General features: G+C 40.2%; 1 protein-coding gene across 2 annotated transcripts; it reads right to left on the minus strand.

Annotated features, from left to right (window-relative positions):
* Positions 1 to 17,604: 17,604 nt before the first annotated feature.
* LOC131253300 (uncharacterized) lies at positions 17,605 to 119,114 on the minus strand. 2 transcript variants are annotated; one of them, XM_058254254.1, is made up of 13 exons: positions 118,872 to 119,114; positions 108,530 to 108,688; positions 102,987 to 103,238; positions 102,802 to 102,921; positions 98,918 to 98,998; positions 85,642 to 85,737; positions 69,013 to 69,108; positions 47,127 to 47,180; positions 46,813 to 47,016; positions 34,819 to 34,944; positions 32,868 to 32,933; positions 19,008 to 19,307; positions 17,605 to 18,609 (listed from the first exon to the last, which is right to left on the minus strand). In XM_058254254.1, exons 1-13 carry the CDS (start codon positions 118,932 to 118,934, stop codon positions 18,136 to 18,138), a joined length of 2,091 nt encoding a protein of 696 aa, XP_058110237.1. In that variant the 5' UTR covers positions 118,935 to 119,114; the 3' UTR covers positions 17,605 to 18,135. The 2 variants fall into 2 exon arrangements, with proteins under 2 accessions (XP_058110237.1, XP_058110246.1); XM_058254263.1 differs by lacking the exon at positions 118,872 to 119,114 and adding an exon at positions 112,610 to 112,660.
* Between the last annotated feature and the right edge of the window lie 2,265 nt (positions 119,115 to 121,379).

Below are 121,379 nucleotides of genomic sequence, written 5' to 3' on the forward strand. Positions count from 1 at the left end.
GGGCCTAGGATCACAGTCTATATGAGTTTTGGATGATGATATACATCGTACAATATAGGCGGTTTACATATGCATATGTTCAATTTTAGGAATGACTGCGTCTCAATCATTCACTCTGCCAGCGTATCAAATAACTCTTCCAATAAGCTACACTATTGGTTCCCATACTACCGGGCAGAAAAATGGTGGGTCCACTTAAAGAGTGGGCCTGGGCCAACACACATGTGTATACGTTATAGGTGTGGTCCAACAGATGAATGGATTGATAAGCATCTCTCATCCATGGTTTATTTGTGTGGTGATAAAAGCTCAAAAATAAGGCTAATTCAAACTCAAGTGAGCAAATCATAGTGAAAGGTAGAGATAAGGACACCCACCATTAAAGCCCTTTCGGGGCCACTGAATTTTTGATTGACTTGATATTTAGTTTTTTTCCTTTCATCTCGGTGGGAGTTACCTTATTAACTAGTTGGATGGCATATAAGTATCATGGTGGTCCTCACCAAGGTGTTAACCATAGTTTAAAAGCATAAATTCAACTACTCGAAACCTAGTTATGTTTAATCCGCCCACTCAGGAAAGTTTTTAAAATATTTAGTACGAGAACTTTTTTTTTTTTTAGAATTTTCAATATTATTAAATATTTAAAAGTACAAATAATATGTAAATAATGTCTCATTGTGATAAGTCAAGCGAGTTTTGCCAAGTCTTTATTCAAGTCAAGTAGAAGTTTTCTTAAGTTTTGTCCGAGTCATGATCAAATTAGGTTTTTCTCGGGTGAAAGCTAATTAAGCTGACTTGGAAGTCAAACCAATTTTTTTCAAGTTTTTAAACTATACTTTCAACCATAGGTGTTCCCATCCCTACTAATCATTGTGTGGCCACTTGAATTTTGGATCCGCTTGTTATGTAGGATGCCTTGGATTCTGTCAATTTATTATGCATAAAAGTTTTGCTTCAATTCAACTAAGGTTATTTCCAATTCTACCGAAAATTGAAGGATTCTCAAGTCGCATGCTATGATAATTTAGTTGGGTTGGTTTGGTCCGACCGAAGGTTATATTTACACAAATTTGTACAAATCTGGGTGTTTAAGTCTTATTCAGGATTAGGGCTTGTTGATATGGGTTTTTTCTAAGGGTAAGGGTTTGCAAGGTGAGAGGATCGTTAAACACTTGCAAAAGCTTAGGAAGGGTTTTTCCCAGAGGTCGCATATCGCAATAAGATATCGGAAGCTCCTATAATTGAAAAAGATGGGTGTGTTAAGATTTTTAATATAGTTGATCTCTATCATTTTGTGCCACGATTTTTTTTGTGTAAGGATTTTTCATATAAAAATATCTTATGTTTTATAGTTGCTTTTGTTATTATTTAGTTATTATGTTTTATTCGATTATTCTATTTTCGTTTAACTTACTTCCATAAAGCATACAAATTAATAGTGATATTAAATCCAAATTTCTAATAACGCGGATTAATCTAACTTTATTGACAAATCTAAATCTCAACACCACCTAATCTTTGAATTCATGTCTTAACATGTTTCGGTGAAAATGATGGATAGAGGGGATGCGCCACACACACCACGGTGGACCTAATAGAACTTTTGGTTGCCCGGGCTCCATACAACAACTTTAGTCAGAAATTCACGTCTACCCAAATGTCCCGAATCTCTCTCTCTCAAAAGATATCACGGGCATTTTTTCTGTTCTCGGAAGTGTCACAACATCTTGATGATGTACCCATGCTCTTTCATGTGACTAAATATTGCATGCCACTATCTCAATTGTCACATTCCATGTATGTTGCAGTCCATGACTTAGTCATATTAATATGCTGTCAAGAAAATACAAGACACAGAGCATGCAGATATTCTGCTCCTTGTCTCCTTGTCTATATTTCCTAGAATCTCCCATGACCCACATGGCTAATGCCCCACCTCCACTAATGCAATATTTTGGGTCAATGTTGTATCAGTAGTATGGTCCATGACCCACATGGCTGATGGTCCACTTCCACTAACAGTACAATATTTCGCACCTACATTGTACAAATACATGGTCCATGGTCCATATGGCTGATGGTCCACTTCCACTAACACAATACTTCTGATCTATGTTGTATCAAACATATGGTCGGTGACCCACACTGGTTGATGGCCCACTTCCACTAACATAATGTATGGTCCTTGACCTACATGGCTGATGGCCCACTTCCACTGACACAGTATTTCGGCTCTACATGGTATCAGATACATTGGCCTATGGACCACTCAATGGCCTTTTTAAATGTGGCTCAACATGGGTATCATTTGGTGCTCTGTTCGAGTGTGACACTCGTTGACTCCAAAACCTAACACTCAAATCTTTTTCATTCATATTGCACTGTGCAGATTGTGTGGGGGCCATTTCAGATAGATTGTAATCTTGGTATCAGATTCATTGAATGATGCTAACCTCTGACTAATGCATGTTTTTGCTTGTTGAATTTGGAACATTGATTATTTTTCATTTGAGTTGTCCAATATATTTCAAGCAATCTTACAATTGGGATATCATTTCAGGGCAATTGTTAGTTTATGATTCATTTAAAGTTGGGGTCACTATTTGCACGGTTTAGCTTGAGTTACATGTATGCAGTAGGGGGGAGCAGATTAGTTGTTATTTGGGTAACAGCTTTTTTCTTTAAAAAAATAAAATAAAATAAAATAAAATAAAAATAAAAATAAAAAAATAAAAATAAAAATCTTTTCTGTTAGCTTGTTAGTACACCCCCATTGTCAGTTCACACTTCACAGTTAGCCGCCCCCAATCGATGCCAAGACCTCAGTGTTGAAAGGAGGCATCTTGGACTCAGTCTACCACTTGAGCTGTTACTCGGGTAACAGCTTAGTGGGTGTTACCCATACCATGTGGGGCCCATCTTGATTAATGTGTTTGATATCCATGCTGCCACATCTATTTTTCAACTCATTTAATGATGTTCTCCCAAAACTTCAGAAAATCCAAATCTCTAGTGGACCATGCCACTTGAAAAGGAGGTGAATGATTATTAAAAGCTTTTTATAGGCCACAAGAGTTTTGGAACAAGCTAATCTTTGTATTTTCCATTCATCCAGTTCTGATTGACCTCCAACCATTTATCAGCAAGTTGGATGGAAAATGGACATTAAGAAACTACTTACAGTGGGCCTTAGGAAGTTTTTAATGGTTGGCATTTAATCATCGTTCTTTCTTGTGGTGTGGTCCACCTGAGATTTGGATATGCTTATTTTTTGGGACTTGTCCTCAAAATGAGCTGTAAGAACAAAGGAATGGAGTGGATATACAACATATGATCAAGGTGGGCCCTACGGTAAGGGTAACACCCACTAAGATGTTACTCTAGTGAACAAAAGTTTTGGAACAAGCTAATCTTTGTATTTTCCATTCATCCAGTTCTGATTGACCTCCAACCATTTATCAACAAGTTGGATGGAAAATGAACATTAAGAAACTACTTACAGTGGGCCTTAGGAAGTTTTCAATGGTTGGCATTTAATCATCGTTCTTTCTTGTGGTGTGGTCCACTTGAGATTTGGATATGCTTATTTTTTGGGACTTGTCCTCAAAATGAGTTGTAAGAACAAAGGAATGGAGTGGATATACAACATATGATCAAGGTGGGCCCTACGGTAAGGGTAAAACCCACTAAGATGTTACTCTAGTGAAGCTAATCTGCGCCCATAGTGGGGGACATTTTTTTCCTCATAATTAGTTTTACAGGGTGGAAAGTTAGATTATTCAAATGCAGGAATACATTTTAAACAAAAGTAGGGATATTGTGAAAATAAAATTTTTAGCTAAATGTTACATGTTTATTTTTCTAAGTCAATAAATATGTGTATTAAATATTGCATGCAATAAAAACTCTTTAAGACCATCATGATAATTTTGTGCAATCCATACCTTAAATCTATTGTTTTTTTTTTTTTTTTGGGGGGAGGGGGGGGGGGGGCCACCCCCACTAGGGATCGTTACCAAGACCTCAAGTGTTGAAACGAGGTATCTCCACTCAGTCAGCCATTTGAGCTATGGATCTGGGTGTTACATCTATTGGGTTAGCCTATGTTAATGTAAGTCCTGAAACAAGACAGACTTATATCTCAAGTAAGCTATAATACTTTTTTTTTTTTTTAAAAAAAAAAAAACAAAAACAAAAAGTACGCATGGTGTGGCCTGCCATGCTCTCTCTCTCTCTTTCTCTCTCTCTCTCTCCACACATACACAACTATCCATGTGCATTTCACATGCCATACTCCCAAGTATTACATACAATAGGGATATGCGGCTGTTTGGCTAGGATGATTGCTTTTTGCATTTCACAAGGTATGTTGTTCCTATTAGATTTACATTGAGAGAGAGAGGATGGGTAATGAAATCGGCATTGATTGCTCGTGTCTGTTAAGAATCACTCCGACTAGCAATATAACTATCTGATCAATCGCAAAGAAAACAAACGGTCCAAATTGATTGCAAGGAAAATAAAGTGTACAATTTGATTACGCCGAAAAAAAGGTCAACTTTATAATCTTAATAGTCCATGTCAGATCCACTTCGATTGACTACAAATATTGAAAATCACTTCAATTGTAGTATCCTAACCATCATCCCATTAATTTCCTGTAACATGGGTGGTCCAGGTTGATATTAACAAGTAGGTCTGAATAACCAATCTGGACTGACCATCGTGTGTCCCATCTCTGACTACAGATACCCCTTAAGATTCACTTTGATTGAATAATCATATCCATCTGATCAGTACCAAGTAAAACTGTGGGTCCCATAAATTATAACAAAGAAAAGTTCCAACAATCAATCTAGACCATCCTTCAAGCAGGCCCCACCTTGCTCATGTCCAGCTATCACTATGACCACAAAATCGTAACCATCCATTCGGGAGCAGTAAATTGATTGCAGATTAATTATAACACACTGAATTTCCATGATCAATCTTGAGTGTTCATGAGATTAAAACAGATGGGCTGTTTTACTATAGAAATTATTGGACAAATGCTACACAATTTTCTTTTGATTTATATTATAAGAAAGGATTTAAGACTCATGATTTGGGTCAACTCATCCAGTCACCAGTTGAGTCACAACTCACCTAACCCAGGTGTAAATCAGCCCATCTCGACCGAGCCTAGGGTGACCGGATCAGCTCTACGGCCGAGTCAGCTCAGACATCTTGGTTACAGGGATTTTTAGTTCAATGGACAAACCATTATACCCGGACGGTTTCGACAGAAATACCAGTTTGGACCGGAGTGCCAGCGAAAATGGGACGGCCACAGATGGTGTTTTTTCCTTCAGAATCAGGGCATTTTATAGGTTGATATCATAAATGATAATCATTGTCTTTATACAAACATAACTAATATTATTTTGAAATTAACGTGAATTGTTTGTTTGAGAAGTGAATCTTTGCCAACTTGAATATGGTTGAAAGCTTTAAAAGTTCAAAAACTCCGTTCAATGGTACGTGGAGTCGAGTCAAGTGACTTGAATGAGCCTTTTTCTTTTTGATTTTTTTTCTGGGTTTTCATACTACTTGATATTATTGCCAAGTCGAGTCAAGATTTGATTACTTTAATTAATTGAATTCTCCAAGCTCCGTTGAATCGAGTCAAGTTCTTTTCTTTCTTTTCAAACTCAACCAAGTTGTGAGGATGCTGATCTCTTCTTATTAACAAAATCAGTGAGTCGACTCGGCCTAGTTGGGTCGAGTTTTTAAATTATATTTGGAACCAGACCTTACTCCACTGACAAGAGATGATCCAACTGTAGAAAATAGATATGTTAAATCTGTCCTGCACTGCTCGACCAGTCGAGTGGCTGGCTTGACCGGTCGAGGGTCCACTTGACTAGTCGAGGCTCGCTCGACTCGAAGTCCATCGTGCATTGTATTTAGGTGTCCAGGACACTCGACCGGTCAAAGGGGTCCTTTGACCAATCGAGGCCCTGTCTCTACTAGTCGAGGGTTACACAGCTCACACGTGGACTGCGTAAATTTGATGCGGTTTCCAGAAATTTTCAAACTAGGTGTATAAGTGGAGTTTCCTAAACTATAAATAGGGGTCCCTAGGTCTATTATAAAGGATTTTAAGGCTTCCTAAAGATTTTCTAAAGGTTTCTAAAAGGATTCTAGGGTTATCAAAGGGTGTAGCAAGGGTGAGATTCGAGATTGTTTGAATCGGGTAAGTCCTCTCTCTTCTAATTTCTATTTCATAGTGGATTTTTGTCACTTGTGCCATTGTTTTTTCCCGAAAGGGTTTTCCACATTAAATCTTTATGTTCTCTTGTGATTGCTTGTTGCTCTTGGATTGCTATCCTAGATCTAGATCTGTGTGATTCCGCAACACAAATCCGCAATAAGTGGTATCAGAGCAATCGTAGGATTAGTAATAATGGAAAATAGCAAGTTTGATATTAAGAAGTACTCAGGCAAAAATAATTTTGAGTTATGGAAAATTAAAATGATTAGTCAATTAACCAAGTAAGGCGAGATTAAGACTCTTGAGAAGCAGAAATCTACCATGAAAGATGATGAATGGAAAAACCTTTAAAGTAATGCTTTACCCTCTATCCGTTTATGTCTCACAGATGAGGTTCTCTATAATGTTTTGAGTGAGAAAATTATGGCCAGTTTGTGGGCGAAGTTAAAGAACATCTATGCCAAGAAGTCCTCTGAAAATCGCCTACATTTGAAGCTACCGTATTATACCTTTAAGATGGCAGATGGTGGAGATATAGAAGCCCATATCAGCAACTTTAATAAATTGATATGCAAATTGCTAGATATGGAGGAAGTGGTCATAGATGATGAACAGGCATATATATTGTTGAATTCTCTTCCTGCATCGTATGAGTCTTTTAAGGACATAATGTGCACTGCAAATAAAACCCTAAGTGTCAATATCATTGTCTCAGCCCTTCAAGGAAAGACTATGAGAAAGTTAAACGGCAACATGGGGGTATCTTCCAATGCACTAATTACAAGGGGCAAAGATTCTAAGTGAGGTACAGGATCTTCAAGGCCTAGATCCAAATCCAAGGGTAAGGGCAAAGAAAAATTAAAATGTTGGAACTGTGGATTATCTGGACATATGAAGGAGGATTGCAAAAATCCTAAAGTGAAGAAAAAAAATTTAGCGACTTCTTCCAAAGAGGCCAATGTTGTCACATCTGATAAAGAAACAAGTGGTGGTGATGTTTTATCTGTTTTCATGATTGGTCACATACATGATAATCATAAAGACGAGTGAATACTTGACACAGGGGCATCATATCACATGACTCTTCATTGGAGTTAGTTCGCTAGTTACAAGGAATGCGATTATGGACAGGTTTTTATAGGCAATGATAATGCCTGTAATTTTGTAGCTATTGCTATGGTGAGCATCAAGAAGTTTGATGGGATGGAGTGTACCCTGACTGATGTTAGGCACATTCCTAATATGAAGAAAAGTTTAATTTCTCTCAGTGCACTCGAGGCTATAGGGTGCGAGTTCACTGGTATTGATGGTGTCTTTAATTTTCAAAAGGGGCGCTCGTGGTTATGAGAGCGCAAAGGTACGAAAACCTTTATAGGTTGATCAAGAACACTTCAACAGGTGGAGAGGCATCAGCTACTGTAGACTCCACGTCTCTACGTATGTGGCATGCTTGTCTGGGCCACATGATCAAGCGAGGCATGAAGGTACTCTCTGATCAATGTTTGATTCTAACTTTTAAAAATTCTGATTTACATATATATGAGCATTGTATATATGGTAAACAATTTAGATTGTCTTTTAAATCTAGAAAATATGTTTGTAAAGGAGTGTTTGATTATGTGCACTTTAACGTATGGGGGCTATCACCAGAAATTTTCATTGGAAGGTCGTTATGGTTTGTTTCATTCATTGACGACTACTCAGGAAAGTTTGGGTTTACTTCATAAAACGTAAATTCGAAGTTTTTGTCATATTCAAACAATGGATAGCAACAGTGGAAAAACAGTCGGGGCAAAAAATAAAGATTTTAAGGACTAACAATCATGGAGAATTTACTTCCACTGAGTTTAATGATTATTACAAGGATGAAGGGATCATCAGGCACAACACAATGTACCACACGCACGAGAAAAATGGTGTGGCTGAGCGAATGAATCGGACTTTCCTAGAGAGGGCCAGATGCATTTAAGTAATACTGCATTGGGCAAGGACCTATAGACAGAGGCTGTTAACACGACTTATTATTTGGTGCGAACCAGTATCCTTCAATGGCAATTGAATGTAAAATCCTAGAGGAAGTATATATGAAGTGATCAGAAAATCGACTACTCAGATCTACACATATTTGGTTGTGAAACTTACTCTCATGTACCGTCAGTTGATAGAGATAAGATAGACCATAGAGTCAAAAAGTACATCTTTGTTGGATATGGCATTAATATGAAAGGTTACAAGTTATTCAATAAGATCACACGTAAGGTCATCACTAGCCGTGACGTCAGATTCGATAAAAGCTTTCTATTCCGCAAGAATGATCAAAAGAAGCAAGAGGAACCAGAAAGGTTGATCGTAAACGTCCAGATTGACACAGATGATACGCAGGCAGTGACAGATGCGCAGACAGAGGTATAGGATCAAGTGGAGCAGCTACCTGTGAGAAGGAATTTACCACGTGATCACAAGTTACCGGCAAGATATATGAACGACTCTAATATTGCATATGCCCTCATTACAGATGAGGGGGACCCGTTTACTATTTAGGAGGCTCTTGATGAGCCTGATGTAAAAAAGTGGAAGGCGGGTATGAACGATGAGATGGACTCATTACACAAAAATCAAACACAGAAGCTAATGGAGCTTCCAGTGGATCGAAAAGTGATCGGATGCAAGTGGTTATTTAAAAGAAAATAGAATATATACAAAGCAAAGTTAGTAGCGAAGGGTTATACTCAGAGAGAGGGAATCGACTTCACAGATATATTCGCGCCGATGGTTAAGTATGTATCTATTAAATTCGTATTGGCGCTGGTTACCCAATACGATCTCGAGATGGAACAGATTGTTGTAAAGACTACATTCCTACATGGGGAATTGGAATAGCAGATTTACATAAAGTAACCAGAGGGCTACGAAGTTAAAGGGGAAGAGAAAAAGGTTTGTAGGTTAATAAGGTCGTTGTACGGCTTGAAACAGTCGTTTAGGCAGTGGTATAAAAAAATTTAATTCTTTCATGGTGAGTCAGAAATTTACTCGGAATTAATACGATCACTGTGTCTATTACAAGACACTGAATTATGAAAAATCCATCATCCTAGTATTGTATGTTGATGATATATTGATCGCCTATCATGATATGTCTAAAATCAACATACTGAAGATTCAATTATCAAGGACATTCGAGATGAAAGATCTGTGGGCTGCAAAGAGGGTTCTTGGCATAGATATTCATAGAGATAGGAAGAAGAGCAGACTTTGTTTATCATAGGCAGAATACCTTGAAAAGATATTGATCAAGTATGGGATGGACCAAGCAAAGCCAGTGAATGTTCCTCACGCAGCTCACTTCAAGCTTTCCTTAAAACAATGTCCTAAATCAAATGAAGAAAAGCAGGTTATGTCTCATGTGCCTTATTCGAATGTGGTTGGCAGTTTAATATATGTCATAGTTTGTACGAGACTAGATATTTCACAAGTAGTCGGTGTTGCGAGCAGATACATGTCAAACCCCAACAAATAACATTGAGAAGCGGTGAAATGGCTACTTCGATACATTCGAGATACGAAAGAATACTCTTAACTTTTGAGCAGACAGGAACAAAGTTGGTTGGATATATATAGATTCTGACTACGCAGGCAGTGTGGATTCTAAGAAGTCTACTTCAGGATACTCGTTTGTACTAGTAGGTAGAGCAATCGTTAGATGGCGAAGCTCCAGTCAGTGGTGACTCTTTCCACAACAGAAGCAGAATATATGATAATGACGGAAGCATTTAAAGAAGGTGTTTGGCTCAGATGCATAATAAATCAGTTGGAACTTCAACAGGAGGCCGTGCCGGTTAACTGTGATAGAGAGAGCGCCAACAATTTGGCTAAAAATTCTATTTATCACTCTCGTACTAAACACATTGATGTTCATCATCACTTTATCCAACAGGTGCTTGAGGAAGGAGGCGTAACACTGGAGAAGATTCACACCAGCATGAATTCAGCAGACATGCTCACCAAGGCTGTTCCTACAGAGAAGTTCAAGTTTTGTGTAACTTCTCTGGGCTTAGCGATGGCGTCAAAGAATGACGGAGTATGCACGAGAAGCGTTGATTGAAACTATGATGCGATGCAGAGATAAGAGAAGAGTCAATGAGCTACATGGTTGAAGATTAAAGACATGGTAGAAAATGTAGAAAACAGATATCTTAAATATGTCTCGCGCTGCTCGACCAGTCGAGTGGCTGGCTCAACCGGTCGAGTGGTTGGCTCAACCGGTCGAGGGTCCACTCGACCGGTCGAGGCTCACTCGACTCGAAGTCCAGCGTGCATTGTATTTGAGTGTCCGGGACGCTCAACCAGTCGAGGGTTAGGCTCAACCGGTCGAAAGGGTCCTTCGACCAGTCGAGGCCCTGGCTCGACTAGTCGAGGGTTACACAGCTCACGGGCAGACTACGTAAATTTGATGCGGTTTTTAAAATTTTTCAAACTTTGTGTGTAAGTGGAGTTTCCTAAACTATAAATAGGGGTCCCTAGGGCTATTCTAAAAGATTTTAAGGCTTCCTAGAGGTTTTCTAAGGGTTTCTAAAATGGTTCTAGGGTTATCAAAGGGTGTAACAAGGGTGAGATTTGATATTGTTCGAATCGGGTAAGTCCTCTCTTTTGTAATTTCTATTTCATAGTGGATTTCTATCACTTTGTGCCATGATTTTTTTCCGAAAGAGTTTTCCACATTAAATCTTTGTGTTCTCTTGTAATTGCTTATTGCTCTTGGATTGCTATCCTAAAGCTAGATCTGTGTGATTCTGCAGCACAAATCTCAAACACCAGTAACCAAAACCTAGAAACCAAAATACACAAAAGAAAAGTAACAATGACACCATTGAAGAATCCCATGAATCATGGTTCTAAGACTCAGATGAGTCCAATATGACCTATCCGAGTTGACTCAAATTTGATACACTGAGTCACTCTGGCCAATTCAGCCCCAACTTGGGTGAGTCACGACTCATATCAGGGCCAGATGAATCGATCTGAGTCTCATCGTCTTTTAACCATGCCATGAATTCTGAGAGAGAAAACCCAAGAAATGGATTAGATGATAAAAATTTTGAGTGGGCCACCAAAGTCAACGGATGGATGTATAATAACTTCTATTTATTTGCTTATGTACAAAGGGTGAAAAGTATAATAACTTCTATTTGTACATTTGTTTGCTTGTGTACAAAGGGTGAAAAGAAATGCTGGCTTGTGAGGACGCGGATTTCCTGCAAAAGCGTTTAGCAGTCCCTGCGCTGGAAACCTAGGTAGGCCCACCGTGATGTTTGTGAGAAATCCACTCGTCCATCCGTTTTGTGAGCTCATTTTAGGACTTGTGATCGAAAGTGAGAAGGATCAAGATTCAAGTGGGCCGCAGTACAGTACAGGAAAAGGTGGGTAGGGAAATTTCTACCGTTGAAACCTCACTGGGGTCGACAGTGATGTTTAAATGCCATCTATACCGTTCATAACTTAATTCCTACTGGGATGAACTTGAAAAACAAATATTAGCCTGATTCAAAACTTCTTTGGCCCACGAATATTTCAACTTTGGACGTTCAATTCTCACGTTTTCTTTCCACTTGAGTATTGGATCCGGCGTAGTTTTGGTATCACTTACTAAAATGGGCTCAAAAAACGGACGGACGGGGTTGATTTATCACAAACATCACGGTAGGCTCCAACTAAGTTCCAGCGCATGAACTTCCTGTGAAAGGCTTTCGCAGGAAATCCGCGTCCGGCTTGTAAGGAGTGGAAAAGGACCCCCTCAAGGACCTAGAGCTGAGGTCCAATGCCCTTTATAGGGGGGTTATTTCATACTCCAGCAGAGTACGACACTTAATACGCAGGCAGTCACAAACTGGGTTATTTCATACTCCAGCAGCGTATGACGCTTAATACGCAGGCAGTCACAAACTGCAGAGCATTGCTTACATTAACTGAAATTAAACTGACTAAATTGCAGAACCCACCGTCACTAAGTCACACTCCCAAAATCAGATTAGCCTAGCATCCTAACCTTTCATTCATAGTGATCACTTGTTCGTTGAAATAGGACCATTGGATATTTTTCATTTTTAACCGTCCAATAAATATCCACCAATCTGATAGGCAGATAACCAAATAAGAGTAATTATTTGGTGCAAGATATAAGACTAATAAAACTTTAAAATAATTATTATCAGTGTTATAAAATTTCTTAACTGCATGTTTGGATGCCACCGAAAATCGATCAAAGTCATTTTTAGCAGACTGACACTACTATAGCTGTAAGCGGGTTGAGCTCATGGGAACTTCCCATGAGGTCGAGTTGTGTGGGCGCCCCCATAATTCATGTTGAACAGGGTTACCCTTCAATAAAACATTCATAATCATTTGTTGGGCCCTCTGAGATATGGTTCACAAATCTAGCCCATCCATTATGTATATCCCACTTGGATGAGGGGTTAGACCAAGTTTAAGATGCATCCAAATTTTAGGTGGTCTCCACCAAGTGCTTTTATATGTTTTAGGCATATCTTCACATGATTTTAGATGGTATGGCCCACATGAGTTCTATATATGGCTGATTTTTGGGATATCCCATAATTTAAAGGGGACCCATCAAATGCTTGGTGTTGATGGTTGACCCGCATCACAGTGGGGCCCCAGAGCTCGACCTCATGGGAAGTTCCCATGAGCTCGAACGCATAGAACCTTTTCCCACACACACACACACACATATATATAGGTATGCTCACCTACACACATACACACATTTGCACACGTGTCATGGGCATCTAATCCGAATGGACATGGACTGTTTAGATTTTGGACTCACATAATTCGTGATGAGTTCCCAAAAAGTTCACACGAGTTCCGTGAGAACTGGTGCGCGGCTGAGCATTTGGCTATATATACAATGTAAAATTATAATGATTATATATATTTTTTTTTTACTTATCTTCTATTATATTAGTATTAAATTGTCAAGTCACATGTTTAAACAAATATTATAAAATCATAATAAAGTACTTATACATTGAATTATTGGTGTTATTCACAATCCAAACAAAACAAGCCCGGGTTTGTTTCATGCAGTTGTAAAAGTGGCATGCCCTTCAACCCTTCAGGATAGTTACCACCAAAGGAAAGAGAAAATGGCTTACAAACAGTGGGAGAAGTACATCTCCTTTGGTGGAACCAGGACACGAATTAGTACGACACAGCTCATATACTATATTAGCATGTATGCTCTTTTCATTGGGTAAAAACCTTCCTTTCACTTCCTTTCATATTAAAAGGTTTAGTTCCCTTAAACGACCAATTTTAGTGTGTGTACTTTCTTACCCTTTGCGATTCCAATTATATATAGTAGCTATTTGTAGGCAAGTTTATAGAAAGTGAAGGATTACCCTCGTTTTTCCTTTACTTTCGATGAGTCTTATTTGAAGAGTCCGATGAAATGGGAATGCAAAAGAAAAGGAGAAAAGTTTGTATTGTATCCTTAGTCTCTTTTGTGAATTCTTTATGTCACTTTACAAAAGAAACCCTAAAACTAACCCTAAACCACAGACCGCCTGTAGATTGTGGGTCTAAATGGCCCGATTTTAAACCGCGAGGACCAGTTAATGCTCTCCCTTAATCTACGATGAGATGGAATCATAGACTACTTGTTTGATAGAAGCTAATGCCGGTCTCTGTATAATCCTTTGGTGATGATAAAAACAACTAGAATATTGGATTGAATATACATACTTGTATTTAACCTTCTCTAGTATAAAATAATATTCAAACTCGATATGTTTAGTCCTTGCATGAAACCCTAGATTAAGTGATGGGTTGATCTCTGATTATCTACTTAGAGAAGAGCTTGAATAGCCTTAGTGACAGGTCCCCAAAAAAAAAAAAAAAAGATTTCAAATCCAAAATAATTCACCGGCAGTGGCTGACATAGCTTGATATTCAGGTTCAAATGCCACAAAAGATACTAATTTTAAGGTCAGATAGGAAAGGAAGAGAGAAGAGATTGAGAGGAGTTTATATCTTATTTATTATCTCTTTCTTGAGTTCCAATATTATTTATATCACTTTATACGAGAAACCCTAAACTAAACCCTATACCATGAGCTGCCGTGGTCTGTGGACTTAATTGGCTTGGTTCCAAACCATGAGGCGCCATTGGGCATCAAAAGCATAATTCAAGAACTTGAGAACTCGACTTGACTCAGAGGCTTACTGAACCAAGTAAACTCTAAGACTCAGCTAAAATAGACATATCTATAATATTTCACGTTGAAATATTTATGAGAAATACAAAATGCAAAAAAAAATAATAATAATTCAAGGGCTTATGGTCCACTTATTAAGAGCCTTGCTTTCCTAGCAAGAGCTCAAAGGTTGAAATTCTCTCCACAATTTTTATTTTTATTTTATTATTATTATTTTTTTTTTTAAGCGTGATTGGATGATTGACTCGACGTGAGTCGCTGTGATTCACTTCAAGCTAACCAAGTCAAAGGCAAACCAGGTGAGTTGAATGGCGAGTCTTGTAAAAACTGACTTTACAGGACAACTCAGTTCACAACATGGCCAAGTCCAGTCAGGCTGAGTTTCGAGTCAAGTCATCGAGTTTTAGAACTAGTGATAAAAAGCATCTTAATCTAATATTCTCCTTTTTCTGTTTTGCATTCTCATATTTTACTGAGTTTCTTAACATTCTGTCGATGCATATACTTTGTTTTATTGCAGAATTTGATTCCGTGGGCCACGATCATTGTCGATCTATCGATATCGAATGACTATGGCCCACATCAAAAGCAAATGACCATGGGCAATGGATCTCCATAACAAAAGGCAGGGACCTCTCAGTTGATTGATTCCTCTTTTCTATTCTTTACTCTTTTTCCTTTTTCTTGATCTATTGAAGCAGATGCAGCGACATGACAGTTTTCGGCCTCTTCTTTTGATTAGGTCATCCCTCTTATCATCTCCATTCAAGTTTTTTCCTGTGAATGTGGTTATAAGAGGTGGCAAGTTGATGACTGAGATGATGTGATAGCAGTTTTCTGGGGCCATAAGCCAGGTTAATCACTTGATCAACGGTTTATCTTTCAATAAAAATTAAAAGAAGCCAGTGAGTCTTGAACTCTAACTTTCACCAATGAGCCAAAAGTCCATAATCAGCTCATCAAGGGTTGTGATTTTGTATATTTCAGTTATTTTCATATACTTACTCTAAACATAACTATTTAAAATTTATTACCAATCTAAACAGTTTCTAAATATCACCGAATCAAGTAAAAGACACAGCCCACTCATTGAGTCAACCAGATCCAGCTGGACGTCTTCGTGCCGCAGATCATCGATGACCCTTGAAATCTTCACACATGTATGAAATTTCATCTTTGATAATAGGTGGACCATACCCCATCTTGTCATCTTCATCCACATTCTCCAAACACCAGAGATATGAACTCACAGCATCAAGCCATTAACCTAATGGAACTAAAAATAAATCCTACATGTTGAATCCTGCTCTTCTGCCCCACCACATGATGATCAGAGATCCTAAGCTGCCGAAAGAAAAAAAAAAAAAATCATCTCTGATTAGGGAGTTGTTTTTTCTTTTTCTTTTTCTTTTTTTTTTTTTTTGGTGGCCCATCAGTGATGGAACCTAATATCTAAACCATCCATGCAATCACAAAGTGGACCAGAGGCAACAAACAACTTCAGTGGACCTAAATCAGGCGTGCATCCTAAAGCATTGATCATCAAGTCTTCTCATGTGTGAAGACAGTAGATCACAAGGAGAAAGATACACCAACTAAATCTTATCTTCAAGTCTCATCGTACGGTTTTGAAAAGTCATCTTTGGAAAATGATTAAAGTATCCTGATTCTATCTTTGGCTCGAGCATGCGCCTGCAATTTGCAAGTGGTGTTTGTGGAGCTGATTTGTATTTCTGTTTTGGAAGCTTTCGACCAAGTGCGTGCCCACGCAATTCAACGGCGTAATATCAGCATTTTGAGTGCCTCAAGATGCTCATCACCAAGAGATTGGACAGTTATTTCAGTCTTTCAGTTCATCCCAGATCACATAATTCAAACCACTGGTACGACGGCCCTCAGATTGGATGGCCAGTGAACACTAGAGAACATTTGGCATTTCTGGTTAGACAAGACCAATTGTTGTATTTTCTTTCTTGATCAGTTCTTTGTCGGCACCCGTTTAAGGACTCGACATTTCTTTTCTTCCGTATAGGACGCCAATGACACAGCAGGCACATAAGTACCCACAGATCAGATCACAAAAGATTGGGCCCACCTGTATAAACTGAAACTCTAAGCACCACTGTATGATCTCACAGCCCGAGCATTGTATAGAGCTTCTAAGGCTTGAGCTGTGGATTAAACAATTCTCTTCTTTTTTCTAAATTCTGATTTCAAAATAAGATAAATTTTCATTTTTTAATAGATATAACGCAATTCATATGCACTGTCCTATATCCGTTGCAGTCCCCTCACTTCACGAATTAAAAAACCATATTAGAGGGAGATGTATTTTGAAATTGTTTCGTTGCATTGTGGGGTTTTTGGGCTATTTACAACTGATGAGATGTTTGCTTGAATATTTCTTGATGAATTGTAACATGGTGCACCAGAACTTTCGACTTCAAATCTGAGTCATCTAACAATGATTCAAACAGTTTATGTCACATCTCACTTTTTATGGTGGAAAGACAACAACCAAAAGCTTTCAATTGGATTATTTCAACCCTCTGATAATTTTGGCTCTGATAATTTCCAAGTTTTTCTTCTTCTTCTTCTTCTTCATCTTTTGCGGTTTTGGGCTTCCTTCACCCATGGGGAGCCCCTTTGTTGAAACAAAAGGCTCATCATTGAAAAAGGCCCAAAGCCAATAGCTAGAGTCCATGGGGAGAGGTATTCAAGCAAATCCATTCAACTTTAAAATGGAAGAAAAATCCCCTTCGTTAGGAAAAACCCTGCTACGAGAAGAGAAAAGGGAACCTAGGCGTCCAATATATGAGCATCAGTCATGGACAATACGACACCTGATGCAACCATTTTAAACCTTGGATGCTATAGACTCTTTTAAAGAATCATGTTGTCTCAGGAGAGTTCCCTTGCTTTCTAAAAAAAAAGAGTTGAACACTTCTATATAAGGACACAGATACCCACTTGAACAATGACCTCGACCAAGAATTTGATAGGGTTTGCTTGAATAAGACAATCCTAGCCATCCAAATTCTGCTCTGCAAAAACACATTTCAAAAACAAAAACGAAAGAAAAAATAATAATGGTCAACTTCCAGCAATCAAGTGCTCCACAAAGATGGCAGGGATCATCCATTTCTCAACGTTAGCAAATATTTCTTGTGAGATGTAAAGACAAAACAAATGATCTTTCAAGCGATGAAGGCCGGATATTCTTTCCTCTAATAATTATAACATAATGAGTATTCCTCTCCAATGTTACTCAAACATGGACCATGTTTTCAACTCATGTTCAAGAAGCAACCATCCATGCTTTTTGAACATAGTGTCTATAGCTAAATCTATCTCATGAAGGATCATAATACATAGCAACGTCAGTGTTGTAACATCCTTCTACTAAAACCAGACCTGTCATTGAAATAAAACAGTAGTTACAACTGAAACAACAAGGGTCAGAAAGGAAAGCCAATCCAAAACTCGCAGCATTGAGTCCAACTCGGTTCCTCCACGTTTTGTGATGCCAACCCATCTCTGGCATCCACATCTGCAGCAGCCTTTCTTACGGAATCAACTTTCAAGCTTCCATGAAGTACCTGACCATTGCGAGGGACTGATATGCTGTTAACAGAAGGCAAATTTTCACCTATAATCGGTGGAAGCTCGAGGTTTCCCCTTCAGGGAACTGAGGTGCTGGGAGACAAATATGACTCCCATCATAACTATCAGGCAACCAACTAGAGTGCTAAAGAATAGGGCACCTGGCTGCCTTGTCTGTACAAACCCATACACCCCACTTGAGGTCACAACGATAAGATCTGTAAGCCCATCATTGGAGAAGTCAACGGGGATCACGGCATGTGTGGGAGGCGCAGGCAAGTCGATTGAAGTTAACTGGCTACCACCGGGAGATATCACCACAGCCTCTTGATCTCCTGCAGCAAGGATCAGCTCATGGTTGTCCATGACACGCAGGGAGAAAGCCCTCAACGTGGGAACCACCGCAGCTTCCATTATCCTGGACGAAGATGGAAGATTCGACCATGTCGCACCCGTTATGAATTGCCATCTCCAAACAGCATCGTGACCGTTCAAGCCTGGCGAGTACGAAGTGACCTGGACATATATCAAAGTCCAAACTCAAATGTACAGTTGTGATAAGAGTTTTGCTAAGCCGAGACATGCCTCTACACATGGCACCCGGAACATACGGATGTGGACCTTCGATCATTTGTTAAACACCTTTTCTTTTTTGAGCGGGCCACCACCTGATGAGTTGATCAGCATAATCTATGGGCCAACTCATCTAGAATGTGGACACCACCTGATCAGAAGAGGATGCCCCATACATGAGCTTGGTTGGCATGTGCAGTCACATCCGGCTTAGCACTAACTGCAGCCACTAGGGAAGATTAGGCTTGGCTATGATAACAAGCACCACAATTGAACACTAATGTATGAAATTTTCAAGCTAAAGAGTGACAGATGCAAGAGTCGTCAGGTTAGTCACATACCTCTCCTCGGTTCGTGAGGAACACAACATCACCATGGCTTCCTTTCCGATGCCTATGACCGTCATTTCTTCGGATAAGGATAGGTGTTGCTACCTCCAGAGAACTTACATCAACAGTTCGACCAAAGCCTCTGGCAAAATCTCCATGTTGGAACACATTGAAAGGGCCGTGATGACAAATAGAAGCATTGAATAGCTGTTCTCGCACTGGTACGCCCGATGTTGCAACTGCCCAACATGGCTTTAGAACTTCCATAGATCCACTCACTACAGTCTGCTCTGCTCCATTTCCACCAACCACCTGTAAAGAAAACTCTTTTAACACGTTCCCCACAACAGTTCCCGCAAAATGCACTCTCTAACGTTGAACAGGGCAACACGTCTCCGAAACAAAAGCACTAGTGTTCGCATTCTGCTCTCATAGTAAATTTTTCTAAAGATAAAGAAAAAGCCTTTATGAAATAAGTATGCTTCGAATCCATCGAGGGCGCGAAAGGGCTTTTTGACACAATGGTTGAAAACGAGTCTTCTATGGGCACGTTCATGTTGAATGCTACAGTGCTCTCAGAACACTGTAAGTTATAGTGCTTTTAGTTGCATCGCCCACTTGGTCAGTCCAATCGATTGATCTGAACTCTCTATTATATCTAGAACACATTTCATGGACCACCATGCAAAAATCATACTGATCGGATGATCTAATCCATCACTGATTCGGTCTAATTTTCTTTAGCCAGCTACAATTCTCTAACAAAAGTGATTCTTTAGAATCATAAGCAAACCATGATGGACACTAAAAAATAGATGGATCAAATTGTTGATTGGACCTATTTTGTGTAAACAATCTTGGCCATCCATGTTAAAGGCCATCGTTCAATGATTAAGATTTGATGGATTGGTATGGTGTTAGCATGATGGCCCACAAAATGTGTGTCGGACATAATGAACAGCCTGGATCAATGAATTGGACAAAGTGTCCCACTGCAACTACGAGCACCATAACTTAGTACTCTAAGAGCATTAGAGCATTTCTCTTTCTACAGGCATGTTCATGTTAGTATATTGTTTTTTCTTTTAATTAGTTTGCAAGATAAGCCAATGAGTACGAATTAATGATTCGCAAAGTACTATGAAGAGAGCACCCTGTAAGAAATCAAGTATGAAGGTATTTTGTTGCAAGATTCACCTAGCAAGATGTAGTTCCTAGTTAACCATTGGCCACCATCTATGAGAAGTTCGGAATATACTCTGGAAACCCTAGTTCCTAAAATAAAAAAAGACAACCTCATCCAGTTGAAATATACCTAAATGAAAAATCGATCCACACTGAAACCCAACCTCATCCAGTTGAAATATACCTATATGAAAAATAGATCCACACTGAAACCCAACCTCATCATAAGCCGATGTACAGAAATGTATGACAGGTTCTACCTGCTAAGTGGTCTCCTAGAAAGCTTCCATTTAGAAAACTAGTAACCCAGCAGAAGCACGTGGAGAACAGGCTGGTAAGGAGTAAGAAGACCAGTTATGTCATCTTGCCTGACCACCTCTAACTGTGATCCACACTGGCCATCATACATGAAGATTAGCCAGGGTGATCCGAACAGTTCGTTTGGTGGACCCCGATATCGATGGGTGGCACAAAAACTGCACCTACCAGTTGATCCTTCATGCAAGTTGCAAATACATTGTGAGAAAAGGTTTCAAGTCCACAATCTGAAAATGCTCAATGTTCTCTTCTTCATACAGATTGTGAAAATACATGTTGGAAAAACCAGCTCTTTTAGGGCCTGTTTGGATTGACGGTCCAGATTGAATTATATTGTATTAAATGTGGAAATATACAATATGCAATGCTTGAATTGGAGTTGAAGTCCGTGGAGTACGATGCACGCGAATACCTCACGGAATCAAAATTTTCAAAAGGCGGTAATGTAATGTCAGACGGCAGTGCATCGTGCAGCGCAGTCTATTCATGAGACAGTATTCGCGTGCGAAAGCTTCTTCCTTTTGCAGGGTTTTGTATCTATGGACGACGAAAATTTTCTGCTCCAACATCGCTCCCGATGGAGCAGTGGGGAGGACACCTTATCGTGACAGTGTTTGTGAATCACCTCGTACGGCGACAATGGAGATTGGCTGGAGTACAAGTGCTCCGGCAGAAGGAACCGGATCTCAGTTTTTCAGTGATATGGGCACGGAAGATGGCAGACCTGAAAGAGTGGCAGTTGCTAGTGATAGAGGCCAACAACTCATCAATCATCCCCTTGTTGGTTTGCTGCTTGGTCTATTCATTTTATATGCGGCTGTTAGGGAGTTTATTTTATCCTTTTTTATGTGAGGGTCAGGAGATTATGATTCCTGACAGAATCATTGTCTTTTGGAGATGTATGGGTCTGTTTGAACATAGATATAATGCATCTATGTGAATAGTGCTGTTTTTTGGAACATACATTTGAACTCGTTCAAGTGACTTTCAGATTGGATCGACACTCTGATCACATGTTCACAGTTTTAACAACTTTTAATTTTTTTCCTTTTTTTTTCCTATTTTTTCATGATTTATCGACCTATATTCTACATGTTGTTTTTCATAGAGATTGTACGAATCAAAACAGTGGGCCAAATCATGGTGGGTCCCACAATTATTAGATGCATGGTTGGAATCGGATCACCTCCCAAAAATGAAAGCGTTTCTGCTGTTGGATCCAATGTGTCCCAATATTCTGATCGGATGGCATCGATTGGCTACATGGCGCTAATCCAAACACGATCTAACAACTGAAATAGATGGACAGCGTGGATGGCTCACGGACCTCATTGTGGGACCCACATAGCACTTGCAATCAACTCTACTCCAGCATCGCAATGGGAATAGGCAGCTCTAGTCGACCTCAATATTATACATATATACACTACGCAGCCCTAATACGTCGTATCCAAACATTGATCACTGGACAAATTTGTATACCTGCCCAAACAAGCACTCTGATCCAAACATTGATTTATCATCTGTTGATGTGGAAGTATAATGAAAATTCTCGAATGTATACATGAACAGTACATGGATACAATACAGTACACTGTTATACATCAATCCAAACAGACCCTTATAAGATAACAATAATACAGAACAATGTACTCTGGAAACAGGGTTGATGAATTGTGGTGTATATTTATCCATTGAATGGTCTACTTTTTAGAGAAGATAAAAGCTCGAAAATAATAATAATAATAATAATAAATGAACTAATAGATGGATGGGCTGGGAGGCTCACCCAGTTTTCTCTTTATGAGTATGCATGAAGTCCCTTGTACAAAGTGAAAATATATAGATATGTTGAATCAGGGGTCATTTGACAACCTGGAAAAGTACGAGTCTCAGAATGGAATCCTTTTCCAGAGTCATTTCCTGCACTTGGGACCATAGGAAAGGTAAGAATAGAGGTTTTCAGTTGGAAAACAATTCCAACAGTACTGGTTTTGGACTCTAGCCAGATGCAGAATTGCAAATTCAATAAAATTAATTCGAATACCCAAAAACAGTTTCTGGTTTCCATAGAAATACATTCGCAGTACCCAAACATGACTGATAGAATCTCTTTCTCAGGGAATTTGTTTCCTGGAAACAATTCTTACATAACTAAATACGAGGTTGCAAAATGACCCCTTGCTGTAAACAAGATACTAAGGCTCAATTTCAAAATCTTTAATAGAGGCTTGCTAGCCCCACAAAGTTCTTCACATGCAGCACATGTGCCCAGCTGGGAAGTCTGTAGGACATCTGAGAGGTGGACAAGGAAGTGGCATTGTGAAGATGACCATGCAGAAATCAGGCCAGTGCACTCATCAGGTAGGCACATGAGGCCAGCTTGATGAGTTAACCAGGCTGACTTTTCCCTGAGCTGGTGACCACAATATGAGCCATTCAGATGCCCCGCTCATTTCCTAGGTGGCACATTTACTGTATGAAAAGGCTGCATGTGGAAGGCAGTGCTGGATTCAAACTCTTTCAGAAAATGCGTCTTCTGAAGAGGAAGATTAACAATTGGAGGAAAGAAATGGTGGCGAAAAGGAAGGAGGAAAGGAATGCCATTCTATGTGAGATTCAGTAGCTCAACATCAAAGAAGAGGGAGGAGAGCTGGTGGAAGAAGACAGATCAACAAGGGAGAATTTGAGGCTCAAATACAAGAAGCGCTTGAGGCAAGATAAGATATAATGGAAGCAACACTCAAAGAGTGATGTGGCTGAAGGAGGGGGATAGAAACACCAAGTATTGTCACAGGATTGCTAGTGCTGGAGCAAGGACGAATCAGATCACAAGCATGAAGGTGGGTGATGCCCAGGTGAATGACATGGAGCAAGTGTGTGAGACTGGTGAAGTTCTACAAGGATCTTTCTAACCAGCGAAGATTGGGTAAGGCTGCAGCTAGATAATCTCCTTTTCAATCAGCTGTCTACAAGGAAGCAGAATCTCTAGAGAATCCGACCACGGAGATTAAAGTCAAAGCAGCAGTGGACGAGTTAGGGCAGGACAAAGCGCCAGGGACAAACAGGTTCTTGTTGGACTTCTTTTAGGAATTTTGGGGAGTTGTGAAGGGCAACGTGTTACAGTTCATCAAGGAGTTCTATGAGGGCAGCTGATTAGCGTCTAAGTAGGGGAACTCCATTGCTATTATCCCGAAGAAGAGAGGAGCGAAGAGTTTCAAGTACTTTAGGAGAACACGCTTGATCGGCAACCCATACAAGATATTAGCAAAGATCCTCGCCTCCAGGTTGCACACGGCTCTAGCAAGTGCCATATCCTCATCTCATAATGATTTTATTAACAGGAGAGATCTTGGATTGTGCTTTGGTGGCCCACGAATGTATTGATGCTCACCATAGGGCCGGGGAGAAGGGGATAGTCTGCAAGTTAGACATAGAAAAGGGCATATGATCACGTGGCCTGGGACTTCTTAGACTATATGCTTAGGAGGTTGGTATGCAGTGCGTTGTGGAGAAATGGATGTGAGCCTGTCTTGTCGGCAGGATTCTTGATTCTAATTAAATGATCTCCGAAAGGATTCTTTAAAGCTTCAAGTGGTCTCAAGCAGGGTAATCCTCTGATCTCCATTTCTGTTTGTTGTAGTAGCAGAAGCTTTTAGTAAGATGGTGAAGAAGGGTCCAAGAGGTGGGCTTGTTCAAGGGATTTGAGGTGGGGAGGGGAGAGCCTCAGATTTCTCACTTGCAGTTCACAAATGATACACCATTTTTTATGACACCAAGGAATGGTGGACAACTCAACAAAGACAATTACGTACTTTGAAGTTGTTTTGGGCCTCAGGATGAACAACTTAAAGAGTGAAATGTTGGGAATTCGCACATTAAAGGAGGAAAATGAGGGTTTGGCTATGGTGTTTGGATGTGATGATGGCTACTCCCCATCCATGTATAGGTGAGCCACCAAAGCATCTTTGCGACAAGGTCAAAGAGAAAGTGGATAGAAGATTGGCAAGATAGAAAAGTAAACACTTATCTTTAAGGGGAAGATTAACTATAATAAAAGCGGTGATGACAAGCATGCCATTATATTTTATGACCCTTTTCAAATGCTTGAAGGCAATGTTGAAACATTTGAAGAAGTTGAGGCACGACTGTGTAACAGGGTCAGGGCGCAACAGAGACTCGTAAATTTCACTTGTTGACATGGGACGAAGTGTGCAAATCAAATGAGGGTGAGACGGGTGTGAAGCGGCTGGAAGCAATTAATGAAGCGTTGCTAGGGAAGTGGTTGTGAAGATTCGAGTTGGAGGATGGCTCTGTGGTGCCAAGTGTTGATTACAAAGTATGGAGACTCAACAAATGGGTGGTGGGTAAAAGTGTTCTTATTCTATAAAGTCTCCGAGATTTGGAGGACAATTCAAAGTGTGGCTTCTAAATTCAAGGTGACGTCCCATTCAAAGTCAAGGACGGTAAAAGGGTGCAGTTTTGGAAAGACGTTTGGATAGGGGAAAGACCCCTCTAATCGAATTTCTTAGGCTAGCTAGGATTACAATAGATAGCAACAATACAATTGCCAAATATTTCCCTTATTCAGGAAAAGAATTGGTGTGGTCTCAATCATGTTGAAGAAATCTATCGGACAAGGAGATGGAAGAGTTTCTTAGGGCTCCAGCTATGCTCCAGGTCCTTGGCCTTTCAGTCGGGGCAAGAGACACAATGAGTTGGGGAGTGTCAAAGTTAGGCAAGTTTTTAATAATATACTATTACTTGATCACTCTTTAGGGGTCAAGTCAAGGTTTAGTTCCGGCAGCTTGGGTATGGCAGTGCGGCGCCACCCCTAAGGTGGCAACCTTCGTTTGGCTAGCAAGTAGAAGTAGAGTGCTTACCATCAACAACCTTTAAAAAGGGCAATGATTATTCCCAACATGTGTCCTGAAGCAAAATCAGTAAACAAGTTGTTTATTCACTGTCTGCTCCTGAGGTCGGTTTGGGAGGGTTTGTTGGGGGTTTTCGAAATCCCATGGATAAATGCCCGCATCGATTAAAGGGTTGTTACTATTAGACCATCTACTAAAGAAGGCCCATCGATGGAAACATGTAAAGCTATAGATTATGTACAATTATGTACACCCCATAATTGCCACAATCTAGCAAAAATATATCCTCTTTATTGGGTAATCGTTATTGTATCACTCTATAAATTATAATGCAATTCTCTCAATGAAAAGTAATTCAAATACCATCTTCAATATTGCTACTTCTCATGGTATTAGAGCCACCAATCCGAGGCATTTGAATCATCTATCATAGTTGCCGATCGGCGCCAATAGCACTATGACCATCGGCGTTACCCTACGACCTATTTCTATCAAAATTCCTTCACCCTGCAACCTTCTACATACCATCTCATCCACACTCATCACCTAACCATAAACACCCATCTACAATTCATGGCCATCATCAACAACCGCCATCATCGCCGCAACCCCTGTCACCACCCACAACTGAGAAGCCGCTACAAAACCAACCACATCACCATGACCGACACAACCCTCCACGATTCGCATTAACCCCACCATCACCACTGCAAACCCATCTTCCACACACCACCATCACCATCTCACTATGCCAACACCCCCAAACCTGCCACTCCACACCCATCCTCTTCTTGAAACGCTCCACCACCGCCACATCTCCAACAACCTCACAAGCTGCGATTTGCCCGATTCTCCCTCGAAAACTTCCCCCTGGTTGCGATTGCACTCGATTTCCAACCACATCCTCTCGTCTACCCCTGAGCTTCCATTCACACCACCTCCTTTTCTGCCATGAACGTCATCGTTGCACTTCCATTCTGTCAAGAGAAAATCCCAACCCATGGCAAATCCATACCCCTGATCTCCTATACCAAACCCTACCGCACCCCAAACCCATCCGACGTTGAGTGGCAACCTGTCCAAGGACCCAGCTTCCCCCCCCCCCCCCCTAAAAGGCAAATCCAAACCCCCGATCTCCTATACCAAACCCTACTGCACCTCAAACCCATCCGACGTTGAGTGGCAACTTGTCCAAGGACCCAAAAAAAAAAAACGAGTTATCAATGTAGACCGCCATCTAATTATGGTCTGGCCATCTTACTTCATGTATATTTTTCAAGCATCGATACAATATGTTGGTTGTTGGAACAGCGCTCTCCTCTCGATCGACAAACCATTGAGGTTTGTCATCTCTCTTTCCATATAACAGTGAACAGATCTTCTTTGTTTTGATGGCGTCTTCCTCCACCACTTCACCATCTTTCGTCATTACCAATATTACTAGTCTAGTTTTCAGCAAACACAATAGCACCAATTATCTCCTTAGGAAATCGCAATTCCCACCGATGTTGAAAATCCATGGACGCCTTGGCTTTGTTGATGGCACACATGCCCTGAATAGTATCTTTTAGAAGTTGATGGAAAAATCCCCACATTTATTAATCCGAAGTATGATGAATGGCAGCACCAAGATCAAAAGTTTCTTCTGAGTTGGGTAAAAGCTACATTATCATAAAGAATTTTACCTTATGTCGTTGGCCTTCACACATCTCAATCTATTTAGGAGACTCTAAAACGTTGCTTCTCGGCCCTCTCCAAATCTCACATTATGCAATCGAAATCACAACTTCAATTCATTAAGAAATGTACCTCATCCATTGTTAAGTAACTCCTCAATATCAAATCACTTGCAGACAGACTCGCATAAGTCAGCAAGCCTGTGGATGACGCTGATCTTGTGTTAATAACACTCAATGAGCTACCTTCTGAGGATACCCCATTTCACACATCAATTAAGGTTTGATCTTATCCTTATACTTTTGATGAATTAACAACCTTTAAAGCGTGAATATGAATGACCAACTTGTCATAACCCCTACCATGGAATTCACGGCCTTTGTGGATGACATTGATCTTGTGTTAATAACACTCAATGAGCTAACTTCCAAGGATACCCCATTTGGCACGTCAATTAAGGTTTGATCTTATCCTTATACTTTTGATGAATTAGCAACCTTAATGCGTGACTATGAATGACCAACTTGTCATAACCCCTACCATGGAATTCACGGCCATTGTGGCTACCCGTAGATCCTCATACCGACATGAAGCCCGTGGTCATTCATGGCCCAATAGGGCTCGTGGTCGTGGAGGAAGAGGAAGTAACTCCAATTAGCCCACATCTTCCACACAACCGACGTGTCAAATCTGCAATAGAATGGGTCATTCAACCATTGAATGTCACAATCACATGAACTACGCCTACCAAGGACGCATTCCGCCTCGGAAACTAGCTATCATGGTCGCTACTCAAACCCACCTACGGATCAAGTTTGGTACATTGACACCGGAGCAATCAATCATGTCACTGTTGATCTGCCAACTTATCCCTTTAGTCAAAATATCAAGGAAGTGACAAGCTGTCTGTCAGAAACAGTCAAGGTTTAGTAATACACAACACTAGTGATGCCTTCATTCAAACTCTATACAAAACTTTTCGACTATCTCATCTCTTACATGTTCCTCCATTTCTTCCAATCTATTATCTATTAATCAATTTTCCAAATATAATAACTGCTTAATCAGTTTTTATGCTAATGGTTTCTATATTCGAGACAAAATGACGGGGAAGACGCATTTCTACGGCTGGAGTGAGAATGGACTCTTATCCACTCATGGTATCCTGCAACTAGAGGAATAACACCACTCTATTAGCTCTACTTGGGGAAAGTGTCTCCATATCCTCTTGGCATTGTCGTTTACGGCATCCTTCACCAACTATGCTTGGCCAGTTACTTTCTACAATATCAATCAAAGGAAATCGGTCGCCATTACCCTTTTGTGACTCGTGTCAATTGGGTAAGAGCCATCATTTGCCTTTCTTACCTTTTAAAAGGGTTTCTTCTCATCCTCTTGAACTTATTCATTCAAAAATTTGGGGACCCTCAACCATCTATTCAATAAGTGGCTTGTGTTAGCATGTTGTGTTTGTGGATGATTTCTCTAAATACTGTTAGTTATTTCTGTTACATTCACATGCTCAACTTTTGGATCTTTGCTAGTTTTAAATCTAAAATTGAAAATTTGCTTAATTGCAAAATTAAAACATTTTAGTCAAATGGGGGTAGTGAATTCATTAACCATCAATTCCGTAACCTTTTAAACAAAAATAGAATTCCGCATCAGCTGTCTTGTCCCCATACTCCAAATCAAAATGGGACAGCTAAACGAAAGCATCGCCACGTTATTGAAACGGATCTCACTTTACTCGCCCATGCACATATGCTTGCCAATTATTGGGTATAGGCTTTTCATACCACGATTTTTCTCATTAACCATATGCCCAATCGTGTGACGAAACTGAAATCACCTTGGGAACTTTTATTTCATCGGCCACCCAATTATACATTCTTGTGAACCTTTGGTTATGCCCGCTATCCCTGGTTGTGACCCTAAAACAAGCACAAACTAGAAAGGCATTCTATCCAACGGATCTTTTTGGGTTATAGCCTCGATCACAAAGGTTATCAATGCCTGAACATTTCTACCGAGTGTATCTATCTATCGCGCCACGTGGTGATTGCTGGGGAACATTTTCCTTTTGCGATGGATGCATCCATTCATCCAATGCAAAATAGTAATCATCCCCCCTCTCTTGAAGTAGTTACCATTTAGTTTTGCCATCAAAGCCTCATACCCCACCTCCAATCTCAACCCTACCTACAACCACATCACACCCACTCTGCCCCTAACCACCACTCCGCCTAACTCCACGCATTCAAATCAATCTGCACCTCCATCCTCTCTTCCATTACCAACCTTCACAGGTCCAACAAATTCCCCCTCTAATTCTACATTCTCTCCTTCAAGTGAGCCTCGTCTTTCCACCCATCTATCAACTAGTCCTCCTATTGCACCTACATGGCAACCCAATGTCCATCCCATGATCACCCATGCGAAAGATGGCACCTCCAAGAATGTATATTGCCAAATACCCGAAATCCATTACCAACAACGCTCGTCCACTTCAAGCCACATTGAACCTACATGTTTTACACAAGCCTCCAAACATCCTGAATGGCAAGCTAACTACGGCAGAAGAATTCATGGCTCTCCAGAAATATAGGATTTAGTCATTGGTTTCATCGTCTGAAGCAAAGAATATAGTGGGATGCAAATGGGTTTATAGTATCAAAACCCATTCAGATGGCTCACTTGAATGCTATAAGGCTCAACTAGTTGCCAAGGGGTATCATCAACAACTTGGAATTGACTTCACAGAACCTCATTGCCAAACCCACAACAATCAGGGTTGTTCTTGCTCTTGCAATTAAGTTCAAATGGCCCACTCAACAATTGGATGTATAGAACGTGTTACACAGCACACTCCAATAAGAAGTTTATATGCAGCAACCTCATGGCTTCATGGATCCTCAACTCCCAAACCATGTGTGTCGCCTACACAAATCCATCTACGGACTCAAACAAGCCCCAAGAGCCTGGTTTGAAAACTTCACAAACTACCTACTCAGAGTTGGGATTCATTAGGTCCCAAGTTGATTTGCCTCTCTTTATTCGTCAGGCCAATTCACGCATCATTGTTATACTAATATATGTTGATGATATCATCATAATAAGCAGTGACTCACCCTCTCAAATATCCCTTATCTCCGCATTGGGCAACTTATTTACAATGAAGGACTTGGGCCATGTTCATTACTTTATTGGAATGGTATTTTCCTTGCACAATGGCATTTTCCTTTCACAAAGCAAGTATGCTCTGGAACTCTTCACCTGCACATCTATGTTCAGATCAAAACCATACTCCTCTTCAGCTATCACTAAACAAAAACTTGTGCAAGGAAATGCGCTCCCTCTTCATAATGTTACTGAATATTGTAGTATAGTCGGTGCACTTCAATATCTCACCTAGACCCAGTTAGATCTCTCTTATGCAATCAACCAAGTTTATCAATTTATGCACCAACCGAAAACCATATGACAACAGTGAAGCACATTTTTCAATAAATCAAAGGCACTCTCACTCAACCTATAGATTTCATCTGGTAACCTTACATTACAAGCTTGCTCATATGTAGACTGGACTAGAAGCTCTAATGACTACAAATCCATATATGGTTTTTGTGTTTATTTAGGACCCAAAATCATTTCCTAGAGTTCCAAGAAACAATCAACTGTTGAACAATTAAGCACAAAATCAGAGTACCGGTCTCTTGCTCATAAAACCACAACCACTGGCCTCTTTTAGATTCGAACACTACTTAAAGATCTCCAAGTCTATCTTCCCTCTCCACCAACTATCTGGTGTGACAATATCAGGGCCATCTCATTAGCATCCAACACGGTCTTTTATGGCCACACAAAACACATTGAGGTTGATTATCGTTTCATTTGAGAGAGTCATACGAAAGGATCTGGCAATTCATTATATATCCTCTCAAGATCAAATTGCCGATATCTTCTCCAAATGGCTCTCTTCATCACAATTCCAAATATTGTGCACCAAACCGTTGGTCTCTGATCGCCCCATCAATTTATAGGAGGGTATTAGACCATCTCCTAAAGAAGGAAAATCCAGCTCATAACACAAGAAAATATAGAAAACATGCACAGCCCATAATTTCCAGAAATCTGGCAAAAACATCTCTGTAATTAATATTGTATAACTTTATAAACTGTAATGCAATTGTCTCAATGAAAAGCAATCCAGATACCACCTTCAATATTGTTGCTTCTCAGTTGCAAGCTTAGCATGGAGGCGACCACGATAAGGAAAGGAAGCTTTTGTGGAGTGCGTCTTTGGTCCATATGGGGTGAAGAGAAGAATCACCGCTTCAGAGACAAGTGCGGGTCATTGTTCAGGATGGTCAACCAGCCTAATGTGAATGTTAAACCCTGGGCATTTACTTTAAATATTGATATAGGGGCTCTCTTTTAGCCTCCTTTGGGGCTTTTGTAGCTTTTCATGCCTTCGGGGCTTTTTTAATAAAAATTTCATCACTATTTGAAAATAATAATAATCATCTTCAAATGAATAGGAGATTCTTTTTTCTTAGTGTTAAACTAGAAAAGCAATTATCAGTTATTAGAGTTTCAAAAAGTTCATAGATAAAAAGTAAACGTTTCAAATAATTACTAAGTGTTATAGCAGCAAGGTCCATAATGTCCTTGCATGTTCTGATGCGCTGAAGTATATTTTTGAAACTGTGGAGGTGTGCCTTTGGCCAAACATGCAAGGACTTTATAGATGGCATAAACACAAAACTAGATTTGTGAAGGGGGTGCTTTAGAATTTAAATATCGAAAGATTTAAAATTAATCGAGCTAAAGCATAGTGTATGGGATGCAATTTTAGTAACAAAGAAAATGATGAATTACTTGAGATTGTTGACCAAGAAATTCCCCACATGACCACTTTCGATACCTTGAATCAATAATTCATGAGTGGAGAGATTGAGAAGGAACATGCCCATAGAATCCGAGCTAGGTGGAAGAAATGGATATGTGCCTTGGAGTTTTATGTGATCATCATGTACCACTCAAATTGAAAGGGAAATTTTATAGGAAGCCATGCTTTATGGGACAGAATGTTGGGCAGTTAGGAGACAACATGTTTATTGGATGTGTAGCTGAAATGAGAATGTTTACATGGGTAAGTGGCAAGACGAGGAAGGATCGAATTAGAAAGAAATGCATTTGAAGGAACTTAGGAGTAACACCAATAGGCAATAAGATGAGGGAAAGTAGATTTAGATAGTTTGATAATGTGCAACTGAAACCAAGAAGCATGCCGGTTGGGAGTGGGTACAAGTTGAAGGCTCTAAAAGGGGAAGGGAAAGGCCCAAAAGGATGTAAGTGGAGGTAGTAATGAAAGACTTGATGACAAATGGTGTAACTGAAGGTATGGCCATTGCCAAAGTGGAATGGCGGAACAGGACGTCTAGCCAACCCCAATAATTGGGATAAGGTTTGGACGATGATGACGGCGATGACATCTTTCATGAAAATCGAATTAAAAGAAAACTGAGAGGATGCTATAGAATACGATAAGATGCTGAATCAAGAATTGCAAGGAGAACCAAACAGTCCTCATCTGAAAGCAAAATATAAAACTCGCAAGTCAAGATGGCCTGGAGTCTAAGTTGGACAACTTGAGGATGTTGTACAGTATAGCAGTTTTTGTTGTGATTGGTCTTTGTGAAGTCCAATTAGACGTGTAAGGCTCTTAGAGTTGGCTATTGTGCAATTCTAGCTTCCATTATATAGGAAATATCAAGTAAAGATACTGCAGAAAATGGTTAAGAGATTTGTGCACCTGAACATGATCTAGAACCCCATCTCCATTAATATCAGCATGGAGGCCGCCTTCTTGAAGATGAAGCTGGCAACAAAAGCAATAAGAAAATTTTCCATCACATACCACAAATACACAGGTACAAATATAGCACAAAAAGATTATGGCAAACTGATTTACTGTTAGCGAAAAATACAAGGAATGAAACCAATATAGTTTCAAATGCATCAACATCAGAAATGAGCAAATTAAATAAATATTTTTATATTGAGTAAATAACTGTCTAAAAAATCATACTACACCATTTTTGCTTATTTTCTTTTTCTTTTCTTTTTTTAAGTCACATTCATCACCATGCCAACCATGAGGAACTTTGACAGTAGGTCTAGAAATTGTATTCTAAGACACAAAATTGAGACCCTGCAACCTTAAACTCCACAAATGTACAGAATCAACAATGGTAGAATCCAACAAGTTGTTGACCAAACCTATGAAAGGAATAGTTTAAATAACATCAATGTTTTTCCATCAAGTACAACTAAATAAATAACTCAACAGAATGCTTGCCAATCAATATTTTTCATCTAGTACAACTAAATAAATAAATAACTCAATTGTGGGTGATTGCATGTATCCGCAGGGATTAGTCTCACTTCAAAAAAGAGGTGGGGACACCCTATGTCTTCAAAAAATAAATAAATAACTCAACAGAATGCTTGCACATTATAAGATAATTTTTCCCAAACTTCAAGAAAGAATTTTATGTTTATTTTTTTTTATGGCGAAAAAGAGGTTTCGACAACACAGGAAAGAAAAAAGATGATCCCAAGGCATCTCTTTCCCTTCCACATTCACAATATGATTTTGCTCATAATTTATTATGTATTATCTTTTATTCATATCCTTCCCCAGTTTGTACTGTATATCTTTTATTCATATCCTTCCCCCAAAGAGAGGGAAAGCATGCCCATGCATATTTGAAAGGGATCCACATGATAGTTCTCACGGAAAACTAACTACGTGAATACCATCACAGTTTGACATCATTTTATCAAAGGACATTTTCTAAAACATGTTTTTACCCAACTGAAATCATTTTCGTTTTTGAAAAGATGTTGATGGCTGCTTGCTCTGGATGAGCATATAGTGCGCCCAAATGTGATGCTTGGGCCTGCTTGATAGAAGGTAGTGGATGGGTAGAGGGATAGGTGTAATGTGTGCAGCAATATGGGTCCAGAAATGCCTAAAAGACCCCTCTTACAACATAAAGGAAGTGATGGATCCCTTAGTTATTGAGAGGCACTTTGGACATCAACCAACATTGGAATCCACATGAACCCCACAAGGATCCCATGCCCAACGGATAGCCCTAATTCACCATTATCTTCACTTCAGTGCTAGGGTTTATGGGGAGCATAAGAAGGCTCTGTTGTCCTTCTCCAGAGATTTGAATGTTTGGGTTTGGGAGTGAGAGACTAGGGAGGCCAAAGCTTCTAGAAGGATGAATGTGGCTATCATCTTCTTCCTCCGTTGGCAAAAGAGAGGTAGGGGGCTGATCATTTTCTCTTTATTGTCCATTTGTTCTCTTCTTCTCTTTTGCCTAAAATCAGAATTTACTTTGCTTTTGATTCCAATATGCTTCACATGTCAAAGTCTAAATCCTAAGTGGAGTGTGAAATCGCTTTTATTCTATCAGAATGCTTATCAAGGAGCAAGGCATAAAACCACCTTCAGCAATTAACAAACAGAAAAACATTTCCTCAAGCTACATAAAGGATAACGGTCTGAAATCTCCAATGGTGTGAACACAACAGCCTCATAAGCAAGAAGATCCACTCTTGTTTAAATAACAGCAAGAACGAAGGTTTCAACAGTCCCCTCTAATGGCGTGATATTTTTCCAGACAAACTCAACTCATTTAGAAAATAGATAAGCTAGTAAAATAACTAATTGAAAATGTTGTCTTTTTTACCTTACAAATAGTGCGACCAGAGGCCAAATGAACAGCCTCTATGCCTTCTTTTTCATGCGCCACAATCACATTAGGAACCCACCAAAGTTGAGTATGATTTGTAATTGTCGGAACATAAGGTAACCTCTGCATTAATAAAATAAGCAAGTTGTGAGAACTGAAAAGTATTGGCAAATCCAAATTAATCTACAGGCATATGAAAATTGCACATATAAATCATGAGCAATGGCTTGCACTATATTTTTTGGGATAGGAAAGGGCAAAGTGTGAACCTCTGACCTCAACATTATAAACTTGAGGCCATCACCACAGATGCAAAGGTTCACCTTCATCAACATGCAATATAGTAGGCTTACAAAGTTCGTAGAAAAGAGCAATACTAATCTGAATTAACAATGATGTAATTTCAACTTGGTATTGTGCAAGGCAACAGAAAGTATAATTACAATTAGAAAATCAAAATCCAACTTCCACAAGCACCTTCAGTTCTCAAGCATGACCAACAGTTCAGAGAGGAGCTGAACAAAAGCAACAGGTAGAAACACTAATTTCTCCCCTGGGACAAAACGAAGTCTATCTTGATGGAATGGATTTAGCGAACCAAATGCAACTCGAGAGTGCAGATCGACAACACAACCTCGAAAATCTCCAGAAGCAATAGCTCTCTACTGATAAAGACGAGAACCTCCAAACTCTCCAAAATAATAGAAATAGCAGCAGAAACAGGAATTCACAGCAATTAAATAGGTCCCTACTGTAAACAATGGATGGAACAATAGAAGTGATCTACCCGCAAATTCATCTCAGCACAGACTTCATAGTGTCTCACATGTCCCTTTACAGATCTCACAAGAACTGATGCTTGAATAATCCAGCCTGGATTATTGTGCAGTCTCCCATTTGTCCTTCCCACCTTCCTTTCACAAGTTTTCAATTCTTTCAACTTCAATCAGGCGTTTTCTGATGTAGAACAGGTTGAGGATGACTTCATGGATAGGCAGGATCGATAGAAATCAGGCAGAAAAGCTTGATCTAGGGTGAAAACAACCTACATACGCATGGCTTCCAACTGTCATAACTTTGCAACCAGTTATCAGATTCGTGTGTATAATATGTCATTGGAAAGCTACCGACGAGCCCCCGAATGACTTCGCAAAATTCAATCGTTTTAGGGGTCAAATTTGATTCCAAAGTTAGAACTTGTCATTTTTAATGAGTTACAGTTTTTCTATTTTTAGTGTTTTAAGACTCTCAGTTGTAATCCCAAGTCTTTGTTTTAGTCATCTAAGGGTTGTTTATGAGTATGGGTAGGATTAGACATCCTCTACTATTTGCAATAATTTTTACTATTTCATAAAAGTTTCCTAGTTTGAGTTAGAGTAAGAGTATAGGGCCTCTTTTGCTTATATAAGGCCATCAAGTACGTTGTAGTCAACAGTGTTCAAAATATCGATATCACGTTAAGTATTGCACCCTTGGGCTACAGATACGCATCAATTATCACACGGGATACATTGTTTGTATCGAGTGATTTATCAACTTTTTGGGAAACATGGGGAAACATTGGGAAAATGGTTGAATTTTTCAATGAAAAAAAAAAACCCTATGATGGGGACATCACGCACCCCCCCCCCCCCCCCAAGGCGAGGAGGGCCCCACCATCGATCTGGATCGATGACGACGTCCAAGGAGGGCCTCCTAGTTAGAGGACTATGTTTTGGTTCGTTGGAGTGGACCCGATAGTTATGTGGATCCCACCATGGGTTCTCATGATCGTGGCCCACTATTCTAATTAATCTAGTACTTTGGATTTTGCTTATTATTGTTATTAGGAATATCATGGACAGTTTAGATTGCTTTGATTAGTTGTTATTTTTTATTACTTCGTCTAGGTTGCGCACATGGCACGGGTTTTTGGGGTATAGGGTTTTATTATAAATAGGCACCCCTTGTAGTCTTTTTTCTTATTGAAGGTTAATAAAATTTCTACGTTTTTCTGCTCCTCTAAATTTCTGAGTTGTAGAGATTCAATTGGGTATGAAATCTCCTTTCCTCGAAGGGCTGACTACCGTGGTGCGAAGCCACACCTATCCCGATTCGCCCGCACCTTCTACCATTCATATTTCTCTTCTCCTACAATCATCTACGCTTCAAATCCATCCTCTATTACAGCCGTTTTTCTCTCTACAGCAAATTTTCAGAACTTCACCCTGCATGAGGGCTGAAACTTCGGCGGAGCACCACGCACAGACCGTGCATAGGATCAGGCTGAAATTTGGAGGTTTTGTGGCCACCCCTAGCCGACCAGGGCCAAGGTAGTCGTTCTCCGATTTGTGGGCCCCACACACGTGCGGGACACCTCCAGCGCACGTGCATCTAGGCCTTCTCCGCTGTCCACGCGTGTGATGCTTTTCTGGCTCGTCTCTCCTCTCTTTCACCCCTAATCCCTAACCCTAACCCTAAATTACTTAAATCCCCAATTTTATGCCCTTTCTTCAACCTTAGGGCTCTCCGAATTGAAATCTGTGAATCCCTTGGATTGGATAATTATTTATGTGCATGTGTGGATGAATTTACCCACCTCTGATTATTGTTTGGTCTATAATTTTGATTCATCCAGCCCTAGCTTGTGTAGGCTTGGGCCTGCATAGATTCCGCTTGATTGAATGCTTGAACTTCTGTGTGGGATATGGAATTTTGTGTAATTGCTTTTAAACTAACATGATCTAAAGCCTGAAAATCTTGCACATCATATTCGAATTTCATGTCCTGCCTCACCCTAATACACACTTTTAAATCATAACATCTTAAAAAAGAAGTGTACATAATAGGTTTCCTTTGTATAGGGTCCTAAGCTATACGATGTCTAACTGAACTAATGCAACTATATTCAAATTGAATGCACAACATTTAGAGTGTATGCGATGATCATTTCATCAAACACTCCTAAATACTTCAAAATTGGTCTCAATTGACAGTTGGTTGAAGCGAAATTTTGGAAAAAAAAATATATATTTTTTAATATTTTTTATTAATTTTTAATTAAAAAGTGATTTTTATTTTCTGAAAATTGACAAGGACATAACAAATTAGTAGGTCAGCCCTTATACATGCTTCATTTCATGTTTGGAATACAACAATGCAAGCAATTTAGGAGAAATTGGGAAATTTTTGAATATTTCCCAAATCAGACCATCTATACTCAAATTTCGAAATTTGAGTGTATATGATGATCGTTTCATGGAATGCTCCTAAATACTTCGAAATTAGTCTCAATTGACAGTTGTTTGAAGGAAATTTTCAAAAAAACAAAAAAAATGGAAAATACGAAGAACCAATGGATATCAAAATCAAAGCTCCAACTCCATGATTTTTAATGCAAAACATGATAAACTAATGGATTTCCAAACATTTGACACTGTTTTAACATAATTTCAACAGAAAAGGGGGGGGGGGGGGGATCGGAGATTGAAAATGCTCACTGGATCGGAAAAGTGGGATATATCAGCACTACTGTGCATTTTGTATCGCATAAGTGGGATGCAAGATATATCATGGGATATATAGGCCGATAACATCGATATTTAAAACATTCAGCACATTTCCATTTAATCATATCAATTCTGTTTCTTTTATTTCCCTTTTTCCTTTTGAAAGGTAACACCAAGGATTGAACCCTAGATCATTCACAGATGCCCACTCCACAATAAGACCTTTGACTCTGTGGACCATCCTTACCACTATTCTGACTTACTGGAAATTCTGTTATTTCTTTCATTCATTGTTATCCAAATCAATGCCAAGTAACCCAATCTCCAAAGCGTCATCCTCTTTTCTTTTTTTTTCTTTTTTTTCTTTTTTTTTTCTTTTTTTGGTAAAAAGATTGACCCTTACATACAAGAAGAAGCACTTGAAATAGCCCCGGCATCACGCATGTCACCCCAAACATCCCCAACACACTCCAAATTGCAGCTGCCATTAAGAGGTGATTACATCTCCTTTGCCCCCAAACACAATGCATGCATTTGTGATTATCATATTTCTTTTATAGATTTATGGAGCTAATCATGGTGAGCAACTTTCCTTTTACTATATCCATCAAAATGATACCACCTTTGGGGCACCGAGGAAACACCAGATTTGAGCTTCTGGTCTTCCTATGGAATCTCCTTCCTTTGAAGCTTCTTGTAGGATCTAACCAACAAGGCACATTTTGATTCATAATTCCAAATAATAGCATCTTTCTTGTCTGGATAAAGAGCACACAGTTGCATCCTTTCCTGGAGCCGGGCGAATTCTTCTATTTCCACATCCAAAATTTCTAATGGAAAGCTAGAACACAAAACCGAACCCTTTCGTCCTAACTGAAACAAGTTGAAACACTAGCATTCTTGTTTAATAAGATGCAATCGATGCAATAATAAGCTTGCACAATAGGGATCCCTCCACGCCACGGATCTTCCCAAAATTTTATTCTAGATCCATCTCCCACGTCAAAAGGAACTCCTTTTTTAAAATCCTCCTACAACCACATTACTCGCTTTCACACCCCTGATGTCCTATAGAGAGATGATTCTTTAAACCATCATCCCTCTTTAACACCATATTTCCCAATAATTACACTTTTCCATGGCAGATTCTCTTCACACCCAAACCTCTACAATCACTTCCCGAACAACGCACAATTCATTACCTTCAAATTCCTAATACCCAAGCCTATATCCTCCTGCTTTTACACACCTCTTTCCAATCCACCAAATGGAACTTTTTCCGGACTTCCATCCCTCTCCAAAGGAACTTCCTCGACAACTTCTCTATCCGATGACAGAAACTGCTCGAGCATTTAAACAATGATATAAAATGAACCGAAAGGTTTTAGAGGATTGCCTTTGAGTGATATGACCCCTATTTGACAAATGATTCCACTAACATGCCGATAGTTTCAACTACAAAATTTAGTGATGTAGAATGATGCAAATCCAGCTATGTGACTGAGATCTAATATAAAATCAAAGTTATATAAAAGAAAATCACCAAGCTAAATGTGATGCACATGCAAACAACGTGAAGCCCAAGAGATGACGGGTATGATCTAAGGCCAAATCACAGTCATCAACCCTTTGACCAAACAAAACGCTTGGAAAATAGGGCCCAAGGAAGATAAAGATCTTCCTACTAGCATAGGAATAATCCGGGCTCAATAGGTGAAATTTTGAAATCCACGCATGAGTCGGGTTCAATAATAATGAGAAAGGACTGAGGTGGCCCTTAGGATCAGGTTTTAAAAATTTTAAATAAAAAAAAAAAATCAATCTAGAGAGGACAATGAAAGATAAAATCTTACCTTTTTGGATTTGAAGATTCAAAGGAATCTACCACCTACAAACCATCAAGCATAAAATGAAAGAGAAAGGATCTTAGGGACGAAGGATAGAGTGGCTTCACACCCTCTACGCTTCCATCCAAAGATCTAGCCTTCACAACGATGAAGGAAGATGAAAGGAAGAAAGGATCTCTACGAGGCCTCCTCAGAAATTTCTCCAAATTCACAATTAAGGCTGGACGTCCCCTCTTGCTTTATTTTATAGCAAAAATTGGTTCAAATGACAATTCTAGTCTTTTAGTAACAAAAGCAAAAATACCCATTATGTCCTAAAAAATAAAAAGTCTAATCTACCCTCCCAAAAGTCCAATCACAAACTAAAATGTCCATATCATCAAGTAACATAAAAGAACTAACAGACAAAGTGGTCCAACATAATCCAACCATCGGATGGCCCCATGATGGGACACAAGACAATCCGAAGGATGGACAATCATGTATACCGCAATCAATGGTGAGATGATCTCCAAATATGATCCATGCCATCCATGTTGTTCTAATGCTCGCTGATGACCACTGGTGATCACCATTAGTCGCCTAGCCAAAGTGAAAGTGCCAATGTAGCCTGTCGACACCTATGTCTCTGATATGTACGGAGTGGTGGTGTGATGCCGCATCACTTCTCCCCGGGTCGGAAGAATTCGCCTCTAGCGAAATAAAGCTCCAGTACTATTCGAAAATATCTAGATCTATCTGCTATAGCTCAATCTCTGTAACCCAAGTGTTGTCAGATGTAGGTCGATTCTTCCATTTGACTGGAAACTTCTGATATCCACCATGGTGAGTGGAAACCACCTGCTCATCCAAAATCATCTATACCTTCTCCTTCCGTTCAGGTGCTGATGGAATAGGCGGTAGAGGCTAGGAACATGGGTTAGAGTGGGGCCAAGAATCATAGGGGGGATATGGGACAAGGTAACAGTCAATAGGGGAACTGAAGTGAGGATTTGGGCAAGACACCAAATCCTCCACATTAAATGTCGAACTGATACCCATGTCTAAAGGAAGATCTATCATTTACGCATTGGGACCCATTCTCTTAAGGATTTTGTAAGGTCCTGCGCTGCATGCTTGTAATTTCTTAACAATACCCGAAGGAAACCGTTCAAGCCTAAGTCGGATCATCACATAGTCACCTACATTTAACTCATGTTGTCTATGATGTGAATCAACATGAAGTTTGTAATTTTCATTACTCGCATTGATCCTGCGTCTAATTTCAGCATGCAATTCATGGATGAAATACGCAAATGATGATACTGACTCAGAAAGACGACGAGATACTGACAAGGGAATAAGATCTACATGTTGATCTTACAGGCTTCCTAGGGGTGTAGCCATAGATGGCCTCGAATGGACTCATGCCTATAGACCTATTGACTAATGAATTATATGCAAACTCTGCCAGGATAAGACTGCATCCCATGTCCTAATATGCTCACCTACCAGACACCGCAACAAATTCCTCAAACTACGACGATTCATGACCTTTGTTTGCCCATCAGTCTGTGGATGATAGGCCGACGAAAACAAGAGTCATGTGCCCATAATGTGCTATAGTGTCTTTCAAAAGTAACTCATAAACTTTACATCACGGTTGGACACTATGGTCGTAGGCAACCCACGTAAACAAACAACCTCATCAAAAAAATCCTGGCAACATGAGAGGCATCAGATGTCTTTGAGCAAGGAATGAAATGGGCCATCTTTGAAAATCAATCCACAACCACAAAGATGGAGTCATGCTTCCTGATAGTCCGTGGTAATCCGAGCACAAAATCCATACTAAGGTCCTGCCACAGAGCATGTGGTACTGGCAAAGGTGTATATAATCATGTGTTCTACTTCTTTTGCTTTGCCAGGTGACAAGTACGACACTGCCCAATGATCCTAGCCACGTCTCACTTGAGACTTGGCCAATAGAAACGATCCTCCACAAGTGCGATGGTTTTGTCACGACCAAAATGACCTGCGATCCCTCCCGCATGTAACTCCCAAACTAAAAAATCTCGGAGGGAAGTGCGAGGTATACAGAGCCTATCGCCTCTAAACAAATACCCATCACTCAAGGCAAACCTTCGATCGTTCCCAATCTATCCCTCCACAAGATACGCGTACAAGGCTCCAAAGTCTGGACACGACAGGTACTCCTCTCTCATACGCTCAAACCCTATAACCACGTGCAGGGACTGGAGTGTCGCCACCTTCCAACTGAGGGCATCCACGGGTTTGTTCTCGACTCCAGCCTTGTGCTTGAGCACAAATGTATACTCTTGAAGAAATTCAACCCATTTAGCATGCATGGGGTTCAACTTCTTCTGAGAGCCAAGATAACGCAAGGCCTCGTGGTCAGAAAAACAAGACAAATTCTTGCGGTAATAGATAGTGTCGCCAATGCCGCAAGGATTGCACTATCGCATGGAACTCTTTGTCATGGGTGGAATAACATTACCTTCCATCATTTAACTTCTCATTAAAGAATGTAACGGGATGTCCCTCCTGACTGAGCACACCACTTATACCCACTCCAGAGGCGTCACACGCAACTTCAAAGACTTTAGAAAAGTCGGGAAGTCACATGACAGGAGCCTCTGTCATCTTGCCCTTGATCTCCTTGAATGCCCTAGAGGCAGCTTTGGTCCATTTAAACTCTCCTTTTTTTATGCGGTCAGTAATGGGAGCCATAATGGAGTTGAATCCTCTAATGAACCGTCTATAAAAAGTCGCTAAGCCATGAAAGCTACGGACTTCGTGAATATTCTGTGGTTCAGGCCATTCCACTATCGCCCTGATTTTCTCAGGATCGGCAGACATACCATCTCTAGACACAACAAACCCTAAGAAGACAACCATATCAAACATGAACGTGCACTTCTTAAGGTTTGCATGCAACTTCTCTGCCCTTAAAATCCTATAGACTTGCCTCAAGTGGTTGAGATGTATTTCCTTAGTAAAACTATAGATGAGAATATCATCGAAATATGCTAGTAGGAACTTTCCGATGAAAGGTCTCAACACTTGGGTCATCACTCGTATAAATGTACTCAGGGCATTAGTCAAGCCAAAATGCATGACTAGCCACTCATATAGCCCGTCCTTCATCTTGAAGGTTGTCTTCCACTCATCACCCGGGCGAATGCAGATTTGGTGATACCCGCTCTTGAAGTCAATCTTAGAGAATATTTTAGCGGCAGCCATCATATCAAGCACATCGTCAAGTCGCGGTATGGGAAACCGGCACTTAACGGTAATCCTGTTGATGGCGCGACTATCCATACACATGCGCCAAGTGCCATCTTTCTTTGGTGTGAGAAGCGTGGGCACTGCGCACGGACTCTCTCCTGGATAAAACCCTTTCGTAGAAGTTCATCCACCTGCATCTTTAATTCTGTGTGTTCTGCTGGGTTCATCCGATAGTTGGGAAGGTTCAGTAGAGTGGCCCCCGGTACGAGATCAATGGCATGTTGAATGTCTCACATTGGTGGGAGTGTGTCCGGTAAATCCTCAAGGAAAACATCCCCGAACTCATCTAACAATGGACTAGCCTCCTGTGGCCTCTCTACGTTGACCTCTGGGGTGGCCTCTCTGGCCACTAGGGCATACACCTCAGAACTAGTCGTAGTCTCCCACTCAAATTCTCTAGCGGTAATAATGTGAAGAGACTTAGACTATGACCTTGTGCCCTCCTTTGGCCCATTTGATTGTCCTTCATTCTTCTTCTGACTTGGACCCTTAAGGGGCGAGGGGACCAATACAACCTTCTTGCCTTGGTGGACAAAGTTACATACATTTGAGCGACCCTAGATCGTAACATCACGGTCAAAAAGCCAAGGTCAGCCCAAAATGATGTGTCCAATATCCATAAGCATGACATTACACCACAACGAGTCAGTGTATAGGTCAAACTAAATAGGCACAAGACACCGCTGGGTGACTGCCACCAAGGTCACATCAACCCAAGACACCTTAAAAGGCTAAAGGTGGGGCTCAGGCTTCAACCCCAGTCACTCTACGGCTCTAGTGGAAACAACATTCGAACAACTACCACTATCTACTATTACCTTATAAGCCTTATTCCCACATTTTGCATAGGTGAAAAAAATCGTAGCTTGACGCCAATCATCGTTAACTTTAGGGCATGCTATGGCGCAACGAACAACAGCCAATGGCGTGTCCTCTCCCTCATCATAATCCTCATCACAAGGGACAGTCTCGGGCTGGTACACCACTTCTTCCTGATCACCTTGATCGTCGTACTCTTCACACTCGTCAAGGAGAAGGGTCTTACCCTTTGGCATTGACTTGCAAAATGCTCGAATCCTTAACAGTTATAACACTATACGGAGTTATTACCCCTAGAGCTAGGACCAGCTATACCCTTTCCTTTCACATCTCTAGGGTTAGGCTGAGACCCCTGAGTTTTGGTTTGGTTCCCAAAATTGGATTTGTTGGCCTGGCTATTAGTCTTGGCAGAAGAAGTACGGGAATCAAGCCCCCCTCCATACTGTGGTCAAGAATACAACTCAATCTCCTGGGCCGCCTGATACCCTTCCTCTAGGGTAGTAATATGGCGGAGATGGAAACCTTGTCTTATTTCCGATCAGAGGCCCATTCGAAAACGAGACAGTATGCTCAACGGGTTCTCCTCACTTTCACACCGCATCATAAACTCCTCAAATTTAGCGATGTAATCAGCCAGAGACATGGTCTCTTGATGTAGGGAAACTCATTGGTCCATCAGCCTCTAACAGTATGTATATGGCACATACTTCTCCTTCAAGATCGCCTTCATCTCTCCCCAATGAGTCATGGGAGCCTATCCTACCCTTTCCATCCACCTCTCCGTGATTGTCCAAAACATTTTGGCTTGCCCCTCAAGCTTCATCTTTGCAAACCTCACCCGCTGGTCGTTGCACATATCATACCACTCAAAATAGTGGTCCATGCCCACCATCCAGTCGATGAAGGCTTTTGGGTCAAGGCAACCATCGAAGCTAGGGGCCTCAATTTTCATGCTTTTCATGATCCGCTCATCCGGTTCATGATGGTCACGTCAATCCACGGGTGGGAATGGAACTTGACGAACCACATTCCTCTCACGTGCGCCGCCGATACCTTACCCAACCACATTATGACCAATGTGTGCATCGGCTTGATCACCTGCCTATGAACGGAAATATTTCGATAACGAAAATATAGCAATATGATCAATATTATCGTCGACAATTTGAACATTGCATACAACCATGTGCCCATCAAAAAAATTTGAATAGAAATTTTTTTAATAAACAATTTTTTGGCGATATCAATACATTAGCGATATTGCTGAAGTATCGTCAATACACTGGCGATACAAGTGACGCCTGGAATGCACATAGTTGAAATACAAGCAACACCTGGAATTTACACAGTTGAAAAAATTGGCGATATATTGGCAATATTGATACATTGGCGGTACTTGGCGATACATCACCAATACCTAGAATTTCTAAGACTACCAGTGTTATCGGTATCGTTACTAGTGCTATCGATATCGCTGAGCTAGAGATACGAATATTATCGGGGATATTTCGATAGTATCAGGGATACTCCGAACAATGATCAAAATAGAACTACCCCACACTAACGTCCATGCACAAGTTTCCAAGACATGGGTTCAATAAATAGTGAACCCCTTACCAAGAGAAACCACTAATACAGGGACAATCCAATGAGATGCCTGTCAACCGTGCATCATTATGAGTATACACATTAATCACGATGTTTTAATCCACAAGATGTAGTATGATTGAATTTGTTTCCCTAATACACGTGATATTTGACACCAACCGTCACAAACAGATCATCATAAACAGAATAGCGAGTGAGGGCACCCTACATAGGAATCTTGAAGTGGGGGCAGCTTTTGCCCCTTTTCGAATGTTTTTCTCATTTTTTTAATAATTTTGATCATTGTTATCTATCAGGGAAAAAAGATAGTAATAAAATATTATAATCCCAGCTGATTCAAAGAAATATTTAGATATGGAAGAGAGGCTGGTAATAAAGCTTTTGTGCATTGTTACTTAGAACTACAATTGCACGAAGCATGAACCAAGGCAACCACAGATCCAGGTGCAGGAACAGGGAAATATCTATTTCATAAAATTTATAAAAAAAAAAATTTATAAAAAAAAAAAAAAAAATTTTAAAAAGAAAAAAAAAAAAAAAAAAGAGTATAAACAGGAGCGGGAGAGTGAGTCCAAAGCAGAATTCTAACTGGGAGCAGCACTTTTTTAGAAGGATCGGACAATTAAGCTTATAAATGATAAGCATCGAGAGATTGGTTCTGAGTTGATACGTAGAAACATCTGAAGGTAATTATGTCAAGAAATATATGTGAAAGAATGGTGGATAATAATAACACAGTGCACCATCACATTGGACATCATAAGGCATCCTTCAAGTTAATTTGAAGCCCAGCTTAAAGCGAATATCATATAATGTCCTTGCTTATCATTCCAATCCTAAAAATACCAACAGTTGATATTATGCAAGAATATATTATCTACGTGAAATAACCAAAGAACATCGAATTTGTACATAATAGAATCTTGGAATCTTAATTTTACCCTCTTGGATTTTGCTGAACCCGCATAATTTGCAGCTTTTCCAATCAGATCTGGAATCTTATTAGTTGAATCCTTCCCTGGAGCATGGTTTTCCTCAGGCATATGATAAGTGTATGCTGGATTCTTCCCAGTTGTTTTCTTCAATACTTTCCTTTTGTGCCTTCTGAAATGTGCCAGCTTAAAAGAGGTATCTTCCCTCCTCTCCTGATTATAAAGAGTTTGCATAATCAATTAACACCACCCACACACAAACTCGAAGAGAGAGAGAGAGAGAGAGAGAGAGAGAGAGAGAGAGAGATTAAGTTCATGATTACCCAATGATGTGGCATGACGCCAAGAATTGACTCTCTAAATTCTCTGCATTCAAACTGCAATGAACTGTTTCAGTGAGCTTTCCTTAGCCAAGATGAGTACAAAATAGAAACAAAGTTACTCTCTGAAAGGGAATAAGTATAATCTGAATAGAGAATATTCTTGAATTTTGTAAGGTTTTCTCCATTTGTTTTCGAGCACAACAAAGCTCAAATCCTTAAATTAATATGGTAGAAGGAAAAAAAATCATTCATATTTACAATTAAAAAAAAAAAAATGCATGAAGTTCTGTCGCAGATGTAAAAAGTCCACACCATCAAACTTGAAGCTATACAAGGCGTGATTGGTAGCTCAGGGCTGCAAAATTGTACAGGATAGACCACGAGGAGACATGCGCCTGTATACAAGATGATCCCCATCTCAACTTGTGACTAGTGCTTTCTCAAAACAGCAGGAACTAATTGAGATGGATGTGAAGAATGCGTCCCCTACGCAGAATCAGATATCTACAGACAGGTGTGACTGAAGCCACATAAACTCCTCCAGGGTATCATTTTCTCGAAGTCAGACAATGTTGATCTGTTAAAGAAATGTTGTGTGGGTTAAACAAGCACCCAGGGCATGGTTTCAAAAGTTCAAACTAGCAGGTTGGTAGATGCTCGCATTGGACAAAAGTTCATCTGATGACTCTCTATTCACAGAGACATCCTTATCTGGCATGGTTATCTTACTTCTGCATGTTGTCAATATACCAATTCATAGTGATGATATCATGGGCATTGATTCTCTTGAAATCCAGCTCCAGAAACAGATTTGCAAAAGGATCTGGGGGGATAAAATACTGTGTTAAGGTCTCCAAAGTTTTGTGGGTATGTTCCATGGCATCAAAAAGCAGACAAAAGTGGTATGCAATGTTTTAAATATCGACAATATCGACCAATATATCCCATGATATATCTTGTATACCACATGTGCAATACGAAATGCACAGGTAGTGCTGATATATCCCACATGTTCGATCCAGTGAGCATTTTCAACTTCCGATCCCTTTTTTTGTTGAAATTATGTTAAATCAGTATCAAATGGTTATAAATCCATTGGTTCTTCATGTTTTGCATGAAAAATCATGGATTTGGAGCTTTGATATCGATATCCATTGGTTCCTCATGTTATCCATGCTTTTTTTTCGAAATTTTCTTTCAACCAGCTATCAATTGAGACTAATTTCAAAATATTTAGGAGTATTTGATGAAATGATCATCGCATACACTCTAATTTCGAAATTTAGGTGTAGGTGGTCTGATTTGGGGAAAATTAGGGAAATTTTGAAATTTCCCAAATTGCTCGCAATGTTGCACTCCAAACATGAAATCAAGCATGTTTGAGGGCTGGTCTACTGATTTGTTAAGTCCTCATCAATTTTCAAAAACTAAAAATCATTTTTAAGAAAAAAACTATTAAATTTTTTTTTTCAAAATTTCCCTTCAATCAGCTGTCAATTGAGACTAATTTTGAAATATTTACGAGTATTTGATGAAATGATCATCACAAACACTCTAAATGTTATGCATTCAATTTGAATATAGTTGCATTAGTTCAGTTAGATAGCGCATAGCTTAAGACCCTATACAAAGGAAACCTATCATGTGCACTTCTTTTTTGAGATGTTATGGTTTAAAAGTGTGCATTTAGGTCTTTTTTAACAATCCTTGAAATTTCATTGAAAAATTCAACCATTTTCCCAATGTCTCCCAAAAAGTGCGACAAATTACCCGATACAGAGGATATATCCCCTGCGATAACCGATACGTATCTATATCCCAAGGAAGCGATACATAACACGACACCGATATTTCAAACACCGGTACGATTGCCAGACATATTGTAAATATGCTAGCACCACAGGAGCTCAAATCTAAATAAAGTGACCTTGAACTTTTATAAGGGGACATCCTACTAGATGTATTGGTCTATTTCACAGCCACGCCAGGAAGTACGGACATCACCCATGTTTTCCAAATTGTCAGTCAATAATTGCACCTTCATGAGCTACTAAACTAATGTACATTGTATTAATATACCTGGTGAACCTCCATCAAAGAACCATCATAGTCGTACAGTTGATGAATCATGTGATTCATAGAAGCTTTTCTCCTCTTCTCTTTTCTTTTTTCTTTTCTTTTTTCCTTTTCTTTTTTTTCTTTTTCTTTTTCTTCCTCTTTTTTTCTTTTTTTTTTTTTTTTTTGATGAATGGGTAATATTTATTCAAAGAAAATGAAAAAAAAAAAAAAAGGAAGATAAAAGCAACAGAAACACGGAAATTGAAAACACAAACTATTGCTAAAACCCAAAACCATAATTAAGATACCGAGGACAGCTCTACACACTCACACATATTCAAAATCTTTTATGTTTTCTGATGCATGCCATCCTTAGCTAACTTGTGCACCCCTTACGAGTTTGCTGACCCGTGCACATGGCAGAAAAACACCAAGAGCAACAAGCACAATGGTGAAGTTTCTATAAGTCGCATGATTCAATATCAGAGGCTTCTTCAATCATGTTTGATGTTCTCCAGGAGAATCAACCATCTTTAATCCATTTAATCACTTTTTTGGAATCCCCTTCTATTATAATCAAGATAGAATTGTACAAGCTATAGAGATGGAGGTGCAGCAATACAAGTTTTTTAGCATCCCTAGAGGTCTTCTAAAGTGCCATAAAGCAGAAGCACACCGCTACAAAATGAAATGTGGAAGCCCGACACAAATCCATGTGTTGGGAAAAGAGAAAACAAACTAATGAATCAATATTATTTCTTCAACTCCATTTGGTGACAATGCTAGCACGAATAAGATTGCCTCCATTCCAGTGTTTGAGAAGCTCAAAGCACATAGAGTATGTTGGTCACTATGTCCAAGAGAAGTACCAAGTAGGAGTCATCATGCTTGCATACGTTTCCATCACCATGTAAAACATTGGCCGCAAATAAAATTCCCTTTTGGTGAACAAACTAACAAACTGTCGATCTCTTCCACTAGTTTTATCCAATGTTTTCCAAATCATTATCATGTAATGTATCGCACCCTTGGGATATGGATACATATTGGTTATGACACAGGATAGATCAGTTGTATCGCATACTTTACTGTTGTTGTTGGGAAACATGGGGAAACATTAGGAAATTGGTCAAATTTTTCAATGAAACTTCAGGTATTGTTAAAAAAGACACCAATACACACTTAGAAATCAAAAAATCACAAAAAGCAATTGCATATAATAGGTTTCCTTTGCGTAGGGTCCTAATTTATGCATTGTCTGGCTGAATTGATGTAACTATATTCAAAGTCAATTCTTAAAATTTATAAATGTAAGAAGACATGTATCGAAATACAAGCATTACGTTCATAAACCAAAGAAGTACAAAACTAGAAATATACTTGTGGATTGTGAATATATATATATATATAACATTTTTAATTAAAAAGTTATTTTTTCGAAAAATCTCCAAATTTCCAAGAATGTGCAGATCAAGTTATATGCATGTTTGATTTCATGTTTGGACACTCACAATGCAACCGATTTGGAAAAAATTTAGGAAATTTCAATTTTTCTCCAGTTTTCCACAACTTGGCGCATCTCCCCTAAATCTCGAAATTGAATAACCAAATCCATAATTTTTCATGCAAAACATGAAGAATCATAGATTTCTTACCATTTGACACTATTTACAGGATATAAAAATTGAAAAAACAAATCAAAACTCAAAAATACGCACTTTTTAGAATATAACCCCAAGAAGCTTCCGATAACGATTTTGGAGAAATTTCAAAGATTTTTTTCCAATAAACTAGAGCGGATAGGTTGAAGTCACCCTACAATGTAATATGAAATTTTTTTATTTTTTTATTTTATTTTGCAAAAAAAAAAAAAAAACAATTTTTGTGAATTTTTGAAGATTTTCTAGACAAAATAGCGTCAGTTTCCTTTTATCCCTTTCAATATTACACTCAATATCAATATAACGCACAATACATTAAGAATTTATAAAGGAATAGGGATATATCGCACGATATTACAATATATCATAGGTATCACAATATCCACAATATATCGCAATATCGTACGATATTTGCACAATACCATGGAAAATGGATATTAAAGTTGGGTTCCATATTGCTCAGGTGGGATAACAGATATATAGTGGGATATATCGGTGATACTGAAAACATTGATTTTATCTTCTTCTTTTTATTTATTACATTCTTAAACAATGTGCCTAACAGAAATATGACTCGTACCAATGGACGCATCCTGTGCCTTGAAGTTGCAGAGTAGCTAAATCACTTGCAATAGATGAAGAGGTGGCCAACAAATTCCCATTCAACATAACAACTTCCCCACATCAATCTTCAAGAAATGAACCCAAGATCACTCTACCATTGTAAGCACCAAAGAATTTTTTGGGCAATGAGGAGACCTACCAAAATTTATCTTCTAGCATCTAGAACTTTTAAAGAAGCCTTTTGGGGAAAAATTAGTTACAATCAAAAAACACGACAGTGAGATGGCCCTTAATCCAACTCACCGACTTAACATAAAACCCATTTTGCTGCATATACAGGATGAATGACCAGTCTACACAGTCATAAGCTTTAATCCTTTCACCAAATCCACTTTACATAAAAACATGGGCACGCCACTTCTTTTCCTCGAGTCAATGCATTCGTTCAAGATAAAGTCCCTATTTAAGAAGAGATAACTGATGCCATTTTTCAAGAGGTTGTTTGCAAGAACCCTTACAGTTTTCTATAAGCTCCCAAAGAGAGTGATTGGCCAGAAATTGCTTACCCCCTCTACACCTTTGGATTTCAGAATAAGAGGGATGAAAGTTGTGTTTACAAAACCGTTCAAAAAGAAGAAGAAGTTGAGTTTGCACCATTGTTGAAACATGCCCTGGAGAAGAACTCTTCGAAGACCAAAACAACTCAACACGTTTTGTGAAAAAACTGTTGTGGAGTCATCCGGATCCATGCTTTATCTCTTCCATAGGAAAACAGAAGGAAAAAAGAAAAAAGAAAGATAAAAAGAAAAACTTCCTCAAACTCTTCCTTGGTGAGCAGCCTTGCTATCCACTGCTTTCAAGAGGAACTCCATTCCAAGGTTTCTATTGAAATATCAGTCTTCAGTGAACAAGAACTATCAAATCAAGATCATCCACAGCTGATAAGTGTATGCTCTTCCTTGGAAGAGAGAGAGAGAGAGAGAGAGAGAGAGAGAGAGAGGGCAGCTGGAGGAAGAAGAAGAAGAGCTAGAGCAGTTGGGAAAGAGAGAGAGAGAGAGAGAGGGCAGCTGGAGGAAGAAGAAGAAGAGCTAGAGCAGTTGGGAAAGAGAGAGAGAGAGGGCAGCTGGAGGAAGAAGAAGAAGAGCTAGAGCAGCTGCCGCATTCGCAGCAGCAGAAGAAGAAGAGGTATTCTTTTTCTCTCTTTTTTTCGTTTTCTTCTCCGTCACAAGGGCCGTAACAGCTGTTACAGTTTGTATCGGTTATGGGGTCCGTAACAGCCATTATGGTTCCATTTTTCTACCCCACTCCACTTTGGACCATATCACATAACAGCCTTGGCTGTTAGGGATGAAACGTTTTGGTACACCCTGACCATGACCAACTTCTCAACACCGTGCAGGGAAATTGAACCACGTGTTTTCAAATCTAAAAGGTCATGGTCTCTACAATTCCATGGTAAAGCACAACAAAATGAAGCGATGATTTGACATGAACTTCATTAGACCTTGTTGAGTGTGCCTAGAAATTTCACTTCCCAGCTGGTGTCAATGAGAAATCCACCAGGAGGTTCATAATCAGGTTCTCTTACTTCGCAAGAAAGAAGCTCGTTCCAACAGTAAATTAGTGAATTTGTTTCAACCTACAAAATCAGCAAATGCACTCGTGATAGACTTAGATGTGCGCAGCCGGCCTTTCTTTTCACGGGTAAGCCAAATGACATCTAAACCTAGATGCACCATGGGCAGTCCCAAGCATCATGCGCTGCTGCACCCAGCTCCTCCTAAAATGAATCTATCAAGTTTGAACAACTCAGACCACAGATAGTTAACCGGCACCAGACGGATATTCTACCAACATTTAACTTCATAGAAGCAAAACATTCCGATACTTTCAGCTCCATGTTCCAATATTACAATACCCCTCAACTAGGCGAACAATCCCCGTCCACAAGCATCCAAACAAAGATAAACAAATATTCTAAAAATCTAACAGATGGAATCATATCAGTGAGTTTTTTTTTTTTTTTTTTTTTTTTTTTTGAACATTGATAATTTCATTTTACAAAAACACCAAAGGTGAAATAAAAGAAGACAAATACATACAGAAAAACAAATGCAAAGAAGCAAAACAACTAAAACAAACAGCTAACACAACACAAAAGCCAAGGCCACAAGAGGCAACCAACTACAACCTAAAGTTAGAAGAAATAATACAGGGATCTGAGATGTGAAAGATATAATGGCCACTCCAAGACGTCCCTAGAAATCGAGGCCACCACCGGGGGGATTGACAAGAAATTCTAGAAGAATCAACAATTCCTCTCTCTAAATGGCCCAAAGAACCGCTATGATAGCCAAGTGCCAATTTGCTTCGAGATCCTTCCTAGCGCCTCCACCGTGCCAAGCAAAGAGCAGATCCACAACATTAAGAGGCATGACCCATTACATATTGAAGAAGGCTAAGATGGCAGACTACACCCCATGAGCAAAGGGGAAATGGACGAAGAGGTGGTTGATAGATTCCGCATTATCCCTACAAAGCAAGCAAACATTGTGTAAAACCATCCCACATTTTCAAGGATTGTTGATGGTGAGGATTCTTCTCCTAGAGAGGAGCCAAATGAACGCAACTACTTTCAAGGGAGCTCCATAAGACCAAGCGAAGGAGGAGAAGGAGCGCCAACTGGCAGAAGGGGAGACGTTGAAAAGCCTAACACCAAGAATAGGCCAGAGCAATTCAAGGACCACGACAACAAATCTTCAACTCCCGGGGAGGCTGAAAAGCTCACAAGAGCTCCAGAAGTCTGAGGAAGTCCTCTATTTCCAAATCTGATAGATTTATCCAGCTAGGAGGACACCAAATTCCAGAGCCAACATCAAAGAAACAATCGACAATATGAATGGACCTATCCACAGCAACCCTAGCAACGTTAGGGAAGAGAGAGAAGAGAGACATATCAGGGATCCAGTAATCAAACTAGAAACGAATGTAGGATCCATTACCAATAGAGAAGGATAGCCTTTCCTGCACCTGAGGCCCCAAGATAGCAATAGCCATCCACACACCAAAGGCTCTATAAAGGAAGGATGGTTTGAAAATCCAGCCACCATCACCAGTTGCGTACTTGCTAGCAATAATCTCTCTCCACCAACTTTCAACCTCCAAACCAAAACGACAAGTCCATTTGCCAAGAAGGGTTGAGTTTATCACAACCAAGTCCCGGATACCAGCACCCTCTTCTAAGATAGGCTTACAACCTTAGACCAACTCGGAAGGTGGAGTTTACAGTTATTAGAGGACCCATTCCATACAAAAATCTCTCCTAAGCCTGTCAAGCCTAATCAGAACGAGCTTCAAGCAACGAAAGAGGGAGAGGAAGTAGGAAGGGACATTCGAGAGAGCAGGTTTAACAAGGGTCAACTGACCCCAAGGGACGGGGTGTGACCCTTCTAACGGGGCAGCTTCCTCTCGACATGCTCAATAACCACATCTCACAAGTGCTTGGCAAGCTTCGCAATGCAGAGAGGAAGACTAGGTATAAGGGGAAGGAGCCTGTCTTGCGAACAAAGATATTCGTAAACAGTGTCCAAATTGTCGGCGATATTATCGAAATATCGCCAATAATTTCGGTGTCGCTGCACTGGCAACACTGAAACCCCATTATTTCGTGTCGTTTCCAGGTTTCACCGAAATCTCGCAGATATTATCGGTATATTCAAAATCACGCCAATATATCGCTATTCCCACCAACCACGGGTGGGAACCGTAGCCAACAACCCACTTTTATCGATAAAAGGGAGGGTTGTCGGCGAGAAAATCACCAAAAAATAAGAAATACCCTTTTTTTGCCCGAATTTGGAGGAAGACGCAAATTCAGCTGTTGTTGAGTGCAAATCGGCATTTCCGATAAGATTCAACCCCAAAAATATCTTTTTTTCGGTCGAAAAATCCTCTGTAACTTCTCGAATCCGCTTGCGGGCCGAGATCTTGTTCGAAAATAGAGGTTTTTTTTTAATTTGGGATGAGGAAGAGATTTTCGGGTTGAAAATCTTGGAGAAATCGGTGGGAAGGAATGAAATTTTGAAATTTTCGGAAGGGGAGAGGGATTTTGGGGTTTTTATCACAAATTGGGGATCGGGCGGGCTGCAGGCGTCAATGGGATTGCGTACTTGGTTACTCAGTACGCTCTTATCGTACTGGGTACACTCTATTGGGCCCACCGAGAATGTATCTGGTCTATCCATGCGGTCCATCCGTTTTTCCATATTATTTTAGGGGTTGAGACCAAAACTTAAGCCTACTAAAAGATGAAGTGGACCACACCATTGGAAACAGTTTGAATAATGACTTCCACCGTTAAAACTTTTCTACGGCCCACAGTGATGTTTATTTCCCATCCAACCTGTTCATAAGATCACACAGACATGGATGAAGGGAAAAAACAAATAGAAGTCTGATCCAAAACTTCTGCAGCCCCCAAGATATTTTCAACTGTAAATGTTCAATTCATACTGTTTCCTATGGTGTGGTCCACTTGAGGTTTGGATATACTTAGTTTTTAGGCTCAAGACCTAAAATTATCTGTTAAAATGGATGGACGGAGTGGATAAAATACATAAATCATGGTGGACCCCACAAGTGGGCTTTGACTGTGCAAGCTCACTTGGTTGCATCACTTTGACGGTGCAAGCTCACCACCCCACCACGGCTTGGGCTTTGAGGGTGCAGGCCGGTGCTCCGTGGGCCCCACCATGATGCATCTGTTGTATCCATGCTGTCCATTAATTTTTAAATATTATTTTACAGCTTTATCCAAAAAATTAGGTACATCTAAAACTCAGGTGGACCACACCACGGGAAAACAGTAGTGATTGGATATCCACCATTTAAATCCTCCTAAGGCCCACTATACTGTTTATATGACATCCAATCTGTCAATTAGCTCATAAAGACTCAGATGAAGGGAAAAAACAAAGATCAGGTTGTTCCAAAATCTTTATGGCCCCCGAAAAGTTTTTAATGGTCAAAGTTCATTCAACACTGTTTCTTGTAATGTGGTCCAATTGAGATTGGGATATACCTCTTTTTTTTCATATCATAAAATTATCTATAAAAATAGATGGATGGCATGGATGAAACACATACCACGTGGTGGGGCCCACAGAGCACAGCAGGGGATTAGCCAAATCCGTTTCCGCAGCGCGCGGATCAAGGTCGCAGATTTCCTGCGAAAGACTTTCCCTATGTTCCTACGCTGCAAGCTCAAGTGGGGCAGGTGGGGCCCACTGTGATGTTTGTGAGAAATCCTCTCCGTCCATCCGTTTTGTGATTTCATTTAAGGACTTGTTGTAAAAAATGAACGGTATCCAAAGCTCAAGTGAGCCGTACTAAAGGAAAATGTGGTTTGGGAAATTCCTACCGTTGAAACCTTCCTGGGTTCAACAGTGATGTTTAGATGCCATCCATACCGTTAATAATGCGATTACTATTGGGATGAACTGAAAACAAATATATTGGCATGAATCAAAACTTCTGTGGCCCCAAGAATATTTCCACAGTGGATGTTTAATTATCACGTTTTAGGCTCACTTGAGCTTTAGATACGGTTCATTTTTGGCATCATGTCCTAAAATGAACTCACAAAACGGATGGACGGGGAGGATTTTTCACAAACATCACAATGGGCCCCACCTGAGCTTGCAACGCAACGCCCTGCGAATTGGGCGCGGATTGGATACTGACAAGATTCATAGCCAAAGGGGGCGCTACTGAAGTGACGTCACCAAGCTTTGTGGACCCCGCCATGATGCATGTGTTGAATTCATACCGTCCATCGATTTGGAGAGATAGTTTTATGGCATGAGAAAACTAACGAGATAGATCTAAAGTTCAAGTGGACCCCACCATAGAAAACAGTGGGGACAGTGATCCACCATTCAAAACTTCCCAGGGGCCACAGAAGTTTCCGATCAAGCTTATATTTTTGTTTTCACTTCATCTATCTCTATGTTAACTTATGAATATGTTGGATCTAAAAAATACATAATGGTGGGCCTTATAAATGTTTCAACGATGGGTGTGACTGATCCCACAATTTTCCCCAGTGGGTCCACTTGAACTTTAGATCTATCTCATTCCTTTTATCATGCCATAAAGCCATCTTTACAAATGGTTGGACAGTATGGATACAACACACGTGTCATGGTGGGGTCTGCAGAGCTTGGTGACGTCACTTCAATAGCGATTTGGCTACTAACCTTGTCAGTATCTAATCCGCGCCCAGCCAAAGGAAACAGATTGGCTACGCCCCTTGCCAGGCTGGTGGTCAGTGATCTGTGGGCCCAAGTCCCACCATGATGAATGTGTTTCATCCATGCCGTCCATCTATCCAAATCATGAGTCCATTTTGGATGGATCATAGCTTGAAAATCACAGCAATGGAAAGATTTTTAAACCATTTAATCTTCCCCATTGAATTTCTAGATGGGACCATTGTCATTTTATCCATCTGATTGGCCACTTAGGATCATCTTATCCGTGCTGTTTTCGATCCATGCTCTGTTTCTAGTGGGATTAGCGATATGAATGGTCTAGATTGGCCTAAATTTATGTTTCATTTTTTTATCCAGTACTCTATAATTAAATACAAAAACAAATGAACGGCATGGATATAGAATAAATACATCAAGGTGGGCCCCATAATCAGGACCGCACTGTCATGGATGAGGTTGGGGCCGCACATGCACATGCATTCATAAAGTAAAATCCAACCCGTCCATCCTATGAAACTGTGAATTTTACTCCAAATTCCCAAAAATCAGGATGATCAATTAATTAAATGGGCTACACCAGAGGGAACAAGTTGGGAGATAACATCCACCCTTTATTTACATGGACCCATCATGTTGTATGTATAAATCACAATAGGCCCCATAAAGTTTACTCAGTATGCAATCTGCAGACTCTTTCCTCAATTGTAACTTATATGAAATTTTGATTTGATCTAACATCTTAGCCCTTGAAATGATTTGGGCTTATTACACTGAATACGAGCCGATGCAGTTTTTTTTGTCGATTATTGCAAATTTGGATACTACTAGGGAGCAAAATGTCGTCTAGATCGGGAAAAGGAGGAGCAAGAGACATTGGGTGGAAACATGGACGGCCAATGGAGGGGAAAAAATATGGAGTCATATGCAACTATTGTGGCCAAGTGATATAGAGTGGGGGAGTGTCTAGGCTAAAGGAACATTTAGCAGGGGCATACAAGAATGTGAAAGACTGTCCAAGTGTAACAAGGCCAGTGAGAGAGGAGATGAGAAGAGTGTTGACTAAAGCGAAGTCACGCAAGCTGCAGCAGAATGATTGGGAGAGGGATATGAGGGAGGAGCTACGAGGCACTGGACGGGGCCTAGGTACTATCGACAAGCATAATGACGACGACGATGACATGATCACATACCCCGATGACTGTGTTACGACTTGAGAAAGGAGTGATTTTAGACAAGTGATTCGTGAGTCTCGGGCTTTAGAGTGGGAAGGGGAGCAAAGAAGACGGGTTAATGAGAGTAGGTCGTCGTTTGGGACGTCCCGACATGAGGCTGGTGGGAGCAGCAGACGATTTGAGGGAGGCAGCGGGCATGGCCTACAACGCACGCAAAGCGCTCATGTCTCAGATGCACCCATCGCAGGCGTTAATCAAAAAATATTTAAAAATGTGTGGAGCAAGGGGCTCAGGGAGAAAGCGGGTGGCGCTATATCTAGGTGGTTCATCTCGAGCCATGTAACAGCAAATGCAGCAACCAGTCCTCACTTCAAAAATATGATTGAGGAGGTGCAGCGTGCCGGGCCGAGCGTGAAGCCTCCCACTCCATAGGAGATTCTTGGCGTTTACCTCGATCGGGAGCACGAGGAGATGCAGGCTTGGGTACATGGACTCAAGCCAAACTGGAAACAGTACAGGGTGACAATCATGTGTAATGGGTGGACGGGACCCACGAAATTGTCCATTATCAATTTCTTGGTATACTGTAGAGGACAACTGGTTTTCCTTAAATCCCTTGATGCATCGGCTAGAATAAAAGATCACGAATACATATATGCTCTCCTAAAAGGAGTGATTAGAGATGTTAGGTCCCAGAAAGTTGTCCAAGTTGTGACGGACAATGGCAGTGCGTTCATTAAGGCCGCGAAAGAATTGATGAGGAAGTTCAATCTCTATTGGACCCCATGTGCGGCACACTACATTGATTTAATGCTCGAGGAGATAGGCCAGAGGGATTCTGTCAAGAAGACTATCCAGGACGCGAGGAGAGTGACAAAATTTATATACAATCACTCATGGTTGTTGGCTGCAATGCATGAGTGTTGTAAAGGGGACATCGTTAGACCAGGCGCGACACGGTTCGCCACGAACTTCATTGCACTCGACAACTTATACAGGCACCGGGTGGGTCTCAAAAATTTGTTCAGATCCAAGAAATACATGGAGTGGAATCAGAGGAAGACTGAGGGTGCAAAGACCTATTCGAAAATAGTGCTTTCCGATTCCTTCTGGGATAAAGTTCATAACGTCGAACTTCAATGCACTCGATAGCTTATACAGGCACCACGTGGGTTTCAGAAATTTGTTCAGATCCAAGAAATACATGGAGGGAAATCAAAGGAAGACTGAGGGTGCAAAGACCTGTTCGAAGATAGTGCTTTCTGATTCCTTCTGGGATAAAGTTCACAACGTCGTTTCCTTCCTGCATCCGATGTATAAGGTCCTACAAGCCGTAGATAATGAGATGTGGCCTTCAATGGGGTCAATGTATAAGCTTATGAGAATTATGAGAGGAGATAATGACTACAATCCCCAATTTATATCAGTGGGTGATCAGTATCATCGATCATCGATGGATCGGGACTCTCGAGCATCCACTCCACCAAGTCGGTAAGTTTGTTAATACAACTGAGTACTTTAAGCATCACTTCTGTTTGTATGTTAATACAACTAAATAACTAATATTTGGGTTTCAGCATACTACCTAAATCCCAAATTTCATTATAAACGTTGGCTCCATGAAAATCAAGATTTGACGATGGCCGTCCACGAAGCGTTCGAACGATTGTTTCCAGAATTGACGGCGCAAGCAGATTTCGGTAACCAGGTAATGCAATAAATTTTCTTCCTATAGCCTCTAGAAATATGGGTGATTAAAAATAATGACCTGTGAATCCGTGTTTACAGATGTTGCGGTTTAGGAATGCGAGGGGTACGTTCTCATCCGCACTAGCAAAAGCATCAACTGAAACGATGATGCCGTGTGAGTATGATAACATAATTAGGTAATTGCATTTTTTGTTTAAACTTCAAACTAAAACAAGCTCCTCATGGATATATAGGTGAGTGGTGGGCGATGTACGGAGTCGACACGCCCGCACTACAGTTATTGGCAGTCCGTGTTCTCGCACAGATTGTATCCTCCTCACTGTGTGAGAGGAATTGAGCACATGGTCACTCATACACACCAGCAAGAGGAACAAGCTGGCACATAAGAAGCTGCAAAAGCTCGTTTGCTGCCACTACAATATGAAGTTAAGAGAGAGGCAGTTGCGGGTAGACCGAGACATGAAGGAAAATCAGGACCCACTGGACCTGTTGTCTATAGGTAACATGGCACAGATAGGTGATGATGATGACCCACTCTATAGAGTGGGTCAAATCAGCTGATTTAGATGATGCGGAGGGAGGCCCTGCTCCACAGGTAGCCGAGGGAGCAGCGACTATGGGTATCGATGTCGATTAGGTAGTAATCGAACAGAAGGTGGATGCAGACTCATTTGATCCTTTGTTGAGGAGTTCGGCACGTTCCAATGTGTGAGGAAGCATTTTCACTGCCCCCTCCCCATCATCAAGTCATAGTGAGTGATGATGATGATGAGACTCAACCCCACTCAACACTGGTCCTGGGGATGACGATGACGACGGTGATGAGGGAGGAGACGGAGGCACCAACACTAGTATAGGTGGTACTGGTGGGGGTGGGGGTGGTAGTGGTGGGGGGTACACGATGGCTCAGAGCCAACGATCCGTTGGCCAGTTCACTGAGGAGCAGAGCTTTGACCATGCCACTCAGGACATGGACCATGAATCTCGTCCACCATCTAGGGCGAGAGCATCGGAGCCCACGTATATGTTCGAGCGTCATTCGAAGAAGAAAGCTGAACGCGCCACGGCTGATGCTCTCACACGCAGCTTGTCATCTATGGACACAAGTTCAGATCAGGGGAGCTCCACCTCTGTCCCACCTTATGCTCATGGGGGATATCACGGGTATGGCCATGGCAACTCTGACATTCAGTCACGCTCATCTACCCATGGGTACAGGCAGCCGGAAGATAGTTCTTCGAGTCATGACCCTTTGACAAGAGGATATTCGGGGTACCCGTATGACTGGCAACAATACTATCAAGGAGTTAGGTTTGGACTTGATCTGTTCCCTCAATACACTGCTCAGGAAATGTCGTCGATGTATGTCACGCAATTCCCACGTCTAAGCGTACTCGTACAGTTTAGGGAGGATGACTTTCAAAGGTACATAAGAGAGTTCCTCAATTGGTACGAGCAGAGGATGACCTGGGAACAGTATGACCAACATGTTAGGCAACAGTACTACTCTCAACTGCCACGGGATCCGGACAATGATTACGAGCCACCTCGTCACTCTATGTGGGGATGAAACATGGCCAGAAATGTGTATTTTTTTCAATTCATTTACTTTTGCATGTCTTAATTGTTGTAAGCTTGCATTTGTATTATATAAACTCATTTTGGTTACTATTTAAGTGATTTCTTACGACAACGCATGCTTTTTGGCCCCCACTAAATGGAAACTTCTAATTTAATGCATTCTTTTTGCAAATTTTTCATTCCTGAATATGTAAATGTGTATTTAGCCATGTCCAAAAGTTTCACTGAAAAATTCCACCATTTTCCCCATGTTTCCCCCTTTTTCCCTGCATTTCCGGTTATCGGCGAAAACGATATTTTATCTTTATCTCCGGCCAACGAAACTTGTAGCAATACTGACAACTCAAACACTGCCCGTAAACGGGATAGCATAGAAGTGGAAAGATTGATACTGAGCATCTCACATTTGGAGAGGTTAATCTTAAGGCCAGAGATAGCTTCAAAGCAGTGGACAATTTTTGAAGGTTTTCAACAGACTCCTCAACCTCACAAAAGAGGAGTATCATCCACAAACTGAATGTGGGAAACAAAAGGACCCAAATTCGCCATCTTAAACCCACTGAAGAAGCCGGCATATAGTCCAAATAATCCCAGTTGACATGGTCGAAGCTTTCTCCATGTTAAGCTTACAAACAACTGCATTGCTACCCGCCCAATGACAAGAGTCAAGGCATTCATGAGCAACAAGAGCACAGTTGAGGATTTGACGATTAACCACGAATGCACCATGAGCTTCAAACACAATCCTCGAGCGAGTAGGATGAAGCCTGGAAGCTAAAACTTTGGCCAAGTTTTATAAGGACCCCGCAAAAGGCGTATAGGCCGAAAACACTTGAGATGAGTCACACCTTCAATTTTCTGAACAAGGGTTATGAAAGAAGCTCCCATAGCTCGAGGCAACCGGCCATTAGAGAATAACCCAGAAAGCAACCAATTAAGTATAACTTTAACACATCCTAAAAGGCCTAGAAGAAGGCCAGAAGAAACCCATCTGAGCCTGGACCCTCTGGCCCTGGAGTTTTGTCCATACAGAGGGACAACATTACAACCTTAATTTCCTCCTCAGAGAAAGGGGATCTAAGGGCCTTAGCATCTTCACCAGAGATCTAAGTTGGCCCTGGGTTGTCCAACTTAGGTTGATGCCAACCTTTTGAGGCTAGCAAGTTGCAATAAAAAGGGATGATATGATTGTAGACATGTTGCTTATCCTCCACCATAAAGCCATTAATGGAAACAAAACTTGTCTTAATACAACGGACCCTTGCGCCGACAATGTAGTCGAAGAATCAAGTGTTCTTTATCTCCTTGAGCTAGAGAGCTCGCGATTGTTGTCTGCACTTGATCTCTTCTTGCTTGACCTTGCTCAAGTAGTCCAAGTAGAAAGACACTCTCACAACTTTATCTTCATTAGAGAGTTGACCATCTTTTTCTTTGACATCCAAGGACCAGATGGCCGAAAGGATTGTATTCGTGTAGACCTCGATCCCTCGATGCACTCTAGAGACTCCTTCGTCTAAAGCATCAACTCTTTTTTTTCACAACTTGAATTTTTAGCAAACGACAAAACTCAAGTGACTTGAAACAGAGAGGAAAGACCACTAATTATTAATTATATAGGAGAACCCTTCAATTTCGAGCCACGATAGCTCGAATCAAAAAGCTCGAGGCCCCAGCTCTCCTCGACAAAATCCAAGAGAATCGAACAATGGTTAAAGGTAGGGCAGAGCAAGCCTCATTGCAAGACTGTTGGAAAGGAATCTAACCAGTCAGGAAAAACAAGGAATCTGTCAAGCTAAGACAGGATAGGAGGATTTTGGCCATTCGACTAGTTGTATTTCATGTCAAGAAGGGGGAGGTCCACAAGGTCATTTCTGTCAACCCAATCGAAGAAGAGCTTCATGCTTTTGTAGAGACTATCACCATTTAACTTCTCGAAGGAGAACCGGATAACATTAAACTCCCCTCTGAGATACCAGGTAAGCGACCATCTACTTCTAATATAATAAAGGTCTTCCCAGAGGAGGTGCCTCAAGGTAACTTTACAAGGATCGTAGACTACCAAAAAGACCGATTTGAAACCAGAGGAAGCGCATTTCAGAACCACAAAGAGAGAGAGAGAGAGAGAGAGAGAGAGAGAGAGAGTGCTCCGACGAGAACGTCCTCTTTAACCCAAGACCTGGTGTCCCAAGCAACCAAAATGCCACCAATGGAGCCATTAGCATCAAGCATCACCAAATCCTTGTGGGCGGCTCCCCAAATAAAATCCATCCACGGTCGGTTGACGAATGGAGCTTGGTCTCTTAAAAAGCGATTAGTTGCACCCAGTATTTTAAATAGCAAATAGTGTTTAGCGTAGCATTCACCCCTCTAAAGCATGAGGCGTAAGCTTCTTCTTGTTTAATGATAGCCTCCTTTTTAAGCGAGACTATTCCATGCAGATGCACACAATCACCCACCAACCACGTGCATTGGGTAATCCACAAGGGGAACTCGTGTCTGGGGGAAGCAAACCCACAACCCAAGCCGTTCGCGCAAACCGTGATGGGTGAGGTATAAGCTACATGCTACTTCCATATTTTTAATCAAGGTGGCGCTTGGTTGCATCAATTTCATCACAACATTAGACTGATTAATAATGAAATTTAACAAAATCCATGATAGTTGGTGCAACCCAACGCAACCTAAAGCAATAGAAAAGGGCAATGATTAAGTATAAAGGTAAAGAAAGAGAAACGAAACTGATCTCATATTGTTACTTATATTATTTTACTAAAAGTGTTAAAAAGATTTAACTTTTTTTAAATACAAAAATATAATAAATCATTGAAAACGTTAATTGATTTTAATGTTGTACTGAAAAAATAACTTGTAATGTGAGCTACGTAGCATGTGGCATAGCCTACGTAACATGTAACATATGCAAATTATCATGTAGCATAGGCTACACACGACTTAAGCTATTTTCATGAGCCACACAACATTAAGGCTAAGCTACACTACATAGTGTAGCTATTTAATACACTGGTTGCGCCTTGAAGTGATGGCAAATATCCTTGACATGGGCCCTTTTCTACCCACATCCAAGGGCTCGAACATTCCATGAGATATCTTCATTGGGAAACCTGCACAACCTGTCTACCTCTCTTTGCACTTCTAAAGTTGGAGCCAGATTCATAGTTAATTGAGGACACAAAGCAGACGAGTTCTCCCCAACCTTTGAAGAATTATTGAAACTTTTTGGCTACATGAGCCATCGAAGCTCCTCTAGCCTCGATGAACCGGAAAAGGGCGACATAGTCATCATCCTATTCACCAAAGGAAACCCCAACCGATTGCCCAAGCTGGATGAAGGCCCCCTTGATCCATCGAGGGTCCTTACATTTTGAAAAAATAGGATTAACATGAGCTTGAGGCGAGGAGTCTCTAGATAGAGGAAGTGAAGGGAGAAGATCCAGACCCAAAGGTTCCACCGCCTGAGCCTGAAGAGGGGAAGACATCAAGGATGATCAAAGATGAGGCAGCATCCATGCAAAAAGGAGAACGCTTGGATGGGGAGGAGCTTCAAGACCCGCAAGGGGAGGAGTTCGACACCAAAGCCCACTCTATAGCAGGGGGCGGGCGAACACCATAAGAGAGACGAGGAGCATTGAGAGGTTATGGGAATGATTCCATGAAGGGAGGGTTTGGGAGAAAAGATAGGGTATGAAGATATGAAAAGGTTGGAGGGTTTAAAGGAGAAGGAACCAAAGTGAGACAAGGAGGAGCTAAATGGAGGTAGGTAGTCTAATTGAAGGGGGGCAACTGGGTGTGTAGGTGAGAGGAGCAAGATGGAAGAGATGGAGGGGCAAAAAGTAAAGGGCCATATGTAAAGGGGGGAGAGCTTTCTCTAACCCTAGCCAACTTGACATAATTAGGTCTACTAGGTATCAAAAGGAGAGGGATGGGTGGCTCAAAGTAATAAAGTCAAACGTTAGCATCTAATGGAGAAGGCAGCAGAGGCATACCACACATCTCGAAAGAGGACGCCATTTTGAGAATGGTTGAATGGCAAGGCCATCTCTGACATCCCAATCAAAAGCATAGGCGCCAAGGAGATCTTTGACGACACGTCTCACTTGACAGCAACAATTGACTGCTAACAAAGGCGTGTGCAGAAAAATAATGGTAGACAATGCCAGCAATCTCATTGGGCGCAAAGAAATGCCACACGTCAACACCGAGGAGCCCCTGCCGACATAATTGCCATCATCAATGTCAGAGCCATAAATGGAGGCTTCAGACAGCTCGAGAGATGGCGACGTCAAACAAAGCACCATGTCTGAGATGGCATGGTTGATAATGTTTCCAGCTCTATCAAAAGAGGACAAATAATAATTGGCTCTATTATTGACATGAACAATCCACATGTCACCATAGAAACACCTCCATCGACGTCCAATCTTGTCTACACTAGCCACGTGGCATAGGGGAACTGCTCACCCTGTCCGAGACAGAGTGGGTGACGTCAAGGCACTGATAGTATCGCAAACAACGGTAACAGCCGGCTTGAGAGAGGAATTGCAAGGACCATGTCTCCAGAGGATGGAGGGGGCAGATCTCGAGATGAATGGTTGTGATGACGCCACGTTGTCGGGCCAGCAGGGCAGGAGAGCTATCGCCATCCAAACCATCCGTAGCAAGGCCAAGTATAGGGGTGGGAACGGCTGACATCGAGGTGTGGCAAGATCCACGTGTAGGCTAGAGGACCACGTGGTCACCACGGACCTCTGAAGGAAACGATGATACATCACCGAAGCACCAATGCAACGATGCTCCATCTCCACTGGCCGTCATACCATCGGTAGCGAGCAGACCGGCATCTCTCCACCTGTCGACAAACATCTAAGCACCAAAACTCTCCCAACCAGAGCCTCCGACCACACCCTTGATCTCAAAGCGATTATCCCCCACCGAGATGGGGATCTTGGTAGGAGCATTGGACGACCTTTTCTTCCTGATGAGGAGGCAGGCAGCTCAGAGCTCCCACCCACTTTCCGTCGCTGGATTGAACGACGAAACTTCACTGATGCAAGAACCAATGGCCAGCAAGAACTCCTGGCTCCATAACTCAAAAGGAATGCCTCCAAATTAGAACCAGGAATCCTCTAAACCAAAAATGGAGTTGTTGGCCCATTTGCACAGAGAGATCATCTAACTGTTGTTAAACAATGCCCCCACCAAAATGATATGATCAATGTTCTCGTCCGGCATAAGGTTGAGGATAAGATCATCCTCTCCCAATGGCTTTGGACCATAGTGACCATCCTTGAGATTGCAACAAGCCTCCAATCAAACCTTAAAGTCGGCCAAGGAAGTCCTCTTCAGCACTTAACTGCTAGGCACCAAAGGAATGCAGCCGCAACTTCGTCTACCTTCAACCGGTCAACAATCACTTTAGGGCCCAAGCTAGTACAAACTTTCCGGACTCCAAGACTTTTTAACCCATTAACTGCATCGACAAGTCAACTGGCATGTCGGAGGGGATACCCAACGGGGTCCTTACAACTGTACCTTTGAACGATTGGCTGGAGACCATCAGGCCCCTAGCCGAGGTAAGAGGACGTGCCACCGAGCACAGGCCAATACCAAGGCCTCTAACCTCCCTTGCTTTCCCCCTTAGACCCTTAGGGGTGGAGTTCGGGGCATATCTGGCCATCTGGACAAAGATATTAGAACCATTGTAGCTAGACTGGTAGAGGGTGATGGCATTAGAAGCTTCCTTAGTCGTCTCCATGCGAACAAAGGCAAAACCATGACTGACTGAAGAACCCTTCCTCTTCGGAAGAACCACCTCCTTGACCACCCTGGCCTTACAGAAGACTCAGGTGAACATGAATTCATCCCAATCCTATGAGAAATTTGAAACAAAAAAACTCTCGATTTGAGGATCAAGAGGCACCGCCGAGTGACCATCATCCAACCTCCCCCCTCAAGCTTCATATATTAGAGATGGATCCAGAGGCTCTACCGTGGATACCAAGGTGATCTCCCTGAGGGTGTAGCCAAAGCCAAAGCCACCTCTGTCAGGCAAAGGGGCTCAACTCCCTTGAGAACCAATGGGAACAACTCTCTCCTCACACTCCCAAGGAGCATATCTTCTAAACAAAGGCTCGTCTTTCGATCTTTCCATGCAACTCCCTTTGCCTTTAGCACATGCCGCCAGACACATACCAGGAACCTCCTATTCTAGACCATACCCTCAACCTTGAAGCCAAAAGATTCCTCCCTCGAGGCCACAAGGGAGGGTACCAAAGACCCTCTTTGGAAAAGGGACGAGCTTTGGAAGAGAATCTCTGCCTCCCTAACTTTTTCATCCTAGCCAGACTTCTCCTTCAAGCAGGGAAATCCCCTAGAGAACTCTCTAAACATAAGTTGTTAGCAATTTGATGTGTTGAGAATAGGAACAAGGAAGCAAACAAACGACCAACCGCAACATGTGTGTGTAAAATGAGGCACAGGTCCAACCTGTTTAGATTTTGTTAATTTGCACCTTTTTTTCCTTGCCTTTATTTGCTATTGGCAATAATTACTCACCAAAAATCTGTGAATTTGAAATGATTTCAGGAAGAGACTCTGACCATAGCAAAATAAAATCAAAATGGGGAAGAGAAGGCTGATTTCAAATTGATTTTTTAGGAATTTGATTAGCTAATTATGCAAACTGTACAGCCGTGCCAATAACATAACGAATCAAGCAACTGATGCACGTGCATATAAATGACCAGAAAAAATTAATACTGATTCACATCTTGTAACACAACTGAAATTGAGCAGGAAGGTTGGATGTCAGCTAAGTAGATAAGATTTGTGGATTGCATTGGAAGTATACCTCTCCAGGATGACGACTATTTAAAGCATTAGCATCAAGCTTGTAATTGTGTTGGGGAATCAACTGTGATGCATCTGAGGAAGGCGGCTGAAGATTCTAAAAAGCAAAAGGGACAACTAAATTAGGAGGAAGACTTCTCACAACAACTTAGAAAAAGCATTGTAGCAATACCACAAAGAGGAAAAGATTATTACAAAAATAAACTAATAGAGACTGAATAGCAATGACTCTCGATTCTGGTTTTCTTCATTCATGCCAACCATCACTACACAACTTATCAAGGATGAATAAAGTATATTGCATTTTCCTCAAGAATTTACCATTCAGTGTTTGAGAATTCAAATCAATTGAGCATTCACATTATGAGAATTGTCTCTCTTATGAATATCGATTTGCTTCACTAATTTGAACCGTTCATGTAAATATATTCTCAGGGTAGAAGAATGATAATTGAGAACTTCAATATAAATGAACATAACGTTGATATGCATGACCATAAGAGTCGCACCTGAAGGTTTGGTGAATCTATAGCAACTTATAATTAAGTATTGGCAAAAAAAGGCATGCACGGAAGAAAAACAATGAAGATACTCTTTTTTTTTTTTCTTTTCTTTTTTTTTTGAGAAAAGGCAGGAAAGCCATGAGTCCACCTGGTTCAACAGGAAAATAAACAGATGCAGGATTCTTAAAAAACAGATGTCATAAAACTGTTAATAATTAATAAGTGAATAAGGTTTGCAGCCTAAAGACATACATCCAAGGTATTCAATAACGGTAATGGTGGCAGTAACGGCCACCGCCATTACCATTACGATATGGGCTGTTACAGGCCATTTTCACCTAACAGGTAACAGTTCCCACTGTTACCATTATGTAACAGCCATTACAGCCATTATGTAACCGTTTTTTAATACCTTGCATACATCACCAGTTTACAAATATTGCATGCATTATTCGTTATACTTATCAATTTCAAACCATGACCAGGTATTAACACACGTGTTCATGATAGCGTTTTGTCATTATTTAATTTATTGCTATTAGAATTTGTTTTGAGAAATTAAACAAAGGCTAGAAAATTAGAGTTGTCAGTTAACATTCTGAAATTTACTGTTTCGCAAGCCATTAGTTCCAGATGATAGGAACAACAAAACAAGAGGAGGAACCAGAAGGAAGACCCGACTAAAAAATTGGCAGTGCCACTGGTAAACTGCAATAGACGGATAAAGAAAATCTAAAGGCACAAGGATGCAGTGAATGGAAAAGAAGAGACAAAACCATAAAAAGGCAAATGCAGTCAACTATCCTATTATCCAATCGAGCCCCAAATATGGCTGCTTATGTGATCAAGCCCTTAGGGTTCAGATTGCAGCTCAGGCTTAGACAGGCACACCCAAGGGTCCAAACTATAGATTAAGACCGATCCAACTGTCCAGAACTCCAGATTGAAGATTGCAACCAAAGGATCCAAATTGACCTGATCAACCATCAATATCAGATAAATGGTCCCGAGGGTTGATTTTGGCCCCGATTAATGGTTCACTTGGACCATGGGACGCATGCAATCAGATGTCTTGATTGATAACCAGTTAGACTGGGACCAACTAGTCCAACCAACATCATTATCAACCCTATATACCAACCATGCAGCCTCTTTGGAAGGTTCGTACAAATTGCACGGCCCCCATGATTGATACAAATGGAGTTCAAGTTGGATATGAACTGTTTATTGTTCAGTTTCCTTATTTGGTTCTAGTTTCTTTCTTTATTTCTATTAGGATGGAATTTTTTCTTAAGGATAAACAAAAAAAATTTTTGAAAAGCTGCAAAAAAGTGAAAAAGAATAAAACCCAAAAAGAAAATTACAGCCCAAGCAAGGAAGCCGCTATTTCAACATTTACATTTTTTTCATCCAGCAACCCACTCTAAAACATCTCTTTTAGACTTCCAAACTATTTCCTCCCAAGATCCCAGCTTACTAAGGAAACAGTGCCAATTCCAATCACACCAAATATTCCAAAAGACTGCCATTAATACCAAGCGCCGACTCACTACCTCATCCTTCAAGAGATACACGTTGTGCCAAGCCCTTACAATTCTTCAACTGAATACGGCATACCCCAATCCACTCTAAAGCATGATAAGAGAGCGACCCAGACTGCGGTGAAAAGGAACAATGAATGAGGAGGTGATCTATTGCTTCTACATCGTTCATACACATAAGACATATATTTAGAAGGATCATCGCTCTTTCCTAAAGGTTATCAATAGTTAAGATTCTCTTTCCACCCACCAACCAAACAAAGGAGGCCACCTACGGAGGACCTCCAAATAACCAGAAAATGTGAAAGATATCATGTCTAGCCATGGCTAAGGATTACCAAATTAACTTGTACAGGGACCGAATTGAGAAGATTCCCAATGTTCGCCTTTCCAAAACAAAGAATCCCTAGAAACGGGGGAAGGATGATAATGGTGAAGCTGCTCCGATAAATTTGCCAATTCCACCACCTAAGCAACTGTTAGGTCCCTACGGCAAGGAGGGCACCAAATCCCCCATCCCCATTCCAAGAGAAACAACTATCAACCATAATGTTTCTCAATATGGCTAAATTTGCTAACAGAGGAAAATCTAATTCCAAAGATCTGTCCCCACACCAAATATCCTCCCAAAACCGAATTCGAGCACCATCTCCAAGAGAAAGTCAAATCGAACTTGAACAAAGGGCCTATAGAATTTATGGCCCTCCATATACCCGAAGCATGATACCAAGAAGTCTTCTTTATTCCCATCCGCTCAGCTGGACCATGTACTTGGAAGCTCTCTCCACATTTTACCCTCTTCTGCACCGAAACGCCAATGCCACTTCCCAAGTAACGCCACATTCCTCGACTCCAAAAGTCTAATGACAGCCCCTCCCTCACAAATTGGTTCATCCCAATTGAGGAGAGGAAACTTATGTTTCTCTTCAGCCCCTCTCCATAAGAAATCATGCCTTAGTTTCTCAAGCTTGTTCAACATTGATTTTAGACACTTGAACAAAGACAAAATAAAGGAGAAAGTTGGAGAGAACTATTTTGATGAGAGTGATGTGCCCTCCTATCGACAAATGACGGCTCTTCCACCTAGAGAACTTCCTCTAAAATCTTTCAACCACCTTGCTCCATAAATGTATAGTTGGCTTCCTCAAACATAATGGAAGCACCAAATAAGAGGGGAGAGACCCTACCGCACACCCGAACACCTACGCGAATAGTTGAACTTCCTCCTTTGATAACCCGATGCCTAGCATTTCACTCTTGACAACACTAACTTTCAAACCAGAAACCTCGTCCAAGCACCCCAAAATTTTCCTCAAATTATCCATTTTATCCACCTCTGCATCTCAAAATAAAATTGCATCATGGCCAACTGTAGGTATGTTTTGGGAAACGGTTTAGCTACTCGATTCTGGGAAGATCTTTGGCTAGGGGAAAAGCCTCTCAAATTCTCTTTTCCGTGGATCTACCGCCTCTCTCCTGACAGAGATATCCTCATTAATAGATGTGGCTACTCAACTCCCACCCACTTTGTCTGGGACATCTCTTGCACCAGGAACCTATATGAAACTAAGGTGGACGAATTCAGGGCACTGCACGATTACATCTCCAATCTCAAGATCATCCCCTCGCAGCCAGACAGCATTGAATGGACGCTTGAGAAATCTGGGGTGTTCTCAGTCAGGTCCCTCTATGCAGCTCTCTACTATGCAGACAGGTCTCCGTGCGATGCGACTCCGTTTCTTTGGAAATATCACGTCCCACCCAAGCTCAGATGCTTTAGGTGGTTAGCGGCCCGGAACAGGATCCTAACTATTGACAATCTAGTTAAGAGAGGCATGCACATAGTTAATATTTGCTTGTGTTGTATGAGCTAGGCGGAATCGGTGAACCATTTGCTGGTTCAACGCCCCTTTATTTCTTCCATCTTCTCTCATTTCTGCGACCTCTTTTCCCTCTCATCGTGTGTCCCGAAGTCCGCTGCGAAGTTGTTGACAGTGTGGAACAAGGTTAAGCTTGAAAAAAGGAAGTTGAAGATCCGGCGTATGCTCATTCTGGCGATTTGGTGGGCGGTTTGGAAAGAAAGAAATGACCGATGCTTCGATAACAAATCGTCTACGGCTAAAGTGGTGGGGGCTAGGGCCAAAAAGATGGTTTTAGAATGGGCTATCAATGTTAAGGATATAAACAATGTTGATCTTTCTTTTTTAGGTTGTTAGGAGTTTTCTGCTATCTCAGCAATTCGGCTCCTTTTCTTTCTATATTGTTTTTTCTCCTTTTTAATGGATTTTCAGTTCGTTGCTTTTAAAAAATAATAATAATAATAATAAAATTGTATCATCTGCATATTGTAAATGAGATATCCTCTTCCCTCTTTTGATGGTTTGAAAACAAAAATAAGACCCACCTCTTAACCCTTAGACAACATTATACTTAAGGCTTTCACAACCACTACAAGTAGAAAAGGCGAAAGATTGTCTCCTTGCCTAAGACCTCTAGAAGCTTTAAAAAAAGCCTAAGGCAAACCATTCACCAGAAATGAAAAGCATGCCGAAGACACATTCACACACCCATCAGATCCATTTGCTACCACAACCAATCCTACTCAACAGGCATTCAAGAAGGCCCCAATCAACGTGGTCATAGGCCTTTTCGATATCAAGTTCGCAAACCACTCCTCTCTTGCCCTCTTTGTTTTTGGAGTCTATACATTCATGTGCAATAAAAGCACTGTCCAAGATCCGCCTATCTACCACAAAAGCTTCTAATTTTCGGATCACTTCCGCTAAAAACCCAAGAAGCAAGAATTTTCGCAACAATCTTATAGGGGCTACCAATTAAGATAATGGCGCATAAGTCTTTCAAGGACTCCGCACCTTCTTTCTTAGGAATGATGGAGATGAAGGGTGACCCCACCCCTGGTGCTTACCTACCCTTAAGGAAGAACTCTTTCACAAAACCCACCACATCGTACTTTAGCAAATCCCAAAAGACTTGACAAAAAGCCATTGGATATCCATCTAGACCCGAGGTGTTGTCTCTATCCAAAGAATCAATGGCTTTTTTAATCTTTTCTTCTAAAAAGCTATCGAACTGCAAATTGTCAAGCTTAGGTCTGCACCAACTATCACCCAAGAGAAGTTGCAAATAGAATTGGACCATTGAAGAACAAATTTGATTCTTATCTTTGATTCTACTTCAATCTACCACAAGACTGCTAATCCGATTGCTACAAGCTCTTACACTAGCTATATTGTGGAAAAAAAAAATGGGTATTTTTGTCACCCTCTTTGAGCCAAAGGGCCCTAGATCTCTCCCACCATTTAATTTCCTCCTCCTTTAGGAACTTTGAGTACCTTGCCGAAAGCATAGTGCGTTTATGCCGATCATCATCTGATAAACCACACGCATCTTCGTTGATATCCAGCCCATGAATGTCACTCAAAATGCCTTCTACTTCAACATTTCTTCTCCCCATAGCCTCTCTTTTCCAGCCATTAAGTTTACCTTCAAGTGATTTGAGATTTTGAGCTAAAACAAAACCAGCCGAGCCTACAACTGTGAAGGAATTCTACCATTCCTTGATTTGATCTGAAAAGTCAATCCAATTCCAACCACATGACCATAAACTGAAATGGTTTCAGCCCCCAACTTTCTTTCTTTCTTTTTTTCTTTTTTCTTTTTTTTGGAGGAAACAAAATTTATTGAAACACCGCAAAAGCGGAAAAAGAATACAGCTCCCAAACGAAACAAAAGCAAGACCGCGCGAAGTGATCTCAACATACACCGCCCAACAATGAATCAAAGACTAAATTTTGCCGATGACATCATCAACACTAGAAGCCTTGTTATTAAAACAACAGTCGTTCCAAGCTCCCCATAGGACCCAAAAAAAAAAAAACCATTAGGAACAGTTTCCAAATCACCTTCCCGAATCTACTAACCCCTCCACCATGCCAGACCCGAATTAATTGAGCCACCGCTTTTGGCATAACCCAAATGATTTGCAAACCATTCAAGATGTGATCCCAATCTCGATGAGCAAAAGAGCAGTGAATGAAGAGATGATCAACCGATTCCCCACTCGCCATACACATGAGTCAAATGTTAATGAGCGCTAGGGATCTCCCCTACAAATTATATATCGAAAGAACACTTTTCCAACCAAGGATCCACACAAAAGCCGCCACCCGAGGAGGAGCTCCATAATACCAAAAATGGAATGGCAAGCGGATCTTGGGCCTCAGTGATCAACTCGTAAAAGGACTTAACCGAGAACTTTCCTGACTAATGTATGGCCCAGAGCAAGTAATCGTCTTGTTGCACCTCAAGCCAAACGTTACTCAGGTGGTTGAGTAGCTTGGCCACCTCAATAATCTCACAGTCAAACAGGTCCCTGCAGCCTGGCGATGACTAGACTACCGAACCCTCCACCACCACATAACACTCCACCATTGTAACAAATCTATCTAGAGCGAGGAGGGCGATCATAGGAAACAAAATCTGAAGAGCCTGACCACCGCACCAAGGGTCAATCCAAAATCTAATGTGATTGCCCCTGCCCAACAGGAAAGAAATCCCTCTCTTAACTAGATGCTCCGTCTCCACCAGCGCTTTCCAAATAGCCAAGGCCATGTAAAGGGAAGCCTTTCTCATGAACCATCCGCCCTCTTTAGTACTATACTTGCCTGCTATCACCTGTCACCAAAGTTTCCATTCTTCTACCCCAAAGCGCCATTTCCCAAGTAACGCCATGTTCATAGCACCCAGCGGCTTTAAAACTGCCCCACCATCCCTTATTGGCTTACACACTCCATCCCACTTGAGAAGAAGAAATTTCCTTTTATCACTAGCCCCAGTCTAGAAGAAGTCCCTCCTCGGCGTCTCCAACCTGCCCAACAATATGTTGGGGGATTTAAATAGGGATAAGAAGTAGATTGGCATATTCGAGAAAGCCGGCTTTAACAAAGAGAGTCGTCCTCCCAAAGACATATGATGACCCTTCTACAAGGTCAGCTTTCTCGCAATTCTTTCAATGACCATGTTCCACAGATGCTTCGTCGGCTTCCCTATGCACACAAGAAGCCCCAAGTACGAGGAAGGAAAGGTGTCAGTCTTTCACTCGAAGATAAGAGCAAAACGGGTTAGCTCTACCCCTTCAACATGCGCCCCGAGCATTTCTAACTTCACAACATTAATCTTCAAACCCAAAACTGCCTCAAAACACACCAAGATTTTCTAATGGTTGTCCACAGATTCCTCCTTAGCTTCAGAGAAGAGGGGCGTGTCATCCGCATACTGAAGGTGGGATATCTGCCTACCAACCCCAAAAAGGTCAAATCCCCTAAACAAGCCTTTCACAATGCCTCTAGATAGCATGCCACAACAAGCTTCCCCCACCAACAAATAAATAAGGTGATAGAGGATCCCCTTGCCTAAGGCCGCAGGACACTTTAAAGAAACCTTTCGGTGCACCGTTCACCAAAACAGAAAAAGACACAGACTGAACACATGCCTTTATCCAACCCCGCCATTCCATGTTAAATCCTAACCTCCCTAACATGTAATCCAGGAAGTCCCAATTGACATGATCATACGCCTTCTCAAGATCCAATTTACAAGCCAAACCTGCTTCCCTACCGCTATGTCTTGAATCAATGCATTCTTGAGCCATCAGAGCACTGTCCAGAATCTGCCTGCCTGCCACAAAAGCTCCATGATTCTCAGAAATGACAGAGGAAAGAGTTACCCATAACTTGGAAGCAAGAATCTTTGCCAAAATTTTATAAGGACTCCCAATCAAATTGATCGGTCTAAAGTCCTTCAATTGTTGTGCCCCTCGAATCTTGGGAAAAGGGTTATAAACAAAGCACCCATCTCAATATAGAGACAGCTCCTTTCCCAAAACTTTGCCACGAAATCCATAATGTGCTTCTTAATGATGTGCCAAAACTATTGGAAAAAAAATAATCAAGAAACCATCTGGGCTTGATGCCTTTTCTCCAAACATGGAGTCGATGTTTGCCTTCACCTCTTCTTCACTGAACGGCTTTTCCAATTCGGTCGCAACCTGAGGAGAAATCAACTCAAACTAGAGATAGTCCAACCTTGGTCTACCCCACTTCTCTTCTAATAATAATGCCTCATAGAAGGAGATGTGGAATTGCAAATCCTATTTTTATCTGTCATGATAACTTTGTCCACCGAGAGGGATGATATTCTGTTAGCCCAAGCCTGCGTGTTAGCAATACTATGAAAGAAGCACGTATTTTTATCCCTATCTTTCAACCAGATCGCCCTCAACCCTTCACACTACTTAATTTCCTCCTCCTTAGCCCGCCTAGCGGACCACGAAGAGAGGTCCTCCCTTTGCTCAGGAGTTAAACTCCCATCCTCCTCAAGCAGGTCGAGCGCATGAATTTCCTCCACCATAAAATCAAGTTCCTCCTCCCTTTCACAAAAAAAAAAAAAAAAAAAAAACTTCTTTCTTCCACTCTTTAAGCTTCTCTTTTAACATCTTTAGCTTCTGAAAAATCTTGAACCCTGCAAATCCCTCAACCACAAAGAACGACCACCAATTTGCCACCAGCTGATCGAATCCTTCAACTTCCAGCCAAAATGCCTCAAATCTAAACAGCCTCGTACCCCAGTTATCTTCAACGACTTTAAGAAGGATGGGACAATGATCTACGTAACTCTAGGAAAAGTCTGTTGGATGACAAGGGGAAAGTTGTCGATCCAGTTAGCCAAGACCAAGAATCTGTCGGCTAACACCCTCCCCCCCCCCCCCCCCCGGGCAGCAGGGAACAGACCACTTCTAGATCACGCTATCAAGCTCTGACCAAAACTAATCCTGTAGTCTTCGAGCACGAACCCTACACTGTTGAGAAAGCCCACTGAAACCCATTCTTAGGATTGCGGAACAGAACAGACAAAGAATACAAACCGTGAATTACATCCATCCTTTGTCACACATCAGATTTCTAGGCAACTAGGACACCCCCAATTGTCCCTGAAGCCCCCACATAAACCCAATCAGCCTTATTAACACCCCATATAGCATTAATTGTACCTTTATCAATGAGCTGCAATTTAGTCTCTTGAGTCACAATAATCTCAACCTTGGATTTTTTTTAAATTTTCTTCACCTGCACCTTCTTGGCACTGCTCCTGAGACCGCGGACATTCTAGGAGAGGATAATCATTTATCACAGACTTTCCCTGACCTGTCCCTATTTGGCCCACTTCCTTTCGCAACAAACTTATAATTTATGAAGCACTCCAAATTCATGAGCTCTCACCATCCGTTGGGAGACTTTCTGGTCCCCAATCTGTGCCCAGCTTGATATCGTTGCATAGCCTTAGTGATAACACTTAAATATTACATATTTATCCCCTATTTTGCATTGCTTTTATCATATACATCAAGTTAATTAGTATTACTTGAGTGTGTTTCTTGTGCAAGGAGAGATTTGAAGTTCAAGATCAAATTTAAGCTAAATGTGAGAATTTAAAGCCCATAGATGATCAAGAGTGGAGTGATTGAAGTTTGAAAGCTCAAGGGATGATGATCAAGCATATTCGAACATGTGGACCAAAGGAGATGACAAGAAAATTGAACGGAGCCCGAAAACCAGTGAAGAAATGAAGAAAAAGAAGTCCTAAAATTTTAAGGTCAAGAAAAAAGGCAACCAAAATTATAGGGCCAAAAAATGGAGTTTAAAGATTTTGAGGGTTGACCTTGGAATTCGAGGGTTGACCCCCACTTGCTGGATGGTTGAGGGTCAACCCTCTAAGGAAGTTTTCTGTTTTTACGATTTTGTACGGTTTCGCGTAATGAGGTTTAAACCTCAAGCTTTTTTGGTCGATTTGAGTTAATCCTATTTAAGGAGAGGCTCTAAACTTGTTTCGGGCATCTAGCTAGGGTTTGGATGTGAGACAACGTGAAGAAGAAGCTATCCCGGCACTGCTTTTCCATTACAATTTCGGTCCTAGTTCGATTTTTCTATTTTTCATTTGTTAGTGTTAGCTATGTCTAGCTAATCTCCTAAGGCTAAGGGGTGAAGCTTTTAATTCATTACAATGTTTTAATTTGTTTGATTCATACTTTGGGATTTCATGATGAATTATTAATTGAATTTGATTTGGATTTTACTTTAAAGCCTTGAATTGTTTATTTACAAATTCGTTGTGAACTTCAATTACAATGAATGCTTTAAATTAGCAATTGCTTAGCTTGTTTAGAGAATGAATCAATTTGTAAGATTCTTTGATCTATTGTAGACTTTGAACACAATAGATAATTGAATTCCTTGTGATTGATGTTCGAGTGCATCATCAGAGAATCGTTCAATTAATTTCATACTTTGTTGAATGTTTGTGATTGGTTTAACAGAATTATCTGGAATCCGATTTTAATTGAGTAATAGAAGATGAATCTATGAGTTAGGCATTGTGATTGTTAGAAGTGGATTCTCGGATCTTTAGTGTTGCTTTTATTATTGCTTTTATCCTAAATTATCCGTTGGATTCTCAATTCTAGAAGTAGCTTAGTTCTAATTATGTTCTCAACCACATAAATCCATGTGGAATGATCTCAATCTAACCGAGTTATTACTTCAACGCAGTCCTACACTTGGGATTGTGAACACTTAGCCTTCGCAAACTGATAAAAGTCATGGACGTCCTCGTCTCGCATTCCGTAAGACATGCCCACCAAACTTCCCACCATGATTAGGATATCTTTAGTCCACTGAACCTGCTCCTCGGATGGCCTCAATATTTGTTCGATTCTTGGGCAACAGTTGTAGCATTTCTCTGTGAAGCAAGCTCACTTGCATGACATTGTCTCTACCCTTTTCTACAGAGAGAGGGGCAAGCATGATTGCGTCTTCTAAAGAGTTGATTTGTTTGAACAGCTTCTTCCTCTTCATGTTGCATACCATCAAGGAACCCGTAATCTTCATTGGCACCTCCCAAGACGACAAAAGAGCAATCCTCAACCTAGTCTTAGACATCAGATTGCGCCACAAGCACCAATGCCGAGTCTTCTGAGACCCGGATCTGCTCAACAAGGACTTCCATGGACAAAAAGGCATTTAGAGCCAGAAAGGAGGGTCTCCGCTAAAAAATGCGTGTGCGTCCATTTTGGCTTCATCCCAAGACCCTTCATAAATCTCAATATCAAACTTCTCCTTACCTTTCTCCGCTTGGCTATATCTATCAATCCCCTCTTTCTTTTTTCTATCGAGCAGAAGCGTTCGATTCACTTCCACCCTCAGAATGAACGTCTTTTCTCTAATTTTGAATCTCCTATTGGATGGGTTTTTGTGAGGGGGATTGCTTCCACCCTCGAAATGAATATCTTTTCTCTTATTAAGATGGATGTTTTGAGTTATTTAGGACAAAAATTGGACGAACAGGAGATTAAGGTGAAGTAGGCTCGCCCTTGGGGAGTTGTTGACCTCATCAACGAGGATGCCAACATGTCCCCCCATGACAATCTCATTCTCTCGTGTTCATCATGCAGCCAATGTTAAAGCAGACAGGGGCAAGGGGATTCCATCATTATTGTGAAAGGGGGCTGATTTTTTGTTGTTTGAGTCCCTGTTTATTTTTGTTTGTTTTGTTGTTTTTTCTTTGGTTCGGACCCATGGTGGTGCTACTATTTTTTGTTTTGCTTTTTTTTAGATAGAGAGAGATAACGACTAATTTATTAAGATACGCATCACAAAGTGAGAAAACAAAACAACCCAAATGCAAAAAGCAAAGAAAAAAAATATTTACAGCCATGGCTGCATTTAAAAAGATGGCCCATCCCAAAAAACCTATTATATGCACTTCTTTTTTGAGATGTTAAGATTCAAAAGTGTGTATTAAGATTCACAGGCGCCTCGTTGATGACTACATAGACGGGCCATCACGACAGATAAATGGTGACCGAAGTTGGACAACATTCACTTTAAGCAAATATCGACGGAAGAAGCTTCGTTCTTAGAAAAGCATATGGGGGAGGAAGAGGTTAGAACAGTGGTGCGATCTATGTGCAAGGATAAAGCACCCGGTCCAGACGGATTCTCCATTTTGTTTTTTCAAAATTTTGGGCACATGGTTGGGAAGGACACAATTGATTTTTCGGCTCAATTTGTAGAAAGAGGGTGTTTATCCTCTTCCATGGGTGGAGTGGTTTAGTGTGCAAGCTGGATATTGAGAAGGCCTACAATCATGTAGATTCGGGTTTCTTGGACTATATGGTGCAAAGGTTGGGTTGTGGCCACAAATGGAGAGATCGGATCAAGGCTTGTGTTCAATCCCTCATATTTTCCATTCTTATCAATGGGTCTCCTACGGGATATTTTAGATCATCCAGAGGGTTGAGACAGGGGGACCCTTTATCGCCATACATGTTTCTAGTCATCGACGAGATGCTTAGCGCGATGCTTCGAAGAGGAATGGAGTTTAATTTGTTCCAAGGTTTTCAAATAGCTACAAATGGGCCTCACGTTTCTCACTTGCAATATGCAGATGATACGCTTCTATTTTGTTGGGTGCAGACAAGGGCAAAGGAGAATAACCAGAAATTGCTAGTGTGTTTTAAGGCAGTCTCGGGTTTTAAGATCAATGTTGTGAAATTAGAGATGTTGGGTATTCATGTGGGGGAGCAAGTGCTTCAAAATCTTGCTGATATATTTGAGTGCAAAACTGGTCCTTTCCTCCACTTATCTTGGATTTTCGTTGTGCATAGGGAAGTCGGCCATTCATCTTTGGTATAGGGTGATAGAACGTATTGAAAAGAAGCTTAGGGGTTCGAAGGGTCGGCACATGTCGTTGGGGGGAAAGGTTAACCCTCATAAAAACGGCCTTCTCAAACATGCCCATTTATTTCTTATCTTTGTTTCAATGCCCAAAGTCGGTTCTTTTGAGGCTAGAAAGGTTGAGACGAGATTGCTTTTGGAGAGGTGGTACTGAAGGGAGGAAGTTTCATCTTCTCAAGTGGGAAGACAGGTGCAAGCCAGTTAACGAGGGCGGGGTAGGCATCAAACCTCTTGGGGAGATCAACACCGCATTATTGGGCAAATGGGTTTGGAGATTTGGCATGGAGGAAGGTAAGATGTGGAGGGAAGTTGTGGGCTTGTGGCCAATAAGTACAGCAGGCAAGATAAGGGGTGGTTTGTGAAAACCACTTCATTATATAGGGCTTTGGCAGTCTAGAAAGCGGTAGCGATTACAAAGCATTTTGTTCGTAGGGGCATATCCTTTGCAGCAAGTAATGAGGATCGAACCCACTTCTGGGTAGATGTTTGGTGCAGCAATCAAGTGTTACAGGTCATGTTACCGCATATTGCTCATCTAGCACCTGATCGCTTCATCACTATTGTGAAATGTTACTCGACCAAGGGTGGGTTGGTAGTATGGGCGCCTCCATGTCAAAGGAATTTGTTAGAGTCGGAAATAGAGGAGATTGTTAGTCTTCTAAAGGTGCTAAAGTTTGTCAATATTGAGGGTCGATTGGAAGATTCCTTAGTGTGGGCCAGCAAGGGTACCCCCCTCATCCTTTCCACCATTGGTTCTACGAAGGTCTCCCATGGGTGGCGGTGTTAGATAACTTGAAGAGGAGCGATGATTCTTCCTAATGTTTGCTTCGTGTGCATGGCGAATGAAGAGACAATCGATCATCTTTTTATTCATTGCCCTCTTGCCAAAAAGGTGTGGACCCCCTTTCGATCGGCTTCCAACATGTTTTGGGTGATGTCGCGGATGGTAGAAGAACTTCTTTGGGCATGGCAGGGAGGTAGTGTGGGTAAAATAGGTTAAACAAGGTGGAGACTTCTCATTATGGTTGTGTTTTGGGCCATTTGGAGAGCAAGAAACGGTGGTTGTTTCAAGAATGTTCGGGCTAGAGTTGAGGAGGTTATTTGTAAAACATTGGTTCTCTTAGAGTGTTGGGTTTGATTTCTTGGTTTGGCATGGGTGTTGTATTCTTTGCTTGTTTTTGTGAGCTTTTTTAATAAAATTGTCATCTGTCAAAAAAAAAAAAGTGTGTATTAAGGTCTTTTTTAACAATCTCTGAAGTTTCATAGAAAAATTCAACCATTTTCCCAATGTTTCCTCATGTTTCCCAAAAAGTTCAAGAAATTACCTGATACAAATGATATATCCCATGCGATAACCAATACATATCTGTATCCCAAGGATGTGATACGTAACGCAATACCAATACTTTGAACACTGGTGGCTCTCTATAACCAAGATAAGGTGGACCAGAGATGTGAGGCAGCTTACTAAGCAAGCTAAAGAGCAAGCGGCAGAGGACTTTACCGAGTGATGCACTGTCCAAATCATCAAGTCAAGCAATCTAATAACCCGGCAAACTCAATAATCTCTTCATCCATCATATACCTATAGAGGATTCCACAACACAGAGCCACCGCAAATGGAATAGTAACCCGCCACTCTAGGGAAGATATCTGAAACCGCACAGACACCACACCAAATATCCACCCAAAATAGAATATGATGCCCGTTCCCAAGCAAAAAAGCAATCCCCCTACAAACCAAATGATCTATCACCACTTTCGCTTTCCAGATGTTCGAGTCTCTATAGAGAGGAGCTCTTCACAAACCACACACCTTTCCACACACCATACTTGTTAAGCAAGAAGCTCCCTCCAAACCCTTCCCACTTAGTGCCAAATCTCCAAATCCACTTCCCAAGAAGCTCACTTTTTTGTTTTGCTTTTTAATAATATTATCCATTCATCAAAGAAAGTGAAGCCTACAAATAGGTCAATTGGGCCACATGTATGGAATACACAATGAACAAATGAATGCTTGATTATGTGAATGATAGTATAAAGTTTATTTATTTTCCAATTTCATAGGATTCTAGCCTAGGAGAGTGAATCATCTAGAGTCTATTGGTGTGATGCCTCTAGATCCCGTTGGTGCGACTCCATCGTGTTTCCTTTGTCGTGTGATTCTAGATTATAATTTTCCCTTATTTGGTTTAATTTTCTGTTGCAAGAAGAGTGATCATCAACTTTATGCAAAAAAAAAAATGGAGATTTGGATCATCTACATGGACAGTCAAGGAACAAAATGTTCATAGGATGTGTAGTTAAAATGAGGATGTTGCATTGTTGTCAAATAGCATAAGCGATCATATGCAACCCAAGGGGGTTGTGTGCATATGCGATCGCTTGATCGCATATGCCATCGCACAGCCCCCAAAAAAATTACATTTTTTAATGGCATAAGTGATGGCATAATCGCATTTGTGATCACATAATCGCATAAGCCATTGCATATGCCATCCCATAATCCAATATGCCATGGCATAATGCCCAATGGTTATAAAACCACATAGGTGACTATAGCATATGCGGTATATGCTCCCAAAATGGCATACGCGATCACATATGACAACACTAGTATGTGGCAATGGATAATTGGTGAATGAGAAAGGATAGAACTAGAAACAAATGCACTCAAGGGAACCTAGGAGTAGAACCAATAGTAAGAAGATGATGGAAAGTACACTTATATGGCTTGGCCTAAGAAATGATTTGATGAACTATGATTTAATTGAGGAACTGATCCTTGATACAGTGGAATGACGGAAGAAGATTTGTGTAGCTGATCCACCCCAATTAGTTGAGACAAGGCTAGGATGGTGATGAGTGACTGATGATGACATGGGGTTCTCATTCGATTCTTCACTTGAGCTACATCAATGAACAAGACAGAAAGGATGCAGTAGAACAAAGAAAGGAAAGCAGAAGAGGGACATGGGAAACATGTAAAAAGATAGTAAGCTAATAGTGCATCAAGTATAACTTGCCAAGCATCATGCAGTTCCAATTATATTCATTCTATACTAGATTTTCTTTTTTAATGGCATGATATCCTAGACAATTGATGAATAGGATATAATCACATACGTTCAACCATACCACATTGTAGTACAAGTTACAACTGAGCTGTGTGAGGGCCTACTGTGATGTGTATGCCATATAACCCTTCCAACATGTACATCCAATCATCAGGTGGGGCAGCACCAAAAATCACGCCAATCTAATCACCAAGTGGGCCACGCAACAAGGAACAATGGACAATTTCCCTTGAATATGTACATGAATGTACTTTTGCTTCTTTTTTTAATTGAGACGTGCATGTTTGCTTCTCATGTGATGTTCATTTTGTAATGCCTCAGGTAGAAGTATACGTGCTATCAATGCAGTGGTAGTTTGATTGCCGGAGCTAGATAGATCTTCTCAGTTGACACTAACTCTTAATGGGCATACTTTTCATCACATTCTAAGAGATCAATAGCAAGACAAGGATGGAAAATAAGTGGCAAACCTCCAACATGACAAATTATGTGCTTTTTAAGCAAGGATTCAAAAATAAATTTACACTAACTTCAATTCACCCAGCCAACTTGACTCATGAAAACTCACATCTGCTCCTTAAACTAATTCAAATACAATACATGCCCATGCTCTTCAGAAAAAAAGTGGTGTAAACAACATGGAATGCCTTTAAGAAAGAAAACTACCAAGCACATGAAAATATGAGAAAAACATATACCTCATTCTTTCTCTTCCAGCGCAGTGTGCCTGTGCGGCCAGCAAATGCAAAAAATGCAAAATGGCGCAAATCCACAGTTCCAGCGCTCTCAGGGACCTGCACAAAGATTTCAACAACATAAATAACATGAACAACACCATTTTTGCCTAAAAGAAACCAAACATATGACTGTGATGACACACAGACGTAAACACACACACAGAGGAACATGCTCCAGTGTTACTGAGCTAAGCTAAGATCCAAAACTCAAGTGGACCACAGCAAAGAGAACAAGTTGGGAGAGGAAGCCCACCCTTGATTTTCATCGTGACTCACCCAAGATGCACAACCTCCTGATTTTTTGCTGACCTTAATCCAGGCTAGATGAAAAGTTTGAATGGCTTGGATTCCATATACACAACACAGTGGGCCCCCATACAAAATCAACAGTGGGTGTCCTCTCCCAACTTATTCCCAGTTTTGTGCCCCGCCAGAGTTTTAGATCAGCTTATTTTTCAGCACAAGGGGTTTCTTAAGGTGGTGAATTTGATGGAGCGTTTGGATGTCATGCACATATCAAGTGGGCCTCACATCAGTCCAGTACCACTGTAGCTTAGGTGGTACAGTGCAACTAGAGCACGCACCACACACACATACGCACGCACGCACACATACATATACGGACATATCCCAACTAAGGGGGGTAGGCTACACAATTCATATTCCGCCATTCCACTCTATCAAGGATCATATCCTCAGTTCAACCATATGTCATCCAATCTTTTGCTTTTACCTTGACCAATGGCCTTTTGGTCCTTCTAAGCCTTCAACTTGAACCAACTCACTCCTAATGGGTATAGTTCTTGGCCTTCGTTTCATATGGCCAGACCATCCATGTCTACCGTCCTTATCTTATTACCTATTGGTGCTACTTCTAAGTTTGCTCAAATGCATTCATTTCTAATTCTATTCTTCCTCATCTTGCCACTCATCCAGGTCAACATCCTCATTTAGCTATACTCATCCTATGAACATATTGTTCCCTTACTACCCAACATTCTGTCCATTAAACCATGGCCGGTAAAGATCTGTCATGAAATCTCCCCTTCAAGTTGATTGGTATGTAGTCACACAAGCAAAAAAAAAAAAATCCCTCCAGAGGCACATCTCCACCTCGTCCACCTAGCTCAAATTCTATGAGCATTATTCTTCTCAATCTCTCCGCCATCATGAATTATTGACCCAAGATATTGAAGAGGGTCATTTTGGGATACTTCTTGATCAATGATTTTAACCAATTTCCCATTTCCACATCTATTGTTATTAAAATTGCATCCATATACTCTATTTTAGTCCAACTGATTTTAAAACCTTTAGATTCTAAAGCACTACTGATGCGGACATCAGTGGTGTGCCCTTTAGAGTGTACCAAAGGAGAAGGCGTCACCAACAGAGTACCAGAGCGGAGGAGTTGATGTGGATGGCCACTTTTTGACGCGCTACAAGTGCAGGAGCGGCATGACCACACCCCGACCATAGATCCATGGGTCGGATTTTACACTACCACACGGGTGTTCACCCCGACCATAGATCCATGGGTCGAATTTCACACCCTACCACATAGGTGTTTTAGTTTTGGACTTTTTTTGTTCTTTTTCTTGTTTCAAGAGCTTTATTGCAACTTTCTTTATTTTTCGTATTTTGTTATTTTTCTTGTTTCCAGGGGCTTTAGTGCACTTTTACTTTTTCCATAGCTTATATATACGTTGTGAGGAACCCTATTTTCATTATTATTGAATGAATAAGAATTCATCTATTTTCTTCCTCTTTATTCAAGCGATTAGGGTTTCAAGATTGGCCCTTGGGTGTTAAGGATTCCTCCCCGATTTCGAATTTCCTTCTTTCTAAGATCTTTGAGATACAGGAAAAAGTAAGAATCATCCTCTTCTTTTGACGACAAAGGACCTATACCTTCTTCATCTTGAACCCCTCATCCTTCACCCATTTCGTTTCTCTCTGGATACCCATTTCTAGTTCGAACGAAAAAGGGGGATGGTTAGTCAGTAGAATCAGATCTATGCTTACTCGTGGACTGACTTATGTTAGATCTGGGATATCCTCATATCCTGAGGTCCTCCCTTTTTACTGTTTACGTGATCTCATGCTAAGAGGCATGATCCTGACGGAATAACCTCATCTTTGTGTTGAGATTTACCTAATCCCTTTGATTGGAAACGGTTAGTTAATTGATGTATTTATTTGAATATTCTTTAACCTGATTATACATGCATATAGGGTTAGGTTATCACATGTCCATACATCAAATTTAGTATCAGAGCAGGTATTAGTGTAGGTCAGTTTATTGTCAATCCGTCTTTGTGGTGAAAATTTTCTACAGAAACCATTTACCCAAATTTTAAAAATTTTCTACAAACCCGCTGACCAACTCTGCGTAGGGGTCATATTTTTTTGAGTTTAGTCAGCCTTTTTTTCCTAGGTTTTGTTGAGTCCCCATATAGGTCTAGGCCATATAAGGTAGTTGCATTGCATTGGTATCATCGTTTTTATCCATTTCTCGCACATAGATCTAGGACCATTCACTTGTCATTCCTGGTGTATGCCCACGCGCACTGGTCGTGGGTTCGGTCTCCATTACACCATAGACTTCAATCAATTTACCAAGGCTATGGAGGGCTTAACTAAGAAAATGGATCAACAGTTTCAAACCTTGAGGGATAATATTGCGCAGCAGTTTGCGCATCAGGATAGTAGGTTCGCGCATCTAGAGGAGAGAGTTGTGCGTCTAGAGGCTGGTATTCCAACCGCCACTGTAGGTGGAGCCCAGGCGACCCCCGGCAATGGGGTTGTCGATTAGTCACAAGTTGTGGGCCCTGATCCGCCTAGAGATGGTTTGGGCGCAGACCAGGCCCGTGGGCCTAGCAACAGATATGATGGAGTGTATCGATTACCACCCACACACAATCGTGATCCTATTATTCTCGCCCAATGGGAGGGCCATGATGAGGTGCGTCGTCAGCACCCCCAGAGATATCATGAGCATGAGGACCTTGCTTCTAGGGTCATGAAGGGCATCAAGGTTGACGCCCCCAGGTTTGGGAAGATGAGTGACTCGACGAAAAGGCGCTTTAGGACAAGTTTCGAAGGCTAGCTTGCTTTTCTTCAGATAGAAATATCTAAATTGTTCGATGCTTCTCTGTGTGGAGACGAAGTTGCCTGGTCTCCTTGTCAAAGAAATGTGTTGTATGAAGAAGTGGACGAGTTCTTAACGCTTCAGGAGTGTCTTCAGAATTGCTTTCCCTCCCTAGGGGAGAAGGATTTGATGGTTTCCAAATAGGATAGGTCGGGTCGTTTCTCTGTCCATTCTTTCTGCAAGATGTCACAGAACTCTTAGATTGGGGAGAGAAGTGGACTCACTTCCAACATTTGGTTTTACAAGGCCCCTCCCAAGATAACGGCTATTTTGAGACTAATGTGGAGGAAGAAGGTGTTAACAATTGACAATCTTTAGAAAATATCGTTGGTGTTTCCCAACATTTGTGTTGTCCAAGAATGACACATAATCAATTAATCATTTCTTCATCCATTATCCCCTCGCTCAAAAGGTGTGGGAAAGTTCCTTGCTCTTTTCAAAGTGTTGTGGGCTATGCCGAGGACAATTGAAGACCTTCACATGGCTTGGCATGGATTAGGGATTGGGAAGCAAGTTTGGGTGGTGTGGCAGTTGGTCCTACGGCTGTTTTATGGGCTATTAGGGGTGAAACGAATAGTCGATGCTTTCGAAATAAGACAGGCTTAGCATTGGAGGTGGTTAGTACTTAATAGGGTAAGTTAGAAGTGGTGGGATGGGCCTCTTGCTTAAAGGCTCTTGACGTTGTAATCTATCTTTCCTGTTCAACCTATAGCTTTTTACACCTTTTTCTTGGTGTATTTCTTTAATAAAAGTTTCATTACTTTTCAAAAAAAAAAAATCAAAACTACGCATCTATAAACAACATACACCATAGGACCTCTTCCTATAAATGCCTTGTTAACTCGTCCATAACAAGCAAAAAGATATGGGATCAATGTTGACCCTTGGTGTAAGCCTGCAATAAACTCAGTTGTCTCGCCACTAATGGTCCTCACATTTGTCACCACCAAGGTATGCCAAATCGGTTACGTATCGGCCGTATCGGCCGATACGTAACGGTAACGGTGCGAACCGTTACCCGTTTCGGGGCCGTATCGGCCGATACGATTTTTTGTACCCGTATCGGCCGATACGGGCCCGTAACGGTAACTTTTTTTTTTCATTTTTAGCTCTGTTTTTGCTGTTTTTTTTAAACCTCTTGCTTCCAAACTGTTTCTCACTCCTTCTACTACTAATTTCGACCAACCTTGGCTAGGTATTTGAGATAAAAACACATTATATTACAGATTTTTTTGAATCAAAGCTCGGTGGGCCAGTTTTCAGAAATTCGTCAAAAATAAGTATTTATACTTTTTTTAATATGTTTTGCTGTTTTAATCATGTCATATGATGTGTTAATCATAGTAGAACATGTTAATGTGCATTTTACAGATTTGGGGTGCCATTTAATAATTTTTTAATATTTTTTTCTATTTACGCATGAATTTTGGCCCCTTTTTTTAAAATTCGAAAAATCAATTTTTAATGGTTGTTTTGCTGTTTTAATCATGCTATTTGATGTGTTAATCATAGTAGAACATGTTAATGTGCATTTTACAGATTTGGGGTGCCATTTTATATTTTTTTAATATTTTTTTCTATTTACGCATTTATTTTGGCCCTTTTTTTGAAAATTCGAAAAATCATTTTTTAATGATTCTTTTGCTGTTTTAACGATGTCATATGATGTGTTAATCATAGTAGAACATGTTAATGTGCATTTTACAGATTTGGGGTGCCATTTTATATATTTTTTATATTTTTTTCTATTTACGCATTTATTTTGGCCCTTTTTTTGAAAATTCGAAAAATCATTTTTTAATGATTCTTTTGCTGTTTTAATGATGCCATATGATGTGTTAATCATAGTAGAACATGTTAATATGCATTTTACAGATTTGGGGTGCCATTTTATATTTTTTTAATATTTTTTTCTATTTACGCATTTATTTAGGCCCTTTTTTTGAAAATTCGAAAAATCATTTTTTAATGATTCTTTTGCTGTTTTAATGATGTCATATGATGTGTTAATCATAGTAGAACATGTTAATGTGCATTTTACATATTTGGGGTGCCATTTTATATTTTTTTTATATTTTTTTCTATTTATGCATTTATTTTGCCCCTTTTTTTGAAAATTCGAAAAATCATTTTTTAATGATTCTTTTGCTGTTTTAATGATGCCATATGATGTGTTAATCATAGTAGAACATGTTAATATGCATTTTACATATTTGGGGTGCCATTTTATATTTTATATATATATATATATATATATATATATATATATATATTCTATTTACGCATGAATTTTGGCCCTCAAAAATAATTGCAAACACTTAAATGTAAGATATTTTCATATTACATTCATTTTAATATATCTATCATTGATAGTAGATAGTTAGAAAATTAAATATATGAATTTTGTAGTCAAATTCAAGTTATCTGGTTCATAAATTCATCAGACAGTCCGATACAACTTCTCACCAAAGAGTGGACCGTTACACCACCATAAACATGTTCCAATTTAGAAATGAATGCATATTTGGAATGCTTAGAATATTCCGGATTTAATCCATATTTTTTCATAATTTTTTGGCAAAAAAAAAAAATTTTACGCCGTTACGGGCCGTTACGCCCCCGTATCACCATTATGCCCCCGTATCCGTATCGGTTTTGGAGGTCACCGTTACGCCAACCGATACCGATACGGGACACCTTGGTCACCACTCCATGCATATCCTTAATCATATCAATATATCCTCTTAATACTCCTTTCTCTACCAACACCCACTAGATTATCTTTCTAGGTACCCTATAATATTTTTTTATGGATAATGGAAATTTTATTAAAGGCCCACTTGAAAACAAGATGGGAAAAGAAAATAATGGAAAACCCAAAAGAATTACATCCCTAACATTGCTTTAATACAATCAATCCCAACATTCAAAAGAGCAGCCCATTTGAACACAGGAACCTTGGTATAATCCAACGAGGCCTCTCTCAAACCTGAAGTATTCCGAAAGCAATGTCTATTCCTCTCACCCAAAATGGCCCACCACACAACAAGTAAATATATAGCCCGAACCTTTTTAGGGACCCCCCCCACCCCCAATGAGATCATAAACAAAGCTCAGCATAGACCACATCATACCAAAGAGGGATAGAAAGTGAGCCCACACCTTGGATGTCAAGGAGCACCGAATAAAGAGGTGGTCGATAGATTTGGCCTCTTGTTTAATTCGGGATAAGCATTCCCAGTTTCTGAAGTTTATCAACCATCAACACCTTTCTACCCACAAGCCAAGTGAAAGCAATGACCTTGGGAGGCACTCCATAAAACCAAAAGTGATAGGCATATGCCCCGTGTGACTTGTTGACTATGGACAAAACATTTTATAAAACAAGCTAACTGTAAAGTGGCCCGAACTATGGTTGATCCATACCAAAGAATCAACTTCATTAGATGGGGTGATAAATTGGAGGCAGGCTAAAAGAGAGCTAAGCTCTTCCATTTCACTATCTAAGAGATCCATCCTACACATGGGCATCGAACAAACCGAGGAGCCATTGAAAGAATAACATTCCACCACTTTCAAATCGTTAGATACCGCAATAGAAGCCAAGTTGGGGAAGCTGCGCTCCAAAGGCTGGTTTCCACACCAAGCATCTTTCCATAATCCAATTCTAGCACCATTACCCAAGGAAAAGTCTTCCTTAAACTTCCCTCTCAAAGACATAATTAACTTCCAAATATGCGAAGCCCGGTAGAAAGAAGACTTCCTCACCTCCTATCCTGCCTTCTTAAGAGGGTATTTACAAGCAATCGCCTTGCGCCAAAGATGCCCTTCCCCTATCCCAAGCAATCACCTTGCCAAGGAGAGCCATGTTCATCGTGGCCAAGTACCTCAACCATGCAACACTTAGGAAAATAGGCTTGCACACCTCCTCCCATCTTAGAAGGTGAGACTTGTTACTAGCTTCTGAATCCCTCCAAAGAAACTCCCTCCGCATCTTATCCAACCTCTCCCGAACTGGTTACAAGCATTTGAAATGAGACACAAAGTAGAGCAGCATGTTAGAGAAAGCCACCTTTATGAGTGTTAGGCGACTGCCCAAGGAAAGATGATGGCTTTTCCATTTAGAACACTTTCTTTCGATTCTCTCCACCACCTTGCCCCATAAATGCTTTGGTGATTTTCCAATGTACAAAAGGAGCCCCAAATAGGTAGAAGGAAAAGATCTGGTCCTACACCCAAAAACTGCCACCAATCTCCCAACCTCATCTGGGCCAATCTCGATGCCCAACAATTCACATTTCCTAGCATTAATCTTCAAACCCGATACCGCCTCAAAACAAGCAATTATTTTTTGGAGGTCAACTACCATTGACCAGTCTGCATCACAAAAGATAATAGTGCCATCGGCAAATTGGAGGTGACACATACAGTTTGCCAAACTAGCTACCTTAAGTTGTTGATAAGACTTGACTCGTACCCCTTGGAGAATAAGCAACTAAGGGCTTCCGCAAGAACTAGAAATAGGTAGGGAGAAAGTGAGTCCCCTTGGCAGAGCCCCCTCAATGGCTTGAAGAAACCTTTTGGAGAGCAGTACACAAACTGAAAAAGAAGGGAGATTTTACACACACATGAATCCACTTTTTCCATTACTCTGCATCCATCCAACATGCAGTCGAGGAACTCCCAATCTACATGATCATAAACCATCCCTACATCGAGTTTGCAAACTACCACTAAAATATATATTTTTAGAGAGAGATAACAGCCACTTTATTAAGAAGCTCATGAGAAGTGAAAAAAGAATACAAGCAAACAAAACCTCAAGCCAAAAGGCTAGCCAAAGTAGAAATTACATAAATAGCCCAACCCTCGATAAGAGCATTAACCTTCCTTATGACCTCCACGTGGTCCACACGACTCCTAAAACAGTAGTCGTTCCTAGCCCCCCAAATGGACCACACCACCACCATGAAAACTATTCTCTACCTGGCTTTCCCGGCGCTACCTACACCTCCACCATGCCACACCCAAAGTAAATCCTCCACGGATCTCAACATAACCCAAGTTGTGTTATACAAAGAGAGAGTGACTCCACACCTTAATGACGAAGGAACAATGAATAAAGAGGTGATCAATCAACTCTCCATTCTTCAAGCACATGAGACATGTTAGGGAGAATCATGGCCCTTCTTTACAAGTTATCAATTGTGAGAATCCTCTTCCGGCCCAGAAGACTTACAAAAGCCGCAACCCGAGGCAAGGCCCCATAAGACCAATAGTGGTACAGGTCAGAAAAGGAACCAAGGGGAGAAACCCCAATCAGGCTAAGTAACAACTTCACCGGGAATGACTCTTTGGGGCTTAATGACCAAACCACGCCTGCAATTTTCTACCTAAATTTGGAATGAATACATTCGTGGGTGACGAGGGGGCTATCGAGGATTTGCCTCCTGAAACAAAAGCCCCTTGACAATCTGAAATAATATCACCCATCACACCCCAAAAATGAGAAGTCAAAATCTTTGCTAGAATTTTGTATGGGCTCCCGATGAGATTAATAGGCCTATAGTCTTTCAAGCTTTCAGCCCTATCGACCTTTGGATAATAGCAATAAAGGACACCCCTAATTTGGGAGGTAACTTGGTTTCATTGAAGAATTTTGTGATGGAAGCAATCACATATTCCTTAACAACACTCCAAAACACTTGAAAAAAGGTAGGGGGGAAGCCATCCAGGCTAGGGGCTTTGTCTCTTCCCAAACTATCCACCGCCTCTTTAATCTTCGATTTCACGATAAGTTTCTCGAATAGGCAGCTTGATCATTGGAGAGACTATAAAAGTGCAAATTATCTAATTCGACCTGCTCTAACACTCCTTCGACAGCAGTTGTTCGTAGAACCCCACTATAGCATCACAAATCTCCTCCTTTTCGTCTAGCAGCAAGCCATCCAACACAAGGTAAGAGATTCAATTAGTTCTAGCTATGGCCAACGCAACACTGTGGAAGAAGTGCATGTTCTTATCCCCTTCTTTTAACCAAAGAGCCCTAGACCGTTGTCTACACTTAATCTCTTCCTCCTTCAACATCTTCGAATAGTCTGACAGAAGCTCCCATCTTCTAACTTTATCAGCCATGGCTATCTCTCTCTCCTCCTCTTTGATATCAATGGCGTTGAGATCTTCCAAAACCCTTGACCTTTCCGCCTCTCTAGCCCCCAAAACATCCCCCTTCCAGACTTTAATCTTCTCCTTGAGCAGCTTTAGTTTCTTATGTAACCCGGTACCCGCCAACCCCGAAATCTGAAAAGACAGCCACCAATCTGCAACCAGTCCTTGAAACCCTTCCACCTCAAGCCACCACAACTCAAACTGGAACAATTTGGGACCCCAACTTTCAGTATCAACTTGAAGAAGAATGGGACGATGATCAAAAGTTGGACTCGGCAAGGCCTTACACTGGGCTAGTTGAAACATTTCCAACCAATCTGGCAACAAAAGGAATCTATCCAACCGCGACATTGTAGGTTCAGCTCTTCCATTGGTCCACGTGAATTTTGTACCAGACATAGGATGTCTGACATTTCAAACTGCTGAATCCAACTATTGAACTCCTTCATGCCTCGGAATGGGCTATGAACACTCCTCATGTTGATATCAGTGTAGCGCGTTCTTTTTTGGGTTTATAATGTCTTCTTGTGTTCTTTCTGTTTGACAGTTCGTCAAGTAGTTTTCTAATAAAATCATTTATAGCTCTTCAAAAAAAGGGTGCATATAGGTATGCCCACTTGAAATCCAAAATTTATACTTCTAAACTCCTGTTCAGGTAACTTCATGTTAGAAATGACATAAACTATATTAGCTTCTTGCCCAACAGACTAATGATGCTAGCCAATGACAAAATAGCCAACATCACAAGGGCATGGCTTGTTAAGATAAAGTATTAAAGGGATATTTTGTAATATTTGCATCATTGTAAATGTGATATAGTGATACTAAAGATAAAGTAAAGATGCCATAGCCATTAGCGGACAGGTTAAGATTAATCCTTACCATTTTTTAAAATGTATCTAAGCAAAAGGCTGGACATTTGATCAGCTACAGGATTCTCCAGAACTATATTCTGAAATTGAAGTTTGAAAGTTTACGAAGCATCACACCTTCCCTAGGGTATTGAATGTCTTAGGCTGATTCAACTAATTCAAGATCCTGAGAGAGAATCATTTGCTTGAGAAAATCGTCCCCATATCTCAATCAGGTTTCGCAGGATTAATACATGTGTGGTCCATATAACCGACATCAACCATGCAGATGACTTTGCTTTCTGCATTAGAGAAGACATGCTGAGAAATTTTGAAATTAGAATAAATGTGGTAAATTATCCATAAATCTTCGCATCATCTTATTTGTTTCTCTAAAGCCAAACTATCTAGTTTCAGAAACTCAGCACATTCTTTCGGAGTTTGTCAGATCTGTAACCAACACAACCACCCCCACACCCCCCCAAGGGTAATAGTAGGAATTGAAAACCTGGTCAGAATATTGCTAGACTTAAATTTCAAGAGGAATCAGTGCAATCATAGCAAAATAGTTCATTGTGATTCTTTCTATATATTTTGAGATGTTGGCATCTCCTTGAGCTTTGGTTTGTATGAATCCCTTCAATACAAAAGAACTGGAAAAACTATGAATTGTGGTCTTTTCACTTCATAGTTCTCTTGATGCGAACAAGGATTTCTCGAAACCACAATTTGACTACAAGGTTGAGGAATCATCCTCAACAATATAGTAACAATGTCAGAGACAGTACATGGATCTTGAGTTCTGCCGACATTATGGATCAGAACGTATCTTACCAACATTATGGATCGGAACGTATCTTATCTAGTGTGTTGATGGCAAGTTCATGTGGGATTTTCTCAAGAGAATACACTAGTACTCAAATCTAATAGCAAGAATACATGGTTCTGAATGACAGTATCAGTCGCCAAATCGGCTAGGCAGAAAAATAATACGATACGAAGTCACATATCGGTAACAGCCATATTGACCTATATCGGTCAGAATTTTTTTTTACAGCAAAAACTGCAGAAATATACTAGAAAAATAGGGGAAATGAGATATTCAAGGATCTATCATTTTTTGTGTTTTGACCATGTATTCAATAGTGTATCGGACCATTCTTTGGTATGAATGTTGTCCTGACAGGTTGACCTACTGTAAGGTGTAGTGTTTGATTTTTATTTTTGTAAAAATCGCTGATACATCATACATGTCAGAAATTGATATCATACATAGCTAATATGATTATCTATAAACTAATATAAATTCTCTAAAATTATTTTTTTAAAAAAATTAAAAAAGAACAGAAAATGCCCAAAAATTAACTCGAACATAGAAAATATGTTTTAATCAAAGCATGTGTGAAATCATTAGATCCATAGTCTTCTAATACTCCTCCATCATCATAACAAGAATTTTTTTAAAAATGATTTTAAAACTTTTTTATGAAATTTTTAGAAAATATATGCATAAATAAAAAAGAAATTAAAAAAAAAAAAACCAAATATTCAATAAATCAGTAGATCCATATTCTAATACTCTTCAAGAATCAGAAAAAAAACTAATTTAAAATTTTTTTTCTGAAGTTTTCAGAAAATACCTGCATAAATAAAAGGAAAAAAAAAAAAAAAAAGTCCCAAATCTTCAATAAATCAGTAGATCCACAGTCCTCTAATACTCCTCAAGCGCCATAACAAAAATTAGAAAAAAAAAATTTTATTTTAAAAACTTTTTTCTAAAAATTTCAGAAAATACCTGCGTAAATTTATTTTTTTTAAATAACAAAAAAAAAAAGGAAAACACGCCAAATCCAGTTCAAATCCACCAAAATCTAATCGAAATAATTTATATTGTTGTTTCGATGCAATTACAGATCAAAACAGCAATATATATATATATATAACCTTTTTTCCAGTTTTTGTAAAACCGAACTCAGGAGCTTCGATTCTTCGATTTGATGCAAAAAAAAAAAAAAAGTTTCAATCTTCGAATTTGATCTAAATTTGGTTGGAAATGACTCTAAAACAATCCCTCTCTGTAAAGAAATTAAAAGGAAATGAGAAAATTGAAAAAAAAAAATTTGTTTTTTTAGCCGTATTGGTTGAAACCGATAGGCTATCAAATATCATTGCCGATACAGGCCGATACGGCACTGTTTTTTCATAATGGGCCGATATAGACCTGTATCATGTATCATATCCAGCCAATACAGATACGATAAGATACGGATATTCTGATCCATGCTAGAAGCCTAGAACAGGACCTTATAAGAATGATACAAAGTAATCAATATAGTGGTAGTTTCCAGATTATCTAGTCTTTCCCAATGATGCTCTTGATACTTTGAGCATCAAAACAGACAGCAGTTGATGCAAGTTTTAGTAAGACCTCAAGGTCAATTTGATACAATAGAGCAAACAAGAAGCATTAAGAAAATCCAGAAAAAAAGGGTACAGAAAACAATTAGAGATGGAAAATATGTGCCAAATATGATGTGAGGAGATATATCAAAACTTGTAAATTCAAAAAGCTCCAGAAAGATCTCTCAAAAAAAAAAAAAAAAAACTCCAAAAAGTGGCATGTGGAAGTACGTGCACATATTTCCTACATAAAAATTACTTTCTTTTAAGGCAGAAGCATACTCAGCAGGCATAACCAATACCAGCTATGATTTGGACACAAAGAAAGCACGAATCTGGTTTAAGGCACCCAAATTGATCAACTAATTTTCAATGTCAGAGCACCTGAAGTCAGTAACCAAGAGGTTTTGACTTGTATAGCTTATTGCTATGCCTACATTCGAAAAGGATTATCCAGAGCCTAGTTACCAGACCAAGAACTGAATGTATGAAACTGTGCGAGGAAAAGATGCATGAAATGTGTGATTTTACAACAGTTACAGTAGTTAGCTAGAAGCATGAGACAGAGTATGATCCAAACCAATAATGTTTGCATCTGCATGTCATACTGGTGATAAAGGTCAATATACACCCAATTGTCCATGCACATGAGTCAAAAGATGCATACCTCTTTCTCGTTAGCACTTCTTCTGTGCTGCTCAGCATTTTTATTTGCCATCCCAGTATCTTCAAATGGATCCATGTAAAGCTGGAACAGTAGACAGGTATAGTAATTGTAAGCACATTTAAGAAAAGGACTACAACTTTCTTTTTTTTCTTTTTTTCTTTTTCCTCTTTTTTTTTTTTTTGAATTATGTAAAATTATCATCATCATCCAAGGTTCAAAATATCGGAACATAATGCAATAAATTCACTGAGAGTTACAATAAAAACATATGAACCATGGTATGGCATAGTATGGGAAGGTATGGCCATACATTACACCCAGTGTTTGAAATATCGGTATTGCAGAACATATTGCATTCTTGGGATATGGATACGTATCGGTTATCACATGGGATATATCATTTGTACCACGTAATGAACCCATGTTGTTGGAAACACTGAGAAATTGGTCGAATTTTTCAATGAAACTAAGTGATTGTTGAAAAAAGACATCAATACACTTATAGATCAAAATATTTATAAATTATATATATATGAATAAATAAATAAACAAGTGCACATAATAGGTTTTCTTTATATGGAGTCCTAATCTATGCGTTTTCTAACTGAATTGATGCAAGTATATTCAAAGTCTATTCATATAATTTATATATGTAAGAAAATGTGTTGAAACACAAACGATACATTCAAAAATGAAAGAAGAATCACTAGATTAGGTGACACACATGTAACATGTTTGAATTTATGTTTGGACACAAAGATTGCAACCGATTTGTGAGAAATTGAGAAATTTTGTTTTCTTTTTTTTTGGAATTTTCCACAACTCAGCTCATCTCCTACAAATCTCGAAATTGAAGCTCCAAATCTATTATTTTTCATACAAAATATGAAAAATTATGGATTTATAACAATTTGACATTGATTTAACATAATTTACAGAAAAAAAAAATGATTGAAATTTGAAAATGCTCACAGGATCAAACATGTGGGATATATCACACTACTTGTGCATTTCGTATCAAACAAGTGGGATACAAGATATATCATGGGATATATCGGCCGATATCATCGATATTTAAAACATTGATTACACCAATATATATGGATGATATAAGAATGTACCATATGTCCCCAAAAAATTTCAAGTATATCTATTCTTATACCAAGAAGAGTATTCAAAAAAGGTTACATAATTGCAAAAAAAATTGAACCACAATGGTCTGTTATGACGACGCATAATGGCCTGCTTTGGAATTTTCCCCCATTTCTCCTTCACTTTTTAACATTTTTCTTTCGAGACTAGTTTTAACCCATTTTCAAATAGGTTTGTATAACCCTGGAAGATTAAAACACAAGATTTAAGCTGTTTTCAAAGAATTGAAGATCCATGGCTGAATTCTTGGACAAATAAATAAATACCCAAAAAAAAAAAAAATCTCTTTTTTTTTCTTATTGCAAATGTATTGATTCAACATTATCTTACCAAATCGACCAAATCCTGCTGGATTTTATTCAATTTAACCATGTTTGAATATATATAAAATTTGTAGTTTTGCTTGTTTTTAAATAATTTCTAGCAATTTAAAAAAAAAAATTGTAAAATATTTGGATTGTAGATTCTTCAAATACATGTATGGAGTTTAAATCCTACACATGCATGCACTAAATCAGTATTTTTTTCTCTTTTTTCCTTCTTTTTTCTTTTTTTTATTGGTATTGTTAAGTAATTCCCAGTCAGTTTTGGAATGAATAGTTCCACATTTATTTTCAATTTATCCTCGAATTTCTTCAGGGGAATGATGTTGAATGCTTAGGCATATGCATTAGTGGGATGAATCCAATGGATTGCATGAATTTGGGCCCTAGACTATTCTTTTGAATTTCAATTTAATTTTTTTCATAAATTTCTCGAGGGAAACGGTGTCAAATAGTTAGAAATATGCATTAATAGGATGGGTTTCACAGATTGCATGAATTCCAAGCAGTTTTGGAGACATTCGAGCAGTCCTAAATTGGCCCAACACTATTCATCCCAATCTAATATTTATTTTTTTCCCAAAATTCTTGAGGGAAGTGGTGTCAAATGGTTAGAGATATGTATTCATGGGATGAGTCCCATAGATTGCATAAATTTGGGGCTTCTTCGGGGACATTCGAGTTCTCCACATTGGGTCGACACTATTCTTTCAAATTTATTTGTTAAATAATATAATTGTCTCATCATTAGATGCACGCTCATATAATCTTATTTATATTGAATCACTAATATCAGATATTTAGAAAATTAAATATGGGAGTTTCAAAGTCAATGTAACCTCTCAAGTTAATAAAATCATCAAGCAGTCTGAGACAACATGCTTACCAAAGAATGGCCGTTGCACCATAAATATGTTCAAAACCATAAAAGAATAACATAATTGGACTCTTCTCTTTCTTCTTCTTTTTCTTCTTCTTCTGCTTTTTTCTTTTTTTTTTTCTTTTCTTTTTTCTTCTTTTTTTGAATTTTTCTAATATTTTTTCAGAATTTTTTTCTTTTAAATTAAAAAGTTATTCGACCCTTACAACCTATAATGTCACTGTTCAACAGTCAGCTGTTACTGTTATTAAGTACCTTCGTACCAAGGTGGATGATATCAGAATGTATAGGGTCCATTTCGCACCTAATGTGGATAGAGTCACTTGGATATGGCTATTTTATGATGATTGCTCGTGTGATGACAATGAATATCTAGTTTTGGCATTACATTGACTATCAATATAAACCTATCTAAATAGCACAATTAGGCATTTGGATGACACAAATTGTCATGCGATATATTAATGATAAAATATATAATTTATTTAATTTATTTTTAAAAATAACTAAATAACTTGTATTAACTTTCTGTGTGGGTTTCAATCGTGGAATATGGATCCCACTAATCCAATGGTTGGATGTGACTAGTGGTGACCCATTTGGCTACAATGCAATACTAGGATCATGACTCTCTACATATGTTATGGATGAGCTGTCACAATCTTGCCAAAAAGTGGCAACAAATGCAGAACATTTGCCCAAAGAGGACAGTTCCTCTCAAAGTTATTTTCAGAACAAGCTTATTTTACAGGTTATCCATCTTCATGTAAGAAGTAATTCGCCTCCCTGTAAAAGTTATTCACCTTCACATGTTTGATCACCTGCTTAAGCAATAATGCATGAACAGGGCCCACTGTGTTGTATATGTGTCATCCAACCCGTGCATTAAGCGAGCATCACACTCATGATGGGAGTCCCAAAGAATCAGGGCTATCCAATCATTAGGTTGGCCACACCATCTCCAATAATGATGGGATTAAGTGAGCATCACACTCATGATGGGATTCCCAAGGGTGTGATACATAGTGTGATATCGATACATGAAAGATTGTTCTCACTTGCTTCATATTAGCACGAGTAAGAAGTACCTCTCCTTCAACATCCAAGCACATTATCATTCAGTTATATCAGATCAGCATGTTTTTCCTACATAATGGGGAATTTATCCGAAAGATTATTTTATTGAATAAACCAAAGAGTATTTTCAGAATAAAATTAGTTTGTGCACCATTAGATCATGTCAAAAGTGAAAAGCATGTTCCAACAAAGGAACAGTGTAGTCTCCAATAGCCACAGACTCGTGCAACTGTGGTGCTATCTCGCAGAGTAGGTTCACCAATCTTTGAGTATCAGAGTTGAAATGGATCAGTTTGCATCAAATCATAAATTCATAATCAAAGCTCATGCTTACAGATAATTCATTGTTTGAGCCAAAAAAGCCAATTGTATGAAAACAATCCAAGCAAGGAGATAAAAGTTGATAACAAATGCTACTACTATAAGCAGATGAAGATCATTGAGAGACATACATGCGGTTGCATTTCCATCCTGCCTCCAACAATAACCAATCCTGCATCTCCATGCTTCAATGTGTAATTGCTAATAGAAATTGCTATCTCTCTATGGTGTGCACCATGCGGAAAATCCTCCTGTATAAGTGCATGTAAAAAACTTGAACCACAGCAAAAGCTAGTTTTCTGTAGGTTGTCCATACCTGCAAATTAGCTTCCCAGAGCTTTTTGAGGTTGTGGTCAAAACACATTACCGACCAACCAGATGTGACAACAACCAAAACCTGCTTCACTATCTCTCCATGTTTATGGCTGCGATTAATGACACCAGCAGCCATGGCTACAGGGCGTCTCCCAGATGAAATGCGGATTTTATCAGGCAACAGGGACACCTCTGTTAGCAATCGTGCCTCACTAAAACCTTCATCTATGCGTCTAGCATGGGGTTCCAAAACCTGACAACAACAGAACCGTATTCAGGAAATGATGACCAAGAAATCAAGCTCAGGATGAAATTGCTACTGGATCCGAAACATGCATATGCACTCTAGATGCAAGCTTTAATGTGATTTCCAAGTCCAATCTCCCACACTAGTGCATGATTGCAAACAAATTCTGATTATAAAAAAATAAATAAAAATAAAAAAACAAACTGGCATGGTAAAGTCAAAACTTTCTGGATCTGCGGACAACAATAAGATGAGAAGCAAACAAGATAGAAGAGGACATTGAGGCAGTAAAGATACCACTGTATAGAGAATTGGTTTATATTATTTTCTGGTAGGCTGCATGACAAAATTCAGGTAACCAACCAAAAACAAAACAAAACAAAAAAAAAAAACACAAAATTCATCCAAAATATGATGCAGCAGTAATACTCCAAGCTCAAAGAAAAAAAAAAGGCCACTGCATAGCTTTTTTGATATGTTACAGTTTTTTTTTCTTTTCTTTTCTTTCTTTCTTTTTTGGGGAGGGAAAGGTTATTTTACAATTTATTCCAAGAGATTTTTTTAGAAAGTATTGGAAAAAGGTAATGACTAAGACTTCGAAAGATAATGCCAGAGTCATCACCTACCTGTTAAATGACTAGTGGTTTGATCCTACTGAAATTTATTCATGATTTATCTACATTTTGGTCCAATGCTAGGGGAAAAAATATATATTTAACCTAGGGGTGTACACGAACCAAGCTAGCTCGGTTAGCTCGCTCGACTCAACTCGAAAAAGCTCAATTCAACTCGGTTCGAAGCTGAGTTCAAGCCGAGTCGAGCTGATTTTTTTAGCTCGAAAATGAGTTCGAGCCGAGTTCCAGCAGGCCCTAGCTCGACTCGACTCAGATTGAATCCAGCTCGAATTGAACTCGGATCGAACCAGTTCGGTGACTCGGTTACTTTGCCATTGATGTTGCTCACCAACTGTTTGATAAAATGACTCAACGAAATGTGACTGGTGGCAAGGAAGGTATGTACATGAAACTAATACCTTTTTTTCTCAAAATCGTCATTCCAGACCCCTTCTTTGAGAAAATGCAGGAACCTCGAGTCCTTATGCTTTATGGCCTAGTTAACAAATATCTGCCCCCGTCCATCTCCTGCTTACACAATCTCACACTTCTGCGAATACAATCGTGCAATCATGAAGAATCTCTTCCTGCTTCCTTTCATGTCAATATCAGAGGAGTGCTTTCAACACATGACCAACCTTTGATTTCTCTGCCTCGATAAAATGAACATCAGATCACTGCTTTCCTCACTCTCCAAGCTGTTCAGGCTCCAGCAACTCATTTTAATAAAGTGCGGCTTTTTGACGGAAATCCCGGATGAAAGCTTCGAGCGTATGCAGTGGCTACGGGTTCTCGACTTGAGTGGTGATTCTAATCTGAAATCTCTACCATCCTCGCTCTCCAAGTTGATCAATCTTTTAGGCAGCTTGTACTCTCGAACAGCGGGGTTTTGAAGTTGTAGTTCAGGTGTTTGTGGAAATGCCTCAATGGCGAACTCGACTCGATCTTGGCTCGAACTCGGCCCGAGCTGCTGACCGAACCGAGCCGAGCTGGCCAGTCAGGCTCGAGGACCGAGCCGAGATCGAGCTGAGGTCAGCCAGTGTTCGAGCTGAGTTGAGCTGAGGCCAACTCGCCTCGGTTTGACTCGATGTACACCCCTAATTTAACCTAAGGAAGTCCTGATGACTTTCAGCCTAAATCAACAATATATGCATCTGTGCACCGCAACTTGTAGGACTCTGAGAGTAAATTCTCAAAAACTCACCCTATGCCCACCTTCTTCTTCAATTACAGTTTCTTAGGACGACCATCCAGTATGCCACTTGCAACATGAATGAAAGCATCACTTTCTTGAAGAGCCTTTAGAGAGGACCCCCAACTACTACATCAACCTTCATGAACTCATCTCAGGCAATGTTTTAGCATACAAGTATGACTGCTAATGGAAGCACCATCGTGCAAACTGCCTGCTGAAGATGCAGGTTACAAATATATATATATATATATATGGTGGTTGCCGCCTCAAAGCCGCATTTAAGAGGAGGAATTGTGCCAGATAGATTTTCAACCATGGCTTACTGCTTAGAACTAAACAGTGTCCAATCAGCAAGCAATTGGTCCTGTGTTAGGTGGCCTGCTGAGTTAACTTTCCAATTGGACAAACGTTGGACAATTCAGATAAGAATTGGGCATGTCATGGCTAATTTATCAACAGCGTACAGGTTCCTGATACCCAAAAAGAAAAAATTCTAATTGCAGTTGGCACCTCAAAGCCACAATTAAGAGGAGGAACCATGCCAAATAGATTTTCAACAATGGCCTACTGCTTGGAACCAAAGAGTGTCCAATCGACAAGCAATTGGTCCAGTGTTAGGTGGCCTATTGAGTTACATTTCCAATTGGACAAACATTGGACCCAGATAAGAATGTGGCACATCATGGCTAATTTATCAATAGCATACAGGATCCTAATAGGATTAAACTTTGGTATCATCGTGAGGGACAAGCATTTTAAATTGGAAATCATCCCCTTGACTCGAAACAATACTTGATACAGGTCTATCAACAGTTGGGGAAAAAATGCAACGTATCAGCCAAGAAGGGCCATATCAGTACCAATATAGTACACGCACATCCCTCCAAACCGATATGCTATGTAAGGGGTCTTTTGAGCATTGTTTTCAATTTCTTTTAGTGTTCCCTTTTTTCAACTGTAGAAGCCTAGGGGATCTCCAAGGCATTTCTGACCACATCTAAAGACTAGATTGGGAGTTTGTAAATAGAAGTAAATGAGAAATGGATTTGGAGGTAAATGAATTGGGAGTAAATGGCTTACATAGTTGTGTTTGGATGGGAGTAAATGAAATGCATTTGAAGTCAAAATATTCTGTTTGGATAGGAGTAAATGGGAGGAATTGGAATGTATTTGAATTTTTCAATATATTCATAGGAATGTATGTGATATCCCAAATCAGCTTGAATATCCCAACTTTGTGTACACATGCGATATTTAATAGAAGGATTGTAATAAGCCCATTGAAATATATACTTTAGCCAAAAATGAGGAAATTTCAAGTCTCGGGTAGGCCAAAAACTTGCCAACGTTTTTTAACCGTCCATTTAGATGGCCATCCTTTGGTCGGTTTGGATCATTCTTTTGGTGTGATTTTAGTGATGCGGCTGATATTTGCTTTGTTTTGGAGTATCATTAGTGTGACATGTGTATGGCGGACATGTGCATAGTGCCACCTTTGTTTACACGTGCAACTATCCAAGGGAGCTCAAAAAGGCATTTCACCCCATTTACTTCCAAATCCTCTCTCCTAGAGAGGATTTCATTTACAAGCACATTTACTCCCATTTCATTTCATTTACATGCATTTACTTCCATCCAAACACACCTCAAATACCATTTACTCCCAATTCCACCCATTTACTCCCATACAAACGGCCCCTAAGGTGATTCTCAAGATTTAAAACACACACACACACACACACACACACACACGATATTTGAGATAGATTCAATGAATCAAAACTCTGGTGCCAGATTTGGGGAAATCAGAAGGGGAAAAAAGGGGCAAAAAAAGCTCTCTCTTTTTTGGCTATTTCTTGTTGAGATTTGTCGTTCCAACATAATATGACCAAATCAACTAAGTCATGCTTGATTTGTGTTTGATTTGCACATGTTTGGTTAGTTTTTCCTAATTTCCCAATTCTCACTGTTTTTTCATAACTTCCAGCGATTTTCTTTTCTTTTCTTTTTTTCTTCAAGTGTTTCTCATGATAATGCATGAATAACATAAGGGTAGTCATCCTTCAAAAAAAAAAAAAAAACATTAGGGTATTCTAGATCCACATATTCATGCATTCGAACAGTTGTTTTGAACTCTCTTTTTTTTTTCAATTTTTCCCTGAATTTTTTGCCATTTGCGGTGCTTTTTAGGGATGGGTTACTATACATACAAATTGTTTATTTATTCTAAAATCAGCTTCGGGGAATTATTGTTCTAAGTGTGCTGAACATAGATCTAGCATCATAATCAATTCAACTATTTTTGCATTTTGAGGCCATTTTTTAGGGATGAATGGTAACCCTATTTTGATGTGGTACCACGATGGGAATGGGAAATTTTTTAGAATGGGAGTTGGAAGTGAGCAGACTCTAGCCTCAAAGTGCAGAAGAGGATGGCGTTTGATCTATCTAGATGGTTTCCAATTTAGATTGCAAGATGGTGACTCCACTTTGCCCTGGCTTAGGGAGATGGTTTTGAAACCTTTCACAGCTGAATGATGAATTTTTGTGAGGGAGTGAGGAGAAGAGTTTGTCAAGAAGCAAGGTGCCATGGAGGTCCTAAAAGAAGTAGACATATGAGAATTTTGCAACTGAAAGAGGCCTTCAATAAGTGTTTAGATTCACTCCTAACAAGTTTAGTATGTCGTTGTTCAAGTTGGATAAGATTTAACATATATTCCATTCCTCGTTTCCTAATTTTTTTTCAAAGATACTCCTAATTTTGTACGATTGATTATCCCATGTCCATGTGAAATTTAGCTCAGAAGCTAACAGGCTGTTATTTATGAAAAAGGCAGGCTCTACAATCAAAACTTGGAAATATACAGAGTAGCTATTTTGCTGCATTTGGAAACTTGACACAATCCTTTGTATTCCTCCTAAACTAAGGACACGTATGCACAATGTGAAATCCCAACCTTCTCAGATTTTCACCCAAGAGGATTCGAAACCGGAAAAAAAAAGGACATTTGGTCTCTCCAAAGTGTCAGGTGCTGGAAGGAAAATCCGCAAGAAACAGAGCAAATTTCCAATTGCTTTTCTTTCACCTCCCACTTGAAACAAATTGGATATGAGTAATCTAATCCAAACCAACGGGCATGTCCCGCATGGAAACAGGCCTTAACTTTGCTTTCACTTTATCAAAAGAGCAAATTGCTAGTCTCATTTCATTTTGCTGATTCTGATCATTCCCATGGAAGGTTGACAGATTCAAGAGGATAATGAGCAACATGACCATCCCCAAGCAACACCAAAATTATAGATTTATTTAATCATGTAACAGAATTCAATGACTTACTATAGTTACCTAGATCAAATAAATATCTACACTGTTAAACGTTGTCCAAGAAGTGCAAAGGTACCAATAATGACTAAAAGCCAAGTCAAAGCCTTGGTCAAAGACTCAAAATATAGTTGTGTTGAACTCCATAGCGCAGAACCATAATTACCTGAATTTTGGCATCATGAGTAGCCACAAGAATTTCGCTTCTTCCATCGCCGTTTAGATCAGCTACAATCGGTGGTGGAAGACGCTCAGCTTCATATTTGATTGGGTAGTCATCAGAGAGATGGAACCAAGCCTCCTTGAAGGAAAAATCACCTTCACGCTGAAGAAGGGAAGCAGGGAGTAAGGAATTGAAACAAAGATTGAAACTCAGAAAGAGATATTTCAGATCCAATAAACTATCTGCAAAGACAATAAAAATTTGCTTGAAAGGTAAATGATTGCAAGTTAATCAAACATGTAATAGATAAAGTCAACAATTGGAGCTAATTCGTTAAAAGGTATTGAAGATTAGACTCAAACCATACACATTTGTGCAATCAACGAATAGAAGAATGCTTTTTGGGAATAATTATTTCAGTGAAAACCTTATTGAGATGGAAACGTGAAGCTAAAGACAACCAGAATCTTGACTATGGATTCTAGTGAGCCAATAAACTAATCCATATTGAAGTATATTCAATTTGAGACATGACCAAATTCAGTGATGCTTCCTAGTGAAAATAAAGAGACAATAGCCCTCAAACCCCCAATAAGGAAATTACAGCTTGGTTACTGATTGATCCCCCCTAATGTGTGATGCCCAAAGTGGTCCCCACCTTGGCCACTCTTGTACAACAGAAAGTTTAGGGGCTAGCATCATTATGCAAGGCCCACTAACTGTCTTTTTGGTGTTTGTATGTGAAGTATAGGGGGCTTCAATATACTTATCTAGGAGTTCCTGAACTTCCAAAAGTTTCTTGAAGTGAATTTTTCTTTTCTTTTCCTTTCCTCTTTTTTCTTTTTCTTTTTTTTCCTTTTTTTTTTTTTGTTGTGGGGGAGGGGGGGTTAAGTGGAAGATTTTATTAAAGAAAAGAAAACGCAACACAAGAAAACCAAAAATGGCATGCTGGTCACAAGAAAATAAAACTATATACAGGACGATCCCCAGGCCCGGAACCAGTGTGCAACACCAACACCTACTATCCTATGTCTGAAAACCAGAATGCCCCATTAGAAGCCCCTGTCTTTGCCAAACCATCTGCTTTATCATTTGCAGACTGACCCACGTGCTGGAATGAACCCGCAGCCTCATGTCGATCTCATGAACCTCTTCCACCATGTTGTCGAACCTCCATGGATGTCTACCTTACTGGCCCACACAATGACATTTTTGGAATCCCCCTTGGCTAGCAGCACCACTGTCACGGCATATGATGAATCCCCTACAACAAAATCCCCCGCGAACTCAACCAGAGTTTCCCCTTTACTGTCTCAGATGATTCCCCCTACCCCTGTTGGGCCAGGGTTGCCAAGGGAGCACCCATCGAAGTTCAACTTCACAAATCTGTCCAACAGAAGCATCCACACCGCAGGCCTTTTCAGGGGAGGCCAGCCACAATTGATAGCCTCATCCCAATTTGACCCCAATAATGCTACTGGGATTTTAGAAACAATTTTGTTCCCTTTGATCCATGTTGATACTAAAGTTCATTTAGACCCCAAAACCTCTCAATTGATTTCTCCTTCCCCTTAAAAATACAAGAATTCCTCTCAGACCATATGCACCATAACATCACTTTCAGCACCATGAGCCACAAGACTTTACCCACTGAGCCTCCCAAGGCCATCCGCCAACTCGCCACTAGGTCCTTGGCCTCACTCAGCATCACCCAACTCACCCCGAATTTCGTCAGCACCTCTCCCCACATCCTCCTCAAGAATGGGCAGCACAAGAACAAGTGTGGCATATCCTCCCAACTCCCCTTACACAATACACATCTGTTTGGAACTGCCATTCCTTTGTGGATGAGATGATTTACAGTTAGGACCTTGACCAAGCAGATCAACCAGACCAGCAAATTAATTTTTGCTAGGAATTCTCTATGCCAAACCACTGATGCCCAATCCACTCTTCCCTGTTGTTGAACTCCCCTATTCTTTCTGTAGGAGGAAGTAGAGAACGCACCATCTGGCTTCACCATATTCTTCCATCCCGGCCCAGACTTGGGATAAACACCTTATCTGCAAAAGACGTGATTTACAGAAGCCTCAAGATTCATTGCTATCCTGATCAGCCCTTGAAAGTGCTCCACCAAAGGGGTCTCCATGCCCCATCTATCAACCCAAAGCCACACCGCAGCACCTCAAAGCCATATCGAACTCACTATCTGCAATTCTGAAGGAATAAGCCATAGGTTTGGCCTTCCAAATCACTGAGCACCTACCAAGAGAACTGCTTTTCAGAACCCACCCTTCGTGTCTAAACCATATTTGCTTCATATCTTAGCCTCCACCACTTAGCAAGGCTTCGTTAATATCTCGAGGCAGAATGATGTCAAGACTCAGGACCTCCTTGATTACGCAGTTTACACACCTCTTGCCATGCTACCAGGTGGAGCTTTCTCGAATCCTCCCAACTATAGCACAGGAACCTCTTTTGAAGAGATTCCAGACATTTTGTCACCATGGCCGGACATTGAAACCGCAACATCATGTATAGCGGAGAATTCACTAAGATTGCCTTGATCAATGTAATCCTGCCCCCCAAAGATAACAGCTTCTCCTTCCACAATGCAAGTTTGGTGCGATGGCTTTTGATCACCACGTCCCAAGTAGCCACCAGCGGCTTTCCAACACCCAACGGCATACCTGAAAGCTTGATTGGAAGAGAATATTTTGCAGCCAACAACTTATGCGAGCTCCTTCTCCACCTCATCAAGAAGATTCACCCCCGCAATGGAGCTCTTTCGCCACATTCACTTTCAACCTAGATACAATTTCAAAGCATCTCAAGGCAAACTTGCAACCCCAAACTTGTTCCCTCCCAGTGTGCCCTAGAAGAATGGTGTGACCAGCATATTGCAAATGAGAAGAAACTGTCTCTTTGCTCCCTACATTCAAATCCCTTGTGAAACCACATTCCCTGGACCTCTCTAAAATTCTATTAAGAGCTTCGGCAACAACTGTATATAGAAGAGGAGATGACGGATCTCCTTATTTGATCCCCTGACCTCCTTTGAAGAAATCAGACAGAGATCCACTCAGAATAACATAGAAATACGGCAACATAACACAAGCACTCATCCACTTCGTCCATCTTCTGTCAAGACCCAGTCTCTCCAACATGCAATCAATAAACGACCAGTTGACGCTGTCATAACTCATACACCTTTTCCAAATCATCTTAAATATGCATTCTTTTCCCCTAGTTTTTTTGGATTCCTCTACCATTGCACTTGCAATGAACGGGCCATCAGCAATGAACCTACCTGGGACAAAAGATGACTGAATGGGTGAAATGATCTTTCTTAGCACTATGGGCATCCTTTTAGGCAACACTTTTGCTAAGATCTTGTAGCAACTACCCACCAAGTTGATCAGCAGAAAGTCTTTGATGTTTGTCACTCATGTCTTCTGAATCTCTCCTCGAGCTCGCTCCACAATTGAAGCCTCTAACGCAGAGAAGTTGGACCATAAACTACAGCTAAACCCCACCATACTCCCTTGGATGCTGATCTGAATCAAATAACCACCGTCCACTACCTAAACAGAACCTCTTCCTTCACCTTCTCCAGGGGGTCCCATATCACAGCGATGCCCCCCAACCTCCCTCTTAATATTTTGTGGTCCAACAATACTGCTTGCTGCCCCAAGCCTCTCTGACCTCAACCTGCGATAGCAACACAATCCCTCCCCCCCCTTTAGTTTCCTGAAGAAGGAAAAAATTCACCTAAATTTCTGTATCTCCCTTACCGCTCTTCTTTCCCCCCACTTCCCTAGCCTGAATATTCCACAAGATAATCTTCATTTAGTAATTCTACCTGGACTGAGTCCTCCCCTCTCAAAGTGATCAGTATTTAGAAGTTAGCTTGGATTGAGATTTCTTACTCAAAATCAAGATTACCCAGTGAGATGGTTTAGGATTACGGTCTTTAGTTAGCTATGTTTAAACTGCTTTTTGAAAAAAGGTTAAGAAGCCTTGTAAAATGCTTATGGAACAAAGCAACTTGAACTATTGGCCGGCTGATCACTAGACACTAACCTTCCTAATTGCATGCACATGATGAAGTCCCCACATGAGAGGTCCAGGCCTTTCACCAGGTGGGCCTCACTGTGCACATTACCTGTTCCAAAAAAATCAACCTGCCCACTCATCAGGAGTACCACGCATGTACAAGGAAAATTTATGGTCGTGTTTTGACCAATATTAAACATACACGTGTGGGCCATATGGCCATTCCATCCGTCAATGTTCTTGTCCAAGAAACATACACTATGGGACAACCTTAACAAAAGGCTCAGATCTGGAATTCGGGCAAACTTCCAGCACATGTAGCTGCAAGTATGATTTGCACCTCACAAAGGGAATTAGCTTTTGCATGTCCTAAGTCTTAACATTTCCTTAATTTAAATAATTAAATAAATAAATAAAAACTCTAGTCAAGTACTATGATCTTAATAATTTTTTTGAAGGGTAACTGAAATTTTATTGAGAAAACCACCTAGGCAAAAGCCACAGCAGGAAAGGAATTAAGAATAGAGCTTGACAAAACAACCCACAGATAAACATGTTACAATCGTCCACGACTCTCAAGACCGACACCCAGCCCACCACTGCAATCTTAACCCTACGCACTCTCTCTACCGCCAATCCGCTCCTATTTTGTAAACACCAGCTATTGTGCTCCCCCCAAACGATCCCTGACACAGCCATTAAGGTTAGACACCATATGATCATGCCTTCCTTCCCAAATCCACCACCATGTCAGGCCCACAATAGGTCAATGATCAACTTCGACATCACCCAATAAACATTAAAAATCGCAAAGAAGCACTCCCACACCCTCTGAACAAAAGGGCAATGAATGAAGAGATGATCGGCTATCTCAACATCCATCATGCACATGACACAGATGTTGGAAAGAACCATGGCTCTCTTTTGGAGATTGACAATGGTAAGCACTAAGCACCCTCTTCCTACCCGCCAGCCACACAAAGGCCGCCACCTTAGGAGGAGCGCCATAGTGTTGAACTAATTTATTTGATGTAATTTACTAAAATAATCCTACTTTTTATAAGTGATCTATGTATGGATGGTAACATCGACATTAAGAAGGGGAAGAATTTGTCTCCTTTTATGGTAGTATAGATGCAAGCACAAAATAGGCCTCTTCTTTTTCTTTCTTTTTCTTTTTTCTTGCATTTTTTTATGAGATTTTCCAATGTTGTTTTGGACCTAATGATCAAATTCTAGGGATAATTCTTCGACTGTGATACAGTCGCCCCACATTCCACACGTTTGCACAAGAAAAGACCCACTATCCTTTTTTAGCTTATTCCTGCCTTTTTTTTATGACAAGATTATCTCTTATGAAGAACACGTCAGTGGCTAGTTGTCTCTCATCTATTGCAGGGAGAGGAGTGTGGTGTCCCCCATGCCGTAGGGACTTATCCGATGAGGAGGTGACGAACTACACTAAGTTATTGGAGCGGCTTCATAATATTCACCCTTCCCTGGCTTCTAAAGATTCCTTAGTATGGAATGCTTCTCCCTCAAAAAAAAAAAAAAAAAAAATCATGGTTAAGTCTTTCTACATGATGCTTCAAGATTCATTGAATATAAGAAGAAGTGAGTTCATCCACACTTTTTGGTTCTACAGTGCTCCCCCTAAGGTGCATCTTTTGTTTGGCTAGTCAGGAGGAAGCGCATCCTAACCATAGACAATCTTCAAAAAAGGTCAATGGTTCTCCCTAACATTTTTCTTTTATGCATGAGCAAGGCAGATACGAATGATCATTTATTCATACATTGCTCCTTTGTGCATCTAGTGTACATCACTTTTCTAAAGATATTTTGTGTCGACTAGGCAATGTTTCAATCAGTAATCTAATTGCTATGGATGCAGCACTATGTCGTGCTTGCTAAGGATGAGCTAGCAACTTGGTGATTGATCGTGCTTGCAATGCTATGAAATATTTGGGGGGAATGCAATAGGCAATGTTTCCTTAACAAACAGGGTCCGTGGGAAGAAGTAGTGTGGAAATCTACGAGGGGCATTATAGAATGGGTGTCTTTTTTTTTAAAGGATGCTACAGAATGGGTATCTGGGGTTAAACAAATCAATGTTCTTTATGTTTCATCCATGCTTGGGCTGTAACGTGAAGTCTCCTTTTGGGACGTTTTCTTTTTTGTATTCTTTGTTGTCCAGCCATTCAATAAAGTAAACTCATTATCCTTCAAAAAATATTCATATGTTAGGAAATTTTCCCTTTTTAAGAAAAAAGTATTATTATATTTTCTTGCTAAAAAGCTTTACCATTTTAGAGATCTCTATGTTAGGAAATAAGTATTGTCAGATTTTCTTGCTTGGGGATTTTCTTATTTTGGAGATCTTGGCTAGCAAGGGATCTTGTTTTTAGATTCCTTAGATTACGTTAGAGTTTGTCTCAAAGAGAAAATCTTGTAAGCACTTACTATAAATAAGGCATAATACGCCCTATGGAATAAAAACATTGTTGAATGATATTTTCTTTGAGCAATTTCTCTTGTTTCTCTACAGCAGTGTGTTGGAGAGGAGGAATTAGTGATCTCCAGTATGAGACTAGAGGAATGTTGTGTTTGCTCACAATCATTGTATCTTTTTTCTTTATGATTCGAACTTTCAGCCCAGTACATTAAATCTAATTGCAATTAGTTTTTCCCTTAACCTAGTTGCATTATTTTTTGTACCAAAGCACATTCTACTCTTGGGATTTTCTCTTTTACTTATCTTTTCTCTTTATGATTCGAATTGTCAGCCTGGTACATTAAATCTAATTGCAATTAGTTTTTTCCTTAATCTAGTAGCATTATTTTTTGTATCGAAGCACGTTCTACTCTTGGGATTTTCTCTTTTACTTTTCTCTTCCCTATCTTCTTTCCAACCCCTACCAAATCCTAATTCCTTTCCAACCCCTACCAAATCCTAATTCCTATCCAACCCATCAATTCCTTTGCCATTTTTTGCCTTCCCCAAAACCCATCCCAAATCGCTTAGATCTAAAACTCAAGCATAAAGTTTAGCCTATATCCTTTCATGTTCTTTCTTAAAGATGTCGTGTACAGGAAGATGTTAATATGCCTTGTACAATTATCCTTATTTGGAACCCAGTTCCCATCCATATCCATCACGTTAACCTTATCCAAGTTACTTCAATGATTAAGATCGTCCTTCATATCACCCTGAGTCATACCCATCTTCATATGTGCCTTATGGCGATTCCTTTCAACACCCCTCCCAATGTTATGAACGATGGCGGCCACATGGTGGTTATTTAAAAGCATCCCATTGCACAAAAATGTCAGTGACGGCTAAGAATGTCCAAGCGACATGGGAGGAGAATTTGTGGGAACTCAAGAAACAGATCTAAGCATTCGAGGAAAAAATTGCAAAAGAATTCAAAGAGTTCAAGGAGGTGATAAGAGCTTGCTTCAAGCCCTTGATTGAACAAGAAAAGCGCTATGGACTGCAATCGATTGTCTCTATAATTTCTAAGAAAAACATGTTTGGAGCATGGGTGGCAACTTAAAAGGAATCCACTGTTTACTTACTCAATGGATCCATGGACGCACCTACTGATTGATCAAAGGCTCGATCAAAAGAAACACCAATGAAAATGGTTGATCAACTATCGAATGACATGATAGAGGAGATTGAATGATTAACAAGTATGGATTATTCAATAGTCGAAGAGATGAATAGTTTAACGATCATTATGGTACCATCTCAATGTCAATTAAGTCCCACGATTCCAAAGCTAATTGTGACAAAGAGGCCACGATCAACGTCTAGAACATAGAGGACCAAGAAGCGTAAGAAAAGATGGCACGTATTTCAACATCGTATTATATACAATCTACCCATCAGGCATTTAAGTCTCCACCATTAATTGCCAACGACACTAAAGAAGACACGCTATAAACAAGGATCTTCACAAGGGATTAGACTACCAATTTAAAATCGAGGATGAGTATTTTTTTAAGCGGGGTGGAATTGATGCAACCAAATGACCACACAAGCTAGTTTATCTAAGATATGATCAATCCTACCATTCAAATTAATGATCTAGACCAAATCAATTGTCTAATAATCAATTTGATGGGACCGGCGGTCAACTTAAATTGTGGGCCCTATGGAATCAATCATATAATCATCAATTTCATAGGTTTTATTTATTTTTATTTTTATTTTTGGGGTTAGATTAAGTCATGATTTAGATAATAAATTCTCTTTTGTATTTCCATCACTTTCTTGGGGGGCTTCTCGTGGGGCACCAAACGATGTCCAAATGACACAAAATTGGTCCCTTTTGATATCTTATTGAGTAAAAGCTTTCAAACGAGCCCAAAATCATGCAATTCCGAGGCAGTTTAGGTGAGATATGGCCCATATAGTAACTACGGGATTTAGTGGCAGTTTGGTCATTTTCTATTATTAGAGCTTCTCTTTTGTTTTTAAGCCTATATAAGTCAATGTTTAGAAGGTATAATACATTATTATGATGGTTTGAACAAAACTTTTTTGGATTGTTATTTCTACTTGGTAGAAGATTTGTGAGAGGAGGTTTTGCACAACTTCAAGAAGGAGATAGGGTCATGGTGTGGCTTAAACCTGAAAGGTTTCCACTAAGCTCTTGCACAAAGCTCCACTCCAGAAAGCCAGTCCTTATCGTACTTTGAAGAAGCTAAGGTGATATGCATATCACCCGAAATGAAGATCAGCCCCATTTTCAATGTGGAAGTCCTTACAGTTTATCTTAGACATCATGAAGACAAAAGCATGGAAGAACAGCTATTCAGATACCCGAGGTGCCACAACAACTCAAAGAAATCATTAAAGATGTGTTAGATAATCAAATAGTCTCCACGTGCCAAAGAAGGTATGTCAAGTAAATGGACTGGCCAAAATCCAACAACACATGGATCTCAGCAATTGATTTCAAGCGCATCAACCTGGAACTCTATAAGGATTGAAGAGTAAATTGCCATTAACTCGATGGAGCCGAGTTTTTTCCAAGTGGGGGAAATTGACGCAATCGCCCCACATCCCACGCTGTGCATGAGAAAAGGCCACTTTCCTTTTTTAGCTTGCCCCTAATTTCCTTTCTTTCATATTCCTATGTTAGGAAAATATACCTTTTTTAGGAAATAAGTTTTTTTTTAAAACAATGATACCTTTATTGAGTAAAGCCAAAGCCAAAAGAATTATAAAGAAAAGCTAAAAAAATAAAAAAACAAGGACCCATTAAATCTGACCACAAATGAGGAAAATGAACCAATGCTATAGAACTTGAAGCTCTTGCCTACTCTATATATTTTCTTGTTTAAATGTTTTCTTATTTTAGAGATCGCTATGTTAGGAAATAAGTATTATTAGATTTTCTTGCTTAGAGGTGTTCTTATATTGGAGATCTTGGCTAGAACAGGATCCTATTTTTAGAATCCTTAGATTATGTTAGAGATCATCTCAAAGAGTAAATCTTGTAACCACTCATTATAGATAAGGGATAGACCCAATGGAATAAAAACAAAGTTAAATGATATTTTCTTTGAGCAAGTTCTCTTATTTATCTACGGTTGTGTTTTATAGAGGGGGGAAGTAGTGATCTCTAGTATAAGACTAGATGACTATTGAGCTTGCTCACCATCATTGCATCTTTTTTCTTTGTGATTCAAACTTACGGTCCAGTATGCTGAATATGATTGCAATTAGTGTCTTCCTTGATATGGTTACATTATATGATTTCAGTTCTTCATTATCCATTATTCTCAGTAATGGAAAGTTGGGTTTTTGAGTGGATTAGAGGATTGATTCACTACACCAATCCCTGGTCTTTCTACTTCAACAGTCTGATAGTTGCAATCCTGTCTGAAAGTGCATTCAAATGCACCCATAAGCAGCTTCTGAACACCTTCTTGGAAGAATCCTGCCTGAAAAGAACTTCAGGGGATGAGGCTGCCAGAATTTTCGTAAAATGAAGGGAACTATTCGTTCAATTTTTGGGGTCTAGACAAAACTAATTTCGAATCGGATCCGAAATTCTAAGTCAAATGAAGTTATATAAAGAGTAAGAACAAGGAGAAGGAGAAGGACGTGTGTATGACAGCAACACTCTCTACATCCTCTTAGGGCACAAGATTGAAAGAACAGAGTCGACTCACGGAATAGAAAACGGGAAGAAAAAAAAACGAAAATTTGAATGCGCAAGCTAACAAATGAGAAGAAGAATAAGAAGATGATGGAAGGGGAGGTATAAATACAAACCTGAAGGGAGAAGAAAATGGCGAAGGCAGCCAAAAGAAGGATCGCCAAGTCCCTCTTCCTCATCTCTCTCTCTCTCTCTCTCTCTCTGCGCAAGAGAATGAAATAGCAGACCTAGCAAATAGAAAGGAAGGAGAGAAACGTGTATTTTCTTGCGAAGAAATCACCAGAAGCTACCCGTTTCAGATGTCATCGGGACCCTGCCGGGAACTGTTACGTGCAATGCACCTTGTTATTCTCGGATCGGATCGGGTCCCGGCCTACTCGAAATTCAAAATGCCCAAAAAATAGATTTTTTTCCTTTTTTTTTTAACTTCTTTTCAAGGAGATTCCCACCAGATGGCCCACATATTGCAGTCCACCCAGCGGATAACTTGCAGGCTATTCGGTGCATTTTACATCGAGCCCTTCTAACAGGTTGTCCCACCATGAGAATCACCTGGGATAGAGATCAGCCCCATCTACCCATGAGGTTGGCCACGCCATAGAAAATAATGTCTAGCCATTGATAGCAAGTGAAATACAGGTGTGGTCCACTCAATGAGTGGATGTGAACGATTTTTCCACAACCTAATATTTATTAGGGGGCAACCTATTGGATGGGTTGGATGTTGTGCACGCATGAAAGGTTGCAATTTTTGGATTGTAGCTTACAGTCCAAGAGGTTGGACTTGAGACGACACTCGTGTGCAATAAAGCTCATGTATTTGCCACACATGTGCCATCGTGGATTGACTAGCCCAAGATCTATTCCATCCGTCAAAACGGTACCATTATATCGATGGCCTGGCCGTATAATCAGGTTAACCACTGGTCTGGTGGACCACAATTTCCATTGCGGATTGTTTACTGCTCTTGCCTGGCCGATAATCCATTTAGACAGGTCTATGTGGGACTCACCATGATGTATGGGTTTATCCATGCCATCGAGCCATTTTGCCATATCATTTAAAGACATGAACCTAAAAATGAGTCCTATCCAAGGTTAAGTGTACCACGCAATAGGGATTGATGCCCTTCATAAAAAATTCCTTGGACGTGATGGAAGCTTTGGATGAGCTGATATCTGTGATTTCCCTTTATCCATGTCTATATGATTTATAACTAAGTTAGATGGCTAATAAATGTCAAGGTAGCCCATAAAGGTTTGTGGTGGGGCCTACTTAAGCTTTGAATCTGCCTCATTTTTTGGGCTCATGGTTTAAAATGATGGGGGAAAATGGATGAATATATGGATTCTTGCTTCACCCGCCTAACCGTCAGATTCAATATCTCCTCATCCAGGTAAACCCTTCCATAATAAAGCTTACAGGTAGGGCTGCACACGAACCGGGCTAGCCCGGTTAACTCGCTCGACTCGGCCCGACCCAGAACTGAGTTCGGTCCGGGACGGGCCATTTTCTTCAACTTGAAACTGAGTTCAGGCCGAGTTTGAACATGTCCCAGTTCAGCCCAACTCAGTCCAAAACCCAACTCGACCGTTTATATAATATATATATATATATATACACCCTCCCCATTTGAGACAAAGAAGTCAGAACGCCACCCAACCCATGAACATGCTATAAAGTCCGAAACTGGCCCAAACTCATCTGATTGCTGACCAGGCCGAGTTCGGGCTGGACATGTTAGCCCGGTGATCGGGCGGGGCCGGGTTCGGGCTGGTGACCGGGCCAGGCCAGGTTGAGCCCAGTTTGACTCGGTTCAGCCCGATGTACACCCCTACTTACAGGTGATAAGGTTTCGGCTTTATGGACCACTACTTGATCCAATCCTTGGTTCGGCCGGCTTATTCAAATATCCATACATCATGGTATCATGATGGGCTGGCAGGACACGATCCGCTTCCCACAATTTGGGAACAAATGTGATGAAATAAAAATAGGAGGGCTAATGTTTAACAACCCATCCAACTGTCTTCAGTCCCGAGCATCATCACATGTCGGGGTGCATATTTATTTTATGGGAAAACAATTACAGGGATAGACAACCTGATGGATGGATTGGATCTCTCACCTATGCGTGGCATGTATATGAGTTTTATTGAACATTGGCAGAGCTCAGTCTTTTAAAGTATGTTCCAGTCCAACAACCAATCGATCCAACCGACCAATTATCACAATTCTTGAATCATGGGTAGATAGATTAGTAGTCTGTGTTGAGATTTTATTTCAATTGAGTTTGGTCAAATAAAATAGTAGAAATGTTAAGAGCTTTGCATATGCATGTTTCTATTTAAATTTAATGTATATTTTAATTTCACTTTTTCTCTAAAAAATTGTTTTTAAAAAAAAATTTAGTTATAAGTTGCTTGCAGAGAGTGTTAAGGGAGTTTAAAAACTTCGAGTTCTCTAGTATTTTTACTCAGATAATGGAGAGAGAAGAATACTAGCCTGCCTATTGATGCATGGGACAGTGTAGGCAATGGGTGGTGAGGTAATGTGGTTGTCGAAGTGCGAGTGGCACACTTTGCACTTGCACGTGGGCATCATGTCGCTCCCACATGACCTA

This window comes from Magnolia sinica, chromosome 1 (assembly GCF_029962835.1).
Source record: "Magnolia sinica isolate HGM2019 chromosome 1, MsV1, whole genome shotgun sequence".
Taxonomy (NCBI): domain Eukaryota; kingdom Viridiplantae; phylum Streptophyta; class Magnoliopsida; order Magnoliales; family Magnoliaceae; genus Magnolia; species Magnolia sinica.

Excerpts from the sequence above, each read along its gene's own strand:
- LOC131253300 (XM_058254254.1), bottom strand. The coding sequence starts at position 118,934 with ATGAGGAAGAGGGACTTGGCGATCCTTCTTTTGGCTGCCTTCGCCATT. Across the intron at positions 102,922-102,986 it reads TCTGGGAAGCTAATTTGCAG|GAGGATTTTCCGCATGGTGC; the intron begins GTATGGACAACC and ends GCACTTATACAG. Across the intron at positions 32,934-34,818 it reads CTGGTCGCACTATTTGTAAG|CTTCATCTTCAAGAAGGCGG; the intron begins GTAAAAAAGACA and ends TTTTGTTGCCAG.